At 43.1% G+C, this 121896-nt stretch overlaps 2 protein-coding genes across 2 annotated transcripts; both read right to left on the reverse strand.

The window, feature by feature from the left end:
* Positions 1-4784: 4784 nt before the first annotated feature.
* On the reverse strand, positions 4785-15308 carry cdc42ep4a (CDC42 effector protein (Rho GTPase binding) 4a; the record flags this gene model as incomplete). The annotated part of the gene is made up of 2 exons (XM_079233606.1): positions 15234-15308; positions 4785-5946 (listed from the first exon to the last, which is right to left on the reverse strand). The coding sequence occupies exon 2, from the start codon at positions 5838-5840 to the stop codon at positions 4785-4787; it is 1056 nt and encodes a 351-aa protein (XP_079089732.1). The 5' UTR covers positions 5841-5946; positions 15234-15308.
* A 6783-nt stretch (positions 15309-22091) lies between these two features.
* Positions 22092-98279, reverse strand: LOC306750359 (protein sidekick-2-like; the record flags this gene model as incomplete). Its single annotated transcript, XM_079233773.1, has 45 exons — positions 22092-22496; positions 23831-23960; positions 26455-26599; positions 27751-27891; positions 27985-28149; positions 28234-28359; positions 28478-28639; positions 29310-29447; positions 30934-31120; positions 31215-31330; positions 31452-31553; positions 31966-32022; positions 32155-32290; positions 32378-32448; positions 32707-32810; positions 32946-33147; positions 33243-33437; positions 33595-33693; positions 33872-34061; positions 34232-34347; positions 34436-34673; positions 35823-35973; positions 36353-36462; positions 36627-36748; positions 37467-37658; positions 37772-37870; positions 37971-38166; positions 38399-38514; positions 41090-41271; positions 41624-41764; positions 42920-43067; positions 43709-43845; positions 44142-44318; positions 45173-45275; positions 45711-45878; positions 46123-46239; positions 46711-46905; positions 47038-47121; positions 47403-47593; positions 48016-48127; positions 51659-51792; positions 54085-54232; positions 54496-54602; positions 56354-56513; positions 98120-98279. The coding sequence occupies 45 exons, from the start codon at positions 98277-98279 to the stop codon at positions 22092-22094; spliced, it is 6675 nt and encodes a 2224-aa protein (XP_079089899.1).
* Positions 98280-121896: the final 23617 nt, after the last annotated feature.

The raw sequence follows: 121896 nt of genomic DNA on the forward strand, positions 1-121896 counted from the left end.
TCAATACTTGTTGTCAAAGGTGGAAATTTCACCTTTTCAAATGAAAGTGACTTTTACTTAAGGTAATATAAGATGGTGTGTTGGCACATTTCAAGCCAAATAAATGTTGTACTAAAACAATAAAGGGGGTGCAGGAAAGAAAAATGTGTGAAGTGAGGAGTAAAATGTTTTTTTATCATGTTGATATCTCTCAGGCAAGACTGACTCGTACCAAGACGCTTGTGTTTGTTTTTAAACCCTTGGAGGTCCAATACATTTTACGTATATCTTCACTGCAAATATACTGCAGAATACTGCAAATTGCTAATTCACTCACGTCTTCACTTTCTAACGTTATGTGTGAAAAGTTGAAACGGTTCAGGTTCAAATCCCGCCAAACAGGACAACTTCGCCTCCTGCTGTGGTAAAATGTTTACCTGCAGGTCTACGCGCCTGAATTGAGAACATTTAGAAGTAATAGCAAAGAGTTATGGGTAATCCTCAAAGAAACAATGGATCTGACAAGGTCATGTGTCATGTGTCTGTGTCCATAACAACACATCTTCGTTGAAATCGGCAGGAGGAAAGCCAAACGTGAGCTGTTAGCAGCTGGTTGGCAGCATATCCCTGTTTGGCTAAATAATGAGCTAAAAGCTGTTAATGGAGGTTCCATTGAGTTACATTATGATGTGTTCAAGCTCCGTTCAGTGAGATTGAGTATTTGGTGATAGTAAATTACAACGTTAATATGTTATTTTCAAATCTAGACTTTAAAATTTAGTTTTTGGGTAGAAACTGAATACATTTAGTTGTTTTAATGATATGCTTTCCCAGCAATATAAAATAGATATTAGAGAGGGAATTGTGACACACTTTTTAGTTTAACGCACTAATATCAAATCAGTAGCTACTCGACATTGATTGGTATGCATTTTGAGGTGATGGAATCAATATGGGGAAGAATAGTTATTATAGTATGACCAATAAAAAAGGAAAAGTCCCGTGAGAAAACTCTGTCATACTATCATATCTAATCATATCCCATAAAAATGTTATCAAAGAAGTCATACAAAATATCAGTAAATTATGTCATAAAACATTGTACATAAATAACATTTATTTGTAACATTCTACAGTAAGACTTAATACAACTTCATACATCATATGATATATATATATATATATATATATATATATATATATATATATACATATAATTGCATAATATACTATTACCCATTGTAGCATATTGTACAATGACATACTATTATTCTTTATGGAATACTACACTATGACATTTTTATGAATCTTTTACTACTTTTTTGTCTTTTTTCTACATGCTACGCAATGCTTTTAAAAATCAATTCTCCATACTACTAACTAAACTACTATGATGTTGTATTACTTTTTTAGAGATACTATACAACGACTTTTCTGGAAATACTATACTATGACTTTATTAATTGTTTTGACTCAGTACACTGGAACTTTTTTTTTACAAACTATGCTCTGGCTTTTTAGTCCTTTTCAATACTTCTAAACTGGTATCGTTTCGTAGTGCAGCTCTTGAACTGCGACAGAAATGGAAGATCAGTCGAGTTTAAAAGTTTTTTCGTAATAGTATACTATGACTTTTTTGGACATACTGTACTGCAACATTTTTAGGATTTTTTTGGACATACATTTTGATTCGCACTTTTCGTCACTTTTTTCTTTTCCTGATGCGTTTTCAACATGATATACCATGACTTTGTATGACTTCTTTTGGACACTATACCATGACACTTTTCCTCATACTATACTATGACTTTTATCATGATTCTTTTTGACAGGCTAGCAAACAAGCTACAACAGACATAACAAACATGTGTTTGTTTGTGTAGCCAATTAGCCTCTGACTGACCTTTCACAACTCAACTTCTTTCTGTATTTTCTTCTCCGGCCTCTCTCTTATATTTCATAATTTCTACATTTATGGAGCAGATTCATAAAGAACAAAAAGGACAGCTGTTCCTAAGTTGCAGACACAATAAGTTATTTCCAGAAATGTTTTTTTTTTTTTATAAAGACGCAGAGTGGTAGTTTGACCGTGCTAGTTTAAAATAATCAGAATCATAATCAGAAAGCGTTTATTGCCAGGAATGTTTACACAAACGAGGAATTTTGCTAGGTGGAAGGTGCATATAGACGTGAGACGTTAGACGAGACAAACAACAATCAACAGTCAACGACAACAACAGTGCAATGATATTAAATCAAGTATAAGATAAAGTGCTCAGACAAACGGATAACGTTAATGTAAGTGTATGTTAAAGTGACATGCGTGTTTAAGTTAAAGTGTATGTTAAGTGGCATGAGTGTTTAAGTTAAAGTGTATGTTAAGTGGCATGAGTGTTTAAATATGAAGTGTGCAGTGGAGTGACCGGTAAGAAGAAAGAAAAGACATTCAAAACAAAATTTGTATAATAGTTAACTTAATATGTATCTGAAGACATCACGCAAATTTATTTTGTATCAAATTGTGCCACATCTTCTGTAGTTTGTGGTGGCTTTGACATTGCTAATGTAAAAGTTTCTGCTGAGCTGGTGCCTCGCTGTTTGAAAAGGTTCGACGACAGCATGAAAATAGAGGGGAGGGGGTTCAAGGGCATTTAATTCCATGTTGACTCTTTTCTCTCTCACACAACAGCTTGTAGAGCTAATACTTAAGAGTCACATCCAGCTACTAGGCCTCAATTGCTTCCTTCCTTCCTCTTCTGGAATAGTGACAGGAAACAGAAATGGCAGTCTAGGAATTCCATTGTTAATGTTGCTGATGTATTAGCACTTGTATTGCATTCTCCAAACTGTAATAAATATGAAGCAGTAAATATGTTCAGGCTTTCTTTTATTGAAAAATATAGGTTATTTTGGGTAATACAGAAAAAAGTAACAGTAAAGAAGTAAGACGTAATATACAACATTATACAGAAAAGGTAACAATGATAACTTCCCATTCGCACACACATTTAACCCGAGAAATTACCTGTATACATTATGTAGTGTTTGAGTGATTGGAAATATAAATATCCAGTTATGCACATTTTATTTTTTTAGAACACATCTTTATTTTTTTAACTTACAAGTTCAAACTCAGCCTTAAAAACTTAAACTCAAAAGTGTTACGCATACAGAGAAGGAAGCGCCAAACAGATTTGACAGGATCTCCCAAAAGTCAGCTTCGCAAGTAGAATTTTTTTTTGGCAAGAAAATTTAGATTTTGGCACATCTGTCAGTTTCAGTTAAGGCAGTAAAATCAATCAGCGCAACTGAGCCTCGATACGTCTGGCCGCAGCTTTTAATGATGCAAGAGATACAGTGGAGCTGCAATGACAATGCAACTTAAAAATAGCAACCTGTTTTAATGTTCTTGCATCTATTGCTGGCCCTGTCTTTCCTTTTCATCTACTCTATAAACAGACTTAACATAAACATAGCAAAGACTTTTTTTTTTTTTTTTTAAAGATAAAAATGAACATTAACATTAACAGGTAATAACCACCCAATGCTAGTAGTGCCTAGCTTAATTGTGCCTGCTGATTTTCCACAATAAATACCCTAAAGCCCTTCTCACAAAAGTAGTGGAAACTTCTTTACACATAAAGGCAGCCGCTGGACTAAAGACGATCGACATCTTTTACACATTTCAGTTGCACCACTGCAGCTGCTCAGATGTACAGAAACAAGGAAGGAAGTGGTTATCAAACTCTTTTCAGTTTCAACTTGAAATGACAGATTAGCATGTGGAAAAAAACAATCCATGTCACATACCAGAAATCTGTAACATCAGCATTATTATGATGATTTTGGGGTGTGAGAAAAAAAAATGTTCATTGGAAAAGAGACAATAAACACAGTATGCAATCTCTCCCCATTGGGTCACACACCACTCTTCACAACTCTGGCTTCCTGTAGCAATGCCATACTTTTTCGTTAATGCAGGCCAATGCATCTCCATTAACTTTACAGCCTTGGTTTTCTTTAATTTACACTGAGGTTGAGCCTGTGTTGTGCTCACAGTGAATGAAAAACAGAGGAGAATTTTGGTTTTGGGCTTTGTGGTCCAGCTTTACAGCGGGGAAAGGCAGCTTTTGAGCAGCGTCACAGGGACCCTGAGTTACATAAGGGACAAAACTGACAGATCTATGGCACTGTACTATATTATTTTCAGATGAAAGGGGCTCAAAGCAGGGCTTCACACTCTAGTGACAAACACAGCCCCCTTTATTGTTACAAGATACCCACCAGTAATCCTGTAGTGATAGAGGCCTTCTGTTCAGCTCAGGCCTCATGATGTCCCACGGCCACAGAGAGAACGCAAAACAAGAAGGGAGGCGAACCAAATTTAAGAAGCCATGTGACGCGTCAAGTGAGAGGACAGAGAGACAAAGCGCGAGCTGAGCTTTAGTTATGGAAAGTGTTTTTCCTTAAAAGTTTCTTTCTAACGAGTGGCTGCTCTTCCATGTCAGTTCCCTCAGTGTTCAAAAGGGAGCGACAGATTGACAGACAGAGGAGGGTATTTCTCTGACAGATGGAGTTTGGGCTCTTCCAAAAGGAGCAGTCACTCTTTCCTTGCAGACCTACAAAGTAGGCGTTCCTCCGTCTTCTTCACAGTCCCATTCCCACAGCACCCGACGACAGTGTCTTATTTCTGTTCAATTGCAAATCTACACTGCCAAATGACTTGCTAGTTTCACAGAAACCCCTTTCCAGAGCTCCGTTCTATTTTTTTTTTCATTTATTTTTTTTAAGAAGACTTCAGCGACTCATAGGTGGATCTCATCATCTTCATCTTCCAAGAAAGAAGAGAAGTTGCTCTCCTCCTCAGGCGGGGCACTGAAGGTGGCGCTGTCTGTATCTCCTGCATAGGTCTGGCTGTTGGGCTTCTCGTCCAGGGCTGCAGAGCCAGAGCTGGACATGGAGCAGCTGTCTAGATGCTGCAAATGTTTGGGCCGAGTCTCGGGCGTGTACTCTGGGGTGTAGGGACTTCCATTCTCAGGCCCCAGATCTACAGAGCTGGCTGCATGCAGAGAGGCCTGCTGCTGCAGTTCTGCAGAGTCTTCCTCGTCGTCCTCCTCGTCGTCCTCCTCGTCCTCCTCCTCCTCCTCATCTTTTTCTCTCTCCACGCTATCCTCTTCCTCACCGTGGGTGCTGAGAGGTGGGGAGGCATGACCCTCGCTGCTCTTGCCCTCCTCGTAGCCGAGGTCGTCATCCTCCTTTTCCATCACGCCCAGGATCTCCCCCAGCATGGAGGGTCCCAGGTCGACATGGAAAGACATTACCGACTCGGCGTGCTTCATTCCACCGCCGTAGTGGTGGGAGCTCTCTGGAAGCTCGGTCAGCTCGCCGAAGCTCCGCTCCTCCAGCTCCATGTAATGAGCATCTGCAGTTGCGCCTCTCCCGTCGACCTCCCCGTGCTGCTTAATAGGACTCGAGGACAAACTCTTTGCCAGAATACCGTCCCCTCTGTCTTCATCATTGAGGAAGGGCAGCGACATGGCATTCTTCACATAGGTGGGTGACCCAGCGGGGGTGTCTCTCTGCTGGTCTACTCTGGTCACCGACTGGGAGCGTTTGCTGCTCCTGAAGGTGCGAGACAGGAGGCCGGGCCGAGGAGAGCGGGGGGAGAAATGGTTGTCAGGGGGCGGCTCCCCTGAGCGCGTGCTGAGAAAGGAGGTGTCCCCGAACGCATCACCACTGCGGCCTACATGCATGGTGTGGCGAAAGTCGCCCAGTGGAGCGCTGATCATCTCCCTGGTCAGGTCCATGCGTGAGCGGCGCTTGGCCTGGGAGCCAGACACGAGCTGTTTCAGGATCGGCATGGTGGCGGTTTTGTTTTGCTCGAAGAACGTCCAAATCTTGAATATAATCCTTGTAGAAGGACCTTGGAATGATTTGAGGTGCCTCAATCACAGTCAGCCTGAGAACCTGAAAAATTCAAATAGAATACAATAAGTTACACAGAATTGAAATACAAATGTAACTTCATTCTTTTGATAAATGATTCCCTTAATTTAAATTTGAAAGAAGAAGTAGATCTTTTAAAATGTGACGTACAATCAAAAAACACATTTACTGCACAACATCCACATTACCCTGTGCAGAATATTCACTCATCAAGCAAATAAAAACACTTCTAAAATATCCACTGAGATCCACACATTACAAAAGGTTGAAGCTACAAATTATGATACCATAATAATAAGCAGCACTCTCTGAAATGCACTGTGAAAAAAAGGATGGGGAACACCACAGGATTCTGCTTTAACTGCTTTATAATTGAAAGCAAAACACCAACCACAGACCAACATGAATCGGAGAAGGATAGTTCAGAACTGCCATGGATTTTCTGATACTAAGCTCAACTTTGACTGCACGGCATGTGACCAAAAACATATCTTCCATCACAGACAAAGTCAATTACAGAAGAGCAATAGTACCCCTCTCACCTCTGACCTTTTTGACAAACGTATGATGAAAATATGAGACAGAAACAAGTCCCTAGCCATCTTCTTCTTCGACAACAGTGTTTAAGCACCTAGAGGTTTGTGACTGACAGTGGAGCGATAGTGTTTCTGCATTATTGAAACATGCAGCCCAAACAGCGGAAACCTCACCACAGGCTGACGGCTCGTCATGGCTGCTTCCGCAGGTGCTGCACTGGAGGACGGGAGCAGGGTGTCTCATTAGCGATACATGCCAGCAAATAAAGTACACATAAAAAGAGCACTGTCATGGTGGTCTGCAAAAATGAAACGCAAGCAGTTTCTGCAGGCAGACATCAGACGCACATGCACCTCTGACTTGTGGGTGGAAAGTCTCTCTGGTTACACAGAAGCAGGCCCGCAGAAAGCGCCGAGCTTGCCGTCTGCAATGTGCACCTCGCTGGCTTGCACTTAGTGCCTCTTTATTTGTTTGCCAATGCTAATACAGGAAGAACGCTACAAGTCAGCGACTTAACCTTGATTTTGGATTTCTTCCCGGCATGGCTTCAAAATAAATTTAAGTTAGAGTTGCTTTTAGTAAAAATGCCATTGGGAGATTTTGGCTGTCTCCTGCTTTTTGTTTTGTGTTGTTTTGTTGTACGTTGACCTCGTTCTTCTGTCTCCTCCCCGCCCCCTGAGCTCTTCTCTTCTTCCTGCTAATGCCCTCACCTGCTTTTGTTTCCATAGAAACACCCTCCTGCAAGCAAGCTAAAGCGTTTCCTGTCGAAAGCTGTTGAAGGCGTCAGGCTCCAACAAGCATCGAACACATGGCCTCCTTCTGTGTCGACCGAGAACTGATACAATGCACCCTTTAGTGTTCAGTCTGCTATGCTTTCAATCATTCACTCCATCTGTGCAGTGTGTATTTTGTAATGGTAAAAATGGGGATACATTAAAAATATACAAATGTTCTGGTGCTGGAGCAAATAGCGGTATCTATATTGAGAGAAACCAGACTCAAAGCAGAATCTTTGACTGAGGCTTGAACACGATGTGAAAACTTTCCATGAACTCGTGCCAAAACACACAAACAAGGACACTCTTTTTTCTTCTTCGCAGAAACATGTTTATTATTAAAGCTGCATGTTCTGATTTGTTTTTTTGGGGAAATAATGAGGGAAATAATTCACACCCAGCCAAAAAACTAAGTTTTTTTCTGACTAGTTGCTTCTGGGTGGCATAATCATGCAAAGAAAAACAACCAGCGGATGAAGGAGACGGAGAAAGCCCGCCTCCCACTCCTACATCTCACGCCCCAGGCCAGGATAAAGCTGAAAAGCTCGACAGTGCCCATTGCAGGAACACGGGTACACAAATGTGTTAGAGACGACCACCAGGCAGATTGTTTATCAGCCGAATCTAAACCCGATCCGGCACAGGCCTTCAGCACTTAAATCAAACCTGATTCACAGCCCTGCTATATTTAGAGCTCTGTGTATGTTTGAGTAAGCGTGCATGCATGCATGCGCATGTAGGTGTGCACGTGAATTAAAAAAAAATGGAAAAGGGCCTGAGAAAGCAGCAGTTAGCGTGGGAACGACAGGGTCACAGCGGGGGGGATTGACTTTATAAACAGACTTTCACAACACTCAAGGTCTGCAGCAGAGAACCAACTGGGAATGTGGGACGGAAACGGACAAGACGAGCAAACGAGGCGCATCTGCATCTTTTCATTTTGACAGCGAAATTCGATACCACTTTAAGCACACACACATACACAGACACACTCACTCCACACTGACCTTCAGACCTTGAGCACGTTGAATGACATATGGTTTTGAAGATGACCGACCAATGTTAATGTGAATGTGGTATTTCTCTACTGCCGAGTAAAACGTAGCAATGTGATAAACTTGAGCACACTGGGAACGTTTCCAAACCAATGCTGCTTCACTCCTCTCATCTGTTTGTGTAAATGGTATTTATTCCAACCCATTTCCCCCAAATGTATTTATGTCATGGGAAATGTAATGTTAGCTCTGTTTATAGATCACATAATTCAATTATCAATATAAATACCTAGCCTGGGTCTAAGGAGGGTTCCGAAGCTGCTTAAATATCATACGGTTATAGCCACTACTTTGTGGGAAGAAAATACACATCCACTTTTTGTGAGGGAAAAGCAGAAATAACTTTATTTTACTGAAAAGGGGTGATAAAATAGAGGACTAAAACAGTCTGTAACCTGAGTGTATTCACCCAGGAGAATTTTGCATCCTAACAGAAACGCTACAGTCATTTCTCAGCACTGTAAAGAGATGCTACATCACAGGAAGTGAAGAAAGAGCATAAGCTATGACTCAAAAAGCACCCATATCATCAACATGCATCAATTTAGGTTTTAAAGCTCAGCAGCCTCAGCCAACACAAAAAAAGATAAATCAGAATTTATAAGCACAAGACCTGACCCGAATAATTTGTCAAATGTGAGTTTTCATTTCTTGTCAATTCTCTCACAAAAGGTCAGTCAACACTCAATGCACAAGAGATCACTCAGACACACACTCAAACATGACTAATGGACCATTTCCCTAATTGAGTATTGTGGAGTCTTACTTGTGCTTCATCAGTCCAGTGTGTACTTTACTGTCTGGGAGAGGGTGGCTGATGCAGTGGTGGAGGCTTTCTGTCTGGCTCATTGGAAGTCACTGACCTGGATGGACAACCACATGACCTCGGGGTGAAATGGCATTGGGGGGTTGGAGGCCACATGCACCCGAATATGTGTGAAAAAGTAGCTGCTTTTCTCCGTCCTGCTGACATCTCAAAATGCTCTGCCTGTGAAATCCCTCCGACGATCAATACCACTTGCAAATGCCCCATTTGTTGGTGAAAATTCTCATTCATGGCCATATGTTTAAAAGGGCAGCAGTAGCTAGCACACACACATGTTCCAATAATTAAGCAGACAAATGGCCTTTCGAAGATAGGTATCTGCCATGCAACTCAGTTAGTGCGGCTGCATGTCTCATTTAGGAAGAAGCAGCCCAAGGACAAGCAGTGGAAATCACATTATCGCTCAATCACACAGACAGGAACAACAGATACACGCTGATGCTGCCCTCTGAGCAATGAGAGGAAACGCACTGCTCTAATGAAAAATCACAAATAAAGCCCTCACACTTGCATAAGAGCCAGATTTAGCAGTAAATGGTCCATTTTATTGCACTTATTCTACGCGGCATGCCATGTACTCGTGGTGTTTTGATTCAGAGCAAGTTGTTGACCTACAGAGCATCTCGAGCGCCCTCCTGCCATACCGCCCATTCTCCATGCCACTCACCACCCGGCACTTACAATAACACAAGAAGGCCACAGGCTCATTTGTGAATCCTCTGTGGTCTAAAGAGCAAGGCAAGCCCAAAATCTGCCTAGAATGCCGAGCCTTGATAACGAACAGACCGCATACACACTCACATTGGACTCTTGTGGCCAACTATGTTATATCCCTGAAGCTGAAATAACTTTTGATATTTGTTTGGATTATAGGTTAATCCTCGTTTGTCAAATAAAAATGCCAATTGCAAGTTTGTCTATGTGAAGAGTTTTTTAAATTCAATATTTTGAGGACTGTGTTTTTTATTATTTGACAAAACAACTCGCCAATTAATTAAGAAAATCAATGACAGATAATCAATATTGACTATAACTATAAGTTGCAGCCTACAAAGAAATGCATTTAAATCTGGAAGGCCACAATGAGAAAAGCATTCTTAATCATAAGAACACCTCAAACTGAAACACTTCAACACTAATACAGTTCCTCCAAAAAAACAAAAATAATGCTTTTGAGGACAGGAAGGAGAAGATAAGAAAAAAAGGCCTGCCTGTGTTTTTCTCAAGCACAGACGGCAAAAAAACTCGCATATCAGTGTTTTTGCCGTCCCCACTCATACCTGGCAAGCTGGTGTGAGGCGGTCTGTTATGCTAATGTCACACCTCTCCCGGCAGGACATTCTGCTCGGTAAGGATCAAAGTACAACAGATTTGTAGAGCTTCCCTGCTCAAAAAAAAGGGCCTGCAGAGTTTTTGAATTGGCATTCATATCAATGAGTACTAAATCTGTAGCTATCCTTTGATCAGCGGGTGGAATATTTGAGGTAAGGAGATTGGGCTGAAAGACCAAACTCAAACAAACTCAGCAGTGTTGAAGAATAATATTCAGTTTACTGGTACATGCTTAACCAGGCTGTTAATCTATATAAACAGTAGCTGAAGCAGCATTATCAATAGGCCAACTATAAACGTCTATATTATACACTTTCCCCATCAAATATGGAGCGTATTTGTGTGTTCTATGAATAAGCAAGTATGTCGTGCCAAGGCACTGGACTATTTTCTCCTGGTGTATCAAATTCAACTTCACAGACATGCCGACCGGCACCTGAAGCAGTTAATTACTAAACAGTGAAAAAATGTTTTACTTATTCAGTCTCTCTCTTAAACCAGAGCTGGTGATTGTTGGGACATGGGAAAGATGTGTGCGTGGTGATCAGCGAGCTAAAATGACTGGAGTCTGGTGGCTTTGAGGAGAGCATATTCATTGGATGTTTTATATGATAATATATTAGAATAACTGTCCAAATCCCTGTTGATTTTAACACAATTCACTCACAGTCCACGCGAGTGTCTGGTTTCCATCACTGCCAACCTGGAGCCGATAAATACCTGCAACTACTGCAGAGTAATTTGGTCCAGGAATGAATGCCAATTGTAACCATTCCCACTTAAGGCAAAAGCCAGATGTTCGTGGATGTTTGGAGTTTTTTTGTCCAGTTGAAAAGCAGTTTTTGTGAAACGCTCAGGTCAGACGAGAGAGAAACGATGACAGGGACAGAGCAGAGATACTTTCAAATGAACCCCGACAACCAATGACAGGGTTCCTGTCAGAGACCAGGCCTGCATCGGCTCACCTCGACGTGTAGCGGTTGACCTCTGGTACGCGGGAGGAGATGACTCGTCTCTTTTACAGTCGACACAGCCGCCAGACAAGACGCCCCACTTCCTTCTCCCCCGTCCTACGCTTTGGTGAAGCTGACAGCTTTTACTACAGACACAAACAGCGGATGGCAGACAAGAATGCCGTACTCCACTTCACTCCACGAGAATGAAAAGTGTTCCGTGGGTTAAACAAGAAAGCTACAAATCATTTCCACAGATCTACAATGCCTTTTTATACACAAACAACAGTGTCTATTCCAGCTCTGTGCCATTGTCTCTGAATGGAATACAAGCTACAAACATGTCACTGAACTGGCAGCCGGCATTCCTCAACATCAGTGTTATCTGCGTACTGGGCATGGCATCTAATACAAATGGACCAACATTGGCACCACTCCGGCATTTTGAGTATCTCACCATAATGAGAGAATGAGCAGAAAATGAGGTTGACATTGGCGTTATCAACACAAGAGCACGCCAGAAATGACCACTTCACATTACTTTGAATATATTTGGTAATGATACATGCCTAAAGACTTTCCCGGCTTTTTCGTTATCGTCCAGCTGGACCTGCAAGGTCAACGACCAGCTCCAGGTCATTAATACCGGCGCCCGCCTCCACAAAAGACGTCCGTGCGCTCCTAAACTGCGCATGAATCTTACAAATGACCACTAAGCTAAGTGACCGACACAAGTAACCTCAACACAGCAATTAGTCCACTGCTTCCCAAAAGCGCAGATCAAACGGACACAGCGACACATGATGGAAGGGTTTCACGGAGAGTCTTGTTCGCGTGTTAAGGGGTACGTCCACAGGAAGGGCAGGGAGAAAATGAGGCAGTAAAGCCTCCCATCTCTCCGGAAATCTACTCAAGTCTGCCCTTCCTGAAAACTCGTAATATAAACAAGGCCTCCATGTCTTCCATCATGCTGCATTACCGATGGGCTAACCAAACAAACGCAGCTCATATCTCCATCAACCGATAGTTTTAATAACCCACAGAGCTGTGGGGCCCATGCTGGGAAAATGTGTTCAACAACAACATGGAACATGTATCAGTACATGGCATTCAACGACATTCATTTTAGAGGCTGGACACAACCAGAGCTTCTCCACAGCAGATAGCCGAGTCACAGCTGATGACAGCTCTAGCCTCGGGCCCGGGTGTCCCCATCGTCCCCCAGGGAAAACTGTCACAGACCGGCCAGGTGTCTCTGTTAAGCGCTGCAGAGGAGTGAGGCTGCATTTTTTAAACACTCGAGTGGAAACCTGCGCTACTCCATTGAAAGAATGCAGCGAAATTATGGGATCCAGAGAATCTTGCTTTAATGTGGTGCTATAATTACGAGGGGTCAGAACAACATGAAATTGCACAAGCCGAGGGAAGCCAAAGAAGTAGCTATTTAACAGTGAGGGATGTTTTTGTCAAAGATTGTATTCTTTAGAAAATACTAAACACTACTCGACTTGTGCATAACAATTTTAATTTTGAGTGGATAATAAGTATACCGTGCACGGGTTCTCTCCCAAAAGCTAACAACCAGTTTTTGGTTTAATACAAATCAAGTACCCAATAAGGGTTCAGTCAGAGAGAAAAATGTAATTTGTTGTTAACAAATACCAGCTTTCTTTTGTGCATTTGTGCAGTGGCATTGTCTACTGCGATGCTGATATCAACAACGCTCAATAGTACAACAAGGAAACAGAAAAAGAAAAACATTTCCTCGAGCTCATAGTACCAAGCCCAGCGTACCAGTCCACAGTGCAAAGCATGCTGGATCACACCAGGAAACAATGCCACCAAACAAAAGACACAGGAACAAACACAGCATTCACACACTGAAATATGAGACGCCCTTAGAATTTGATGTTGGGTCAACAAGGTTATATAAAAAATAAAAATCAGGTGGCAGCGTACTAAATAACTGTTGCTTTACGTTAGAAGTCAAGCTAGCAAACCATAAACCAAGATAATTAACACTTTCAAATACTTGTAAATTCCCCACTGAATAGGGATGTATAACATTGGCAGGCCAGTGGTAGTAAGAGAAGTGACAACAGCCCAATATGTTACTTATGCTAAACATCCTTCGAAAGTAGTCATGTCCTCTATAATAATGCAGCAGTTTACTGTCACCATCCAAAGAGGCCTCCCGGGGAAAAAAATAACAGTTTATATTGGCATTTCCTGGAATGTGCAGGGGCTGAACAGGGGACACACACACACACACACACACACACACACACACACACACACACACACACACACACACACACACACACACACACAAACTGCAGACATGTTCAAACATGAGTGCAGGACTATACACTCACTGGCCACAAATAACACTCTAAAGTTGCACTTCAGCACAACCGCAGAAGGATCTTAACCGTAAACAAAATTCTGAGCAGGTTGTGTTTCCTGGGCGGTTCGCCAGTGAATGCCGTCTTACACTTTGTCCAATAACAGAATGGCTGGCACAGTGTCCAACACCACACGGAGGAAGGATAAGTTTCACCTTCAGGCGCTAAACACATGTTCCTTGCAATTAGATGCTTTGTAATTTCAGAAACAGGACAGTAGAGGGAGCGGAACCTGTGCAGGCTGGTTGAAAGGGTCGCCGGCCTCGAAAAGCAATTCAGAGGCACTTCTTGGGGAAAAAGTAAACAGGCTTAAGCCTGAGACACAGAAATCTTGGCGATGAGGCTTGCTTGTTTGCCGTGTCATCAACCTAAATCCATCACAGCGTCTGGGCAGAACAATATGACGTCCCAGAAAGCCCTCTGCATGTTTTGCATGAGGAAGGTCAAATGTCACATTTAAACCCGGGAAAACAAAAGAAAGCCACCCAATGTGCCTCACAAGCAGAGCCATCTGATAACATTATCTCCTCAAACAATTGCTGAGGACTTCTTATCAGCGTGGCGATGATGTCGTGATGGCCTACAGACCGGAGTTCAATGAGCTCATCCGAGCACACTGACCAGCTCTGCCAAGTAGACCGACAGGCTCAAGGATACAAGGTAACGAACTGGACAAACAGGCCAGGCGTGCACTACGATTGGGCAGAAAGTTTGCAATGTGTGATCTTTTTGTTTTACTATGTTGTCAGGTCTTGTAAACCCAGGGCCAAAATCCAGTCAGTGTGTCCCAATTTCACTCACTCTTGACTAAGTTTATACAGATGTTTTGAGAAAAACACACACACACACACACACACACACACACACACACACACACACACACACACACACACAATACTGCAAAGGCAAAATGTCATTAGACACATTATTGGCCTAGTTTGTATTATTTTGAAGCTGAACACATGTTTTCCTTTGGTGAAAAGGTGATAAGTACAAATGAGAAATCTTTCTTCTTCTTTTTTGTGTGCTACAAAGCACCCAAATAAGTTATGACGATATTAACAATTGCAGAGTAGCTGCAGACCAATCAGCTCAATTCTCGCGACACCACAAATACACGTTTCAGCGACTAAACCACATCCTGCTAAATGAGTCCATCTGACAACACTGTTGCATTGATCAGTCCAGTCATCCTCTCACACTACAGCCAGGCTGTGATTCTAGGTGGGTCACCGGCAGGAGAACAATAAGTAGCTGACCACAAAGCGTCAGCTGCCGTGTGCACCGTGCGCTCTGCAGAACCGCGCCATGAAGCAGGATCTGTTCAATACATATTTGAGCTGTATAAACAAACACAGAAAGGTGTATTTTCATGTGGTTGGAGTTTAAGTGCAAAGTACAAACACTGATGCGCAAGCACTTACCGAGCATCCCCATTCATAAAGCCGGGTGCCGCTGCACTTTTAGGCCCCCAGCAGGTTAACAATGGGGGCGCGTTCATCAAACCAACGGAGACGGGAAGCGACGAGATCAAACGCTCAGGAAATCCAAACAACTACACAGACTGATCTTTCTCTTTTTTTCTTTCCTTCTTTTTTTGTATTTATAAAAAAATGTTACTTGTGCTGTCAGCGGATCCACAGAAGAGGTGCTGCTGCTCGTGAGTGCAATAACTCACTTACGATGCCTCCTGCCTGCTGGTAGCGTGTTTGACCACGCCCTCTTTACATGGATCCTTAAAGACACAGGCTGCCAGCATGGGGCCGCTCAGGCAGACAGCCTCCTTTCCCTCAAAGTTAAAGGCGGGGTCTGCGTCATGAACACTAATGACACGTTATTAAAAAGTGAAAAAAAAACAAGTAATAAAAAATAATTAAACTTGATCACCACCTCCCCATAATGTCAGTGGGCTAATACAGTGGATCTCAACCTTTTTTCAGTGATGATTTCCCCTGTGAAATATATTTTTTTTAGCCGAGTAATCCCTGATCAGTGCAAAGCATCTTGGGTTGAAAAAAATATGTAATACACATCGCTGTGCCATGGGTTTCTGATATAATATAGAATATGTACAATTTAGTTTATGAACTTACACTTATATTGTATTGAATATTATTAAATTTAATAGATGCTCATTTTAAATATATATTTTTTAAATCTCACGTACCCCCTAGAGGGCCCACGTAACCACTGGGCTGATAGATAGTGAAACAAAAACAACAAAAAACTAAACCTAAACCACCAGTCAAGAAAACATAGCAATGTTATACTTTCAACCAAAGTATTGTGTTTACACTCCTTCACTTTCTCTGTGTGACATTTTTGTGACATTTTTGAGGAGGTGCATGCGGTGCAAGGGAAGACACCTCACTAATTTTAGTCAAATTATTTACACATTGAGGAAAGCGGTTCAAAAGCTTACATGGATTTCTCATGTTCTTCAACCCTGAAGACCCTTTAGAAAGACCATTTCTTTAACCATGTGTATTCCAGGCTGATCAACTGCCCTCATGTCTGACCGTTCATTAGGCCCTTTTGCAATGGAAATGAGTAGGAAGCCGCTAAAGTACACCCCAAGGCTGTGCACGCTCACCCTGAGCTCAAGAGAAAGGAATGTGTGATTGGTTGATAATTAAGTCACATCCCTCCACTACCTGGATAGAAAGGCTTTTCTCTTCTGTGTTTCAGTTGTTTAGTAGTGCTAGCCTACCTATCCATGCTGCTCTTGAAACTCACTAATGTAACGAGATGCATGCAGAGTGTCCATCACACACATTCAAAAGTAATTTCCTGCCTTTGGCTGTGTTCCCAGTATGGTCTGTCCCACCGGCTGATGGGAGAACAGGATTCTTCATGATGGGCATTTAACTGTAGTGACCTTTTGTCCAGGAACAAGCTGCATTCAAATTGTGCAACTTTACTTTTTTTCAAACGTACCCACGACCCAAAAGTATACATTTTACTCCTCTTCTCTATAATGACGGACAAACAACTGACAAAACTTCACTTAAGATTAATATCAAATTAGTGTTAACAGGATGTTTCCCCACAAGATGACTATCTCTCTCTCTCTCTCTCTCTCTTCCTCTCTCTCTCTCTCTCTCCAAATTTAAATCTGGTTAAGACAGGAAATCAGAGAATGCACTTTCAATTTTAACGATTCAACACAATTACTGCAAAACCTGGATTTACATGCAGCCGGTCTGCAATCACATTTTTCTCCTGGCTATTATCCTGCTGTGCAGAGTGAATACACTCATGTCATGCTGCCAGTGCTCATGTAGTTCTTTAATGCAATAAAGTTGAACATAAATGGTGGGAAGCTAAACTTCTTAACGACTTATCAAGAGCAAACATCCAGGCTGCTTGGTTCTATGCGCTGCTGCCGGATACTGCAACAGTCTCGTATTGTTGCAGCTTTGTGTATTGCATCGAGCTTTGACAGCTCTGTTCAGTGGTCCAGCAGAAGAGGGTGTTTGTGCAGTGGTCTCTCAGCCTTTGCTTCACCAAGTGCAAACTATGCTTTTGATGTTTTCGAATCTTTCAAAAAATCCATTCTCAGTTGAGGGACTTTGGACATTCAGGGAAATCTTTAGTTGTCTGGCTTTTTGATGTTGAATTTTTTTTCCAGACTGTACATGGTACCCCTTAAACCTTTGGCAACGGTTTACAGCACCAGCAGTCTGGTGTTGTGAGTCTCTTAAGTATGGCTGTTGTGATGCCAGAAGATCAGATGAGGAAGCTGCGTGATGTAATGATTTCTATCCTCAGTGCAGAGGGATCCTTTGTCAATCTTGTGATTATTACACAGCAGCGGGAGTGAAATAAGGCTTCACCGCTAAGCTTAAAAACCATAAAAGAGAAATAAATCTGGGCCCTTTAACCTTTTAGCAAATGCCAATGACAAGTCGGGGGGTGGGGGTGGGAGGGGGGCAAGTGATTAAAAGTGGTGTGAAAATGGTAGGCAAAAGCTTCTGGTTTCCTTTTCTTAATGACAAACACATGCCTACCGCTAACTACAGTAATGAAGAGTTATCTCCTCTCCTGCAGGTGCAGGATGTATGTGCTAGTCGGCCATTGGCTTTTGCCTTTGAGATGTGTTCAAATGCAACTTTTTGGCCAAAACACAGGCAACGTGAGGCCACGCAGCAGTTCTCCTTTGTTGCAGATAGTTCTTTAATATTGGTCTGGTGTGCAATGGCAAAGTTCTACACAGGCCAGATGGGTTGAACAAGCATGCGCACATTTCAGAATGCTAGCAGAGGGCAGTGGTGAAACCTATTAGCGACCCAAGCTCACAAAATGGATTATGATGCATAATCTCCACTTTATTGATTGTCCTGACTGTCAAGACGAAGCCTGCATTGGCTGCACACTGATGGATATTTGACTTGTGAGTGAAATAACATAACACCAGAGGACTTTCAAACTTTTTAAAAGCTGTAACGTCCAATTTCCTTCTGAATCATACATCATGATTTTGTCCTCATTTTGGACTCACCAGTCATGCTGAGTTAGCTGCATTTAAAATGTGCTCTGATGCACTCCAACAAGCGCAGTCAGAATTAGGACATATTGTATAAGTCGGTCCCATGAGGAGACACTGAACTGAAATGTAAAAATGTAACAGATTTGTTGATGTGAAGCCGCGTCTGTGCATGTTTGTGAACAGATGATTACTCTGAGTGCCTCTTCAAAGTGAGAGTGAAGAATAGACACAGCAGCGTTAAGTGTAAAAAAAATCATAATTTTGAGTTACAAAGTAGAATTATTCAGAATATTACAAAGCAATACGTTATATTTCATTCTTAAAGCGCAGCTATTGTTTTGCTGAAGAAACAAGTTGGGCTATAAAGTATACATGAGATGTGATATGATTTATCCTCTGCAATTCCAGACTTCCGTTTGGGGAATACTTATCAGGACAGTGTCTGTGATTTATTGGCATCTAAGGGTGAGGTTGCAGACAGCAAGAAAAAACATGACCCTTCACTCCTCACTTTCCAAGCAGAGAACTAGATATGAGCGGATGATTGAATTATATTTCAATTTTGTTTACATGTTCATGCTTTTTGAACAGATTTATTGCAGTAACAATGACAAGCGAGGTTTCCGTCATCTCAAGTATTCTGTACTTCACCTGGTTTGGTCACCGCCGTCTCTCTGCTCGCTGAGTTATCGCGCGTTTGTGCTTGTGTCTTAGCTTTCTGTGTAGCTCAGCCTGACAGGGAAAGCAGTGGATATGCCCTCTTCAGCGTGATATTGAACTACAACAAAACACTAAAAAGTATAAATGAAAAGCACGAGTAATGTTGGAGCTCATTAATACTCAGATCTTTAATAATCCAGGGCCCGTTTAATACCAAGTGTTGGTAACTTTAGGTAATGCAAAAATGCAAACCGCTCTCATCAAGCCAGTGTTCGTTAGTGTTTGTCTGTTCTGGGCACTGTAGAAACATGGCGGTGCGAGATGGCGGACTCCGTGGAAGATGACCATGCTCCCTACGTAGATATAAATAGCTTTTTCTAAGCAAATACATAATGATTCTCAGTTTCAGGTCGTTATATATATGAACATTTACTATTTAATTCCATTTCTGCTTATTAATTACCCTCAATGTTACACACTGTTAAAGAAAACCTTGAAGATTTACTTTTCATGTCATTGTAATGTCACTCAATAGAGTAGATGTCTGCCAAAGCAGAGAATAAAGTAGCTCTCCCTCTGTGTTTGTTGTTTTTTGAGCTTCTCCTTGCTTTGTTGGCATAGGCTGCAAATGTTTGTAGTGCACGTTCGTGCATGTGAGCGAGCCCCACTGGTCAGCTCACAGCCAGCTCTCTGCACTGCGGTCATACGGTGGTTACAGCTGATAACGTCGTCCCAAGCGTCAGCGTCATCACAGAAGCATAGCACCCTTTAGGTAAACGCTGTAAACTGTCAGCACTTTCGATGTAGTTTGCATCGTTAATGCTGTTAGCATCGACAATTGTGAGCCGCCGGCTCCATTCTGACATGTTGAGAGCCGTTGAGAGGCAATTGAAATGCACCTGATCTCAGATTCTGCACCTTTAAATAATGCAATTTACATTATAATTAACTATCCATCTACTTTCACAAAGTTATAAATATGTCATTCATTTACACTGTCATGTGTTTCTTTCATGTCGAAGTAAAAGGTCAATAAAAATGTCTTATTACAAACAAACTGTACCCTTGACTTTGTCTTTCACTTTTTCCTTAAAACCTTCCAGCCTTTGGTCCTCCCCCCTTTGCTTTGCTTAAGATCAATGTTTTCCGGCCTGAAATAAGGAGATTACCCAGGCACACTCTCCCACCCTCCCCCAGCTTTACAGCAGGCTTGCACCAGATCAGTTTCTTCTTCAAATTCTTCCCTGTAACTCATCCTCTTATGCATCCCAATTAAGTCTCTGTTGTGCTTGAGCAAATCAAGTCATTTTACCACTGTCAAGTTTCACCTATAATCACATTGTCTTTCAGACCATGCAAATAGGTCTACTTAGGACCGTCTGTGTAAAATAGTTGTCTGCAGGGTCTGATATGGTTTCCATTTCCTTAATTAATTAGTCCGTACCACTGTTTTAAAGCTTTACCACTTTCCCTCTCAAATGTCAGAATTAAAAGTCACCTGTCTTATTTGCCAAATTATATTACTCTGTATTATATTCTAAAATATGCATATGAGGCATGAAGAAAAGGCCATTACAAAATAGAATAATTTATTGTAGAGAGCTACCATGAATAGGTCCAGAATGTTTCCTTCATGATGTATACAGTGTTGTTCACATTGGAAATTTGACAGATGATAATTTGGAGTGACTGTCTAATTTTATACACTAAGGGTCCAACTCCAGCACAGCAATGTCCCATTCAACTTTTGTAAAGAACCAGCATATTCAAAAAGACTCATAGAAAACATCTTGTCATAACATATGCATACGTTTGTACGGTGAGCATGAAACACATTTTCAGTCATCATATCAATGCTATGTTACACCGTCACATCTTGAACACACATAATCTCACATGACGATTCTTGGTGATGTATTTCATGTACAATACTTGTGTCCCGTTGCTGTCAATCATTAAATAAAGTTTATTAAATAAACATAGATACACCATCAGGCTGACCTCTTCTCCAGCCTCATGAACACATACATAATATCACCTTTGTTATTTATGAATGTTTATTCTCTGTAAGATTCACATTGTCTTATTTTTTTGTCGTTTTTAAACACATTCCTTAAAAAAAAAGTGTTGAAAATTAGATATTTCAGTTTGTTCACTGTTCTTTATGTTGCAGTAATCCACAAGATACTTGTTCTTCTTTGACAGCTTATAGCATATTGTTATGTGGTTGTGATGGGATATAATAATTTGAACCAAGAAGATTTGTGCTTTTGGTCCTCAATATTCTGTCATGACAAAAAATTAAATGGATGCACATTACAAAAAGTTGTATTAGCTTGTACATCTACTGACATGAGTACCAGCACACAATCAACACATTCCCCACACTACTATAAATGTGCCACAATGCTTTAATGTGAGTCATCACATTGTCACTAGTGATGTTCTGAAAATGTTTTGCTTGAAGCTGACCGATATAAATATCTGGTAAACAATATGAGACAAGTACATATAGTTAACACATAATGCAGTTCCAACAATGTTTAGGCAGAGTGAGAAGGTCAAATGCAGCCAAGGGCCGCAGTGACAACAAGTGCCGAAGTCAGAGTCCGTTTCTCACTATCAGTTCGTCCTTTGTCCGAAAATCACATTATTCCATAAGAGTTGGTTTTTCCATTGTCCAGTATCAGCAAGCCAAGTGGTCTATACTCTATATGCTTCTCAGGTGGTTGTTCTTTCATAAAGCTCTCATATTAAACAATATTACAGTGTTTTTAATAACAAGGTTTTCTTTTTTTCAGAACCTTGGGTTCTGTACTCCCTTGTTTAGATGGTTGGACCTTCAAATAAATGTACTCAAGCAATGCATAAAATCTTTCAAATGATTGTCTTTTCATAAAATACATGTCACATCGACTAAGCATTCATACGGGCAACACACAATCATACGCACACACTCTTCACAGAGGAGAAAACGCTATTTAAGATGCCTGCAACGCTTAATATTGAGCAACAACTCTGTCAAATAGACAAAGTAAAAATACAAGCAAAAGCAAAATACAAAGAAACCAACAACAACAAAATCAAAGACTCGTCCTCAGGGTCTTGTTGTTATTGGAAGGAGAGCTGTGTGTCAAACGAAAGAGGAGAAGCCCGCGGTAGGTGCCTGAGCGGCACAGCCCAGGCTGCTGGGGGGGCGGTAGAGGGTGCTGTGCTGGCTGGGGGGTTCAGAGGACAGTAGGGAAGGGGTGGGAGTCCGGCTTCCCTTAGACCTGAACAGAGTGCCCTGGCACTGGGGCTGTGGGGATGGGGCGCTCTGGGGCAGGAGAGGGGGCAGAGGGGGCACAGGTGGTGGGAGCTGCCGTGACTCCTGCTCCACCAGGGCCTCGGGCTGGGAGTAGCCGTATGCCGGCGGGCGAGAGACGCCCTTCTGCTGCCGCCGCCACGAGTTGTAGTAGGTGGGGTCGCTGATGTAGTGGTTGACGAAGGAGTGGGTCTTCTGCCGGCTCTGATCCATCTCGTATTCGCTGTCACTGCCCTGCGAGTCAATCAGGGGAGAGAATTGTGAGATCACCAAACAGATGTATGTTTCGGATGTTTACTACAGAGACAGCGAAATTGCTATGCTATCAAATCAAGGCCAATTCTACTACTGCACAAAACGGGGTCATAACACAGCCGGATATATCTACTGAAAGACAACTGGAAATCTATTTATCCGGGTGCAACTCTACGGGGCAGATAATCACTTCTATTGAGCATCTCTCACACATAGGAGCTCATACCTCTGTGGAGCACAGAAGTGATACGTATACACATGAGAGACCTAGAATTGGACAAAGACAATGTTTACAGGATTCATTTGCTTTTGCTGTAATAATAAACCTTCAGTCTGAAGCCCTAATGTTTGTCTCGGTGAATCCTGTCGCTTTTCCAGCTCACAGAACTGGCTGAGAAACAAAAACCGTTTAGAAAGAATAAAGAAAGCAAATTTCTCTCACAGAAAACATAACGGGCTGGGCACATTTGTATGCCTGACAAGTGCCTGCCCATCTCTTGCTCTATTGAGACACGACAGCTTAACAGATGTTGAAGCACCATTTATTTGCCCAAGTGGCAGGTAAACAGTGGGAGGCCACGCGGAAGGAAAAGAATAACACCCGTTTGTGTCTCCCACGAGAGCAGTGTTTGTTCAAACCGGGTTGAACAATGTTTTGACTGTAGGTACCAGTTAAATTGGCGAGGGAGAACTGGCGCGAGTGTGGGAAGACAGATGTTCAGACACTGCTACAATCAGCTCCTCTGCCTTATCATCCCTCATCACTTCTAGCCTCCCTGTCCCCTCACTGGACCTCCCCATTCCAACACACACATATACACACACTGAGCGGAGACTCAGCAGCCAAGATTAATACAACATTTCCTGCTTGAGGAAAATTAATGAGTTGTGAAGACATTTCAAGACACAAGAGACCTGAGAATTGGCCCTGTACTTCCTTCCCATGGGAGACATCAGTATTAAAAGTCAGATCCAGAGATGTCAGCCATGACGAACAGAGGTTATTTCATTTTGAAGTTATCCACTTGAGGCAAATGTCTTGCTGACTGTCATTTTGAGATATTCTGCTTCCTAATTATGCTAGAAAAGCAGTAATTATGAAGAAAAAAAGGAGGTTATCAAGAAGACAGACGGTGAATGTGACAAAAGTAAAAGTGATGCAAGAAAAGTCTTTTTTTGATTTGGGAAAGGTTACGACTCTGCCCTGGAAGACTTTGAGAAAATCAAACAGCTGAATTTGACTGTCTAATTAAGTTAATTCCCTATACCAGACCTGGAGTGGACATGGTCTGCAAGCCAGGGTCAGTGCTTACCTGAGAGTCAGATATCTCAGAGGGTTTCTCGGTCAAACTGCTGCTCTCTGCCGGGATCAGGTCATTATACTTAGTGCTGACATCCTCATCCGAGTAGTGCAGGCTTCCAGGACTGGGTCTTGGTGGAGACCTGGACAGATGGAGCAAATGAGACAGAGAAAGAGTGGCTGTGAGAGATAGAAAGCAAAGCTGAAAGAGAGAGAGAGCTAATGGTTGTATGAGAAAACATTTTCATTTGATAATCATGATTAGTTTTTCTGAAGCTCTCTCGTCTTTGAAAAAACATTAGAGTAAACATAACACGCCTCGTCATTCCTGTGAGTGACACCAATCTGATGACTAATAGAGGACTGCAAAATAGTTCTAACAAGAATTATAGCCTTGTGGTTCTAAGCCTCCGACATGTTGCAGTTTTACATCCACGTCTGTCCAGAACGTCAATAGGCATCTGTGTGACGTTAGCATATGAGTTCTTGAGTTATGGCGAGGTCACAGTGACCTACTAATCAGTTCAACCTTAAGAGCAAGTGGACGTTTGTGTCCAATTTAAAAAAAGATATAATCAAGATATTCCTGAGACAGGCGAGAATGGACCCAAAATCATGTCCGTCGCTGACACAGAGGCATAAAAATAAAGACGCTTCACATCCCACAGGAGCTTCAGTGGGATCAATATACACAGATTGAGCGTAGAGTCATTGATCATGAACATTAAAAATTATTGCTTAGTTCAGACACACACAGACAGTATTTTTATGCATTCCTGGAAGCATTTTGGTCTTTGGTCTTATTCTTTTGCCATTTGCCAGCTCTGCCCGAGCTCAGTTCATGTCAACAGTCATGCAATGCATAAACAGGATCCTGTGGGAAAACATATGAGCATCTTCATGAAAGGATTCTTTGTGGCGATTAGAACTGAAGACAGTCAGAGATTTAGACCTCCTGCAGAAAATCTGTGTAACTAAGCGTGGCCCTGAGTTCTTTTATGAGCGTAGGTCAAGTAAAAGACTGCCTGCGTCTTTTATCTCCAGTCATTAAGTCCATAAAGTGAAGCAGAGAGAAACATCTGTGCAGACAATTATTTTCTTCTTCATCAGTAATGACTATGCTGTGTTCAAGGTCTGCTGGGATTGAATTGGATGGTCAGAGGGCAAAAAGTGGACCACCACCCCTCACATCACTGAGCTGCATCAGTGGGCTCAGTGGGCTAACACAGCATAAGGAGAAGACTTTGCTCAGTTGGTTTTAGAAAAAGACTTGAGAATTTTATAAACTAGGCATGACATGAAAGTAAATGTTTAAATGATCTGAAATGGAAAACGTTGTATGTAGGGGCAGAAAAGAGAGGCATAAAACACTGTGATGTCGAGTGTGATATTAAGGCATAAAGCAGACAACCTTGACGGCCTCTCAAATAAAAATTAATATCTCCTTGGATATATGCGTGAGCTAAATCACTGGGAATGCCAAGAACAGGAAGCTTAGGAGACAGAACATGACAACGACCATGAAAGGGTTGACACAACAAAGAGACATCTCCTCTGGGTTAAAGGGGATGACGTGAGGAGGCGGACTGTGAAAAAAAACACAACCATCTACTTAGAATTCAGACATGGTTGAGTCAGACATTAAAAGGATGGAAACGTGAGCGTAGGGGAGGGGCGATGGATCCTGCTACCGATCACACTCCAAAAATGCTGCCAGTGAGCTTTGAATTATTTAGGAGCACTGTATTTTCTCTCATTGCCTTATCCGTCTTTTTCATCCCCTTTTCCCTCACCCCTTCAAATATCCCATAGGGAGCCCTCCCACTCTTCTTCCTCAGTCCACAGATCATTAGCAGAGAGTACAGTACCAGATTGGATCTCTTCAAAAGAGACGGAGCAACTCAAGACCCTTTGATCCCCCTCTCGGCCTCTTTGGTCAAGGAGAAAACAGCACAGATTCCACTGCCCTTAACGCACCCCTTCTAGCACATTCCACCATAATGTGCAAAAACCAACAACTTTTTTTTGGTGTTGCTGTGACAAGAAGCAGACTCTGGACTCCCATCCCCCAAAACAACCGCATGACCAGCCAGCCTATCGCCAATTATTTGTGACCTGTGTCCTTACACAGGATTTTTCCCTTTGCTGCTGGTTCTGCAGAGATTGTGTAAATTCCTCTTATCTAATGTTTACCTAAACATTATCAAAGAGCCGGCCTGTCAAAGTCCCGCTGACTGGTGGAAGGATATGTTCCCATATCAACGGCAGTGCACTTTATGTTGAGACAGCTCTCACAGCTCTGCACTCGAGAGAAACTCTGGGCTGGAGACCAAGAGACGGCTCTGACCCATAAGCGCTCTTTGTCTAAAGCGGTGATGGACAGACAAAGAGCAATGCAGAAGCTCATGAATGCTAATTAGCTGGTATTGTGCTGCCCCTCTTATATAAATTGTCGCTTCACACAAACACTGAATATCAACGAGGGGAGCGGAGGGAGGCTCAAATCAGCAGCTGGGGTCCTCGAGGCTCGGTTTGCTCTCTCAAGGCTGACATTGACTATCGTGAGGGAAGAGGGGGAAACAAACGCAAACCACATTATTAATTCCCGTCGGTAACATAAGCATCGTCGTGACTGACCGTGTGTAGATGCCGTTCTTGCGGCAAAAGGAGTTCTTCACAGAGAGGCGTCGGTTGTTGAGCTCCAGAGCCGGGAAGCGCCCCTCATCCAGGCGCACCATCTCCCCGTGGGTCAGAGGCAGAGCCGTGCAGTTGGAGTGGTTGCCTGGACAGGGGTATGAGGACGACACTGTGTGGGTTGTGGAGTGAAATGAGTGGTTTGTGATCTTCAGTCAAATCTAGACTCAATTTAAGTGGTAAGGATTAGTCGAACACAACACAATAACAAGTAAAAGGCTTGAACTGGCATATAGTTCTTTTTTTTATGATTAATTTGATGAAAAAAATGTTCTAAACAAAAATTGATCGAATCTTTAATTGCATGTATAAAACAAAAAAGTACAAATTGTTTCTGACATCTGTCAGGCCAACTGTCCAGTCATGGCCTCTAGCAAAACAAACAGATAGATCAGCTTCATGGCTGAGAACATTGGGGAGGGGACGGAAGGGGTCAAGAAGCCCTATTTGTGGCCCCTCACAAACACAGTCCCTGTCTGAACTGGTCTCACCAAGCCCTATTGACTGACCCCGGTAATCCTGGCAAATTGCTAAATGCTGACTAAGCTAAAAAGTCAACGACAAGAGGCTTTCAGAAGGTTTGAGCTGACCCTTCACTTTCACCCCCAAAATGGCTCTTCCAGTCTCACCACTGCCCATCTCCAGTACTGCTGGGGGACTAGACAACTTTTCACTGTGATAACGTGCCAACTAAAATGTGAAGTAAGTCCACTAACATTGATTAACTTGTGTTTTTGGGTTTGAACTCTGATTAAGAGTGTCTAGGAGCAGAAATGTCACCTCGGATAATTCACAATCATGAAAATCGGCTTCTTGATACAGTGGTGGGAGATCCGCCGCCGGTGTCATTATATAATTACTCTCTGTCTGACTAATGATCTGAGCATTAAACCACTGCCAAGCCATTTATCCCAGTATTGATCCTCGCTGCAGTTAAACATGAACAATAATGTTTATTCACCTGCCTATGTCAGCTGTTTCACCGGTAGCCTTTACTTCCATCTTTCCCCTGTCAGCCAAACAATGTAAAGAAAGCCAAGGTAATTTGTCTAATTGTGTGAGCCTTCACAATCCCATTTTCTAAACTAGACTTTGGAGGCGCAATCGTTAAAATGCAATTCTCAGCAGAGCTGTCCTGAAGGAAGACAAATTCCAGTCAATAACAATAATACGTTGCAGAGTTAGAACGAGAAAACCGAGACATTCGCAGCGAGTTTAGCAGACAAATGTGTTTCCTACCTGCATCTGTTTTTTTGGTGTATTTTTTACTCTGGCCTCGGATGATGAGGATGAAAACAAGGAGGAGGATGAAGATGAGGCCCACCAGGGCGATCACCACCAGGAACCACCACTCCTCATAGAACGGAGACACTTTCTGGGCTGAAGACAACAAATAATAAACATTAATAAACAAACAAAAAAACAAATATTGTTTTATTTACACAGAATGGCATTATTTTCAGATTAAAGTACCTGATATAGAGGGAGAGGGGGCGCTGGGGGATCCGTAGCCATAGTCATTGACTGCAATTACTCGAAAGTCATAGGTGACCCCTTCTCGCAGCATGTCCAGGTTAAGTGTGTAGGATGTCACTTCTTTAGGAATATCTTTGATAAGAATATCCCATAATCCTTCATCTACAGGCAAGATGAGAACATATATAAATAGGAAATACTAGCTGAGGTACAGGAAGTCAAAGACTGTTTATGTATGTAGCTTACCAGAGGGCCTGGCCTCGATGACGTATCGCGTGATGGGTGCACGGCCTTGATCACCGCTGGTCCAATGCAAAGTGAGGGCCGGGCCATACCGAGAAATAAAGGGTTCTCCAGGAGGGCCTGGGGATCCTTGGGAGGACAGAAATGGTGGATAGTTATAACAGTGGCCTCCTTGATAAAATATGTTATTATTGGCATGAATATCAGAACAAAAGCAGTAATGAGTCACAGATTTAGAGATGCCCACCTTCTCCAGGCCCAGTAGTAATGTTGGCCTCCACGTCGGGGCCATATGTGAGGGTTTTGGCCCGGATGCGATAGTTATAGGTGACGCCATCAGCCAGGTCTTTGATCTTCATCCACAGGGGAGCGCTGCCCTTCACATCTACTGTCACTATCTTACTGACACCTGGAGTGCGAGGAGAGGAGTCTGTACAGGAAACACTAAGACTCTAGATACTGCTTTCTACAAGCGACAAACAGCAAAGCTTTTTGCATATGAACAGACTTGTAACTTGTCTGTGTGACACAGTCACACAGACAAGTTACAAGACTACACAGACAGAGATCAGAGACATGCATATCTTTGCATATATAACAGCAAAAGGTCTATTATCCAGCAGCCCTCTAGATATCCAGATAGAGACACCAGGATCTTTTTGTAATACACCAATTGATATTCCCTGTCTTAACTGCTCTGTTCGGCTTTGCTCTGGGTCCATTAGCGGATAGCCGAGGGACCACAGCCGCCTCGGCTCAGCATTCCACCTCTGCTCCCAATTACATGACAATCTGGTCCAGGCAGCCACATTTAGCCAGCTATTAGCCATGTTTCTCTCGGTGAGAGAGGAAGCTGTGCAAAGTCTCACCAGAGAAATCCGACATATTTTATCAGCTGTGCCATATACGTTACTGCAGGGCCTACACTCACCTGGAACAGATTAGAGCATGAGCTTAAGCAGTATGAGTTAAAAAGAATATGGTAACTAGGAAAGAGGTTGTAAATCCCAGTCTGAGAAAGCAGGCTGAGGAATGTCAAGGCATGGCAGCGTTATTAGGCGGCAGACACCGTTTCTCACCATCGACTGGCGTGCAGGGCTCATAAATCAGGCGGTAGCCCTCAAGGATGCCGTTGGCCTGCTTGGGCTCTCCCCAGGACACGTTGACTGAAGTGGTGGTCAACTCACCGAAGTGGATGAAGCTGGGAGCACTCGGTGCTTTTCGTGGTAAAGAAGATAGAAAAGAAGTGTGAAAGTTGGATCTCTTTACAGTAATCAGACAACACATTGAATACAGCAGCTACCTGGATATGCCACTTTGAAATGCATATTCATAAAAATACTGTTAAATTCTGTAGTTAGTGCACAAATGTGGACATACATACAGTAGAACAAACTAAACTGATTAGTTATTTGTAATGCTTTACAGCGAGCAATGTGAAGTTAAGCAATCTTTATGTCATTCATTATTGACGTTCTTCTTGTGAATTTTCATAGATTGCAATTTAGCACATTTTTAACCGCAGTTCTTTTCACCATTTGCTCCAAACTCTCAATCCTTTTTTGTAAGTTACACTTGCAACAAAAGTAAAGCCAATATGAGAGGGAAGGCAGTACTACTAGTCTGCAGCATGCAATCCGATATATTCAGAAAAGATGAAAAAAAAAGTCCTCTATGAAAGATGACCGCAAACAGAAATAGAGATTAAAAATAAGAGGTTTCATTGTTCATTGTTCTTTCCCAGAGCATGAATAATACAATGTTTTGTGCATGTAAAAACAGGTACCGTGGTGTACAGCTCAGATCAATACTAAAAAGAAAAAAATATTTTATCGCTGTTCAAGCAAATGAGTCAAGCTAACTGGAAGTCAACATTCGAGTGCAAAATCATTCTCTGACCTTGAACGAAAGCTGTGAGAAATTTGCCTGCTGACCCAACCCAGATCCAGGATTTCGCAACAATTCTGCATAAAATTCACAAAAGCTTGTGCTGGCTCACTTCCCAGTACCCTGTGGTGCAGAGAGCCAAAATTCCTGCCTGTGTTTTTTAAGTTCTCAGCACTTTGTACCCCTCGCCAATGTCACAGCCTTCAAGGGGGCGGAAAAGACACAAGTAATTTATACTGTAAACCATTTTTGTGCAGAAACCGCAGAGGAGGGACTCGCTAGCTAGTAAACACAGACGTCTTTGTGCAGTTGCAGCCAAAAAAACTAATCTACATGTGTCCCCCGCACTCTGTATTCATTGCTCCTCCGCCACCCTTGTGGCTTGTCCTGGATGAAGGGGCCAAGAAGACTCAGATCACTTTATGCTGCATCTCACAGGACCAAACTAAACTTAGTGGAAATGTTCTATTTCTTGGTGAATAGGAGCAGTGAGTCTTACACTGTTTGTCTTAAAGCTGCCATACTGCATTTCCAGTTTGCAGGGACAGTGACTAAACACGAAAGTACTCATCATCTATTCTTTTGTCGGCACCATTTGTGACTGAAGAGAAGGCCAACTTTAAGATACTACTCCACACAAGCACTTGAGCGCCATAGCATTTTGAGAATAAGTATCATTGTGCAGGTCGACAGAGCGAGACAAAAAGAGAAAAGACAGATCTGTGAATTGCTACATGGTGTTGGTAGCGAGATAAATGCTGTGCACTTTTGAACAATCATTTTAATCTGCTCAAATCTAGATTTAGCACCGCTCACCTGCTTGCTGAGTGCGCCCTCTGGTGGGCAGGGAGCGGGGCCCATCCCCGGCAGCATTGAAGGCTGCCACACTAATCATGTAGGTGGTGTAGCCCGTCAGGTTTTTAAGCTTCACCCCGAGCTCCGGCAGGAACAAAGTACGCAGGCGCTCCGTCTCATTCTGGAGCTGAAACTCCCAGAAATAGATCTGCACACAAAATCAAATATAGACATAAGAAAGGCATGATTTAAGTTGGGATGATTTGCAGTTAAACAGAACAAAAGAGAACACATGTTGATACCTTGTAACCCTGTATGTCCCCATTCTGAGCCTCCAAAGGAGGAGGCTCCCATGTGACATCCAGCTGTGTGGCTGTTGAGGACTGGATCACCACATTTTGGGGAGGGGATGTCGGGACTAGAATGGAGCAGAGAATAATCACTTTTTGATATATGTTCCAAATGACTGACTTAAAATTCAAGAAGCAAAGTTGAAAGGTAAGAAGCACACATGCTGCACAGCGAGAGACCAAACATACCCGCCTCTCCAACAAACACTTCCTGTGGTGCGCTGCTGGGACCCTCCCCCACAGCGTTGTACACACTGAGACGGATCTCGTAGCGTTTGTGTTTACTCAAATCTGCAAGGAGAGAACCGCAGCAGCATTATAATTGAACAGTTAAGATAAAAGAGCAAAACAAAAAGAAGTTACTCCAGAGAGGCACACAGTCATAGCGATCCCTGTTGGCAAGAATTCTAAGGCAAAGTGATGAAAAGATGGCGTTGTTGAGGGCACACACGGCTGATTTGTCGGGGATTAATAAGAAAGAAAACATACTGAAATAATGACAGGGCAGCTCAGAGAGAATTAAGTCATATACAGATCTTAAGAATCGGTGGCGGCCCCTCAGCGGATATGGCTGAGTGGAAGGGTTGCCGCAAAGCACAGATGCTGTAAATTATTATTAAGATGGCATATTTGCATGGAACAGATGACATGCAAGTAGATGGAGAGTGACGGAAGAGAGTCATGAGGGGGGTGTGAGACTTACTATCCAGTTCATACTGGGTGAGCGAGGATTCACTCAAGTTCCTGACGCTGTAAGGAGCTGGAGTTTGGATAGAGGAGGGGCAGGGTTGGAAAAGAGTGGCATTATTAGCTGACTTACATGGATGTAAAAGTAACTTTCTTCATATAACCAGATGTAGTTGATGGGTAAGCAGTGAAAAAGAAAACTCACCAGTGAGATCGCCCCAGTTGACAGAGGGACTGTTAACTGTGCGGACAGTGAAGCTGCGTAGCCGGTCGTAGTGTAACTCCCGGAACCGGACCCTGAACCCCAACAGGACTCCATTTATGTAATCCTCAGCGGGAGGCTACGAAGAGAATAGGTTTGCTTAATGCCTAATACTTTAACAAAGATGAATCCATCCTAACATTCACAAAGTAATGCAACAGCGTACCTGCCAACGGACCAGTACAGATGTGGTGGTGTGAGGTGTAACAGATAGGATTGTTGGGGCTTTGTCTGGGGCTAGAGGAGATAAGGGAGAAAAAAATGAATGTAATGTTGCTGTTAGAAAACCAACACAGCTGAGCAGAGTGATATATGTATAATTCAAACAGTCTGCTGGAGAACAGCTTGAGAGTAAACACACGTAAAGCATTCGCTGTGAAAATCCAAAGTCAAAACATTGATGTGAAGGCATGTTCAGCCAATTAGAAAAGCGTTCTCGTACAACTGAACAGAACATGGTTCTGCCTGCTGACGCGTTCAGCCGCACGTTCTTACCGTCCTGTAGCGTCGTGATGGCCTCACTCTCCTGGCTGTATTCACTGTCTCCAATGTCATTCGTGGCTTTTACGCGGAACTGGTATGAAGTGAACGGCTTTAACCTTCAAAGAAACAAAAAGAAGTACGTCATGTACGGCATATTCTGCTCCAATCAATTCTTATTTTCTGACTGAAAAAAGAAACATTTTAACTGCTGACGCTTCGGGGGGGGAATGAAAGTGGACTTTCACATTTACCTATCAACGATGTAGGATTGTATCTCGTGGCTGACTGATGCAGAGTGGACGGTCCAATTGCTGTCCGGCAGCTCTCTGTACTGGACTGTGTAGTAGCGGACGGGGGACAGGCCGTCGCTGCCTGGTTCCCATGACAACAGCACTCTGCGAGCCAGAACGTCCTCTTGAGGCACTACGGGGCGGCTTGTGGGTTGGGGTCGGGCTGAAGGGCGCACACACACACACACACACACATTCATGGTTCCTCTCAAACTTAATATTTAGAGGTGAATAATTTAAATAGCTGCGGTATTTTACCTCTCTTTTCTGTGGTCACCACCAAAGCCTCGGCGGCCTCACCCCAACCCTTTCGGGTCTGAGCGGTGAGGCGGTAGACATAAACCATTTCTGGCTTCAGCCCAGACGCGGTGTACTGCCGCGCGCTGGGACTCAGCACGTCTACGGTGGCGCCGTTGCCGTTTGAAGAGTTTCTTCTGTATGTGATCTGATAGGCTAAAAGGAAAACCTCATATCAATAAGAAGTCACAAGAGAACAATTTGCCTGCAGTACAAAATCAAACAATATTGAAGTTTCTTTTTTAGGACCAGCACAAAAGCAAAATACTAATATCTGTGCTCGCAGATGGAAATCTGTAAATTGCAAACTCACCCAGGATAATGCCGTTGGGCTGTGCAGGAGGCTGCCAGATGAGCCTGACTGAGGAGGTTCTGACTTCTGGGAAGAGGATGCCGACTGGAGGGCCCGGTACTACCATGAATAAAATGTATAACAATCAGGCAAGAAAAAAATTGACTTTCTCTAGCTTGTCTATTTATACAAGGTGATTTAAGGCAGAATATTCAACCATTTGCTGAAAAAAATACCATTTGAACAACTTCAAAGATAACAAGATGATGACATAAGACGGTAACATGGATATCTTTACCATCATCCAGGGTCCTCTCTAAGATGGACGGCGAGCTGCTCCTTCCGTCTCCTATACGGGTGAAGGCGAGGACCTGGATCTCATACAGGACGTACTTGCCCAGACCACTCAGCTGGACACTGTGGGTGGTGTTGCCTTCCACTGCCCAGAAGTCGGGAGCTGTGTCCGAGTCCTTCTCCTTATACACAACCTAAAATACACAGGGAATGTTATATAGGTGGAGGTCTTTTCAGGTGATGAGGAATTAAATAACAAGTTTAGTAAATAACAAAACACGTTTTTTTTAGGCTTTTGTTGTAATATTTCAAAAAAAGATGATATTAGTTATTCTAAAATTGAGATCACTGAGAGACTGCTGACCTTGTACCCGAGGATGAGTCCATTGCGGTCAGTCTCTAGGACTTCCCCCCATCGCACCAGGATGCTGCTGGAGGTGGTGGCGAAAGCCGACACGTTGGTGGGACCGCTGGAGGGCACTGCAGTAAGACACAAAGGATGGAGCTCAGCACACTTCACCTGCATGCATGTGTTCGTCATGTGAATGCACACATTTTCCTTCCTCACCAGACTCCCTGGTCCTGCCGTGGACCGGCTGGCTCCAAGGCCCAGAGCCGATACCATTGACAGCCTGAACTCTGACCACATATTCCGTCCACTCCTCCAGGTCCTCGATGGTGAACTCCCTCTCCAGTCGGTCCATGATGACATGGGAGAGAACGCCCCCTTTAGACCCGGCTTTAGAGTATTGGACCCGGTAGCCAACGAGATCTGGATTCCCGTTGTACTCCCACTCTGGAAGAGGCTGAGAGAATTTTTTGTTTATATTCCCTCAGTTTAAGCAAAATCAATATGACATCATAACTGAGTGCTTAATGAAACAACAAGCCAGTAGAAGCTGTACTTCACAGTGACTTTACAACAGCTAAGAGGCGTTAATATGAGAAGAAGATAAACCCTCCAAGCACTTAATACTAAGTGGTTTTAATAAAATGTGGCAATACTCCATTGTCTTAAAATAATTGCACATTTATCTCTTCAATCAATAATAATATAACCCTAATATCTAGCAGGCCATTTCACTCTTGAAAGGCATAGGTACAGGTTTGAATGATTTATTAATATTGAAATTAACTGTTGTGCTAAAGTGTGTTTTCTGGTGTTTGCAAACACTCTTAATGTCACTTGACCATCCGGTTTTTTAAATGCAGTACATCATGATGATTGAGCATCAGTAAATGCACCTGCCTAAATACAAGATACAAAATGTATTATGTCAAAGTGCTCGTGTTACTGAAATACATGTGGCCTTGATAAAGTTTTACTTCAATTCAGCACACACTTTTGAAACGTGTAGCAACCATCGAGCTTTGTCGTACATTTGAGGAGTCGCATCACACAGCTGACAATGTTGGTAAATCCAGATGACATGCACTCTTTATAATCCTGCAGGAGCTGCAGCAGTATCTTGCCTCTGTCTCTCACTGCCTGGCAGAGCTCAAGAACTGGCACAGTGATGATAATGGACAGATGTAGCAAACAATATATTGGCCAAGTGCTGACGCAGGAAGCAGCAATAATCAAGGACGAAGTGCGTGCAGAGTACAAGAACAAATTCATAGAGGAAGGAAGAGGCAACATTTAAAAAGTACACAAGACCCAATGTGCCAAATTCTAAATTGAAGTTTTGCGAAAAGAGAGACGCTTGTGAGTCAGTTGAGTTAAAGCCAACTGTCGTAGAGAAAGACATAATTTAATGTAAAACGTTTTAGGATCTGAAAACATTTTTTTTTGTGATTCGGATGGGTGAAGTGAAATTGCCTAAATCTGATTTGACAAAGCTTATCTTATCAATGTTGTATCCAATTAATATCCCAAGGGCATTTTGGCAATTCAGTCCGAACATGAATTTCTACCAACGAGAAGGACAAAAAAAAGAGAGACAAAAACGTACCATCCAGCGAAGCCACAGGCTGGTCTCACTGGCTGTGCGCAGGGTAACATTGGCGGGGGAGATGTCTGGAGGCGCCTGCAGGGTCTCGATCTTCCTCGAGGGCTGACTTGGAGGACTGGTGCCCACAATGTTTACCTGACGCATTCTGAACCTGGGGTAAAAATAAACCAGCTGATGATGGATAAATCATCTAAAGATGGGTGTTTAGTCAAGATATGGCGGTAATATTGGACAGGATTACATTAGATTATTCAACATTAGATTGGATATCATTTTAATGATACCCAAAAGGAAACTAGGTCATTGTAGCAGAGAAGATCTACTTATGAGTAAATAAAATAAAGAAAATAATCCCAATGTTATTCTGGATGACAGTACATTTATTCATCTTGATTCAGAATAACCAGTGACAAATTGATTATTTTAGCCGATTTTTCACTTTGCAACACTTTCAATTGTTTTAGACGGGAGTGCAATATGGTGCCTTTATTTCATATACAGCACCTGTTTATATTCATGCGTGTGCTCACCTGTAGAAGGTGTAGGGGTTCAAGTCCAGGACCTCCAGTGATCTAGCATCGGGTTCATTAGACAGCTGATGAACCATCAGCCACTCTTCATTTTCTCCTATTATGCCAATCTGAAATGCACAGAGGGAAAGAGGTGATATCAGCAGCAGAACTAATTAAATAAATTAACTGATATTGTACAAACCTGTGCAACAATATTAAGACATCAAACAACTTGTAAAAAGAAAAACCCAGACTGCTGTCATTATGTTGAAATAGATATGAAGCATCTTACCTGGGCTTCAACGTGCCAACGGGAAATGGATGTCTTGCCATCATAACCTGGTTTGAACTGCAGGGTGACAGAGCGTGGGCCGATGTTGGAGATGGCTAAATTGGTTGGAGGACCGGGCAACTCTGTCGAAGGGAATGGAGGAAAGACAGAATAAAATACATTTCACAAATATCACTACTTTTTTAGATAGCTGTGTAGACTCTGTTGAGTCATAGTACGGAGTTGTAGCCCTTTACACTGGAGAATTGAAGTACTTATGATTTCTACTAGGGTTGGTAATCTCAAGAAACTAGCAAGAGTACACTAAATTCAAAAAAATATCCAACTAAAAAAACTCAGGCCCGTGGTGCTAACTATTTTCCAATGATATTAGCTAGCAGCACTAGCTCCCAAAAAATAAATCTAGCGAGAAAGTCGGCAAGTTGGCTACTACAGACTACTTAACGAAGTCTTCGTGATATCACCCATAGGTGTCTGAAGAGCTGGTATGAAGCTCAAAGTTTTAGCACCTGGCTTTAAACATGTTTATTTCTTCCTTAAAGTTGGGCATTTTAACTTTATTTTGATGAGGGATCAAAGGGATTTACTCGCTTTTGATGCCATCATCAAGTGGCCATTTGAGGAACTGCACTTTCTGGCACTTTCGCGTTGACTTCATTTTCAGGTTTTAGGCTTGTTGGACGATTTCTTTCTTCTTTTTTTTGTCAGAGCATTTTATTTATTGATTGCTGTTAGGTGGTGATGAAAATTTCCAACAACTAATATAAAAACAATTGTGGGGGAAGATTACCAACCATAGCTTTTAAGTCAAATAGTTCATCTGTATATTTAAACACTCACCTGGTGGTACACCAGAAGAAATAGTGGAGGCAGAGAGCAGGCCCTGGCCCTTGGCAGTCATGGCTGCTACCTGGATGGTGTAAGTGGTGAGGGCAGTGAGCCCTGTCACCTTGTACTCCTGAGTTAGGTTGGGCAAATAATGTGTGACTCGAGTATTGGTTCTGTTGAACTCCTCCCAGGAGATGCGATAGCCTGGAGGAAGAGGTAAATTCCAAAATAGTAGTTCACAGTAACCTCTGAATGGTGCCTCAGAGACAGAAGCAGAGAAGACATGTGTACATTACATAATTATCTTTAATGGTTACCTGTGAGAACACCGTTTTTCTCTTGTGGCTCCTTCCAGCTGACTTTTAGTGAGGTGTCCAAGATATCAGTAAAGCTCAGGTGTCCCACAGCACCAGGTGCTGTAAAAAATAATAAAAACAGGCAATGAACAGACTGGACCACAGCCTGACATGTAATTATCCACAAATACTATATGATATCCTGAATGGGAAAACTTACTGTCCTCATGGGTGCGTAACCGCTGAGGCGGGCTGCGTGGGCCGTCTCCAGGGGTCGTGAAGCACAATACAGACGAGTAGTATTCTGTGAACTTTTTCAGGCTAGAGATGTAACCGACATGAACACTGTCCTGGAAGTTGGGGCGCACCGTGATCACAGCGACCTCGTTTGCGCGACTGAGTTCCCACGCCAACAGCTGGAAATGATGGAGTGAGTTGGGACTGGGTGTTAAATGTGCACTTTTAGGCGTACTGAGATTTTTTTTCATTAAAAAAGTAAAAAGTCTAAACAAAACTGTTCTCATCTGGTAAATTCATGACTCCTTCAGGAGATTAGGCTTTCCGACTACGTGATGAGAGTTTGCCTTCAGAGCCCTTCTCTAGCTCTGGCCACTAGAGGGCACTAGTTGACAGAGAGGGGCTGCTCACCTTATATCCCTGGTTGATTCCATTGATAAACTGAGGGCTCGGGGCACTCCAGGTAAAACGCACCGTGGTGGAGTTGACAGCCTCGGCTTGTACATTTCCTGGTGGCACAGTGGGCACTGATCCAGAGAGAAAAACCAGAGAGATAGAAGGAAAGGGAGCGAGAGAAGAAGAAAACGTAAAAATGTACAAGAGGCACTTTCAGATGAGCCTCGTTGAGAGTGTGAGAATGAGGCGGGAGCATTGTTACATTTTTTAATTTGGGCTCATTTGGCGAGGAAAGAACATGCCAATCAAACCGGGTGTGAGAGCGGTTGCCTCAGGCGGCTTCCAGGTGAACCCTGCAGCAGTTTGTTTGAAATGAGCATGTGATTCTGATGTAACACCGGAAAAGTCACACATTAATGAAGCTGATTGGCCAGTATCGGTCCTCGTATCTCCCACGCTATCCTCAATTCTCTTTGAACGTATTTAAATGCACATCATGATCTGCTCTTGAGCCTTTTTTGGAGTGACGGAAACATCCCATTAATGAGAGCTGAGCTGAACAACAAGAGCCTTGTTCACTGTCGTTATTCACTGACTGTTACTTGGATGATGAAATTAATATTTATTTTTTAGCAGGGAGAGAGACATGGAGATGAAATACAAACCATCCGGGTTTTCAAAGATTTTGCTAATTAAACACAGCAATCATGTGTTTATTTACAAATGCAGTACATTTGTTTTTTTTGCAGGTGCATCAGATCCGCTCATTAATTTGTTGATTGATCAAGCATCACTTAAAGTATGCAGACGTTTCCAATATTTTAACATTAATGCTTGCCAGGTAGATTCCATCATTTCTGAAGCATCTGAAGTGTGTTTTAATCATCCAGCAAAAAAAAACTGACATAAGCCGTTTTTTTACATCCTCAAACACACACACACACACACACACACACACACACACACACACACACACACACACACACACACACACACACACACACACACCCAACTTTCATAATATAAATGCACGAGAGAAATTTTATATTTTTATACAGCAGAATTATTGGAAATTTGCAGAAAGCCAAACAAAGCAATGTGTGTTAAAAGAGACAAATGGAGAAGACAACTTGGACGGAGAGAATACGTTTGTGTGTGTTCTAAAGAGTGGTTTGGGGTTGAGACCTGCTGCGTTTAGGTAAGTATGAGAAGGTCTTTATGCTCATCCGTCAACTTTTCTAGTCTATGTGAGTTTTTTTTTAAGACTTGCCCATGACAAAAAGCTTTAAAAATAAATTAGCTTAAATGTTAAACCAGTGTAACAGACGGAGATACAACATCACAAACACTTGTAAAACCATAATGAAATCAAAATATCTGCTGATTCACCCTCTAATAAATGCATCTGGGCAGCGAGTGGAACAGAATATAGGAAATGAAAATACTCCCAATTTTCTTATGAGTGCTCTTGAGAATATTTAGTGAGCCTGGTGTAGAAGATCTCTGTCCATGGAGTGGATTTAACATGACAGGGATTTAGAGATATGTGATTGTGTTAAGCCTTTCAAAGCTTTATATACAAGTTAAAGGAATTTAAAATCAAAGTAGCAGCCAGCGCCGAATATCTAAACCAAGAGCGATATCCTCTTTCTCGTGTTGGTTAAAGTCTAGCAGCAGCTACAATTTTGTAATCTATGCATTGCCTTTTTAGGAAAGCCAGTAAAGAGAGCATTATTCCAATATTCTTGAAATGAAAACATGGATTAACCTTTCAACACCCTGATGCATTAGCTATAGCCTACATTTTTTCTAGATTTGATGCAACAAAATAATTAATTAGATTTATCTTGTCTTGTCAGTTTACAGTGGCAAAATTGACTGAATCCTCATTCTCTGAAGATGTTGAGTAGGCAGGGGAGGCAAGCAACATAAGGTGTGGGAATCACTGGGCGTAACAGAAATATGTAGCTGTATGACACGCTGGAAAGTTCACAATGTGTGTTCTAATTATACCACTCTGCATGTCGAATGAGAAAAGAAGTCAACCGAGGAAGCTTCCTTTGGCAACGTCGAAAGGTACGTCGGCAAGTCTGACGCACATCATCACCTGGCTATGCGCAGAATCAATAAAAATGTTTTAAACCATCCCGAAATAGTTAATACTATAAAGATCTACAAGAGGAAAGTGATCTGAACCAAAGTAAAAGCTTGGCTTGCATTTTATAAAAAAGCTCTGATGAAGCTATCGCCTCATGTCTGCACACAATTTGTTCTACAATACTGCAGCACTTAGGGAGAAATTACCAACATAAAAAAGACACAAAAAGCAGTGCTGAGAGACAAATAGCACTTACATGGCCATGTCTTTTACATTCCTGTATAAGTCTAGCTGCTGCAGTCTGTACCATACTGACTGCTGATTGAGACGGGAGGAGGACCACTGCTGTAGTCTTCTTACCAACGTGTGTGAAGCACCTTTTCAAGGTTAGCAAAGGATTTTCTTAAAAGCCTGCTGTGCAGAAAACATGGCTCCTAATTTGGTTGTTCAAAACAGATCATTAGAAAAAACGATCAGTCACAAGTTCTAGGCCGCAGGGGACAAACTTGATGAGGCTAGTTTGTCGAACTAAATAAAGCCTTCGGGTACGGATGGCAACTTGCAGACCATATACAGTACATGACACAAAGCCGGTGTGTTTCCCTCACCCCCTTGCAGTGTCCATTCAGTGACTTTATGGCTGTAGGTGCCCCGGCCCGCTCCATTATAGGCGGCCACCTCAATCTCATAGTTGGTCCAAATGATGAGCTCCTCCAGGAGTAGACTGGTCTGGTCTGAGTTGGTGATGTTTTTCATCTGACAATCCACTGGAAGCCCTGACAGACAGTACCTGGCAGCAGAGGGAGTAATCGATAGACAGGGGGAGGAGGGAGAGACAGACATACAGACAAGCCATAAATATATTAGAACACAGGTTCTCCGAAGAGATAGTGTTAATGGAGTGGAAGACACGCAGAACAGTGTTGAAACAGGTAGAAAAGGTGAGGTGACAACAGATGAATGAGGGGGGAAGATATTTAATTGGCATCAATTATTCCATTGCAGCGGTGAGCGAGAATGAAGCAAAATGGAGATGAAGAAAAGAAGCTGACATAACAGTTATTATCACATCTGAATAGGATTGACCCTGACAGGCACCAATCCTTGGAAAGGAATAATTCAGGCTGTCATGGTCTTTTTACCTGATGATGTAGCCCTGGAGTGGCCCATTCTGATGGCTCTCCGGGGGTGGCTGCCATTGGATCATGATGGACTGATTGGTGCGGCCACTTGCTATGACCGTCTGGGGGGGGGCGCTGGGAGGCTCCTCGGGGAGCGTTAGTCTGCAGCGGCAAGGAAAGAAATAGGAAAAGAGAGGTGAAAGAAGAGCCAGAAGAGTGAAACCATGCATTAATTATCATGAGTTTCCGTATATTTCTATCCCATTTCATCATTGGCATCAAATCATAATAAAGCCCGCTTTTCGTATATTTTTTTTAGAGCACCATAAAGGAAAGTTGGAATAAGTGTGTCTTTGTCCAAAACATATTCTCTATAATACTGTTCGCAGAGGGACATCTTGCTATGGCATGACAAGGATCAAAGAGGCTTGGGTGAAAATGGAGCAGCACAATAGAGAGCCAGTGTAAGAGAAAGATATAAAAGAACAAGAAAGAGAGATCCAGGCAGACTTTTCCCTTAAGCCAATTTAAGATGACATCTTGATTTCTTCCCAGTGCACCGGAGCACTGCTCTGGAGGAGATGAAGCAGAGTGTTTAGGATCAAAGAGGTGTGCCCGAGAGATGCCTCAGAAAAGCCCTACACTATCACTGGCGCTCAGTCACCCTCCTGTGGTGCACTCTTGTCTGGGTACCTCCACACAGGAACTCAGCTCTGTGAATGAGTGTGTGGTGCAAAACAGTGTGTGATGGGATAGTGTTGGCATTTCAGGGAGTTCCTTGCTGCAGGTATAAATGCAACACATGGGTCATGCTGATGCGGACGAGGTCAGAAATCAGTGTGTATAGGTGAATCGTGATGAGCTATAAATGTGTGTCTGTGTGGGGTGCGCTTGACCGTTTCGTCTTGCTAGTCAAGATAATTCACTTGAGATTTGAGTCTGTGTGAAGTTCTGCCTCTTTCAAGCCTCTCTGTAATTTACTATGCAGAACGGCAAAGGACGTTAATAGGAGGAAGAGAAATGAAGCTGGGTCAGCGCACCCATCAAGTCTTCACAAAGCGCTATTTCAGCTCATTCACAGTTTTTATCTCTAAAAGGCCCATCCCGAAGCTGGCACTCCCAAAGCAGTGAAGACCAAAAAGTGGAGTTACAGGAAATAATCATTTCTAATGAACTGCAAAGACGAGGGAAAAGAACAGGTTGTTCCCTATCTGTGGTGCAGCGCCATTCTCACCAGAGTACACATTAAGTTACACAGAATGTCAGCAGCATCTTTAATATTCAGGAGGTGCAGAACAGCTCAAGCTCGGTACCCACCGGTCGGTCTCTTTGCTGAACTGGCCCCTGCCCACGTCGTTGACGGCACACAGGCGGAACTGGTACGAGCGCGCTGGGATGAGGCCGCCGACAGTGACCCCAGTAGACTCTGGTTCAATATTGGCCAGAAGCACCGTCCAAGGGGCATCTGAGTCGGAGGAGACGCAAACATAGACAGAGCTGTGAGCTATAGCGAGTGAACGATGAATGGAAAAGTGGGAGAACATTCTTGAGAAAAATCTCTTCAGCACTTTCTAATTTAAATTCAGTGTTATTCCTGACTATAATGGCATAACGTTGTTTCATTTTCAGTAATAATATTGCAGCTACTGATAAAAAGCAAGTCATACATTTTGTATACACGCCCTCTAAATATCAGATTGAAATTCAATTATCCAAAAAACAGATCCCATCTGCATCCTCGGATTCATTTTCCTTTTAATGAGTTGCCATCTTCTCAATAAGGATGAGCTTCGATGAGAAATGGCTGAACAATTTACTGAGAGCGTTCCCTCTTCTTTGATTTTGTCAAGCGAGAGAATGACAAGAGCATTGGGCATCAACACAATTTGGTTCCCCTGATCATTCTGGTGAGGCAATTGAGTTATGCTGATTTGAGAGGGTAAAAGAGAATGCAGCTGCCAATTTTAGTGCAAAAATGGACAAGTAATATAAAAAGATGGGTCACAAATAGTAAAACATACAGCTTTAAAATGACTAACAAGAAACAATAAATGCATCAGTTTTTCCCCGCAACTTAGCGATGGAGAAGCACAATGAACCACTCACTGTTTTCCGAGACCTCCAGGATGTAGCGGATCAGGGGGCTGTTGCCGTCAAAGGCCTGGGCCCATGTGAGGTTTATAGCCCTCTTCTCTGTGGTGCTCAGAACCGCTATTGGGTTTTCTGGAGCATGGGGCAGTTGCCTGTTTGTATGTGTGTGTGTGTGTGTGTGTGTGTGTGTGTGTTTGAGAGAGACAAAGTGATAAAGAGAAATAGAATCAGACAAGAGAGGCAGCAAATAACAGCATTAAACAGCCAAGGCGAAAGCCTTGCATTGTAAATATTAGAGGATTTGATGGATTAGAGAGAAGAGCGGCGATAAAACACAACAGTGGGGAAAACATCCATCCATCATCTCCCGGTCGGACATAAATATGAGAAGAAGAAAAAATACACACAGCAAGATAAAACCAGGGAGACAATAGGAAAATATGCAGACCTGACTCTGAGGTGGGCATTGCGGGAGTCATTGCCACCCACTGAGGTCACCCTGCAGGTGTATGTTCCGATGTCACCCGACCATGTTTGGGAGATGTGTAAGGTCCCGTCGGGATCCAGCCGCAGGCGTGGGGTTGTGCTCACGTCAATCACAGAGCCGCTCTTCTCCCACACGTGCCTGGAGGTTTGCACATACGTATGTAAGAGTAGTTCTCACACACACACACCAGGGCACACACACACACACACTCACACTTTAACACTCTGTTTCCGAGTTGTGACAGTAAATGTGCTTGCTTTGCGTGAGTTCATACAGCAAAACACAGAAGGCGCTGACACCGATGAAAAGCCCTGTGAGGCTGATGGGAAACGGATTTGAATCTTAAAACCATCTCTCTCTGTCAGACATACAGTATAGAAACTCTCCTCCATGCATTTCTCTCCTTATCATAGACCCAACCGCACATATGGCCGCCCCCCCCTTACACTCACATACACTCCAGGAGCTCCTGTGATTAATTGCGACTGTTCTGGCTTTCCAGCTAATCTCCTCTGTGTTGCGTTTAATTAAAGGCGCTGTCTGAAGTTATTACTCTGTTTACATATTCATCTGTTTACTCCGCGATCTGATCAATGCCGTGGGCCCACAGGTGACAGGCACTCTAATCACTGGGCTCCACAGACATCACTTCACCCCCTCTGAGACAGATGCATGTGCACACACTCTATCATGATCAAGACTTTCTGAAGAATGAAGAGAAGCGAATGGCTAATTCCACAATCACACTCTCAGAGTTTCAAAATCTTCCCATAGGAGGTCTTATGGGTAAATAAACACTGCAAGAGCTCTTGCAGATTTCATAAACTAATTAAGTGCAACATTAATATACAAGCTTGTTTTCTAAACTCGGGTGCCATCAATAAACAGCTGCAAAAAAAGCATGGGATGTCTGACATGTATACCAATTGTATGCGATTTAAGAAAAATTTGACACAATTCCAAGAGATATTGCAAATGAACGTTGTCATTACTTCACAGTGACACTTGGGTCATGGGTCACACCGCAGGTCATCACAGCTTTGGTCCCTTTGATGACACTCTGGTCTTGTGGCGGCTTATTGATGCGAGTACGCGCTGCGAACACACACACACACACACAGCTTGTTATTCAGAGACTGTACTTGAACAGCGGATTGAACAGAGCTTACTGGACGTCTTTCACTCAACAGAAACTGGGTGAATCACATCGTATTTCCAACGGGTGGAGTCGGGAGGCTTTCAAGGACTGATATGTGGATTTATGCACAAAAATTGAGTACACGCATGAGTCATTACACTATATATTCAGAATATCCTGACAATGACCTCCAGCAACCAGGTGCTTACTGCATCCACAAGTAAATAAGTCATGGATTAAAAGAAGAAGGAAGACACTTTTTATTTTATTTTGCAGAGATTTAGCTTAGACTCATAGTTTGCAGTATTTTTCTACAAGTACACGGTAGAAAAATGAGGACACAGGGGTATACGAGCGATGTACAGAGACTATTCAGTTCCTGTTATGCTTACCCCAGACCACAAGGTCGGCCGAAGCTTCATCGATGCCCCTGGAGTTACTGGCCATGCAGGTGTAGGTACCAGCGTCAGACAGGTGAGCAGGACTGATTAGCAGGCTGCCCGACTCCAGCAGGGTGAACCTGGGCAGCTGGACCGAGCCACTGGCCAAGACACGTTCACCTAAAGGCAAGGGTGGAAGTGATTAATGGTATGGGAGGGAGGACGGACAAAAAGGGGTAACAGGAAAAAAAAAAGAGAGATTAGGATATTGGAGAAATGTCAGGGAAAACAAACAGGAGGGAAAGCAGTGCATCGAAAGTAAAGCGAAAATGCATATTTCCATAGCTCTCGTCTACTTTGACAAATCCAAATGCGGCATAATGAACACCCCACCTCAAGAACCTCATGCTGTTAGCACACCCACCTTTCTGCCAGGTGATAGCTGGCCGTGGGGCTCCCGAGGTCTCACAATGCAGAATGACTGACATGCTGTCAATCACGGCGCTGTCGGCGGGGCCAGCGGTGATGTTGGGAGCAATACCTGACAGGGGAGGAGTCAGCCACACACACACAAAAGCACACAGACAAACACAATCTGGTGAGACCGAGGTGATAATGAGGGACATAAACAGCTTTCTCCCTAATAACGCACACGCCGGCTGAGAGCTTAATAGACTTGACAAAAAGGGGTGGCTGTCAGGTCTCATTCTCAGGGACAGCTTTGAGAACCTGACAAGCCGCTTCCATCGCTCTGCTTCTCCTGCACGTTCTCTGAATCAAAAATAGCCAATAGTTTCCCGAGCATCCAAGTAGACAATACTGTCAATGTGAAGAGATATATAGATAGATGGGTGTAGGAGGCAACACAGAGAGAGGGAGAAAAGAGGATTAGAGACGAGAACAGAGGAGGGGATTTAAGAATAAAAAAAAGGGAGGGAACAGCGAGGGAAAGATGAGCAGAATTAAGCAGCTGTGGTGCAGATAGCTTTGAAATATTTTCAAGGGGACATACTTGTAACAGCTAGGTAGGTGTTTGTCTGGATCTCTCCTGCACGATTGCGGGCAAAGCACTGAAACATCCCTGTGTCATCTGGCAGGAGCCCGTTGATCTGTAGACTGCCTCCTACCAGCACCCGGTACCTGGGGATCTTTACCGGGCTGATGGGCACTGCATCTTTATACCACACTATGTCTGTCTGTGGCGTGCCTGCAGAGGAAGGAGGGGATTATTTTTTTTCCCCTCGCCACTATGACCCTTTTCTTATTATTTATTTTTTAATGCTTTATTATTCTTTCCCACATGCAATAGCACACAGTAAAACAAACACCACGCTCTGACCTCGTGCCTGGCAGGGGATATCCACCACCTTCTCCATCTCGGCACTGATGTGAGTTGGCGGCTCTTTTACAAACAGAGGATATTCTGTTTCAAAGAAGAAAAAGAAGAAAGCATTGCAGCATTAAAGCCTTTAAGAACAACTCACAAATCATCTGTGCTTTTTTCTTTTTCTTTTTAAAATCTTGACCCTTCTCTGGTGAGCTAGCATTTGCAACCCTCTAGATAACAGCGTCAACTCAATTACTGAAGTATAAAATGGCAACACAATGTTCTCCCAGCATGGGGGTTAGCATGCTGATGAAATATTTGGAGTATTTCGGCTCCGCTGATCTGTGCAAGTTTAAAGTGTAAACTGGGTTATTCACCTAGAACATGCAGGAAGGCCCCAGCAGTGACTGAGGAGACGCTGCTGCTGCGGAGTGACGCCTCACACTCGTAGTAGCCGCTATCACTGACTGCAGGCAAACTGATGACCAATCTACGGCCAAAATCTCGGATCCCAGTATTGACCACTGCCCCGTCTTTCCTCCAAGTAATACTCATTTTGACGAGGGGCCTGCCAGAGAAAAAGATGAAAAGGAGCACAAAAAAAAATAGAGAGCGCAGTTTGGGTTTTTAATGCATATTTATATTCTGTTTCAAGGTTACAGAGCATTAATGGAGCAATGAGATGCATCTGTCATTCTGATTAAGTCTTTGAATTGGAGATAATAGTCAAAATTCAGGACGGATATTGTGTGAGATAGGGGGAACAGAGTGAAGCCTTGAATCAAAGAGAAGAATGGAGAGCTACAAAATGAGAGACGTACAAAATACTTTTCTGTCATGTCCAAACAAAAGGTTTCAAGTTTCATTTGAGTCACAAAATATCAGATGTGGAGGTGAGAGGAGGTGTTTTGATAATGCGTGGCGGTCTATCTGTGTGTACGTGTATTTTCCTTCTCCTCTGTATCCGTGTGCGTCTGTGTTAACATGTACCTTGCATTAGCAACACACTCCATGATTGCTTCGTTTCTCCCCATGGTTACACTGGTGTTCTTGGGAGCGATGATGATGGAGGGGGCGATGGGGTCTGCGGGTCCTCCCACATCTATCACACACATAGAAACACATAGAAGTAGATATAAACAAATCTATAAACCATATGCAGACTGTTTGATATGCCACCTGATCCTCACATAGAGACCGACTGTCTGTCACCATCACCAGCAAGTAGCCAGCATGCCGTCGCCAACTATTAACACCCCTGTCTTTACTTTAGATCCTTTTTCTAGTGCACACAGCATTTCCTGAGCATGGTGTTAGCCCAGGTGTTAGAAGCCATTATGTAGCATAATTGAGACAAACACAAAAGGCGATTAAATGCAGCACCATCACTCACGGGTTTCACGGAGCCTCCAGCCAACCATCGATTCACTGCCCTCAATCAGTGATCTCTCTCTGAATCTGATCTCATTTTCCCCCACCTCCCTAGAGTACGGCTACGGGCCTTTGTGCTTGTATGTGTTTGAGCGATTGCACGTTTACAACATATTTATGGTGTGTGTACCCGTGTGCACGCGTGTTTGTGTTTGTGTGTTTTTCAGGGCTGCCCACAGGTTAATAGGGCCCCTAATCAACTTTTTATTATCATTATTGTTATTTTGCGCCACCTCATTATAAATCACACCCGTTCAAGACCCATTTATGAGGAATCTCAGCAGCGGAATGCCAAAGCTTCCTCTACAAGCACAGCCTGATGGGTTATTGCCGTTTTGTTTTGCTCCCCAGTTGATTGCTCTGTTCAACTCTCCAGCTGTACAGCTTTAAATATATTCCAGTTGCATTAACATTTTAAAAACCCAGTTTAGTCAAATTTACCATGTGAATTTACATTGTTTTGTGGGACTCCCAAAGCATAAATTACTGTGAAGCTGAGCTTTATATTGTATAATTAATGTAAAGTCTAGTAAAGTGTTTACAATAAGATGCAAACAGTGTTTAAAAGTAGTGATTTTAGCTGATCCAGATACTGTCAACTATGATTGTACAGCTTCAGGCACAAGCAGCTGAAAGGAAAAGAAGAATAAATTCAAATTAGCTGCTTTTGACATTTTGCTTTCACAGTCAAAGAATGCACATACAACATTTCAAAATGAAGATATATGAGATGACGACCTCAAAGCACACGCACACATTGAAAGAATAATGCATAGGCAGCATGACGTGTATAAAACAGGGGAGTGATGTTTGCTGGACAAAAAACTTAAAAACCCAAAGAAAAGCTAAATTATTGACCTATTGATTAACTAGTAAATATATCAATTTAGCAAAACTGCAGCTGATGGAAATATGTTTTAATGAATTTTATTGTGATGGTACAAGCATCATCTTGAAGACAATTATTCACATTACCATTAATTTGCATCGGTCCATCAATCCATGTCGAACAGCCTGTTGTCAAGTCATCAGAAGAGTATTACAAGTAATTTCATAGAATTTATGGAGGAAAAAAATGAATTCCTCGAGTCAGAAGTTATTGGTTAAAATGAAAGATTACAGGCTGATTTATGCAACAAAAAAATCCTAAGAGTTTTGTGAGATTATGCGGAACGTTTGATTGGTGTGGGTCTTATGGTCTCTGAGCTCTTGGTACATGGTATTGTAGTGGAGAAGAAATATACAGAGAGAAAGAGGAAGAGGAGGAGGAGGAGGAGGAGGAGGAGGAGGAGGAGGAGGAGCAGTGATTTATGGAGAGGAAAGAAGAATAACTGTATCAGCACTAATATTTAACTTTTACCAAGAAGAGCAAGAACAAAAAATGATGAAGTCAGAAATTAGTAGTGGTATAAACAGCACATACTGTCAACAATAATACTAATAATATATAAACCAAGCATGATTTATTGATTGTAAGTGTTGTGTTGAAGCTGAAACGGTCCCCTTCAAATTCAGTGCATTACATTTTAATGTCCATAAAAGGTTTTTCAAATGTGCTACAGATTTTTGTAAATAAACACGTTTGTTAATTTAAGTTAAATTCCTTAATAGTTGGCTAAGAATGGTGTGTATGTTTGCCAAAGATACAATGAAAACGGTGAATCCATTAGTCAAATAACTTTTACATTTTCCAGAAGACATGATTGGTTCCTTAGCAGAGACTAATTCATGTACTGCAGTTCATAAACTCTCAGTGTTGAGAATACCTCAAGTGTGTAATCGTCTAATTAAATGGGGAAAGTAAACAACATGGTGACCTGCATAGCAAATACTTGCTACTAATGTCACCATATTGTTTACATCTGTCTGTGTCTAAAGACAATTGTAGACCCAAGTCAGCTGGAGTGAATTTCACACAAAGCGAAACACCTGCCCACTTTGAGCATGAGCCAATTGTTAGTTTGCTTTTGACTATTAGACTCAGCTCCGTCTCATTTGTATGCTCCCTCAGGAACAACACGCTCCCTCTACTGCATATCTTTGTCTTTTCTCCACAGAATTCCTAAATATTATGAACAAATGCAGCAGAAAAAAAACAACCTTATTGACTTTCAGATGCAAACTACGGTTGTGTGATCCGCATGGTCAGATTAAGTGATATTCAGTGATATCTGGTCCACACAGATTGCTGTGTCATGCGTATTGAGCACCGCATTGCAAACACTGTATTAACAATATGATGAGCAGATGCCAGAGCGAGCGAGAAGCTGATATTAAAAATGTGCAGCTCTGCATGAGAGAAGGTTAAAATCTGATAGTCAAAACCCCCGTTAGATAAATAATGTAAAACACAAGTGACTGTGATATATTTGATCAAAGGCTGTATTATATGTGGTATAAAATACTATCACAAATATCATCTTCAGAGCCAGTTACATTTAGTGGCTCCTTACAAGTGGCTAGCAGTAAGAATTAATGATTTTAGATGAAAGAAAGTATCAGTAAGTGGAAGGATGTCAGTCTGAAAGAAGGTGAACATAGGTTGGAGGATGGGGAAGCATCAGGTTCAGCTAAACACTAATGATATGACAAGTAGCCATGCTTGCTTGAGCAATGCCAAACTTTATTTGAAGTTGTGAGCGTATACAAGTGACGCCGACCTTCTAATCTGACGTGTGTGCTTGAGCGTGTTTAATCATTCCTCGTTTGCTCAGTGTCATTTCCATAAATCTGCTTTTTGTGAGGAGCGGTTAAACCGAAGGTCCACTTTATGGGCCTGGACATTCAGGCAGTCAGAGAAGTGATGCTGGAGCTCTACCCAACGCAAACCTCATGACCGTAACTCACTGCCGGAGCCCGAGGTTATTGGAGGACCACAATACAAGAGATAACTATTGTCGGTAATGGATATGATTACATCTGTTGGGGAGAGAGAAGAAGAAACAGCAGCAAGGAGCGATATGATGAGAGGGCAAGCCAGTAGAGGGAGCTTCGTCTGTTTGGCTGTGCCACCTGTTGTGTGGCTTCTGTGCTGAATGAATGTGTGTTGAGCTGAAAAATAATGAGTAAGACTTTTTTTTTCTACTTGCAACAACCTGATAATTCAATCTGCTGATGACACAACCAATCTGCTCGTTATGTGTGGACGAGGAAGTCTGTTGCCTAAGTGTGTGGATGCACGTGCACATGCGTGTGTACTTACTCTCCACGGTGAGTATGATTGGCTGACTGGTTTTGTTCTCCCCATTCTTGTCATTGACTGCCTGAGCGTAGTAGCGTCCCGCATCGGGTGCAACGGTGGACAGGATGACCAGCGTGTTCTCCAGGGTGATGGCACTGAGTAAATATTCATGCACACACACACACACACACACACACACACACACACACACACACACACACACACACACACACACACACACACACACACACACACACACACACACACACACACAAATCAGTTTAGCATTACTTGACATCATGGCACTCACTCATGCTAAACCTCCGCCTAATAAAGACTCAAACGGCTTTAGGTAGAGTAGAATGCAGTTCAAGCACAGACACGCTCGTATCATTAAACCACAGAGTAGCTGTTTCCTACAGTCAATAAAATCCTAAGGATAAACACACACAAACACTTACTCATGAATTATGTCTGAAAAGAAGCACATGACACCAATTTTATGAGCACTTCCATCTCCAAGGCACTGCAGTGTCTTTAATGAATAGTTCACAATGTCTCTTGTTACTTTTTATATGTACTGTTCTGCAGTACTTGGGTATTTATACAAAGCAACTGTACTAGCTGTATTATCCCAGGGGGTTAATATAAGTGAGGCTGGTCTGGTTATATACTTACTATATCCAGACAAATTACCGGTAAGTGGTCCTGCAGCTTTGAGCAACGAATGAATTTAGAAGTTTACATAATTATTTTAAAATGTAAGCCACAGTCAAAGCCAATCTTTGTGCAACCTGCCCGAGTGTGTCGAGATGAAAGACGGCAACAGACAGAGACCAGCAATAGATACACATTTATTTAAATGCTGTACATTTAATCTAACGAGTTGAATTAGCATCATGTTGGCTAGGTTGATCTGTGAGTCATGATGGATTTTTGATTTGTCCCACATTAATTGCTTTTACAGTAATTATGACAAGCAACAAAGAATACAAGAAAATGGATAGATAAATGTAAAAACTAGCAGCTGGCTTGAAAAACGGCAAGCGCTTCCTTTAAAATCATTTCTGTGCCTGGAGAATGGCTGAATGTTTGTTAGGCGGATGGGCTCAAATGTTTGAGAGGGGCCCATTAAACGAGAGCTGACGCTAAGCACGCGGCCAGATTAGGCTCTTCGTATCTGCCAGCATCTGACTGATCGACGCAGGATAAACAGACACACTCCTGGACAATTAGGAGCCGTGGCGCTCACCGAGTCAACAGACACTTACACAAACACACAAACAGCAATATACACACACGCCTTTGAATATCAATGTGGCTTGACACAAAGCGAGCAAACAGGCGGTAAATGCAGAGTGTCCTGTCAGTGGCTCTCATTGTCACGGTGCAAAGCTTCACCGCTTCACTTCAGATAAGAGTCAGCCGCATAGTAACCGGCTCTGGAATTGGTCTGGAACATTCATGGAAGGGGGCTGAGGTTTTTCTTACAATTTCCCTCTGTGCTTGTGCTGTGTTTTTTTGGAGCCCTGCAGGCAGAGGGTAAACGCACCAATCCGTTCTTTAAGGGAGAGCATGCGACTCTGGATAAAAGTCTTCATGTCAGCACCGACATGGTAGAGCTCGCTGCTGAATAAAACATGAGGAGGTGCTTTCTGAGGCGTTGTGGACCTTCTACATCTGTTTGTCTGGACGGCAAAATTAATCTCAGGTGATTACCTTCACAGTGTCTCTTCAGGAAAATTGCATACCTGAACACTCATGAATTTAGTCAAGAAAAAAAGGCTACCACGCACACACACACACGCTCGAAGCTTAGCCCACACAGATATACAGTCAACCACAGAACTCCCACTGTGCACATGCAGCCTCACATAGATTCTTAACACAAGCACATATGCACACACACACACACACACACACACACACACACACAACCCCTCCCACACCCAAATCCACCAAGGGGTGAGAGCTGTCAGTCAAACATATCATCAATTGAGGCCTTTTGTTCAATTTTGTCTAATTGGTTCCCCTGCTGCCCGCTCTATCTCTACCCTTCAATCATTCCGCCTGCAAAGTCAATAGGGGCGATATAATAACCCGCTTTATCATTGAGAGGTGAGTCAATGATGAACACGGCCGGCGCCAACAATTGTTCATCAACTCCTCAGCTCAACTTCACTAATGGTGTGTGTGTGTGTGTGTGTGTGTGTGTGTGTGTGTGTGTGTGTGTGTGTGTGTGTGTGTGTGTGTGGGGGGGGGGGTGGGGGGGGGGGGATTGGAGAAAATCTGCGAGCAGTATTGAACTTCTTGGAGTTCTCTGAAGTGAAAGATATTCTGCTTCAGCAGCTCAGCGTTCACCACCAGCTCGGGTGCTAAGATACGAGCAGTAACACACAAACCTTGCATCCATACTCTCTCTCCTACTCAAACCAAGTTGGACTTACATGCGGCTGCTGGAGGGAATCTTACGTCCGTCTCTGAACCAGGTGATCTGTGGCCTGGGGAAGCTGTGTATCCGCGGTGACGGCATCAGAGCACCCTCACCCTGGGATACAGTTTGAGACCTTTCAGCCTCCACAAAACCACCCATATCTGGCGGCATTAGAAGAGTGTGAGAAGGGGAGACAAAGAAAGTGAGCGAAAGAGGAAAATTAATAAGAGAAGAGAAAGTGTTTTAAATGCTTGCCAGCCAGATGAAAAATAAGGACTGTCATTATTACCACATTATGTACCTTTTTCAAAAGCTAAGCTCCTTTACTCGGAGTGACGTATCGGCACACTGTGCCTGACAAACCTTTAACAAAAACAGTGTCCTCCCCTTACTGTCAGATGTGTGGTAAGAAAGCTGCACTTACAGGCAACCTGCACTTCGGTACTGCACTGCATTATAGCGCCCACTCGATTTCTCACAATGCAGCGGTAGTGGCCTGCGTGCGATCGGTCCAACGAGGGGATCAGATACCTAATGGGCACACACACAACACAAAGTGCCATGAGTCATCACCAGCCTGGCAGACAGATATTTATTATGTTGCCTCTTTTTGCCCCACACACGGAAGATGCTAAATGTATCGAGATGTTTAATTGGGCATCTGCAACACATCTTAAATGGCATTCCACTTAGCCGTGAGACATGGATGCTCCAAAATAGGAATAGCCTTTTAAGTGTGATTCAGAGGTGATGTGCAGGTGGACAGTAGATGTCAATCTAAAAAAAGAAGAACGTTATCTTAAGTCCAGCTGTGGAGCGAACAGCTAAAAGAGTTTCAGACTGACTGACAGGACTCACAAAAGCCCATTGTTATCCTCCAGTCAGTTAAATCAAATCATATGAGCACCTCTCACCTGTTAGTTAGTCCTTGGTGCCCAGAACTCTGTCCCTCCCCTGATGTGCATTCATGTTAAATGGTGTGTGTGTGTGTGTGTGTGTGTGTGTGTGTGTGTGTGTGTGTGTGTGTGTGTGAGTGAAATGCTCGGTGAATAACCCTGGAAGCTGAGTCCCCTTTAATTGGTTTGCGACAGACACTTAGGAGTGTGGAGTCCGCCCTTACCATGTTCCCCCTGCACTGCAATTCATGGTAAAAGTGGGTGTGGAGGGGTGTTCTGATTAAATGGATTCCAGTTCTCCTCTTTGATCAAGGCTGGTGAAGAATAACAAGCAGAGGGGCTGGCCTGCAAAGACCCAGAGACTAAGCCACGTGAGAGCACAGCCAAATACTGAGGAAAGACGGGGAACGAAGAAGAAGAAAAAGACGAAGGGGAGAAGGGAGAGGAGAGAGGATGTGAGAGAGGGAGAGGCATACAGGGAAGGGAATGTGTGTGTGTGTGTGTGTGGGGGGGAGGGGGGGGCTGTAGCAAGTGATAGCAATCAGACGATGCCTCCTGAGAGAGTCTGTCCATGTCTAGGGGACTGGACTGAGCAGACTGTGAGTAGAGAGTGAAGAAAACAGGGATAGAATTAGATAGAAACTGACTTTCACTATGGACTCCAACTGTGTGTACACACACACACACACACACACACACACACACACACACACACACACACACACACACACACACACACACACACATGCAGGCACACTGGCACACAGGCTTAGTGTACATGGACATGATGCATTACCGCATACACACATACACACACACACAAAGGCCTTGTTAGAACCGGCTGAAGCTTTCTCTTGCTGTACTCTGTGTCGTTAGTAGAATTCCTCGGCATTGTGATGCGAGGCTGAAGTATAAGAGTAATACAAAAAAAAAGTGCCCTGAAGAACTCCACGGTCAGTGAAACAGCATCATACTGCTGACAGAGCAAAGTAGCCCACCCACACTGCACACAATCTGATGAAGAATATGCATTGTTAGATTTTGTTACAGCATTGATAGTTTCAACAAACAGCGGCAGAGAAAATAAAGAGTTATCTGCTCACACCATCTCTGCATAGTGAATACAGTGCGAGATACAAATCGGAAAAATCTGACAATCCCCTGAACACAAAATGTTATGTCTCAGGGGAGACATGCAGCCAAATCAGTCCTGAATAAATCCATAGAAATGAGTCTTGAATATGAATAAAAATGAGCAATTGAGCTATTAGCTACAATTAAATGCTGCTAAAATGTCCTTGTGTAGTAAGCTAATTATAAATGATGAAGAAAAAAAAAAAAAAAGATAATAGAATCAGCTCAGGCAGGCAAGGCTGCTTTCCTTACCTGTACTCCAAGGAGAAACGTGTGAGCTCGCTCCCATTGTAGATCCATTTGAATTCCAGGGGCCAGCTGCCCTCTGCCATGCAGGTCAGGACCAGGCGGTTGCCCTCCAGGTGAACCTGGGTTTGAGGAGGCTCCATCTTGAAATAAGGTGCGACATCATCTGGAAAAAGAAAAGAGAAGAAAAGAAAGTAAGGTACACAGTGAGGGTGATGTACAAAAAAAAGACATTGGAAGAAAGAAAGAAAGAGAAGCCGTCAGAGGAAGTAGTTGGTAAAAAAAAGGTAGTGGTTCGGTGATTCAGTAACCTCGGTGAGCGGACACACAACACAATTTCAGGAAACGAGAACTCTGAACAAGCTATTTACATTTTTCTTCTGCACTGATTGGGAACTTGAAGGTCAACAGAAAAGCCTGCCAAAAAGCACATGAAATAAGTTGTTACTGCAAAAGCAGCTTACTCTTTTATTTCAAACTGAAATGCGCTGGCAAAGAGGTAGAGGAGCAATTTGTGCAGCAGGGGAAGTGTAAATGAACTCTTCCATACCTCTAGATCAGTGAAAGAGGATGGGGGAGAGAGACGGGGAGGGAGAGGGAGATGGAGAGAGGAGGGAAAGGGGAATAGACAGAAAGCAGATGGAGAAAAATACAGCAGAGATTGTACACAAAAAAAAAAGAACGCCAGCAAGTAGGAGGAAGAGAGAGTGCGAAACTAGGAAGCCATGGGGGGTGGGAGTGGTAGAGGCTGCTTTAGAAAACACAAAGTTTCCCAGCCTTAAACCCCCTTCTCTGACAGGATGAGTTATGCTCTGTGCCTCCCTTCATTTATCTTTATAGTTCCCTAATGCAGCCAGATTATACAGGCCCCAGCCGCAACACTGCACACAGCCAGTGCAGCCACAGAAAGCCTTTAAGGTGATACGCCATGTCCAGGACTGAGCTGGGAGACAAAGTGCTTTTATTTGAGCTGATGAAAAAGGCATGATCAGACCTATTGATCTGTCTGCCTCGCCAGCCACGGGCGACACTGAGCCGATTGTGCCAGTGTTTGTGGCGGGCTAATTAAAGTCTGTATTAATAGTTGCAGTAAGCCGCCAAAGGCCCGGAGCGCGCCTGGTTCTAGGTCTACCACACGAGCTGACTCACTCTAACGGCAGATCGCTGGAGCCTCTCTCTCTCTCTCTCTCTCTCTTTCTCTCTCTCTCTCTCTCTCTCTCTCTCCACAAGCAGGTTGACACCCAATATTTATGGTGCCGTATGCTGAGGACGGTGTGGAGGAACTGGGGGAATGCGAGGGCAGCCTCGCCAAGCAGGGAAGGGGATGCAGGAAATTGAACCTGATTGAAACTGTAAATAAAAGTGTGAGTGTGTATCTCTGTGTTTCACACAGACGGCCATGGCGGCTATACATACACACATACACAGAAAAGGACACGCGCACACACACACACACACACACACACACACACACACACGAGCGCACACAATACCTCCCCGAAAGCGGCAGTTTACTCTCTTCTATTACCTCTAAAAGAGACCACTTACAAATGGAGGCAAACAAACAACAGCCTCCTCAACGCTTTCTGTTTCGAAAAAAAACGGTCTTTCAATTATTTTTCCCTTTTGGTAACAAAAAACACACCACTACCTGGTTTATCTTTCTACCATCACATTTCGTCTTATATCTAACACATACACACACATACAGACATACACCCACCCTCACACACTCCCAGAACATTCACTTATGCCTGAACAAACGCACTAAGGCAACACCCAACCACTTCCAGCTGGTTGCATGCACTTAGCAATGTGGATACATCAACAAGCCACTATTAGGGACCTGCACATGCCAAAACCAGACGAGCATGTCTTGTCTGAGGCAGGAAGGTGTCTTAATACCAATTTACTGATGGGAAATTGTAGAACGGGGAATTGAGTGCACAGTAATCTCCACTGTAGTTACCTGTTTTTAGTGCCATTCATGTGTTCACAATCGTTTCTGCCTCAAATGACCCATCCAGTTGAGCCCTGATTGTGAATCCCAGAACAATGGCTATCTATGGTACTATTGACCAATTTTACATTTAGAGCCAAGTGTATTTTTTCTGGAGCAAAGCCAGATGGTGAGAGAGAAGTCAACGTTAAAGATCACATGCAGTTCAGAATCAACATCCAGGAAAAGGTTGCTCCCCATGTAAGTGATCTTCTCTTCAAGACACTGGGAGAACCTAAATGGCCGCCGACCGCTAACAGTTCTGCTGAAGGAAGATAGGACCAATTCATCTGCATCTAATGAGTTTCCAACAGAGAACCTCTTGTCTGACCCACATTCTCCCCCTTCTCTTCATCAGTGTGTGTTTGATCTTCGCTGTGAACCACCGAGGTCAAACAGTGCTGATACACGTGTGTGCCTGTGGTGGACACAGCATGTGTTTTAAGTGTGGTTTTCCTGCTTTCTGTGAGTGTCAGCCACTGTAAATAAATACTGTAAATATATGTACATATGAGTTGTAGTCATGCATGCCAAGGTGGGAAGAAAGCTTTGTTAATAAGTGCAGTCTGACGGCTCACGGTGGAAGAGTGCGCTGCTGTCACTAACGTGTCAGGTGGACGTATTTGCCTCCACTGTTGCGTCATCATTGCTGAGCTGATCCAAAATTTGTCTCAGGTGTCATCTCGTTTTAGAGCACTGTGACTTCACTGAACAGAAGCGTGCTGTTCACAACAAATACATAGTACATTTCCCATGTTTACAGACACACATGAATGGAGAAATAGGGGAGTATAAAATCCACTTTGTGATTGGAGGACATTAGTCCATGTGACTGCGGATTTCTGGCTTCACTGTGTCAAGGTAAAACTGGCATCTTTTCTGAAAGAGACGAGGTGGGTTGATGGAGAAACGGAAGAGCAATGGCCAGGAAGAACTGTGGCCTCCTCTCTTTCAGTGATGAACGAAGGGACAGTGGTGACTTTGGCAGGTGCAAGGCAATGCCTGCTTCAGGCCTCCAGATGAAAAGCTCGAGGGCAGCCCTTCTGGACCATGAATTCCTGCAGCACTATGAGCACAGATAAAAGCCAACTGAAAGGAGTCAGCAGATCTAGGGAAGACCAAAATCTGGCATTGGAGGACCAGGAGGGCTTTAATGTGGCTGGTTTGCAAAGCAGTTGCCCCAACAGTCAAGCTGCACCACCAGGCCATTCACCAGAGATATGAAAACACCTTATTCTAACCTGACAGCTGAGGTTGAATGATGGCATGCCTCCAGCCAGGTCCCCTGGCTGCATACACAGAATTTGAATGGCTGTGAGACAAAGAGCACAAGCACCGGGGCAGCTTTATAAACCAAGGCCCATTGTGCTCCCCCTTGCGTCATGCTGGCATGCAATCACACAGACGGCGTTCACATTCTGCTTTTGTCTTGTAGTCTTTCTCTGGCTTATTTTGTGCCTGACCTCCATACCCCTGCTCCACTCCAGCAGCAGGGAGCTCTTTCTGCCCTCAAGCACCTGTGTTTCAGGCTAGGTAACCACATCTGGCATTCGGCACAACTGTATTTTTGAGATGCAGCGATAAAGTGGAGGCCCTGCCTGCTAAAACATTTGGAGGACTACTGCCTCATTATCTGCATACTCTTTCTACATTTCCTACTTACTCCACCTGCCCATCGCTTTCTCTCCACCTCTCTTTCCTAGACACACACACACATACATGTATGCACATAACTCCCCTGCTTCATCGACCACCCCCAGTCCACCTCATGACACATCATGTCATCAAGGAAAATTTAGAGCCATCATTTAGCCTCTCCAATTGGACTTTAACATGCGAGATGGGTCATGGTTAGCCTCTCTGATGGGGGTTACGCAACAGTCATGGCCGTGACCTTGGCCTAGTAATGGGCCGGTGAGAGGGTGTGAGCCATTGGGCTGGTGGAGAGGGGTTAAAAGCATCTTAAAAAGCTGTCCAGACTCCTCCCTTATGGATACACATACAGTTTTGTTGCTTTACAAGTTAAGATGACAATGTTTGGACCAGGACATGTTGCTCTTTTAAAAAACATATAGATACACACAGTAGTCCCGCCTCCTCATACCCACCCCCCCACGCAAAAACCCAATCCATCCTGAAGGTCAGGTTGAACTGTCACTCTGTCACTAGCTGCTGTCACCGTGACAACAAGCACCCCACCGATTTACACTCCATCACTTAGGTGAGTCAGAAAACAGGCGGACACGAAGAGAGGGATTTGGAAAGAGAGCGAACAAGAAAAGACAGCGAGGAGGAAGCAAGAGTGACGGTGAAACAGATGGTGGGAGAAATGCAGGGCTTAATGATAAAAGAGAGAGATCGAGAAGTGATGTAGAGGCAGGTTGAGGTGAGGGATGAGAGAGGGAGCATGTGAAATAAAAGGAGAGAGGGGGGTGTCCTCCGACGCCAAGCAGCAAGGTGAAACGACCCATTACAGCCGGAGCCAAACAAGCAGGCCATGGGATGGGAGATGGAGAGCCTCCATCTAACCCGGCAACTCATTTAAAGAAATGGCCCATGGATCAGCATCTGCATGTTGCATGTGTGTGTGCCAGTCCATCACAGCTCAATACCTCCCTCCCTCCTTTGTATTCATAGCCTCTAGAATCTGTTTGTGCATCTCTCTGGCATCTATGCTATGGCAATACAGGTTTCATGGCCCAGGTGACATGCTTTTAAAAACTCATACAGTCATGCTCGCTGCTCAGAGGAAAGAGATGCAGTTAGGAGAATTGATTTTATGTTGAGCGGCGTAAAGTGATTTTCATTTTGATGATGAGTTTGCTTTGATGTTGCAGAGAAAGTCCTCAGGTCGCCGCAGACAAAATAGCGCCAGCTGTGTTTAGTGGATCGCCACGGGTTAATTGATGTGATTAATTGAGGTGTAATGTAGCGCGGTGACGTGTCTGTGATCCCACTCGCTGCGGGGCCAATGTGTGTGTCTAGGTGTGCCTATCAGATGCTACGGCATCACAATTAGAAGCACTAGCATCCAGCCAACAAATGGAGATTTAATTAGGAGCGAAGACGAAGCGGGAGGCCAGTCAATGGGCAGCAGATTGAATTATCTGGACACACACTCGCGGGCAGCGCAGACAAATTCTCACACACACACACACTTTGGACTTTTTCCTTGTTTGCCTCGCTACTCATCTGAATGCCTCTCTACCTATCTGCTATGCCCCTCTCAAACTGTCTTTTTCTTTTTGATTTCAAGCTCTTTTTTCTCTCTTCCCATCTTAAGTTTCTCTGCTTTATACCGCCACAACGTCAGTTTCCTCACTGTGTGCTGTGACACTTTCTCTTTCTTGCTACGATCTCTCCCAACACAGTAGTTTTCACACTCTCTCTCTCGTTGCCCTCTCATCAGTTGTCATCTCGTGCACCTTCTCTCCACTTCCCTTCCAAATGAGCTCTCTGTCAAGACGTCTCGCCATCTTTTCCTCCTCTCACAGCATCGCTCCTTACTCTCCCATCTTCCTCCATCCCCTCGCCCTGCTCTTTCCTCTTTAGCACCTTCTGAGTCACGATATTGTATGGCGTACCGAGGGACGTGTCTGTGATATCCAGGAGCCTAATTAGCGAGTCCAGCTCCTGGCAGAGAACACGGCACGCAGAGGAGCACAGGCACAAGGCCCAGCGTCAATTAATGAGACCTCACACACCCACAGCCACCATTACACGCCCTCTGCAGCATCACGTCTCTAGTCAGCTCAGCCTTGCCCGCCGAACAGTGCGGAAGCCACAAATGAACAACTGCAGCGAGATGTAAGAAAGTTATGTTTTTGATCGCCGAGGGATGGTCCAAGCTTTGCAAAAGACAAAGCATGGCTTCTTGTCTGCCTTTGTGCGACTCAAATCAGATGTATGTGTTGTAGCAGCGAGCTGCGAACAAATTCTTGGAGCCAACAGATGTATCAACTTAGAAATGTAACCCAGACACTCTGGCAATTTCTTTATTTCTAAGGACAAGATATGTGAAATTGTTTTTTCCAAAGGAAGTAAGGTTTGGAGAGCTCTTCTAAGTTGAACTAAATGGGAAATTATCCACACTTGCCGCCCGTTGTGGTGCGTGTGTGTGACTGACATCACAGTCTTATTTCCCATGTGAGACAGGCGGCTTCTACGGTTTGGAAGTAGTAAGGTTTTTCATGCGCCACATCACATACGCATCTTTCTCCGACTCGCCTCTTTTCACCAGGGAGAAGAGAGATAGTAGCGGGTGGGGGCGGAAATAGGTACAAATTTTCCCTTGATCTTTGTGAGAGCTAATTGACAATGTTTGAAAAAAACAAAAAAAAAACAAGAGAAAGCAACACAAAACAGATAAACGACAGTAAGTGGAAGAAATAGCAAAAAAGAAAAAGAAAAAGAAATACAAAAAAACAACGAGAGCTGAATCGGGAATAGGAGGCGGGCGGCTTTTCTCAAGGCATGAGAAGGTTGGAAATAGGCCTAAGTGAATTTAGAAAGTAGGGCAAAGACTAATGGAGGAAAATAAACAAACGCGCTGAAATGTGAATTCCACAGGGCCCTGGGTCATTAGAGTTAATACCGCACGCTATGCCATCTGCCGTGATTGTTTACACTGGCCTGGATAATTAGATCCTAATTAGGAGACGGTATGGTGGGGAAAACATTATTTCACACGCATTGAGGTGGAGATGATCAGACGCACCTGCAATGCCATGCTTCCTGTCCAGCGTGGGACCTCAGTGGGTAGCTCCATAAAGATATCAGACAGGTCTTGATCTAATTGCTCGACGCACCAGACAGAATCTGGATCTTTCCCTCCCACCATTAACATATAGATAGACTAGTACCTCTTTTGGAGGAGAGTCATCTCTGCTCTTGACATTATGACAACCTGCCTGCTCCTTGTTCTCCTTTATCCCTCACACTATGTGTGTGTGTGTGTGTGTGTGTGTGTGTGCGCAGGTGCATGAGAACGTATGTGAATAGGCTCATCCTTGTGTGTTTGTGACTGTGCGTCTTGAAGATACAGACACCGGAATATTATCAGGCAAAATGCATGGACTCAAACTGCCATGTCCCATCAGTGCTTTTCTCCCCAGCCGATCCCTTTGAATCTCTGAATTGCGGAGATACCACAGGCATGCTAATAGTGTTTTGCAAAGTGTGAGGTTTTAGGGCACTTGCTATTGTAATATATGTGCGTGGAATGGCTGGTGATTGGGATTGTTATCATTGTGGCAGTGAGTGCATAGGCGACAAGCCTTGAGTGGCAGGGGCTGGCAGTAAATGCTAATAGCAGAGAGCAGCTGACGGAGAAAATAATTATTATCTCCCTTCATTACATTTACAAAACCTGCCTATCGGTCTCACTTCCTTCCTCCGAGCCCAGGCGTGTATAGCAATCAGTGTGGGCAATGCTTTATGTACGTGTTTTGCAGAAGACAGACACCTTTTTGTGTCAATGCATCATCCACTCACGGCTTTGGATCTCAGGAGTCTCTTAAATTTGAGATGCGTCACGGCGAATACACAAGAGCAACATTGGGTCTTTGGCGGGTAAGAGTTGGAGAATGTATGGATGCGATTTCCATCTTTTCTAATTTTGGAGGAGGTCTGGGGTGATGTATAGCCGGATTATCACCTTAGTGAGCTGGGCAGCCTGTGGGAGGACAGAGTCCCTGCTCTTAATTGAGACATCTGGAGTGTGAGAGCTAACAGAATGGGGCTTGTCACATCACCGCCTTTCTCACCACCACATTACAGTGTCCCTCTGACCACTATTTCCTCCCATCATCCATGCTGGAGCACCAAGTATTTCTCTCTGATGTGTGAGAGCTACACTATCACCCCCAAAAATCACTTTCTTCAGATGAAACCTCAAAGCTGCCAGCCTCCTCACCAACATCGCAGCAGGCCACATCTCTGACCTCGGTGGCCTCTCTGAAGCGCACCATACCGTCTCTAAAGCCGGAGGAAAGACAGAGACTGAACACAACTCTGTGGCATTGTGTGAAGACAGGCAGCCAGCTCTACGCCAGCAGGCAGACAGCAGATCTGAGCGCCCCGACATTATGCTAATGGAGGCGTTTGGCTGGCTCTTACATGACTTCACACCACATTGCTCATCTCAATTATCAGATACAGTAACGGGTGCTGAGTGAGAAGCATGCAACTTGAACAAAGCATGAAAAATGTCTCAGTCAGAGATACTAATTGTTGTATTCTCTCCATGAGATCCTTTAGGGTGGTTTAGTGTGAGAAACACGCGTTTAATAACCTCCTATATGTGAATACTAATAAAATGATGCATGCATGAGGATACATAATGACTTGATGCTAAGTCTGACAAACCACAATAGAACATTAGAGATGTGTATATTTTTCTTGATTATCTAAATGAACAATTTGAGATAAGTGGCAGAGCTGTCCACTAAATTGAATCATAGTTGTTTTATACATCCAATCAAACTCTCAGCGTACTTCACCATTCTCCCTCTGAAATGCCCGTCATCTGTTCATCTAATGATAAATGTAACAAGCCCACATTTCTACTTGTAAAGACTGTGTCATGGCAATCTCAAAATTACAAGCTGTCTGACAAGAAAACCAAACCATACCCCTTGGTAGTTATCGCAACACTGGCATAAGCTACAGCTTGGAGCCCTGTGCCAACACTGCTATCTAATATATGAGGTTGATGATGTTTTTCTAATTATATGTGTGAGCTTGCACTCAAAGCTAACATTGCTTCCAGTGCTGCTGCAGTGTTGTTGGCAAGGGTTGTTTTCTTCCATTTGGGTTAAGGGTTAAGCTTAAGAAACGTGCTTAAGGGTAAATGCACCCTGCCCCATCCTGGATTCAAACCTTTAACTCACTGGAAACCAACGTGATCATTTTATATGCAAGAGAAAAAATTTAACGGTGTAAAGAAGTTTTGAATTTGTGAAAGTAACCAAGGTTAGCTCTTTTTTTGACACGGCCTTATAAATATGCAAGAGCTCTTTATATATATATATATATATATTTTTTTTTTAAAGGAATTCCAACCACAGCAATTTTAGTCTTCACACAATGTCACATATATCCTGGAGGTTATCGTTAGAAATTACATAAATTTAAATAGGAACACCATCTTCCATCAGGTTAATGTATTCAGAGAGCATTTCTTTCCAGCCATGTTCTTGAAATGCTCCCATCACTGCTCTTAACACACCAGTGTGGGAAAAAAAAATTCATGTTGGTAATTCTCTGAACTTTCTCCGCCTCTAACGACCTACAAAGCCGAGGCACTGACTGTTGGCTGCAATCACACATTGAAATATGTGAACGATCAAGCGGATAGGCATAATGTTACTGGCGCCCAAGCAACGGGATGAGTGATTTGAAGGCTTAATGCGGTCCTTCCACACCGCATAGAGTTATAGCCTGTGATTTACATTATAAATGTCTGCTAAATTTCCACTTTTGGAAACGAATATCACTAAATGACAACCTGACAACGAGCCAGATGGGGGAGGTAGGAGTGCCACTTTTTTCATGTTTGTATATTTTCCACCCAGGATGGGACCTAATTCCATATTACTACATCTATAAGCCGTGCATAAATACACATCAAATAGCGTTTTTTCAAGCCTCATAATCCCTGGATAATCTTCATCTACAATGTGAGCAGCACTAAATTGGAGGGAAGATTCACAAATGAACATATTTACATCAGTCCTATTAGTGAGACACTGAAGAGATACTGCTCCGAGATCTGCCACTGCTTTAAAATGCCTGTAGGCACTTAAGAATTTTATTAGAAGCACTTTAGCGCTCACCATGCAATGTTAAGTAATGTGCTTTAATACTCGTATAATGCAATGGATTACAAGTGGGGATATTAATAAATCATCTATTTTATTTATTACTTCTCTTTACCATGGGGAGTAAATTACATGTTTAATCTCTGTCATGGATTCAAGGGCTTTTTATGCTTTCTTGCATATATGTGTGTATGTGTTTGTCTGCGTAAAATGAAAGCGTTTGCATACCTGACCTTTATATACAGTAAATGCAGAAGTTTGTGAGAGCACAGCGTGTTTACTTGTGTCTTCACATGCGTGTATACATATTCATGGCTACATTCTCTCCAGTTGATCTGGAGTATATTTGAATTCTTCATCAGATTAAAGAGATGTGCATGTGCTCCACAGTCCCTTAATGACAGCCAGATCAAAGCCCATCATATTCCTGGCTGAGTTGAGGGGGATCATTAGCGATGGGTCAACAGGGCATCATTAGCCAGCATGCTACCCATGCAGCGTGTTTACGCCTCCCTGAGCCACGCTGTATGTGTGCGTGCACCTGTGCATGTGTGTGGGTGCACATGCCTGTACGCGATCATCAAATGCATCTGTATCGCTCTCTGATCTCTGCACAGTGTGTGGGAGGAACGGAGGTCTCTCCTGTGGCCCATTTCCCCACAGACAAATGCTGCTCCAGCGGTGAGAGCGAGGCTCATCTATTGTACCTCCTGCCTCCATCAACTCACTTTCCATCTATTACAACCCAACAGGCTGATCTTCATAGCTGAAGCTCATTGTAAAACCCTAGCATTGCTGATTCAATAGGCTCTGGAGGGTTCTGACAATGACCAATTCACTCATGACTATTATTCATCACAAAACCTTTCCAGCTCTCCAATAAAATCCACCACCCACCTTTGCTACTCCGTTTGGTATGCTGTAACAATCCATCACTTCCAAATGTGTTGCCCCTACCAAGCACACACAAAAACACACACGTACACACACAAATACACAAAACACTTTTCTCTTTACAAGTTCACTGAACAAACTCCTTCTCACCTTAGAAATTGCTATTTTGGTGCAGGGCTATTCCTTCTCTCAGCAGTTTCACATAAATTCTTTCTCCCTTTACAAACATTCCCTTCTGGCTGACTTCTACCATCAACCCTTCTCAACCGCAAACTGCTCTTTTCCACTGCCAACTCTGTCGCTCTCCCTCCCTCTCTCACCTTCAGATGCCATCCATCCACTGCCTCCATGCCTGACTGCTTTGACAGGCCCGAGATTCAAGCGGGGAGGATTTGATCCCTCCGTGGAGTGGAGCTCTGGCGGCGGGGTCCACTCTCCAACCGCTGGACGCAGAGCCCTAAGCCACCGATTAAAAAGTCATGAAGGCTTTTAGGGGCATGCAGGGCTGCAGTTTCCCACTCCTCTGTGGATTGGCTGCCTGAAAATAGTCTTTGTTTCCTGAGACAACAGTAGAATATGCAGGAGGTGGGGGGTATTGAAGAGATGCGGGTTAACAGAGCAGCAGTGCGTGGGCCACCTCGTTCTCCCCTGTACTCTTAAGCAGCATTCTCCCGGCCTTTTGCTTCCTCAGATTCGATGAAACACCCACAGTCAGTACATCATTGGCCCCTATATGAGCGTTGTGTCCATGCTTTATGAGCGTGGCACTACAGCTCTTTTAAAGTAGTGGCCTCCCACGTTCCTTTCCGTCATGCTGAAATCAGCCTGGGCTAGTGAGGTGCACATCCAAGGTCAGCCTCTTAACACCGCACAACCAAACACCTTACTCCTCCTCAGTGTATGGCTTTATAAAAGGAAACATCTGGCAGCAAAGGGGTATTGATGCCTTTTTTGAAGATAAATAAATGGACTAATGAGAATGGCTGTGAGCTAGAATGTCATCAACCTGAATAGCTTGCGTTCAAAAGGTGCTACACAAATCAAGTAGATGACCATTTGCTTCGTAATGGCTGCAAGGAGAGGTCGTAAACAACAATACACGCGTGAAACAAGACCTTAATGTGCTGTAAAAAAAAGAACGAAAAAAAAGACTGGCCTCCCAGCATTCAGGTTTAGTCTTACCAAAAGCAACCATCCATACCATTGTCACAAATAGCTGCCAGCCACTAATGGAATCAATAAAGCCTTGCAAATATTTACAGGACAAGAGAGCCTCAAGGCAATCAATTCCAATCTATAGGACGATGGAAGGTTCTACTGTGGCTGTGTTTCAGGTTAGAAAAATCAACGTCAGCTTTGGAAAGAGAAGAAAACCCTATTGCAGAGACATCCCTCAGTCTTTCACTCATACACTCTCCTTCCTTCCATCATTCTGACCCTTGTTTTAGTACCACAACCCTCCCCCCTGCACCCGCAGTTGTCCAAGTTTGACATCTCCGGCTGTGCCTCCCAGCAGGTATCTGCAACCGCAAGGAGTGCATCCAGCAAGGTAGTGGGAGACAGCTTTTGAAGAAGGCAGAAGCTAGTGGATGTGACAGGCTGTTGAAAGCCGGAAGATAACAGCATCTGCTTTTGGAAGTCTTAAGAAGAGTAAAGTGGGGGTTGGCTGGGGGTAGAGGGGTGAAAGGCCAGGCAAATTCTTTCGATAATAGGATATAAAAACAAATGTTGCTCAGTCTCTGCAAACATTCCAAGGCAACAAGGACGGCAGACTGAGTGACTGAAAGCGAAGGGTGGAAGCAGTGCAAAGAATAAGAAGTGGAGTATATTAAAAACAGATTGCTTCTATGTCTCTCAGGGGGCTGACTTTTTTTTCTTTCTTTTTTTATGCACAAGGTTGTAATCCCTAGTTTATGTTCTGTAGTAACTAGCTCGATAAAATACATCAACCTAGCACATAAAAAGTGAATAAAACAGAGTATATAAAAGTGTGTCAGGGCGGCAGAAAGCTATTAGAAGTCAAGACCGCCCATGGTGATCTCTGATTTATTGATGCATTGATGCCTGGAAGTGCATTGACGAGTTCAGCAACTTCTGATAAATAGGCGATAATGTCAGGCTTTTCTCTGTTCGGCATGCAGCTACCAGGCCTCACACGGCTCCCCGGTCTCCAGCCTAATGAGCAGCTAGTTGGAGGGAAAGGATGAACGGAGCAGAAAGAGGCGCTCTCTCCGTCTCTGATGCCACTCGCTGTGCTTTCGCTCTCTCGCGCACGGGGCTCCTAGAGAGAACGATCAGACGCAGTTACAGCTCCTGCCAGCGGCTATCAGTGTCTCTTTAATATCTCCACCTTCCCCTTTGTGGGAACATACATGTGGGGGGGAGAAAAAAAAGTGTTTGAATAGCCACGCAAACACCCCTAAGGTGGGCAGCTTTAGCATAAACAGACCATTCTAAACAGCTTGAAGGCTACAGCAGTGTGTAACAGTGGCTTCACAAGGGCGTACAACAAGTGTTGGGTTTTTAGCGGCGCCGCATGTCACCGTTCATAACACAGCGCATTCCGCTGCCCCGGGGCTCAACAACCTAAGTACCCGGTCCACTGCTTCATCACCTAAAGTGCCCGACTCAATGTGTGCGGGTAACAGCAGATAAATCAGCTGTTCCATTATGGCTTATGTTTTGCACTCTATGCATCATGCAGATATGAATACTGCATGGTCCACACTCTGAAAAACGACTGTATCCGGATCTGATAGATATTTCACAGCACGGCTCAATTAATTGAATTTTTCAACTGAGATGTGAGAGAAATCCATAAAACAGATCAAACTGAAAATGCACCAGACAGAAAGTGTGTGTGTGTATGTCGGTTTGAATGCCTGTGTGTAAGAGGACGAGAAGAGATAGGAGAAAGAGAGAGAGAGAGAGACTGACCGCACAAACTTGAGGGCCCACTTGGCAAAGCGCATGTGGTTCTGACTGCCAACTTGTGAAAAATGTCAATTACTCTCTCTACATCTAAAACTTTTATGAAAGCTTCTGGGCTGTATCAAAGCCTTCAACCTCACCAGCTCCCTCGAAAATATTTTCTCTCAGAGAAAATCAGTTTTAATTATTGAGAGCGTGGCTTCAAGTTTATTAGTGTTTTTCAGGACTTCCTTCAAATAGCTGTCCAAGGCGCTGTTGTGCATATCAAAATGATCTTATTGATGCTAACCTTCCTTCCTTATTGCAAATACACTGTCAAAAACCTTAAGATCAGCTGCCTTCAGTGTGATGCATTACATAGACAACTTTCTGCAGACAGAGGAAACCTGTAATAGCAGCAAACACGGATATCTTTCTGGAAAGAAATGAGAAACAAACAGAAACAAGAGATAGAGAATATATAATCGTGGAAAATCCGCAGAAGAAAGAAAACGGGTTGAAAATAAATAAAGATGAGGCTGGTGATCAAAGCATCGTAGTGTCAGGTGGTCATATTGAATAAGACCTCCTCGCTCCACCGTGAACTGACCCAGGCTCAGACTCTGCTGCTGAGGGCTGTACAGCGTTCCCAGCAGTACATCAGACAGACAGAGAGACAGGCAGCCTGATCTTTCTACCTCCATGAGCAACACTGTTTTAATCCCTGCTGGATCAAAGGAGGCAGCGAGCTTTGCTCCCCTTCATTAGGGAGGGATAGAAGACGGCATGGAAACCGTCCCTGTTGTCCAGGACTGAATGGCCATGTTTGATCAATCAATAGCAGTCCACTAGCTCTGGCCTAAGTGCTCTTGCCAAAATCACTCTCCAAAATGGAGGATGATGGGGTGGGACCGAAAACATACTCGCACAAACTTTCATCAAAACAGTCTTTGGTCTGGGAATGAGTCAAATTATACTGTGCTTTGTTACGTTCTGCTACAGCAGAAAATCTGTAGCCTGACAAGCACTGCCTCAGTACTTAAGTCCCATCGCTCAAAACATGAAAGTCTGAATGCTGGTGAAAGGACAGAATAGGGATCAGCCAGGCTGACGGAGTGGCTAAATACAACTGGGCTGCTGTCTGACTTCACCATTGTTGTTCACTGGTGGAACGTAATCTTCTTAATCACTAGCTAAACCTGCAGAACAATTGACCCATTTTCATTTGCGGCTTCTTATCACTGAATGCGTGCCCATATCTCATTTAGAAGTGTTAGAAATCCCTTTTCAATCTAGGTGATCTGTTCTCACCAACCTGCCTCCACATTCCTCTAATCCTCTCAGATCTAATCCAATGCATATCAGCCAGAGAATGCCATGTTTATGTATCGAGTAGGTTGTACTATGCTGTGCTACGTGTGCTTAACATTGTTGGGATTCCTTACAAAAGTAATGCTCATTACTAGCTACTCTTGTATGCATTTTGAATGGCATTCCTTTCCATTATATCAATCATTTGCTTTCTCTAGTGCTTGGTTCTTTCTGTATATTTGCAAAATTACTGATTGTACGAATGCTTCTTCTGTTAAAGGGTTAACTGCATCACAGTGGTGCGAGGCAGGCTGGACAGGTTGTTGGTCAATCACAGGATAAAAACCTTTTTTTTTAAAGATATATTCACAGTTCTGACATCCAACGCAAGCAAAGTAAAGAGCATTTTGAAAACTAAACATTTTGAAAAAATGGATTGTATTAAGGCTGAAAGTAATCATGGACAGAGTCAATTGCAGATGTAAGCTCACATTTTAAATTGGATTAACAGGTCCAACCCCTAATAGGACAAGTCAAGTCGAACTTACTTGTGCAGCGCTTAATCACATTAGTCTCAAAGAGCCACACACCCACATTTTAAAACAACTAAAGACTGATTGCTTTTTGTGTAGAATGAAATCACTCATGGTTCTGGCGGGTTTTCACCAGAGGGAGTTTGACATATTTTCTGGAAACATTGAGCAAAAGATGAAAGCATGTTTTATTATTGTATAACGTGGGTGAAAACAAGCAACTGTGCCCAGATGCTCAACACTGACCATTGTTAGGACTTTTAACTATGGTTATGTTGCCGACTGTGGCATCATTACTGTGCATATATACAAGTGCAAATGAGATGTGCAGGGACATTTTCAACACACGGTTAGAGTCAAAATCTCTTATCCGCATTTGCTGATGTAAATTGGTTATGATAGTTGAAGATATTATTATAACAGAGACTGGTGAGGAAACGTTTGCAGAAGGAATGTAATACATATTAATACTACCGTTGTGCAGTAACTATTGTTAACTTTTAGCTCCTCAGTTCACATTTTTCTATAGACGTCTTTTTCTCTCTGGATTTTGTAGAGAAGTGCAGTGATGATACGTCACAATATTAATTATTACTTAGTTACCAAGCATCCAAGTTGCTTACAACTACACAGGCCAGGTTTATATAATCCATGCCATGTTTGTGAGTGTGCATGTGTTTATCAGTTTGACAGCCTACCTACACAGCAGAAGAAGGGTGTCACTGAAGGATTACCATCGCAGTGGCAGACTGTCTGGAGCTCAGAAATCAGTCTTTTTTCCTTGACTGGATGCCAGTCAACCTCCCTCCTTTTTCCAACCTCTTCACTCTCCCTTCCTCCATCTCTCTCCTTCTTTCTCTCTCTGCTCCCTCTCAATGAAATGAGAAGAGATGCGCTCTTGTCAGAATGAGCAACGGTGGCATTATTGTCAGCGTGAGCTGTCTATCGTTGCAGTGTGTCTGGTCGGACCCCTCCTGTCGGCTGTCACCGTGGTGCGGGGATGAGATGAGAAAACTTTAGTGGATTTGTCGAAGGGGAAATAAAGCATGGCGCACGACTGATCTGACACCCTTATCTTCAACGTATCAGTCCCGTCACAGATAGAAGTCAGCCAACTGGATCAAATATAAGTAACACACAAAACAATTAATACACAGTCCGTCAGAAGATGCCCATCTACTAGTCCATATGAAATTAATACGACATAAGCAGCAGATGCCAGGCCTAGTGAGTATCAGAGTGAGAGAAATCCTGCATCAAGAGCTCTGACCTCGGAAGAAACAGCTTCACTGACGTTAAACAGTAGACTGGACAGTGCCAGATTGTTTCTCTATCTTTCCTGCTTCACACACTCTGCCAAGTTGAGATATCTGAAATCATCCCTGCCAGAGAAAAAGTGATATCTGGAAGCCATACTCTTCTATATATATATAAAAAAAAGTGGTGTGAAGTACACAACTAAATCTCCACTGTGGGAATGTTTTGTTCAGGTGTCTGCTTACGATTGTTCATGTCTTCACCGAAACATACATGTGTGGCCTCGCCATGAAGCCAGCTAGTGAATACAAGCTGTTTCATGTTTTCCTCTCACTTACTCAGGGAGTACGTGTGGTGGAGACGGCAGAAAAGCCACCAGCTGCTGACCTTTAATAGCATCACACAGCAGCAGGGAGTGCCCTGGTTTACCTGACTCACATCTTGAAAACAGCTAATCAAAAGGTCTCTAATGGCTTACCACCTGTGAGGAGCTATATGGGTGTTTGTCTGTTTACTGATGTGTGTATACATATGGGTCAATATGTGTGTGTGTGTGTGTGTGTGTGTGTGTGTGTGTGTGTGTGTGTGTGTGTGTGTGTTGCATGTATAATGTTTTGATTATGTCAATACAAGTCAACAAGGAAAAGAAAATTACCTCTTTGACCCACTACAAAGTGGATGTGGTCTGTGCTGCAAAGGCCCTCAAAGTCTGCGTGAGTCAGAGGAATTTAATACATTTAATTAATAAAGTTCCATGCTCATCTTTTCATTTCCACCTCTGACTGGATTCCTCTGTTGGATTAAAAATGCATCTCAAGGCAAATGCTATTCATGCTAAACTTTCATTATGGTAAGCCAACTTAATATGTATGGACTTAACTATTGACATACTTGGAAGTTGTGTTGTTTTTAACCAAGTGAACAGATATATATATATATATATATATTTACTGATTCTACATTTACTGTTGCCTTTCTTAGGTGTTTTTATACTTTATACTGGGGTGAATTCTCCTTCAAGGTATATTTACGCTTGAGGCCAGGGTATTGCTCGAGAAGAGAGAGCAATTACACTGAATAAATCCCCTTTCCCACAAGCCAACCCACTTCTGAGAACTGTTTTGGCCTTTTCCCCAGCAGAGGAATTCCAGCCACCTCGTGACTCTTTCAGCAAACCTCCTCAAAATCCCTCATAATCACCGCTGTTCCTTAACAGCCTCTGTCCGCAGGGCTGCTATAAAGACGTCTCGATAAAGACATGCCTCATACAAGTAAGATACGGTAACACTTTAAAAGCAAGCCACTCATCGATCAGATCAATATCGGGTGTCTCACGCTCTGTCCTCTGTATGATAGGAAACATGGAGAGGGAGAGAGAGAGGGGAGGTGTTGTGAATAGTAGGCGAAAAGATTGTGACAGAATCCTATATACCAATCAAAGGAAGAAGTTGGATGAGGGCTGGTGTGGGCACAGGATGGAAGCGGGGTAAAATGGGTGATGCTGGTGGGAGTGGCTTAGCTGCTATTATAGCTCCCGGAGAGTAGGAACTCAATCAACGGCCAGGAGAGAGGCCCATTGTGCTGGGGTGTAATGGCAACTGTGAGATTTTATTAAGAGAGAGCAATTGCATGTGCTCCTCATCAGGGTTTCCATTGTTGCACTGGTGGTCACAATGACGTCTGGGGAAGATAGAAACAAGGTATTTACTGTCTCACATGCGGAAGAATAGACAGCTCCCAGAAAATAGGGTTCCAGTTTGACGTTAGGGGCTCTGTTGCCTGTAATTGTCATGGCATCCTCTTGTTCGATCAGTTTCCTTCCCCATTCCTCTCAGTTTATTATTCCTTCTGCTCTTTTGGCTTTCTTACTTTCACTCTATTTCTCTACAGCCATTTCATTTCTTTGCTAATTCAGTGTTCCATAACTTCCCAGACTCCTTCTGTCTGGCATTATAGTGGAACTACACGAGCAGAAAGTCAAACTTGCATTATAGTTGTGTTGTGTTTCAGTGATTGCATGCAGAGCTAGCCTGCACTGTGGCTATTTAGAGCAGACAAGTGTAGAAAAGTGTGGGAGGACAGCACTGTGAGAAGGTGTGTCAGCTTGACTAGTGATGGATCGAGCCTTGTGTGTTTGATGCCATCAGATTTGGGTTCTCAAGAATAAAGACCTTAAATACGGCAGGCAACAGTGCATCATTTCCCCTTGGTCAGTACAGATAACTATAGGTAAAGGGCACGTTGTTGATTGCTCTGTGTTTGCGTACAGCTTCATGGGAGGGAAAGAATAGATTTTCTGTCTGTATGGGTTAAAATACAATTCCTTCACTGCTGAGCTTCAACAGGCTCCTATTAACAATGGTTCTCTTTTTTGTGCACTTTCAGTTAACTGAGCTCTACAATACTGGTGTTTTTAAATGGCTTTCGTCAATCAAGAGTTTTCAATAGAGGACATTTTCAATCAGACTGTCCTTCTAAGAACGTAGCGCATAGGTTGTCTGCGCAAGCAGCTTATTATGGTCTATATTTATTAACATTATTTGGCAGTCAAAAACTGCTGCTGGAATAATATATATGCTTCACTAACTGACACTGTTGTGGCTAAGGTTAGGTAACGGTAAGGCAGAACAATGACTTGTAGGGTTAGGGAGATATCATGGGTTGGATTCAAACAAGTAGTTACTATAGAAGTATAGGAACACATTTAGGTTTGGGTTAAAGTTACAACTTCATTATGATTACAATAATAACTACTACAGCTAGAAAACAGAAAATAAACAGTGGTGTCTTTTGGCAAATCCCATGTCTTTGTTTTCTTAAAACATTACACCTGACTTCCTCCTCTGCTACCATACGGCTAGACTCAATTACTACAGCCACAAGAGGTCAGTCTCGAAATATGGCTTTCATTTTCCAAGAGAAAACTCCACTGTTGTTGTCGTTAAAAAATCTTTGTTTAAGAACATACTTTTTGTAGCTTGTTTTCTCGTGGTTCAGCAAGGAACACGTGTCACTGTCTGAGAAATAACTGCACTTGGTCTGAAATACAGTCATTGTGACTTAACTGAATACATTAAATAATCAAAACAGATGGAATTGTAGATTGCTGCAATTATCCGATCAAAATGGAAAAAAACATTCTCTTGCTTTAAGAAAAAGCAGATTCCAACACTACTTGCGAAAATGGACTTTGCAGGCAGCCACCTCATTTGACTGCGAGATGATTTTATAATGAATTATAAGCCGCCATCATCACTCTCTGTCCTGATCTGGCTCTGTCCCAATAAATCTAAACCTGCTCCTCACTGGTCCTAGCCACTGCCTCTCCATCACGGCCAATCTGATAAAGGGATGAGCGAGGATATCATGTGTTCCTCACACAAATCCTGCCTGTAATCCGTACATTGTTTTTGTTCTACTTCCCTCACTCTAATCTCCTCGCAAGTCCATTCTGTCCCCCCCAATCCACCAAATATAGCATATCACACATCTCGGTTAGCCACAATTTGGGGGGAGACAAAGGAAGAGAAAAGAGACTGTTCAAACTTTGGGATGTACTTAGTCGTCTGTGTGAGATAGTGCTGGTATGTGGCATAATACTGCAACACAAGCTGGCCATCTGATAATGAGGCGGAGCAGAAGGGGGTTGGGGTTAGGATTACATGCCCCAACAGGGATGGAGACCAGCACAGGCCATATGGGGTCCGGCCCCTCATAATCCCATTTGACCACAACACTTAAAGTCAAAGACATCTGAAGAGTAGAGGGCAGATTGAAGGATAGAAAGATGTGTTTGAAATAAACGGATGACATGGTGTTAAGGACAAATGTTACTTCGATCAACAGATAAATCCCCTCCTACCTTAAGTCCATCAACGCAGTGGGCAAGCCAGAAAACAAAGCCCTGTCAAATGTTGTTTTTTCCCCTTGATTTTTTTGGTTTTCTCCACCCCCCAGAGCTGGCTTGATTCTGCCAGTGCTACATTCACCAGTGTGTTTATTTCACTGTATAACAGCCTCCATCTGCTCAGTTCTGGGAATGTAAAGTGATTGCTGTCGCACATAATTTCTCAGATGCGGCTGGATATTTGTCGCGAGTACGCCTCCAGAATGAACCACCCGAAGCGTAGGTAAAGTTGCATGCACACACAGGTACAGTTTGTCCCCAAATACACACACCCACGCAGACATACACACTTGATAAAAAAACATTTTCAACTGGCCTTTATTTTTATCCAGATACTGACAGTTCCAATCATGAATGGCATCTAAGCCCATTAGCATCAATGCTAGGCGTTGACAAAGGGAACAAAAACTTGCAAATGGATGTAGACACGGTGAGATACACAGTGAATTAGACTAACCCTGAAACAGGCTCAATGCAGCACAGCTGACATATACTATAAACTCGCAGACATCAAACAAAAGCATTGTTTTTGAGGTCTAAAAATACCGTGATGTATGAGCATGGTTCACATTTGACATGAAATGGAATAGCTACACAGACACTTTTGTTTAGACTGGATGTTTGCCCGTGATTAACAAGGGAAGAGCCAGGTGTTGTTGAGCCTCAGGGTCAGTTTGGGGCTCTGCTGGCTGGTGGAGAGTGGCAAAGCTCCACTGAACACTGTAAATTTGACTGTATGCCACAGGATTCAATTTACAAGCTGTTGGTTTAAGCTGGCGTGGCGCACCACCCCGTTGTTTGCACCAGGACACTCTGTCTGTTTTGGAGGCTTTTTGTCCCGCAGTTAACAAGCACTCTGATGAGAGAGGAAACTGTAATGGCCGATTACGGCTGTGATAATGGTGATAATGACTCTCTTGTGTACTCCTCACAATAGGAGAAAACCTGTCCTCACCGAGAGGAAGGTAAACAAATGAGGAAAAAATAAACTCTCAGTTTGCAATCCTGCAAAGCCGGGTGCTTTCATGTGATGTGCCGACTGAGGGCTCAGTGCTCTTCGCCTGTGGATCTGGATCACAGTCAGGGGGATCACGCATGCCCAACATCCCACCAACCCTCTCTCATCCACTTCCTCCTCCCTCTAAACACACACACACACACACACACACACACACACACACACACACACACACACACACACACACACACTCACGTTCTTACGTTCTTAGAGGTACACAAGGGCATTACTCTGTATTCCTGCTGTATTCTATGATTTTAGGGGTTATTCAAATTCACAAACAATGCTGCAGGCATTTCTGTTTTCAGAAAATGCCGACAGAAAATATAAAATGAATACACCAACTTGAGTTTCTAATTTTGAAGCATTGGATAAGAAACTATAGCTTTAAAGCCAACATATGGTAACCTGAGAGAACAGGTTGCAGACTGAGAAATACTTTGAGTTTCAGGAATGATCGCAAATAATTTATTAGGGATTTTAGTGAAATCATGTTGGATCATTGCACATCACTTGTTTGGAAGAACACACATTTCAGTATCTATTTGATGCATCTGGCAGGGCTTTGGGGGGGCTGCACTAAAAGGAACATCAACTAAGAAATTCAACTTGATAAATCAATGAAAGCAAAACAAACGAAGCCTTCACCTGCTCAACAATCCCAGAGAAGAGCAAGAGCACAAAAACGTAGAAATTCATCGTCCACCAAGCACAAGGAGATCAAAACTCTCAGAGATAAAGGGTTTGGAGAGGACCAGAGAGATTTGTCTCAATCACGGCGGGTCCCCAGGTGTCTGGGGTGAAGAACCACCGCTTTCCTCGACAGGACTAAGATGACAGCCTCAGTTAGAGGTGAACAGCATTGAGCGTTCACTGCAATTAATCTCTGACTAGAGGCTCTTCAGCCACAACTACAGTGTCAGTCCGGTGATGAGGTCGTGCTGAGTGACCAGGCTCTGTCTTCAGCAGATTAGTCAAGAGAGTTTACAAAGCCGCTGCAACTGCGGGCTGCCGTTTGTCAGGCACCGTGTAATTAATCCATTTCCATGGGAGCCTGTTGGGAGTCTGCAAGGATAACTGAGGAGGTCCTTGAAAGGCAATCATTAGAAACACAAATACTGAACAAGAAAAGGCCTATTTTGAGTGACACCAAGGTATCTGATGTGTTCCCCGCCCTTTACCTCTCAGTAAGAGGGTTGATTAGAGAAAGGCCATAGATCAGAGCCCGAAGCAACCGCCACTGTGGGAGGAGAGACAGGTGGAAAGGAAAGAGAGAGGACCAAAAAGAAAAGATTGTTCACAAAGTGGACTCATTTATCTATCCCCTTTAAGGTCAACACTCATCTTTTTGCCATGACAGGCAATATTTGAGGATGGTAAATGGTTGACATTTCCAGGAGGATGTCCTGAAGTTGCTTTGCATAGCTCCGCAATGATGTGAAAGGTAAATCACATACAGTATCTACGGGAGAGGAAGAGGCCAATTCACTGGAGAGACAGCTGAATATAACACTGTTATTTGACCCTTGGAATTGAGGTGAAGCCGCGCTATGCTAATAGCTACACTTCCCGTTGATATCATTTTGCATGTCACAAGAGGCGATTTGTGCTCAGTAACGGGGAAAATGTTTCTTCAGTCACACAGGTGTTTGACACCATGGCTGAGCGCACAATGTTATCTCCAGTGCAACCAGAAAAAACAGACGTCCAGTCTCTCCCTCTAGTGCAGCGTGCCGCTCCCACCCGGCATGCACAAAGTCACCCACACATTAAAGAGAGGCAGCTGCTCAGAGCATTAGTGTCCAAAAATTCAGTTGAGAGACAGACATAAACAAGCATGACAGTTGGTTTTGGGGACGCTAGGAATGCTGATTGACAGTGCTCTGTCGGCCGGATTAGAGACGTTCATTTCGTCCTGAACTCAATTATATTTTACAAAGGCTGACATCCCCAGTTAATTGCAGCCTTTCCACATGAGGGAATTATTTGCAGTTCTCAATTCCCTGGCCATGTGTACTCTGTTCCGCATGTACAGCCTTCATCTAATGTGTGGAAATATTGCAAATTAGATCAGTAAAAAAAAAGAAAAAAGGGGGGAAAAAAATCTGTGAAAAGTAAAAAAAAAAAGAAAAAAGAGGAAGTGTCGAGAGGCAGAAAGGAGTGAAATACTGGTACAACTTCAAGAGAGAAGCGTCTGGGTGAGTAGACTGCCTCCGTCTCTCAAGTGAGTCTGGATCTCAGCTCAGAGACAGCTTAGTTCAGAGACAGATCCAGAGTGACAGCATTGTGATGATTGACACAGTGATGAAGAGGAGAAGGGGAGAGGAAGAAAGGAGAAAAAGGTTGTGCAGCGCCACTGGCTCCACTGTAATGAAAATGTGAATCTTGCCCATGGAAGGATGTGACAGGAGACCCGGGCTGGGCTTGTGCTGAGGAGGTAATGTCAGGGAGGTAATGTCAAGGAAGCCCACAGGCCCATGTACAGGAATGTCTGCGTACGAGAAGTGCCAACACACTTGAGTGTGTGCGTACATGTATGTGACTGGGGGTTGGTGTGGGAATGAAGTAAAAGACTGGGGCCATATAGCCTGGATTAAATAGCCGCTTCTAATTCACCCCGACTCCTCTTTCTAGACATGGTTGACATGTCTCACAGCACACAGTCAGATTATCGGGCCTCTAATCCACCTCTGAGGCCGACTTGGTGGGTGAGAGGGCTGCGGATGATCCGCCACAGCAACAATAATCCAGCACCTAGCATTTCCACGGTGAGGGGGGGTGGGGGGGGGTTGCTCTCCTTACTGTCACTGTTGCTGTGTGTTGGAGGTGCCATGCTGCTTTGGATTAGGTTTGTTGCGCTGGCTGACATGTGGACAGACAGCTGTCAGCAAGATGTGCTAAACCAGAGCGCTGTACAGGCCTGTGTCGCTCCGCTACTCTTGGACTGTCCCTGATCGGCGGGCGGCTAATCCCGTATCATTGTTTTGCGGTTGTGTTTGCTACAATGGGTATCCGTGACATCACTGGTGTTGACATCGGCTCACCAGCAAACACCACCAGTGTTTATCTTTGTCTGTGAGATACCGTGTGAAAAACACTCCCAGATGGGAGCAGGCCGCCGCCAATGAGATACCAGAGCAAATAGGTTGACTGGTGGAAAATATTGACTGATAATAATTTTAAACAGATGAATGGAGGTTCTCTTTTCTTTATTCCTTTTAATAATAAACATCTCCTTTGTTTTCCTCGACCAGTAGGAACACTATGTGATATAACATTCTGCATCCATCCTGGTAAATGCAGCGAGATAAAACACGCATGAAGAAATATGGATTCATATTGTGCTACAGATAAAACAATGATGCATTATATATTTGATGGCGATGCCGGTCTGTGTGCTATGACTCACTCGCTGAGTGCATTTGGGTGGTGTTTCTCCTGTCAGCAAACCTTGACACTGCTCTCCCATTTGGTCATTGTGACCCTACCGAGAAGAAAATCTTGATTAGATTGTGGCTTTTCAGATTTCCAGAAGGCTTTTACGTTTTGTTAAGATGAAATCAGCAAGTATTACACATGTGTATTAGTATTATGTTTTAGTGGATAACATTATTGGAGTTAAACGAGTATTGAAAAGACCTTGGTGAGAAAAACATATTCTTCCTTCAACTTGATAGGAGTCAGAAGGACAGCCGGGCAGCAGAACCGGTCAGGACCAGATGAGCAGCAATCCAAGTGACTCCCTGCTGCTGCAAGGCTCTCCACTTATTAAGACAGGCCAATCACTCCTTGTGTCAATGTCAGGTCTACTAAAGACATACAGTGTAGCCTCTCTCTCACCTTAAAGGAGGAGAGTAGCTGGTCAGAGTGCCAGAGGGCCAACACTGGTTCAACCAACCGCCCATTAGCAGGAGTGAACCAGTGAATCCCAACCTTAGAAGACCTCTGACTACCTGCAGGGCAAAACGGCTGCTTATTAAGCTCGAGCAGCTTCAGGTTAGTCGAGAGTGCTGTTGCTATAATGATGTAAACAATTCATACTGGTATAATTCTGCGAGACAGAATTATTTAGCTAGTCATTGTTTTGAGTGTGGGTGTTGCTCTCCATCTGGGTTATAGGGAAGTCATTAACTGAGCACAGCCAGTTTCCAATCACTGTAAAAGTAATGGTGAAAATTGCTGGAAATTACATAAAAAGAGTGTCTATAAAATGCAGCAGCACTTACATCCTCTCGTTCCAGATGTTGGTTAAGGTCAGAGCTCATATGGTTGCCAGATATTGAACAGTGACTAGTTCTTCATGCATAAGACGGTTCACGGCAAAGAGAACCGAGAAACTGAAAAATAATATTTGATAACTACTCAGGCAGCCACTTACACCATAGTGTGGCCTCGGTGGTTATCACAATATATGAATGATGGAGAGACAATCATCATGATGGAGTGGCTCAGCTTGGTGTGTGGGGAATATGTGATGTATTCTCTATGTGTCCAGGCCGAGCTGTTCAAACACTATCTTTATGGTCGGACGTGTCCCGGGAGACACCGATGCAGAGGTTAGACACAGAGACACAGATTGAAGACTAGCCACCTCTCCGCTACAGGGCCTGGCCACCAACCTCACAGAATTTTTAATAGCACACTAAAATGCTGCGTAAAGACTAAATTGCTGCCCTCAATGGGCAACAGATGATGGAATTAAAGAGATTTAGAGCTGCGGGGGGAAATGGGCTGTGCATGTTTGATGTGGGCCTGGGAACGAGGGAAGAGAGGAAAGAGGGCAGCAGAGCAAACCAAGGCAGCATCTGGCCCTTGTAGGGACAACACAGCGCTCTGGGAAGTCTCTGCGGAGTGAGAAAGGGGCTGACTGATAGCCCTTTCTAACACCCACTATGTGCACAGACTGGCACTCAGCTACTAGTAACACCTGCTGCACCCATATGGCACTACAATATCACCCATCACCTGAACAAAACTAGAACATGCGAGACGAAAAAAAAAGAAAAAAGTTCTAACTGTGCAGTTGCAAGGCCACCACACAAAAAACATTTTCCAACCCTACCCCTACTCCAGGTAACCATAGCAACCCCTCACCTGTCGTCTCCCTCGACAAGAATAGGGCAGACAGCCAGGTCAAAGTGACATTTTCTCTAACTCGCGAACACACATGCGCCGCAGAGTCCAACATACTCCATCATATCCCCACCAGTATACATAAATCCTACATGTATTGAGTATATGTAGGATTTATCCTCCGCCTCATCTCACACCCTCCCTCTATTCTACTCTCATTCCACTGTCACAGATTCAGACACAGACACGTTCGCACAACACATTTTAGCTTCACTACTCCGGACACAGGAAGCTGGCAACATGCCTTCCATAGCCCACCAAAATGGCAACAGTTACCCTGACCTGGCATATTCTGTGCCCCAGTGTAAACGTGGCCCAGTATAAAGAGCTGGTGGGCTGCAGCAGCCTCTCTATTCACTAGAGACAAAACCTGGATCTGTGGCATGATCTCTGGCTGGACTTATGAATAGAGCCAGCAATCCAGCAACGGCAGAGCCAGTTAACTTTTCTATCACGAGGCTTTGCCGCGTTGTATACAACATAGATGGAGAGGGAGGTGCTGGTGTGTAGTTCTAGAGAGGGGGAAGACATAAAAACTGAAAAACTGGCACTGATGATGACAGCTCTGCGCTGCGTGTGCACTCATGATCGAGCCATGCGCCACACAAAGGGACTGGGGATTCCAGACACACAGCTGCACTATACAGGGCGACAAGCAGTCATTGAAAACTCCAGCAAAAAATTACTAACCGCAGCTTCGTCTCTTACAACTCTCCCACACAAACTTCTGCTTTTATCTCATCCCAAGTGTGGAGGGAAGTTAAAAATAATTCAGAGAAAAAAGGGGGGGCTAGCAGACTGACACATTCAAACAAGCTCTGGTGTAAGGGATGAAGCTAAAGCGCGGAGGCTGTTGATAAGTTAGGATGGGACAGGCTTTATCCCGGGTGATGAGAGGGGGATGGGCCTAACCACCTTGGCTTTCATTTTCCCGCTGCTTTCATCTCGCTGCGCACCGCAGACCCAGTGAGTCACCCAGCGAGCAAAACACAACCAAAACCAATAGCCGGCAGATAGTATCTCTTACGCTAACAAGCTTTTCACTTGGGGATACCATCAGCTCCATGGTTTTCTCATACAGCTAATTAGGGATGGACTGAGACGCAGACCTGCAGCTATCTATCCACCCTGTTTTTATCTTCCTTCCTCTCACTCTTTTTTTTCACTCTTTTATAAATCTGCTGCTTTTATCTGCCTGTCACTCCTTCTGTGGTTCTACTCTCTCACCACACACTCACTCACGCACACGCACACACACGCACACACACACACACACACACACACACACACACACACACACACACACACACACACACACACACACACACACGCGCGCGTTATGCGTCAATCTACGTCTCCATCTTCCAATCCACTACACTGCTGCCCTCACAGCCACTGTGTCCAGCTCAAGGCCACTACTGCCTCTTAATCCCATTAGACCAAACACAATCAATTATCCAGCCAGTCGTAAGGATCTGAGAGCATTAAGAGGTTAGCTCAGGAGATTTAAAGCCATTGATGTCTATGACAGGAATGCACCTCTCGGCACCCTCCCTTCTGCACTCCCTGCTTACCAGAGCATTTGTGTCTGTGTATGTGTGTATGTGTGTCAGCGCGTGTTCATCAACATGACACCAAGGCACCAACTTGAGCCACCATGCATTGCTTGCGGATCTTTAATCATGTCCCTGCCGGTCCCGGCAAATTACTGCCTTGTGATGGTAATCGATAAAGCGATAAACGCAGCCAGGGACTGCAGCTGCTGGAGCGGAGACATACCGCTGTGTGGCCACTGGTGGAGTTCTCATAATCATAATCTGTTCCCCTCTTGCCAAGAGTAAAGGGGGAAAAAGGTAGAAAGAACGATGCACGCTGGTACACTGTATTAGCAGTGAGAGATGGAGGCGTTGTGGAGACACAGGTGCAGATCCATCAATACTATCAGGCAGATATAATCATATTGTAATAATCTGGACATCCACCCTCCCACCCCTGCCGGTCCATAAACTCCATGGCCCTCTGCAGCTCCATTCATCGCTTGATCTCATTCTCTCACTACCTCCTCTTTATCTTCCCCATAGACTCCACTCCTCCACCCTCTAGTATTCACTAACGTGCTCCTTCTAAAGGCGAGAAAATTAAATATGATCATTCCTCTTCAAAAGGCACTACTATTAGCCCCATAATGAATATTCAGTTAATGTAGCAGGGAGACGATATTGTGCGAGTTTCAGAAATATGTGACAGCAAGAACTGAAAGGTGAAACTCTCAAACTGATTTTCAGCGGCCTTACAGCACAAACAAAAAAATGAATGTGCAGTTATATCATTTTCCATGTACTTCATAGCAAAAACAACACAAAACATGAATTATTACAAGTACCTTATTAACATGAATGAGCAGTCCTGTGACATTTAACGATACGATTGTGGATCTATCTCATCAGAGTCCTATACATCATTCATGGCTCATTAATATTTCCAGTGATGAATCATTGATTATAGGGCTATTATGAAATACTTCCTCAAATCTTATGTCCCTGATGCGACCTCCGCTGGAAAATCATTTGGCTAAGGCTTGAAAGGCGCCGGAGCACTTGTGGCTCTAACTTTAACTCCACTCCTAAGGAGTCGTCAGTCTGCGTTCCAGATGCAGCTGCCAAGCACCTTCTCCACTGGGATTCAAATGTGTTTCCTCATGCAGACACGATAGCCACTTTCCAATTTCAACTTCATCTTAAACCACCAATTTCTGCTGCCGTGGCGGTGATTGAAATATGAAACCCTGCATATATACAGGCCATTACAGCCAATACAAGGCCCCAGCTGCTGTCAGTCTGCTCAGGGATGTGAAGGGAGAAGAAACAACAGGGATCAGCTACAGTCGCAACACATTTCTATTTATTTATTATTCAATAATGCAGAATTGGCCCCTGACCCCCTGCAGCAACTGAAGCCAAACTACCCTCAGAAGAAAATGGCAGCCCTGCTGAATCAGGAGGAAATCAAACAGAATCCCTGGGGCTCAGTGGTATGAGAGTTCAAATCTGACAGAATATGATGAGTCTCCCCCTTTGAGTAAATCTGGTTTTGATTCATGCACTCATGCAACATACGTCAAAAAGCACTTCACTTTCTAGGGCAACACCATGAACAGGCATGCCAACATAGAAATGACAAGTAAATAAATGAGTCATCCCATTAAGCAGAATCTTTATGGGCATCCTAAAAAGTGATGAGTATGTTTCTGAGTTCTCTCTCTCTCTCTCTCTCTCTCTCTCTCTCTCTCTCTCTCTCTCTCTCTGCCTCCAACCCCACAAACCAACACGTTTTTTCAGGGGCAACATGTAGTGCTTTTATCTGTCTTTTATGCCTTCTCAAATTTCAATAGAACGGTTTGATGGGCAGGTACTTCTAACATAATTCCAGCAGAAGAGAACATATTCTCAAGTAACAGTTGTTCAAGTGCAAAGTAAATGAATTGAGTAGCATAGCACATAGCACAGACACCCAAACATAGTGGGGGAAGAAGAGTGGCGGGGGGCAAATGCAGATAAAACACTGTTGTCTGCGGCTTTCAAGGTTGTTTCAGCTGTTAATTAGTTCAGTTTGATGGCTTGCGTCCATGGATGCAGTCTAACCCAGTTAAGTCAGATGCTCAATGAGTTTTCTCTGGACCTTAAATACTGAGCCGCTGCTCTACGGGAACCTGGCTCAAGGTTAGCACCATGGTGTCAGTCATGCCCAATGTCCGGCGCTCACAGTCTGCTATCCTCCTCAAGTGGCTGCCAGAGAACACTCACCAAGGTTAAGTCTGTCAGAGCCAATGAGCATCCCACTTATCTCAATCAAAGTCCTTCACAAATCTTTGAGGGATTGGTCCTGCCTGTGCTTCAAACTCAAGGAAAAATAAGGGCATTCGCTTTCCGGGGGAAATGGAAAGGAAAGCTGTTGCACCTAAATTGAACAGTTTGTCAAATACCATCGAGGATTAATAAGCCGCAACCAATCAAATAAAAATCATTAATCAATTAAAATGATCGCCAACCGAGGGATATTATTGTTCGCCATATCTCTAATCTGTGTTCAAGAAAGAACACACTCAGTGATACTGCATTTCTCTGATGGCCGTGGGGTGGAATGACTGTGTTTTTTTTAGGTCAGGGTTTTTGATGTTGATAAATACAAAAATGTAATCTTTACAAAAACAAGCCTGTGTGTTACGGACTGCACATGTGACTGATCCTTTGTTTTCTCTCGAGTCAAGAAGAAAAAACGTTTCATACTGCATATTTCTGCTCCTGATTTTAAACAGCAACTAGAACTAAAAAATGGTGCTCCTTGTAAATTAGACACAATAAGAACAAATGCCTTTCAGTTAACATTGGCGAGTTATTAATGGCCATGTAAGGTAATGACAGTGTTTAAATGTCAAACAACAAACCCAAAGAGATAAGCCGACATATATTTGTGTCCCCTAAGTGATGTTGAAAGTAATGAATTGTGCGTTAACGACAATAAATTACAGCACTTTGTTTCCACAGGAAACAGTCTATAAATTGGTTGATAGGCAATGTAAATGTGTTGTTTGTGCGGTATAAATCACCCACAAACAATATGACACCTGTGGATTTTCAAAAGTAAGAGAAATCTTCTTTCAAGCCGAACCACCCATCCTCCGCTCGATATTTCACGCACAATAACAAATGATCCATCGCTGTGGCATCATGTACAAATGGCACAATTAGTCATGATGGATATTGAGGGAACTATTCAGGGGCGTACAGTGAGGTAGATGCAGGCTCGTCAGATCGTTGGTGTCCAGTGAGTAAATAGGAAGAAGAGATGACAAGATCATCATTCTTAAATGCGGGAGCATTTTTAAATGTCATCATACTATGGCATTTGTTTGTGTGTGTGCGGGGGGTCGTTTGTCTGTTCCCTCCATCTCCAGGGGCAGCGGTTTCTCCCTCTCATCAACCGTGCCCATCAATGTGACTGTCACTCCCAATCTGCACAGAGAGGGGAGCCCGTGCCTATTTTTATAAATGTATTCAAATTCATTAGCCCTGAGTGTCATTCATAGTAGCAGTTCTTTAATGCGGTGCGTAACCATCAGAGGCTGGAGGAGCCTGCCTCCTCTCATCTCACAAATTAATAACACCGAAAATCCCTGCAAAGGTGCCTACTGTCAAACAACAATAGCTCCTGATTTGCATCAACTGCGCGCACCTCCTTATTTCCACACGTAGCACAAAAAAACACTCATCAGTGGTCTCCCATTGGGGAATCTCAAGAAAAATGCCATTGTACAATCCTTTGAAATATGAAATCATTAATTTAAGTGAGAATTAATTACAACCCTTTTTTTTTCCCTTGACCCACCAGAGTATTCTGCCTCATAACATCTTGGTGGCAGCCGGTTAATTGTGCAGAATAACTTGTGTGAACGTCGGCAGTTAATGAGAGCAATTAAGCAACAGGCTCACACGAGATTTCACTTCACCCGCTCACTCAAAGACAGCACACTTTGCCTTGATTGGCTTGTATGTGTCATATAAAGCACACGAGGAATGCATTCCACACAGTCAACGAGAGCACAAGAGTCAAGTCTGTCCCTTTGACTGATAACCAGGGACATGTATTCATGTTTTTACACAAACACATGACAGTACATTTTGATTCGTACATACGATGTCTTTACAGGATCGTAGGGACCAATCATGTGTGAATATTTCTCTCCGTATTGTACAGCCACTTTCTCGTGCACCATTTTGGGCACCCTGCTTTCTAAAGTAATGGAAGTGGGCTGCTTTTCACAGCCCTCTTTGCAATGTTTTTTTCATGGCCATTGTTTCTGCTCCACCCCACTTTAAATCAAGAGCACAATGCCGCCCCCCTCCCCGCCCCACTATCCCACCGTACTTCACTCTGGACAACATTAATAAAACAAGCTTTCAATGATGCAGAGTGCAACGCCACATTGGGCTCAGAGCAGTGGTGTGATTAAAGCTTTTAAACACCGCCACAGTTTGCATACGTCTGCTCGGCAGCGTAGTGGGGCACATGTTCCCTCTGTCGTTTACATAGTCGCTTTTTCTCCTCTTTACTATTCCTCAGTAATGTAGCAGGGGCAAGACAAGCGCTCGGCACGCCTTTAACATATAAAGCTGCAACAGGAGCTCCGACAGTAAAATCGGAGTGGGGTCCATGGAGGAAGATGCAAGAGGAGAGGTAGCTGCTGTGCTAGTGATTGCGTCTATTGTCCAGGTCTCACAGCTGTGCTTCTTCCCGTCTTTACGTACTAGACAAACCCAATAAAGAAAAGTATTCCACTCTGTTCCTTTACCTACGATTATGTTTTCTGTTGCAGCCTTTCTTTTCTTAGAGACCCAATATTCACTGTAAAGCATATCAAAGACACTGGCAGATCATCATAGCACGCACTCAAAGAACACATTTTTGATTGGTAATTTCTTCTCACGATTCCTCCCTATAATCTAATGACGGCGACCCCTTGAGTGCAAAAATGGAAATAAAGCTTTTTAATTGAATTTCATGAAATTAAACATCGGCCAGAGCAACTTCATTAAACTGATATAATCCCACTGACTCTCCTATTTCTGCTTTCCCCACAGGGGGAGTACATGTCCAGCATTGCTACAATAAGATATGTGCTCAAACATTTCCTTTCACAGGACAAGGAAATTACTCTTTCAAAGACCCCTACTCGCAATTGAAAATAGCAATTTGCGAAAGCTTTGAGGACAATGACACAGACATTTAGCCCAAGGCCTCTGCAACTACCACACAAGTCAGAGCAGCTGCTGCCGTCATATAGAATATGCTCACAAACCGCATGAGCCAAGCCTGCCTTCATATCAGCCGTAATGCTCCTGCTTAAGTCAGGCATCACAAATCAGTTTTGAGCCATCATATGTGCGTCACATGTGATGTAGATCTGATTTGGCTTTACTCTCTTGGGTATAGCTCTGCGTCAGCCTAGAGTGTGTTCACATGTCCGCTGCAGCTCCATTGTGGAGACAGGGGGCCAACATTGTCAGAAGTCTTCTTGCTGCGGTACAGTGCATATCCCCAACAGGGGACGCTCCGGCTCGTTTGTTTAGGTACGACTCCGTGGCTCTGAGACAAGAGCAGACAGTGACCGAAGCGTTTGGGACATGACAGTCCCCTGCAGAATTCAGCAGGCTGCATCTCAAGCCCCAGTGACAGGAAATCTCACTCAGATCACAAAAGGCAGAACTGATTGTGTCTGACATGTGCATCCTCTTCCCTCAGATACAATGTCTTTGTTTTGTGTGGATTACTTGTGTGTAGGCATTTGTACTTTTGTGCACCGTGTGTTTGTGTGTGTTAGAGCGGGGGTGTTTTTCTCCACCCAGTCTACTTCTCTTTTAAAAATTGAAAGTGTGACCTTCTTCTACATATTGCCTGTCTGTGAGACTACCTAGGAGATACGTTGTGTGTAAAAAGGCTGATTCTGAATTAGAGAAAGACAATTAGACTCAGGGGATGCTCACCAGAGATGTGTTGTGTCTAACAGGCCGAGCACATGGAATGTCGGGGTGAATGTATAAAAAGGCTGGCAGTGGGAGAAGTGGAAGGGTTACTGTTTGGGCTCAAACTGGGCACACTAATCCCTCTGATCCCCCCATTTTACTGTCAGCTGTTTCCTAGCTACCGTCGGATCTGCACAGAATTTAGGATTTGTGCTACTGTACACCACAGCAATCTCTACCCCACTGATGCAGCGCTCTCCTTTCTTTCCTCCATCAATACCCCCTCTCCACCTATTTCCTCCTCATAACGTCCATAGCGATGTTTATTTTTTCTTTCTGTTCCCCCTTTCTCCATCACTTCGCTGCAGCTGGCAGTGACTACGAAATGGCATGGAGACAGGTTAAATTGGAAAGTATTTTGCACATAGGGCCGCCAGAGCATGACGCTTCACGGTGAAAAAGAAGCCGATTCTGATTTTGTCTATTCACATGAGACACCATGGCTGTGCCCCACTTTCATTAGTTGTGCCGAAAACACCATTCAAATACTGCTTTGGTCTTTTGAGAAATCTCCATTTAGCGATAATGAAACAATCCGCGCACGTGTGTGCAGATGCATGTGTTAGAGGAAAAAATGTGTTTGGGTATTAGCGTACAGAGACACTATTGCTGTGTGCATGTTTGTGCATCTGCTAACATGCATTAACGCAATAAAAAGGCACTTTTATTGGATTCTGCTTCCAAGCCGCCTTTGAAATTTAAATAAATATGCAGCTGTATCTGCACAGGATCTCTTTCTTCCTTGTCAGTATTTCTTGCTTTCAAAAGTGCAATGCCCCACAGACTTCCAGCTTAACCTCTGAGGAGCGCTCCCAAACTGATCCTAAATCATTCCGGGCAGATACACATGACGAACTCGATTTGCGTCTTGGCAGATTCATGCTTCATTGTCAAACGCTGGCTCTCTCCATGGCCCTGCTTCAATTAATCCTGTCAGCATGGAGAGGAAGAGTGAATACAACAAGTTTCCTAATTTGCTGATTTCAGTAAGAGCCGCGGCGCCGTATTGATTTGCGCATGTATTGCACACCTACATCATTTGTATCATTCAAGCAGTCAAGCTCTCCGACCATACTTGTTTATCTGGAGCCTTTGTTCATTTTGTATGTTCGATTAAGCACTTCATGTCTTCAATCAGTCAATTCATCCCCGCAGACATGAAAATGTAATGATCCAAGACATTAACTGTCAAGAAAATTGTAGTCAAATGTGTCGTAACTCATTGTGTTATCAGGAAGATGTAGTAAATATATAAATAGCCTCATACCTTTGACAGCCTAAAAAATAACTTTATCACAGAAATCATCAGGTTCAAGTCAGTTTTTTAGATCTGTAAATATCTCTCCACATGCACTGTGCCTCAGGTGTGGAAAGCAGGCTCCCATACAGTGTTGGACAAAGGCCGTGTTTGGGCTTTGACTTGAATCCTGCCGTATGGTTCCAGTCTCGCACCTGAAGCCCTTTCATGGCTCGTGCCGAGAGGCCAACGAAAGGGAATCCAGATGCGACGTGAGCCACAGAAGAAGGAGCCTGCAGTACCCCTGTCAGCTCCCATCACCGTCACAATTCTTAAATGACACTCTACTGATGTTAGAGGCAAGGGCAGTGATCAAAGAGAGGTGTACATTAAAGTATTGCCAGTCTACAATGACAACCAGCCCTCAATGCCATGCATACCAGACGGGACTTCCTTATCAGCAAACACAAAAGTGCTGCTGTATGAGAACGCAGGTAGGAATTTATTAAGATGTATCTCCCTGTTTGCCTTTGAGTGAACTACACTTTAACATCCACACTGACATCCCCCTGGTGTCTCTGTTGCAAGCCATTTGTTTACAGTGAAGGTGGAGTTCTGTCAAACTGTGACAGGAGTGGGGAGGGCCTGATGCTGAGCTCTGCCCATCTTTGGGAGGAGGAAGGAGGCAGGTGTTGGGATACAAAAGTGATATCAAACATGATATGGAATCCCATGTGGCCAAGAAAAGGACAATGGGGAATGAGAGCCAGCTCTGGTCCTAATCAATACTGAGCAAACGGCATTGAGATGCAGCTTGAGGCATTTCGCCAGGACCCCTAGCGGGACTGGTAGGCCTGCTGCCAAGCACAGCCCGAGCAGCAAACTCAGCCCTGCAGATGGAGGGCATGGAGGCGCCTTCTCTCCAGATGAAACCCTGGCCATGCACAGGAAGTATGCCATGAACTGAAACAGTTTCTCTGTTCAACAAGCCCTTCTAAACGCGTTGACCCCTGACCCCAATTCCATGCACGTGGAATGGCACAAATGCAATGTTTTCTTCAAACAAGCAAGGTGAACGTCTTCAGTATCAGCTGGAAAATGCAGCTTTGATCGTCAAATAAGCAGGTAGCGAAGAAGAAAATAAATGTTTCTTCTTCCCTCTTCTCCAGTTTGAGATGTTTTGCGGCGTGTTGTTCATCTGACTTTCTTCTGCTTCCTTTTCCATGTTTCTGTATTGAGTGAAACAGCAATATTGGCGTGCCTTCCCCTGTCATTACTTACTGCATGGAAACTCACTGGTAGTGGTTGGGCAACAAAACAAAGTGTTGCGACTGCCGTGGTTTGAGGTCAGCAGAAGAGTGGAGCAGAATATCAAGATGTGAAGAATTCATTCATGTGAATGTACAAAGAAAATGGATTTGTACCACCAGTTGTTATCACTTGGAGACAAAACATGCCCCCCTCCCTCCCTCCACCCCAGTTTCTCCTCGATTTCTCGATTTGCCTCTTTTGCCATTTTATTCACAACACAAGAATACACTCATCGGTCCCCAGGAGGGGCAAGCTGAATGAGAGCAGAGATTCAGTGTGCACATTATGCTGTAAAAAGCATTGTTTCGCACCACAGTTTTCTTTGAGTTGCCTTTTGTGTTGTTTAAATGTTTACATGGAACAGCTTGGGGGCCTCAAGACAGATGTATGGTCCAAGAAAACTGCCTCAGTACAATCCCTCTTTTCCCTGGATGAAAGTGATGACACCATTTTGAGGGCTTTTTCCAATCGCTCCTTAAAATGATGCTTTGATGAAGCAGCATGCACAACATCTTTGCTCCCTTGTCAAAATGATATAAGAGAAATTAAACGAATAGTGCCGCTTTAAATCCCCCTCTCTAGCCAAGGTTATTTCTTTTCCATTTCTGTCCCAGCTCAGGGCCGGTTCTGAGACATTTCTTTTTGTTCTTTATAGTTGAAGAGGGGCCTTCTGGACCTGTGTCAGATTGATTAGACTTTTAGCCAGGAGAATTAATAAGGGAATAATTTGTCTCTTCCCCCTTTGTAGTGCTTCTCTACTCTACTCTCACCAATAAACAAGGAGACATGGAAACAAAACCCCTCTCAGCTATGTGATTAAAATTTGCCCCCAAAAGAAAGACTTGCCTCCTAAGTCAATTATTATTAGAAAATCTAAATGTGAGAAACAGAAACTGTATTTTTTACCCAGTAGGACAAAGAAGGGCTGTCTCTGGGTAAAGAAAACATGTCAATCTTTATAAGACCCAGGTTTATTGTGTACCTTATTTAGCCAATACCATTCTGAACACAAACTCACATCCTAATGATAAGTATTCAACACCAGCACAGCAACTTCTGCACATTTCAGCCAGCTACCCTCACATGGCAACATGACAGACTCATGGTGGGAGATAGGACTCTTTGCCCCATGCAAATAACTATTACCATAACCCTTTAAGCAAATGGCAATTACTGGGCAAGGGGTGAATGCCAAAACCCTGTGGTACAAGTTAATTTGATTACATTTCCATTATGAACTATAAACACAGTTTTGCTGCTCGACTGAGCCAATTAAAGGCCTCCTGAAGCTAGAAAATGTTGACAGCACAGCAGCTCTATTGTTCTTCAACAATAAAGCAGATTGTGATCATTTGTTCCCCTTAAACAAGTTAGAGGCACTTGTATGTTCTCTCTTTTATGAAACATTAGCAATATTATTATTATTTCTAAAACAAGGAATCAGGCTTTCTTTTCATTCATTTTGAATGTTGCTGCCAGTAAGCAAATATACATATTTGCTCTTATTCTTATTCAGCTGTGATATGTTCCATCTTGGTGAATAAAGCATCCTGTGACAACATGAATAAACATGTGTAGACAGCATTTGGCAGCCAGGGAAAAGCAGCCAACCGGCCAGACACGGGAGGAAGGAGCTGAAGACACACAAGGAGCCTGATTTGGAAGCCAGGCTGCCACAACGTTTCACCTGAGGCTGTGCAAGCCACTAGCTGGTCTTTCTGGGCATGATCCATGCTACGATGAAAACAGGCATTTAGTCCAAATTTCAGCAGACATCTGTTAGCTCTCTGGAGAAGTAAACATGTTTAATTAACTGTATTTCGCCAAACAGAGGGATGCATGTCATAAATATGCACTGTGGGTAATTACAGTATGGTGGCTGAGAAGTTACAGCCCCGTACAGGACTTGTGACAGGATGAAAGTGCTTTACGCTCAGGACAACGCAATTATTGCATCACATATGGCTCAGGATTTAGTATCGCATCTAAAATCAGATGCCAATGTGGCGTCAATGGGAGTATGTAGGTCTACTTTTGTGGAGCTATATGCAAAACAGATTAAGCTTTCCGTTATTTGTGATGGAGTGTTTTACGTGTGTGTGGGCGCAGATGATCGGGTTTTGGATCAGCCTTTGTTGGAACTTGGAGATGCATTTGATTCTATTAAAGCTGTATTATATTTCTCTTGATGGAGTTGTGTAATCTTGTACACATTGATTTTTCTATCTTTCAGTGGATGTGTTCGCATGCGTGTGTGTAGTGGTGTGTCACTGATGGAGATGAATTATGATCTGGTGCCCGTATTAGCGCAGGGAGTTTTAATCACACACGGATTCAGAGTGTTTTAAACAAATGCTTTTTTGTAAGCACTGTGGATTATCATAAGATTTAAAGATTTGGAAAATGCCTGACAGCTGTCAAGCTGCATAATAACGTACGTCCAGAAAATTATAGCAGCTGCCGGTCGGCAGAATGTCAATGCTGCTATCTAGATTAAAGCTCAATAGACAGGAACATACAGTAAGCGCCAGGACACACACACACACACACACACACACACACACACACACACACACACACACACACACACTTTCAGCAGTAGGGGATTTGAGGTGAGAAGATACAGAGACTGCTAAGAGGCGAAGAAAGACAAAACCTCACATCTATTTACTTGCTATTTCGATGAAGGGGTCAAAATGAGTTTTTAAATGGCATGCTGAGAGCAGCTTGTGGCAGAAGAAAGGTACCCCTGTGGACTCTATCAGGTATCTCCTTGTACACTGGAGCAGCCAGCAGTATTAAACACAGCAGGAGCCTCAGTAGGAACCTGTTGAAAAACAAGTACGTGCTACCTCCGGTTCCCGGGGGCCTCGTCTGCGTGTACATCGCCTAATTTATGACATCCTCAGAGGTCCTCCCTGCTCAGGGGATGACTACAGCCTCTCTAACTATATGCAGAGGCACAGCCGCACTGCCAGTCATTTGCAAACACAGGATGCCCCTCGAGGATGAGATCGGCTTCCTACTTCGAACGAACAAGACCTCTCTGGCTCGTGAGAGGACCCCCTGCAAATAAAGCAACTGCGTCTTCACTGAAGAACCTAAAGGAGCGATTGTGCGCTATAGAGAAGGTCCTTCTCAATTGAAAGAGCAGGCAGACAGAAGAGTGAATCTCTCACCAATGCTAATGCGCAGCCGGGAACATTCAAGGGGGCCTGAATACCAACTGCAAGAAGAGAAAGAGGTCTGTTTGGGGAGGAAAGGTAAAACCCTGTGAAGTAGCCTTGAAGCGCTCAGCAGATCCTCACAGACGGCATGTTAGCTTGAGAAAGGGATGGTAATAACAGCTAGAGGAACTGTGCCCTGCATAATAAGAGACGCCTGAGACTCTCTTAAGATGAGGCTGGGAGCACTTCAGAGCAATGCGACCTGTTCAAAGACAAACAAGCAAAGGATTATGCTGCTTTTAGCACTTTGGTGCACAGAGCATTGTGATTATAAGATGGAGGAGTGCATAGAAAAGCCACCTCTCATATGAGTCAACTTCCACAACAAGACTTCTTTTTCCCCTCCTTTGGGACCTATTAAAGTATATTACAGAAGGATCTGTATGTCAAACATGCATCTTTCTTTTGTGCTTCTGCATGACCCGCTGTAATAAAAACCATGACCCAGTGGTTGGAATGTTAAGTATAAGGTTAAATGCTATTTAATGGGATTATCCAACAAGACTGCTGATGAAATTCACAGCCCAGTAAGCTCACAATATAATCTTTCCCCTCCACCAACTCACCTTTAGTTCTTGTGACAACTTGCAGTTTTGCTTTTCCAATTCTGAAATATGGAGGAAGGAAGGATTTGCTCTCGCTGCTTTTCCTCACGATCTACCATTTAGTGTGAATATCTCATTACCTTCCCACTGGTCAAGAAGCACATGTCATCCACTGACAGATGGCAAGTGACAAGACATATCAATTTCACAGTAATTGTATGATTAGTGTAGATCGTGTTCACGCCTATATCCTCATATCTCTGACAGTGCTGGAGGTGAAGGAAACCTACATGTTGGGATTTATTCATTCTGCTCTATTACTTTCACATGGCCTGAGAGTAAGAGTGCAAAAATGAACATTAGGCAAATGTAGCCTTCAAATAAGGGCCTTGCCTCACTGTTCCTTGGTCATATTCATTCTAGTTATTACTGACTATGATACAATATTAAGGTGGCCTAGAGGTAAGAGGGTCTTCAAGCAGTGGAATTATTTGTGTTGAGGTTCCTCAACCAGGGCCACTGGTCGTTTTACAGATTTGATTTTTCAAATGTTGTAAAACAGTAAAACTGATAATGTGAATATGCAAATATCAGATTTAAAATCAATACATTTTCGAGGAATATTCTGTATTAAATTGATTTACGGAATGCATTTTAAATTGCTCAAAATCACAAGATATTGAGGCTCATTTAAACCGACCAACATTTGTGATATTAATGTCCAGCTCTGCAGAGGCAGACTGTTTTTTTTTTTTATTGTGTGAGCTTTTGGAGAATGCAAGTGGCCCTGTGGTTATGATGGTAATGGGGAATGTGGTGAAGGCAGAAAACGGCAGTTTATTCACGTTGTTGTCTGAGGAAACGAATTTAACAATTGACGAATTTAATCTCATTTAGAGTGTGTCAGGCATTGGTCTCTCTAACTGTTCTGGCTATGTGACCAAATATGTCAAAGCAAATCATTTTGTATTTTAGGACCAGTTTTTCTTTGCCTAACCTTATCTGACACTATACATTTCTACCACGTATACTTTCTTGTGCGCTTCACTAGCTCCACAAAACACTTAACACTCAGAGTTGTGCTTCTTACCTTGAGCCCGAGCGCTGAGGAAACAAGTCGCCGACAGCAGAATCCAACAGGAGACCCACACCTGTCCGACCTGTCCGGTCCGTCCAGCTGTAACCGTGGTCCGCAGCGCCACCGTCGAGTCCCCGGTGCGCCTTCCCCGCCGTGTCCACGCTGGGGACATGTTGCTCGGTGGCCGCGCACTCCCCGGGAAGAGTCCTCCTGGCTGCTTGGCTGGTCCTAAGAGTCAAGCCCGGCTCCTCACTGGTGATGCGGGTGAGTGACTGAGGGGGGGCTTGTGTGTGGAGATGCTCGCTCCGTCAGAGAGCACCAGGCGTGCAGACAGACACGCGGTAGTGTGAGGAGCCTGTGGACAAGTCCCGCATGAGCAAGGCGGAGTCAGTCCAATTGAATTTGCTCGGCTGTCAAGTGCGCGAGACGGAATATTGACATCATCTTCTTACTGCTCCGAATAAACCTCTGAATGCATCACAGTGAGAATAGTGGGATAAAAATGAGGACTATGAAACGAGATGGTGTAAGTTCACTGCTTTTGCTTAAATGTGTCAGTGTCATATGTCAGTCTTCTGAAATATAAAAAGATCAGCTATTTGGGTATAGTTTTATAAATACCGTCCCATTACAGCAAGGCATCAAAAAAGCCACCTGCTCCATGAGCATTACCCAGTGACCAGCAGTACGCTGCACTGTGGCTCCCAGGTGTGTGTGTGTGTGTGTGTCCTGTTTAAAAGTGTAAATAGACTCCACCTTCCGAGAGAGGTTAAAAAATGTGTTTTCTTGCGCTGAAAAACTACCTCTGTTGTGCCATTGTGTCGCGTGGCCACTAACTATACCTGCGACTTTTTTAAATTGTTTTTATTGTTTTATGTATTTAAATGAATTGACCATTGCAAAGACATTAGCAGTGCGCACAGGAGCCAATCAATGCGAGGACAACTGCTCTGTACGCTATTGCCACCACGCGGCGGGAAGTGGAAGGAAACATCTATTTGGACAGTTGTGATTGATTGTTGACACATTAAAACTAAATGCCTGGTTTCAAAAACTACCTGATGACAACTAAATCTTTCCAAATAGCTGTTTTGGGTTGTTTCTACTGCCAAGGATAACGCATTAACCGGGTCACAGACCAGCTGTGACGGCGTGATTGCTCTGCATTGGTCTCAGTTGGCTCTTGCTCTGTGATGTGGTTAAAAGCAGCACAGCCAAACCATTAGACAGGCAAATAGCATTGGGAAAAAGCTTACACCTGTTGTTGCCCGTGAATGCTCGCCCCATCAGAAGGCTTCCTATCAGCAGACAAAGGATGAAAGGTCAGTTTGAGCCAGTGTGCAATTTCTGAAAACAGAGGAGTGCACATATGGGCTGTGATATCAGCTTTGTTGTCCTCGCTCCTTTTGAGCTCACTGAAGAATGCATGCGGTGCAGGCAAGGTATAGCATCTCTCAAAAATATTTTAGCCTTAAAAAAACATACTATGTGTGCTGTTAGTTTTTCAGGGAACATCCAAGCTACTGTGCCATAAGCCTGCAGCTGCTTCTCATGGAGCCTGGTTAAAATGTACAGACTGTGTATATAGTCCCAGAGTGAATCTGTTCCAAGGTCCTTTGCTCTACAAATTACCAACTTCCCTTTGTCCCCACGTCTCATTTGAAGTCTCATTTCTACCAGGAGCTCGTTTGGTGTCATCCACTGCTCCCTCCCTTTATTTCCTCTCCCATCACCCCGCTGCCACCCCCCAGCCCCTGATAATGATGTGCTGATTATGAGGCTCTTAGGCCGGCAGATTGCTCTCTAGTCTCATTCGCATGCAGTGGAAAATTGCTGCTGTCTTGAAGCCCCCACCCTGCTGTGCATATCAGGCAGGTTGACATTAGCAAGCTGCAGGGAACAGAACTCAGCCACCAGGGCAGGTGCTCTGTCTCCGTCTCCGTCTCGCGAATTGTTCTGCAGCAGAGGAAACAGAGGCTGGCTGATGCTACAAACCACGCTGGGGGGCACCGACTGGTGTCAAACAATATGGCATTGTGTAGCTGACAGTTATACTATAGCTACTTTTACTTGCCAAGTAAGACCTTGGTGTATTTCAGTGTGACAAAAACAAACTAATTTACCCTCTTCCTACATCACAACTGCTCCATTAGTTGACAAAAAGACAGCAATTCTTGAAGAGATGTGTTATAATTTGTATAATCAAAGTGCTCCGTCTCCATATTACAAGTAAACTGAATGACAAGTAAAATGTTAAGGGATAAGAAATTATATCAATAATGGCATTTTTTTCAAAAGGTACCGCAGGAGTCCTTGATGGACGAAATGATTAGACATTCAAAGACCACAATGTTTCAGTGACGCTGACGAACAAAAAAAAAGGAGGTGTAAATCTTTCGAAACGTTGAACAGCCTTGGATAAATGTTTTACACCACACAACTCTCTCTCTTAGCAGATCGCCTTTTCTTATTATCTCATAAAAAGCATAAAAGAAGTCAACGTGTTTCAAAGATTCATCTTCAATCAAGCGTAATTTCCTTGATAGTCTTGAAGGCTGAATCTGAGATATAAAAAAAAGACTTGTAAAGACAGATGCTCTTTGCAAAGTGACATTCACTTAAATGGCTCTAATAACTTGTCAATCTTTTCTTTGAGGCATCAATCATATATCATTATTTGAGTCATCGGACTCTTGTTTTTCACCATTTAACATCAGCATCATTTGGGTATTCAAACCAGCTAGTTGCTTTTCACCGACAGCCTGGCAGGTTCACCGTCAGCGGGAATGTGACGATAATGCACTCTCATGTAGCATCACATCTAAATAAATACTCCTGTTGGTCTGGGAGATGGGGAATGCTCCATGGCCTTTCGAAAGCTGTTCTCGCTCCATCAGCTCCCCCGATTTGAAATGGCTTGATTGAAATGAGCTTCATTTGAGAGTGCCTCACTTATGCATGCAGCCACAATAATGCCGAGGCAAACGAAGTGGCGCTGAAATGCCAGTCTCTCCCTCTCACATCTGTAGGTATAGCAATAGTAAAGTTACTATGGTCTATTCGTTTTAAACAGGAAAACAGTCCAGCTCCTCGCTTTGGCTTCATTCTTCATTCTCTGTGTTCCTCTGCTGCTGCCATTTGTCACACATGTTGCTGCTGCTGATTCTTCAATATGGATGTACCTTTCTTAGAAAAAAAAATGTGTTCCCTAACAAGGGCACACACACACAAATATATATACACACCCACACACACAGAACATGCAATGCACAATGTCGCTGCATCTGTCTTGACATCTCATCTATAGTATCTCACAGAGACAATTTGATTTCTGTGCAGTAATATATCATCTCATAGATCTTTCCTTGAGACAGTGGTAAACTCCAACTGCAAATTAAAACATGAAAAATACAACCAAAAGGCTGCTTCTAGATGCATAGCTTAGTCTCAGAGTGTAATATCCCATTCTATGTCTCACCACAACGATGTGCTTCTTTTTGGCTTATAGCGGCTGAGATACAAAATTGTGTTTAAAAATATATGATTTTAAACAATAGTACCGTATATTTAACTCTAGCATTTACAGCACATCAAATACATGTGGTCAAGTTATCAAAGTTAAAGTGTTTCAAAGAACAAACACGACTGGGTAGTTCTCAGAATAATAATAATATCAGAATAATATACGGTTATTACCCAAGGGACCACTCACTTAGGAATATTGCCTTAAATCACTGGCATAATTGGTCTCCTTGAGTCTCACTTTGATGTAAATAACATTAGCAATTTTCCAGTCATTTTGCATTGATCTTCCTCTGCAAAATTCTGCCCCAAGAAGCAGCTGGAAAATGAACGTCTTAAACTGGAGATGTGAAGGGAGCATTCACGACATCAGAGAAACTGCGCTGCCTGAAAGATGTACCATTATTTGGATTGATTTTGTGCCTTGCCACAGGCACTTTCTGTCCACTACATATTGGCAGAAATAACCATATGAACTGGTATACATACATGTGCACACTTATTACATTTGATGGCTAATGCTGACTCTAACAGTTACATTATGACTTCACATTATGACTGTAAACCGCCACTTCAGGGCCAACTCTTTATCAGACTGTTTCAAAACCATTTTCATAAGACTGCTCGCGCTTGTTGCCAATTCGACATCTGTTTAGTGATTGTTGTGTCCTCTCTTATGTTCGGAACTGTTCCTCCTTCCTGTGTCACTCTTTGTGACCTTCCTCGCACTGATTTGGCAATTTATTGTTTCAACTTCCTCCCCAAGCCCTTGTTTAGTATATTCTGCAAAAGAAAGCACTGTTGGTTGGAAGAGTGTTTTTGTTTTGTCCTTTCTCTCACTTAGTTGTCTCCATCTGAGCAGCAGATAGTGTGACAGCAGCAGCACTCTGCAGCATATAAATAACTCACTTTCATTACATGTGGTCATTTAGAGATGTGGAAAGAGTGCAAAAATGTAGTTTTTAACATCACATACGTAGTGAAAGAAAAAAAAATTCTGGCACGATTAATCAAATCAAGTAATCAATAATTCTGACTCCTCATTTTTCCTTGCATATGAAAAGCACTTCATAGACTACAAGACAGTTTGGATGACAAAAGCGAGCGAAGCTAAATATCCCTGGTAATGTTGAGATCAGCTGATAAAGGTCATCTTCATCTTTAGCTGTTGGAAAGTAATTAGAGCAGCTATTTACATGCAGAGCAAAATAATTTCCCCAACTAGTTCTCCACTCTGCCTTTGGCTGATCGCATCTTACTGCTAAATCCTTGAGCCCATAAACCCCGGCATGGTATATCATGGCATTATAAAATACCCTGGGCACACTAAAGATTAGGTGGGATGAATAGAGATAAGAAGCTAGAGGTCTCTTATGATTTCACACTGGTTTTAGCATGTGACATTCTTCCCTGTAGCCATCTCTCTGCCATAAGTCTCCTGTGTGTGAGATGCTGTTGCAGCATACCTATTCAACCCAATATCTAAACAGTGAGGGATCCATATCTTGTCTTTAATAACATGTTCTGGGTCTCTGTGGACTTGTTGCCTTTTTTCCAGGTGTTCATTATAGCCCAGCTTTGCTGCAGTTTGTCTGTAAGCAATGCAGGAGGCAGGGTGACAGCAGCCTCTGGAGTTTAACAAAGTGGGAAGATTGTGAAATCTAATGTGTTCCAAAACCAACACCGGTACATTCACAGCTAGCATTGGGCAGAATTTTAAAACATAAACAGCATGTTTCACCCACCTGTGCCGATCCCACAGAGATGAAACTATTGTCTGCTTGCTCTGCATATATTATTTGCGTTTCCAACACAATGAATTATGGGGCAGAATGCTTGTAATCAGATCAATGGGTTTGAATTATCTCACTGTACGGTTGGCATTATAGCATACTAGCTGGCTAAACTTAAGCCAATTGAATTACCTATGTAGCTTAGCAGTGACAGAGTGATTTATGTAGTTTTCAGGTTAGGCCTGTGGTGTAATGTAAATAAATGCGGTGAAGCTGGAGAGCTCCCATGTGGCTCGGGCATAGTTTGGGCTGGCTAGAAAGCACAAGGCAAGGTGTATACAAGAATTAGTATTCTGTCCAATCGCTCTGTGCCCTCTCCTTCTTATTGTCAACACAATCATAGTGTAAATGAGATGCCGATAAAATAAGGAGTGACTCATCCTTTGCAAACTGCATGGCAAGCTGGAGCATATGCCATTATGTTCAGTTGCATCAACTGTACAGTGTCAGTTCAAGAAATGTGCTCTCATAGTGACTGACATCAACCACTATTTAGACATTAACAATAAGATAATGTAGCATGCTGCTTTGACGCACTAACAATTTGTTTGACTGAGTAATGACAGCGATGATTCTCGCAAATGTCTAGCAAGAGCATTTGCAGAGTGTCATTAAAAAATGATTCCCAATAGAGAGAGATTGAGACATTAGCAATATGATCCTGTTCTATAAATGAGGCCTGCTCCTTTACTCTTTCCTAATGTAATTGGCCGTAGGAAATTAGATGATCCTAATAGGTTATTGAAAGTATTTCTAATATCTGCCATAAAATGATGCATTGATTTCCATAAAGAAACAATAAAGTTTCTCTATATCCCAGATGTAACAGCATCAAAGCCGACAAGATTTGATGGTGCTGATGAGAGTTGATATTATTGATGTAAAAAAAAAAGAATTCAGTATACAGCTCACATCTTCCACAGTTTAACACCTGAGTGTTAAAGCCACACAAGGTTAACAAAGCAAGACATCATTTTCATTAGAGAAGCCACTTGAGCTAATCATAGAGAGCTCTTGTGAAGTGTTTATACAAAAAAACATAATTAGTGTCCTTGTGACGTCAAGACATTGTGCTTGAAATTGTACAGCTGCGGTAGCTTCGGCAGGCATACACTTATGATGGAGGTCATTTTTGCCATTAGGGGTACGGAGCCAAACATTTTATCCTGGCACTGAATACGGCTGCTCCATAAATTTGATACAGTGCCAACAGGCAATCATGTTCTTTAAGTCCATTAAACATTAGCCACTGAACAGGCCTGTGGTTGTCTTTTGACAACAGTCTTAGATTGAATAGACTGAGCGCATTTCAGGTTCACATGTGTTTTTCCCCTCAGGCAGTCAGAGAGGGAAGTCGGATATAATCTCCCGTTGATGCAACATGCCTCCATCAGGCCATACAGTCAGCCTCCAAACCTCCAGGAAGAATGCCTGCAGGCTTCAGCAGTCTCAATAGCATACCATCTTTTCCCAAATGCAAAGTCTTTATGTTTCAGCTTGGGGTTTACGACTGTCAAGGGATCATAGTCAAACACATCAGAAACAGTTTTATCTTCATCATTTCATGTTTGCCTTTCCTGTATTTCATACTCACACTGTACACGGCAACTCATACTTAAAATGTGTGTGCCTCAACTGATTACAAGTAATTATGCTCAGATCAAGTAATGGTTAGAATCAAGTGCAGATAATTAATGTAAGACTATAAAACACAAAAGGATGAAGACTGTCAATAGAAAAACCAAAGTGATCTGTAGAATGTATGCAGTCTGATCCTGACCTGTTGGCCTGCCCTCACTGGTCTTCATTAACTTATTCAACTTCCTAGCTCAATACTGGCTGCCTCATGACTTCAGAGTGACTGAGCTCCCGAACCTCAACATTTCTTTCCACTCCTTTTTTAAGGTAAAGTATTTTAATGTCATCTCATGAATCTAAATTGAAAACAATATGAATGTATCACAAAAAGAAAAATACGTGATGAGATTGACAAGACCAGGGAGCTCCTTGTCAAATTCAGGTGGAAAATACGTGTAGTTCTGTGATCTCAGTATGAGAGATCTGTCAGAAGTCATAAACTAATCTATATGCCTTGTGACCAAACACTGTCCTTTGTGGTCATATCAAGTCAAATGGGCAATTGCACACACTCCAAAAAGGCCAAAAAGGATGCTCTTTGTTGCCTTGTTCTCTGAGCTTAAGAGAGCATCAGACAGAATGAGTTGATCTGCCATGATGAAGACCTCCTCTCTCAGCCTGTTCAGCTCCAGCCCTGTCAGCCCTAACAACCCACCATGCCTGCAACAACTTTCAGACGGTGAAGATGCCAGCTAGCCGCCTCCTGGGGCTTTTCCCATCCAGCCAAGAAGAGTCTGACTAGCGTTGGCAGGGACAGTCCCAAACCGAGAGCAGCCTCCAATGTTTTGGTGCTCACAGACGGCTAACAGGATGTGGAGGAGTCATGAGGAAGTCAGTAGGTAGAGTGCAGGCCACCGGCAGACTAATGGAACCTGAACACCGACATTGTGAGTCAGATTTGGACTTAGTTTAGATGTGGATATTAGCCGCGAGGCCAAGCACCCACTGTCCTCTGTGGTTCTCTGCGTCACCTCACGGCACTTCCCACCGAGTGAATGTGACCGCTAATACGCATTGGCCAAAAAGCCCTCTCTGTGCTTTTTGTCACCTCTGTCAGATCGTCCAGCCATTCCAGCATGTCTTTCTAAGCCCAGGTGAGAAGGACAGCATCCCACTGTGGTCCAGGGCATTTGTGTTCTGTACTCTATTCCCCCCTAGAAGGCAAAATGACTGGCTTCTTTTAAAGTCACACAAACAGACCCAAGTTGCCACCAAATTGACTCAAGTTGCGTCAGCAAGGAGGCACCTCCTCATATTTTAGTCACCGCCTCGTTTTCAACCATCGTTGTTGTCCACATGAGCCGCCAAAGTCAAAATGAAGGTTGTTCGTAGCTGCTTTCATATAGAACTACCGACAGTATGTATGTGGTGTAAGTTATACGCAGAGAGAATAGCTTTTGGTTCAAATGTTATAGACTTACTTACAAATCACAATAATAACCAATGTTGCATTGTTTGATGATCCTTTTGTGGCTTTCAGTTTTTTCATTTTTTTTCTAAAATACAGACTCAATAGCAATCTTTACAGTGCTTTATTTTGCTTTCTGCACAACATTTCCCTCTTGATGTATTCTTGACCTCTCACTTCCACAACAACAGTGATGTGTAGAGTACTGCCGTCCCTGGGAGTCAAATTATCGGATGCAGCCTCGTACCTGCTTTAAGAATGGTGCCATGTTATCAATAGTATTGTAACACTTGGTAAGATGCTGAACTTGGGCTTTAAAACTTAGATGTTGTTTCCGTCTACTCATTCAGAAAGAACAAATTGTTATGGCTAAGGTCATCCAGTTATTTCAGGTCCACTGATTCTCAGTGGGATCTATATTACTAACCCTATCATATCGTTATAGGGCTTTTGTTTCAATGTCAAAGTTAATGCTTAACATTATTGTTTACCTGGCAGACAAAAAAAACATCATCTGCTGACACCTTTGAAAAAAGAACATCAATACACTGCTGTGATTGAATACTTTTCCTCCAACAAAGTAGCTTTATCCTGGACCTGCTCATGTCTCATTCATTTCTACGTCCTTCTCCACCTCTCTGTTGTTCCAATTTCCTGTTTCTCCCGCCTCCAATTTTCTTTCACATTCTCTTTTTCAAATGTCAAGCAGCAGCTGCCAGCGCCTTGCCATTGCGGCCTGTGCTCGTAAATCTGGGCTAATTCTCCACCTCTCTTCCGTGGTGTATAAATCTTCTCACTTACAAGAGCACTGGTTCTTTTGATGAATGGGCTACAGAGAGCGCTGGATGCCAAGCGAGCTCCACAGTGTACATCGTCCACACAAACGGGCCCAGAATCTTGACAGGTCGCGAAATAGTCACGAAATGCAATCTACTGGTTTAAAGCACCTGACTATGCAATGGTGAAAGCTAATGATGTAGATTTAAGATGTTGCCTAAACCTCAAGTTTGTTTCATTACCTTAACCTGGCTGCACATACTTATTTAAACCTAACCATGACGTTTTGCCTAAACCTAACTAGTGGTTTTGTTCCACTGTGTAATGTCGTCCCGAAAAAGGAGGACACTTCCTGTACCTGAACACAACACTCAACTGCTGTATTGCACACGCATAGCAGTGAATGTTAAACCTAGCAGTGGCAAGTCTGTCTTTCAATTTGTTTGTTGATGTAGAAAACAACACAGAATCATTCATCCTGCTGACACTTGAATGCAGCAGAAACACTTCAGTTGTTTTCTTTTTGGTTTGCTCTTTTATAATTCTCCATTGTGTCATTCAGAATGTAAAACGGAAGAGCTGAAATATCTTAAACAGGACCATACAAGCCAGTTTGAAATAATTCACTCAATGTTCTGAGGATTAAATTCTTCAGTGAAATGTTTACTATTGTATTCAAAATCATGAGCAAAGGTTGAGGCTTGACGAGGCATAGTCAGTTTGGTGCAGAGGACTAGTTTGTTACCACACAAGCTCAGGCACGAGTGTTTTGCTTAATGAGAGGGAATGAGGATTTGAGCCACCAGCTAACAAACAGTTGTTACTTTGGGCTAAATTAATACCAGCTGCTCGAGTAGGCTCAGTGGATTTCCATGTCAACACACATTACCAAGTCAATCTTGCAGCTTGACTACTTGCTGAGGAACCAATCATAATCTATCTCGTTGCCTTACCACGAGCAAGAAAGAGACAGAAACACCCTGCCAGCTTGTCAAGCGCCAGAAACACTTTTTCAAAAAGACATCTTGATGAGATGGACCCTTGGCACACTCTCGGTATTTGTCCATCACTTCGAACAGTAAATGAAAGTGCCACAGATGACATCCGTCATTATGAAAAGCCTGTCATTGAACCTCTCCGTTGCAGCTCCACCTGATAGTTCACAGGTGATGATGGAGATGCTAAAGTCGGTGTCCAACTGCCGAAAGAAGTCGGTGGCTGAGCTGATGAATTATACATTAACACATTGCATGCTTAGAAACAACATTAAGCATTTGTGTGAAAATGAAAGTGAAATACACACATTGGTCAACAGTTGCTAAATTATCTTACAAACAACTACAAGAAGTCTCAAGAAAATCCAAAACTTGGATGTCCCATGTTGCAGAAGGGGTTTTTCTTTAGAAATATAATAATCTTTACAGTCGCAATGTGATATTTCAGTTAAAAACTCTGACTTCCACATGAATCTGTGTTAACTAGGTGTACGAGGAGATCAATGTACAGCAAAGAAAAGACGTGACTCCAGAGATGGTTTAAATGAATGACCTTTGGACACAGGCGGCTCTGTAGACCTAGTGGGACAATCTAAATCGGGAATAGCCAAGAATGGGTCCTTCATTTTTTCATATATCTGACACTGGCCAGTGATCTGGCCCAAAGGTCCTTCACAACTCCAGATGGCCAGTCTGTCCTTGAGTGGTACTAGCATAAAAGTTAAAGAGGCAGCCCTCTGGAAAGGCTGCTCATTCAAATCTCTGAACATGCTGGATGTCCAGATGACAACAACATACCAAAGGAAGCTTTTCGTGAGACGCTAAACCCTCACCTGGTCTGATGTTGCTCAGTGGTTTAGGAAACACGTCAAGCAAGGCTACAGCCATGCTAGCAGCTTTGTGACGCTGTGCTTAGACATAGTGGTGCTTGGAGCTAAAAGCTAACTTAAGCATGCATGAGGACCATTCTTGTTGTACCCACAAGAAAGGTCCTCTAACATTAAAGAAGTAATCCTTTTAACTTAAACCAAGTTTATTTTTTCAAACCTTATTTTAACGCAAACCGTGTTTCCGCTAATCCAAACCAAGTCCTCTAAGTAATCGTCCTGCGGATAGGGCTGTCAGGTAAGTGTTCTAGAGAGCAGGTAAGTAATTTGTCTTTTCATTTATTGAAAATATTTGATAATGTGACATTTTGACCTTATGATGGTGCAAGTGGAAACGCTTAGATATTAACAAAGTTATCACAATTAATCTTTCAGGGGTGGGGGATTTATGTCTCGACCAAATGTCAAGACAGCAATAAAATGATCAATTTCCCCAAAGATACAAAAGTGTAACTTTAGCCGGTGCCAAAGGAAAAGTCAGAGACATCATAAGGAAGCATGGAACCATAAATGTCCAAACAACATTTTGTGCTAATCCATCAAAAATGTATTAGTTTTTGGAATGACTGAAATAAATTCACACAAGTTCTTTTATCACACCTATATCAAGGCTCCACCCTGCTAACATATTTTTCTTTTCTCTGTCATCCCTAAATGTGACATGCTACCTGCCAATTAGATCTTGTTTCCCATCTAGTTGATAGGAGTGATGTAGAGATGGGGGTGCTGGAGCAGAGCCCTTGGGCGGTGACTGGGGTAAAATATGAGTGTCTTGCCAATCCTGATGAAATGCTCGAGTCGCCTGTTACGCAGCGTGCCCTGCCCACCACCATATATCACCCAGCACTGGCATATATTCTCTGACAGGTTCAGTAAATCTCCCACTGTTTTCACTGTTTAAACAGTGAACAGTGAGCTTAGCCTGAGTCATCCTCCAACGTTAGGTTGTGGAAGAACATTTTGGACATCATGCCTGGCGCTTTTGGGCCGAGTGCAGAAGTGATAGAACAAAGCAAACGTTTAATCAGAATGACTACTTTCACATGTATATGTCTTGTGCTGTCAAATTACTTCAGCCCTTTACATATCGTGGGCATTTTTATTTTGCAATTACTTTGCACATCAATATATTTTTCTGAACTGTGGTTTTTGCCATTTATAATTTCACACAGAACACACATTTTACTTAGTTTAACCTTGGAAAAGGAAGCACATATCCACTCCCCCTGTTCTTACCTTTCTCAATAAAAGCCCTACATATACATAGCATGACTGTCTACCAGAAGGAAATCAAATTCACTAAGAGCATTTCACTTAAAGAAAACCCAATACAACAGTTGCTAGTCTATACAACAATTTACCTCAGACGGGTGAGACGCTAGACCCGTATGAATAGTTTATTTATTCATGAATAGAGTATTTTTTTCATTTTCAGGTTGTTTATTTGTGACACCACCTTGCTCCACAGCACTACTAGTGGTAAAAAAAACTCCACCAAAAAATGTTTTTTTATCATCATTTCATAGTTTTATGAAGAAAGAAATGCCTCTTGTGTACTACATACTGTATATCCATGCATCCAAATGTGTTGACAAGTTCATAAATGTCCATTAGACACAATCTATGTTTGCGTTTGTGCCAGAAAAGAAGGCATCAGTAGCAGTAATTGAATTATCCTGCCACTAAGTGAAGGGCACAAAGGGATTATGGAGGTTAAGTACTGCATTCCATTAGTGGTCTGACGCTTATCACCACTATCAATTCATTACCTATAATTATCCCTGATATCAGTTGAAACGACCAACACATTCTGATGGAGTGTAAAAACCCCAAACTGTCCTGTACTTTCAGTGTGTGGAATATAAGATGCTCAAATCCCTGAAATAGCCTCATTTCCACACTCACAACAATTCACTAACAGGATGCACTGCAGCAGGGGAAGCTGGGGATTAAGCAGAATTGTCACCGGGGTTTATATCAGTGCACGATCCGGGTATGAGAGTCAGAGTGAGTGGGAGGTGCAAAAAAATGTAAGTCGCCCTCAGGTGCAGTGGGGTCTACTTACCCCATGAATAATGTAATAAAATATCTGGTGATTTATTCTTCAGTAAACACAAGCTTTTGACAGAACGTCTTCAGATGGCGAGTGTTTGTAGGTGGTTGGGTGTTTTGACACCTCCGTACACTGCTTGCACGCTTGTGTGCAACATCTGTGTCGGGATGCAGATGTCTGAGTATGTGTGTATGTTAAAGTGTGAACCCTGTGTGAAGTGCTGGCTGAGCTCATCACAGGTGAGGGTCGTGTGTGGGCTGCTGTCACCCGTCCTCCATCATTCCTCCTCCTCTGCTTGTCCCCGAAGCTCCCGGCTGTTTCATGACATTCATTAGTAGATGCCCCCAGGGCCAACACAATAGCTCACCACCACCTTTTATTACTGTCAATCCACTCTTAGAGTCGTCAAGGTCAAATCCGCTTCACTGTCGTTCACCTGTCACAGTCAGCATGCTGACATGTGTGTTATGGGGAGCAAAAAGAAGTGTGTGTGTGTGTATCTAAAAAAGAAGAAGAGGGTGAAAGAGAGAAAGAGACAGAATGACAGAGGAGAGGAGGAGGAAGGTGAATAATACAATGCAAGGAGAGCTGCCATGTGAACAGATGTCTGTTCTATGTCCTTGATTAACTGTAATGAGGATCTCCTGTGAGAATACAATATGTGCTGTAAGTAACAATTTAAAGTCAAGAGATTTTCTTTAATCACAGGGCCATTGTGTTTTGGAGTGATCTGTGTTTTAGTTTAAGACTTACTATAATTAAATGTCACAAAATGAAAGAGTTATTCTAACTTTGATAAATCAACTTCAATTCAATGTATTGTATGATGTGAACAACTATGTTTGAAAACAGAGAAATTGAAAGCATGTTTATCGCAGCACAGGCGTGTGATCTAAATGCCATCCAGTGGATTGGAAAAACGATCGATTTTATTATAATAGGACCAAAAAGGTAGTGGTACTGTGGATTTATAATAAGGTACTAGGCCTTACAATGAAAATAAGGAATGTCTATGTGTAAAATACGATACTTGAGAATCTTATTGTTATAAACAATAAGGAGAAGGGAGCCTTACGAAATAATGTAGTCGTATCATGGGTGAAGGTCACACTTACATCACACTCATCTATAATATCAGGTGTGCTCTGCCGCTGTTACTAAGGAGTAGGAGAATGCAAGTTAACCGCATTACACGTCTAAAACCGCATGAGACACTGGCATGACGGCGTATGCTTGCACCGGGCCTGAGAGGACCTCATAAAGGTTCCCCGGGTGGAGCTACTAACCAAAAATACAGAGCTATGTCCGGTGCTTAACGTGTATGCATTAAGCACAATTTCAGAAGGTAGCAGGAGTTTAGGAGGAGAATGGTCCGCAGCCGCAGAAGACGGTCCATCCAGGTCATGGGCGCTATCTCAAAACCTACAGGAGGAATGAGACGAACCGGGACCCTACATGGTGGTGCTGACCACGGCCACCGCAGTGAAGGAGGACGGGAAACAACACTGGTACCACAGCAAGACCAGCCGAGCCGACCCGACCGCAGCGGCGACCTGAACGGACACCAGGAGCAACACCGGAGGGTGCGAAGGAAGCGGAGATCATCAAGGCCAAGCTGAGCCGACCACAGATGCGATCAGGAGCATCAACACTAGGAGCCCAGAAGACCAGCCGTGGAGGAGTGGAGTCGTGATCTACTCATCCTTTAAGTCGACCTACGGAGACTACAGGTCCCGGCCATGAAGTACATTGCCACAATCACACTAAGACCCCCAAAAGGAGGACGCTGACCCTAGCAAGAGAATGCAATAGACATGGACTGGCCTAAGGGACGGAGGGGGAAGAGGGGAGAAGTAGTTTATCAGGGAAAGTATAGTAAAGCTCGGTAGTAGGGAAAAACAAAGAATATATCCATGTGTGTAATCATGCTTGCCATTCTTGTCAGGTTTAAATTCCGGGGGAAAAAATAACGCATATTCTGCCACTGAATTCATGTTGCCCTAAGCGACAGCAGGGAAATGTACGCCGCATAGTCAGACGTAAGGTGTAGTATGTACGTATAACAAGGGCAATATAGGGCGCGACAAGGTGTCAGTAGTCCCGGCCTCACAAAGCACAAACATGCCTCCAGCAAACGCACAACGGAGGGGCGGGTCTACGCGCACAAAGTGCTCGAAGCCCCCGAAGAGCGGACGAAGAGAAGAGTGTGTGGTTGGTGTGTTGAGTTATTGTTCATTACTCAAAAAGGGGAATGTTGGAGGAAATTGTTTATGTAATCAAAGAGCTATACAGTAATTATAGGAAGATCCACTAATCCACAAGCTATATCCACTTGGGTGTAAGAGAAGGGTTAAATATCAGAGAAGGAGAGTTCTGGAAAAACAACTCAGGCCCCCTCACGGAAAGCATGATGTGTGACTGTTTACCCAAAGAGTTTTGGCAGGAGTTAAGCCTATCTGGTAACTGTGATGGGGGTGTGGGGGGGCCTGGTGGGCCCGTTCATCGGCAAAATAGACATTTATTTGACCTCCTCACTCACTACACTTCAGTGTGCAAAGTAAGTGGGCTTTGTTTTCTTCTTAAAACATGTTTTTGAGCAAAAAGCAAAAGCTATTTACTGCTCAGAATTGCTTCAAACATCTGGTGTACTCTTGGTATCTTTATTTTTTCTCAGAAACTTGGGTGGGTAGTGCTGCCGTCGTAATTAAATCAGTGTTTACTCACTCTTGCTGCATTACTCATTATCCTTGCTTACCACTATCTCTATCTTGAAGGCCCCATGACAAGTAGGCCTGATAAAGAGTGTCTTTGTTGAATTTCATGCTCCTTTGGTGTTATGAGCAATTTAGTTTGTGTTAACAGAGAATAACTGTTGGCACTGACATTTGAGGTTGAGCTTTTACTTGAATTGTTGTTAAGGCTGACTTCCTTCTTTGTCTCGTGAATGTGGGAAATCTGAAAGGCAGGCTGCCAGGCCTCAGGGGGAAAAGTATGACATCAAGCATTTTATCTAAAAAGTTGGTCAAACTGTTCGCAGAGATAATCAGCAAATACTGCAGGAACTTTGGACCTAACTCAAGCTAGGAGGAAACTTGTGCAATGTTCAGGACAAGCTGACAAGCTGCAATTATCAGCACATTTCTCTCCACAGAGTTCCTTTTTTTATACATCCACAATTCCAATTCTGGACTTGAAAAGGCTACCATTTTTCCAGACAGTGATTTCCTCCTATATCTCGTCTCCTGGTGTCTTTTTTTTTTCTTTCTTTTTTTTTTTTAACAGGCTGACCCATGGGTTTAAAGTCGTGCAAGCCTCGCAACTCCTGCCTGCGATGTAAGGAGGAATGCCGACCGGCTGGTGGCTGCTCGTGTGTGTGTGACGACTGGCAATCTTGCTCTGAATGCTGCTGTGACATCTGCTGCCAGATGTGTGTGGACGTGTGCTGTGGCTTGTGTTCAGGAGACTGCAGCTACACCTTCTGTACCCTTTGCCTCGGCCTGGCACAGAACTGTGTCGCGTTCTTTACCACCCAACAAACGGAAACGCCGGAGGTACAACGTACGTCTTCTACTCAGCTGTTCTACTGATTACCAATGCATTTACTTCAGCTAACCTACATCTAACATGAATGCTTTTTACCTGGTTTAGAAGCTATGATGGGCCCAGTACAGCATGCCTAAGGAACATGTGACAGAAACCACAAGATGTATTGATTCAAGAACACCAGGTAAACTATATTTAGCTACACAGTATTTGTTTTGTTCTTGACATGCTGAGGGATTTGAATGCAACTGGGTCCTTTGTGTCATCAAATACGATATTTCAACCGACTGTAACTAAATGAGAAGCTTTTTCATTTGAGCTATTTAATCCGCATTGACCTCTACAATTCCTGCCAAGTTGACTATGGAATAGATCCAGCCATTTGTATTGTTTGCTTCCAAGTGTATTTCAGTGATAGTATAAGTACATTTCAGTGGTAAATAGCTCTTTGATCCCAAGACATGTTGACAATAACAGAGGTCTCAATGCATTTAACTCAAAAACAATAATCCCCCTCTATTTTACAAGGGTGAGCGTATGTGTGAGAGTGCAGCATTGTGAAAGAGAATATTATAGATAATATTATAACTCTATTTTAGGAAGAAGAGAGGCAGTCATGACATTGAGAAGCAGACTGAATGTCTTTTAATTTAAATTTTCCAAGTGAAAAGGAATGTTGTGGTCCGAGATGTAGACGGAGTGGATGCGGAGCAGCAGGGCAGACTGGTGTGACCCTCTCTTGTGACATAGAACATTAGACATGCCATGTGATGATTAGAAAGCCAGCTGTTTTAGAAGTGGGCATCAATTCTGAGACCAACAAGTAGTAAAATGTTTATCTATTGGTGTATTAACGAGGGCGGTGCGCATTGATATATGCTCTATAGATGGGGTAACATTTAGTAGCATTAGCAACCATAAATCAAAGCAGACTATGTATAAATCAAGCAAGTCATACAATGAAAACCAAGACATACATTTGACTGAGTTTATGTGACAATAAAACAAAGTCTACAGTGGATGACACATGCAAGTAAAGTAGTAGTTGAAAGTACAGATCAACAGATCATTGAGAAATTATGAGCATAGTTTAGAAAGATGGCAGATTAAAAAAATAGAGTGGAGCCGCAAGGCAATTCAACAAGAACAAATGAGAATAACTGAGGACGGTGTTGGTTGATATAATGCTGATAAAAAAGGCTAAAGCAATGGACAGGAACCACACCTCAGACTCCCTAGTGGCCTGTGAGAAATCTATGAGGTTAATATAAACCATATTTATAGAAACATTTACTTTTTTATATTCAGTTGGTGATTCTCTTTTATAAAAACTGTAATTTATGTTGTGTGGTGGAGCAACGTTGGGTTTTGAATCCGTGAACACATGTTGTTTTGACCTAGTTTGATCTAATGTTACGTGTATATTGTGAAAAGACAGTTTGAGTGTATGCACCCCCTAGAGGCCTGTGGGAATAGTGTAGTGGGACACTGCACATGTTTTCGCCATACAGTCTATGGTTTTCCCTGACGTATACCAGGAACATCTGTATCTGCAGCAGTTCAGTGCAACAACCACAACACCAACTTCAACCTTAACAATGTCTGTTGACGAAGATAAATATTATTAATTATTGCAGGACTGTGTTGGGTCTCATTAGACTGCACAGGTATAACAAATACATTGGTAACTCAATGTGTACATTGTTGTTATGTGTCATCCAGACAGTATATACATTATCCAAGCATTATGCATTACTTTACCACCCTCATGTTGTATTAACAAAATTATGTCTCTACAGGCAATATCACCGTAAGTGTAGTAAATCTCAACTTGCAAGCAATGACCGCAGCATCATGAAATTCCATAGAGCTTGTCTGACCCACAACCTATCTTGGTATCCTTGTTTTGAAAGTGAGTATTGAAGAGAGTGTGACTGCTTTCTTCCACAGTGGCTGTGGAGCCCAGCTATCTGCTGCTGTATAATGAGGGCGGAGATGAGAAGCACAATAAGGCGGAAAGAGATGTCTACAGAGTGCGTTCACATGTTCACAAGTTCAAAGTTCATGAAATATTTTATGTGTGAAGAGAAACCATATATAATTGCTAATGGAAGAAAGGTAAATATATAAAGTTTTGAACTGAGTCATATATAATGTAAAACATATGCTACCAGAGGTAGCAGTGCATGTCTGAGTGGTACAAACATGCATGTTTTCTATTTCCAGAACAATGGTCATCACAATAAGCCCAAGCTTATCACAGCTCTCATGGCTGAACAAAAGCTCTGAACACAACCAGCGTTCCAGGGTCCCACCCATGTGAAGGCAGAGACGATACCCTAACGCTCACGTGAACACCTTTCCATCCCCAGGCTGCAACTCATTTCATGTGGATGGATTTATTTCTTGTATATCCCGATGTTTGGTTACAAAAAGGTCATCTACTTTTCCTGTGTTTGTCAGCACAGGAGACAAACTGGATTCCTGAACATCAACTGAGTGAAAGTGTTGCTTTTTTCACATCTGGTAGATTAAACTGAAGTGTAGAAATGGCCTCATCCTGCCATACAAACAGTACTTCAAAGCACACATTAGATGTCTGCGAGATTGTTTTGCACTTTGAGGCAAACAAAAACATAATTTGGTTGCACAGAGTGTACAATCTGAAATCTCTTTGTGAGATGATGGCGCCTGAGGACACAAGGTGCTATTTGCATCCACTGAATTAGACCTTTTTATTATCCTCTCTGAAATTGCAAGTTTATGGAAATTTTAAAGATTGAGGGAGTCATGTTGCTGCATCAAAAGAAGCTTAGAATGAGGTCTTACGCGGAAAAATCTAACAACACGGAGAGTATGATGGACTGCTCTGTGTCCCCGACTGTACCCATCTCTGCTCCTGTTTGCTCTCCTCCTCGTCCCTCTGGACTCTGCAGTGCATTCAGTCCAACTCAAATGTGTATCTCTCACACTCACAGGACACGCTGGGTTGCTAGTTTACTCCTCGAATTGACCTTATCCTCCTGAACTCTTGAGTCTATTTATAATATATACAGTAAATCATATATATATATATATGGATAAAAAAAAAAGTAAGAGCCCAACTTCCACGAAGAGGACAACCATGGTCCGAAGATACCAAAGAAACATGACAGTGACATTCAACAAAAAAAAACGTTAGCCACTCTGTACAGCTTAATTTCCCATATATAGACTGTATATACTTTGCATTTTTGCACTTTCTTTATTATTTAATTTTCTTAAATTGAATACGCTCTGCTATTTTATTGTATTGAGTATTTTTCATACTTAATATTTGTATGTCTCCTATGTAACTTTGCTTGCTGCTGCCACAAACAAATGTTTCCCCTGGGGATGAATAAAGTATCTATCTATCTATCTATCTATCTATCTATCTATCTATCTATCTATCTATCTATCTATCTATCTATCTATCTATCTATCTATCTATCTATCTATCTCACCATCAGAACTTTCACACTACATTTTCAGATGTGAATGAGACCGATGTTTCTAAATCTATATAAATGTAAAGCTATAAACGTAACTTCAGATACTAGATGCTCGAGATACTAATTAACTGCTCAATACGCTTTAAACCAACATTTTGGTAAACAACACATTTAATTTATTAAATGGGCACATGACCATTTTATTCCTAATTTATTCATTTGTCCGTTTAGTGTCGTGTGTAGTTAACAGATCAATAAATATTTCCTTTCTAAAGAACTTCATCATTTGATATATGTGTGTGTATACGACGTGATACGCCACTGTACATCATGTCAAGGGCTCCGTAGCAAGATTTAATTATTAATATAACATTTTGAGGTTTTGTCTGTTTTTCCAAAATTGGTTGGCATCCTCAGATTCATTTTTAATTCTGTTGCTTAAAACCAATGTGTCTTATAGCAGAAGCTGTATGTCAGCACTCCCCTTCACTTTATGATAATCATAATTCAATTAATATCGTTGCATATCTTGATATTGATGTATTATTAAATATTAAATCTGCTACACGCAATAACTCTGATGTGAATTTAAATAAATAATTAAATAACTGGGTAATTAATTGCGGTAAAAAAAAGAGAAGAGTCTCTTATAAATGTGTGTACTGTGTCCTTTTTTGTTATAATTTTTCTCATATTGTGTGGACTTTTACAAAATAATTGACACCATATGTTGAAATAATCTTGTCTCATGGGGCTTGTCTTGAAAATGTGTTTATATACAATCAGCATAACATAGGCACACACGATAGTAGCAGTAATAGAAAGCCATGGCAAAGCCCAAAATTACTTGAGGATCTACCTTGAAAAATGTGTAGTAGGAAGAACAAAATTGAAGATCTTGGGAGGATTTTTTTTCATGCCTTTTGCTGTCTTTCATCTTTTTTTCTCTTTCTTATCTCTTTGTGGCTGAGTGCATTTCTCTCACCTCGCTCGCTGTGTCTCTTCTCTCCTCATGAAATGCAATGCTTTTACCGAATGTCTTCTGGTACGGTGTGGAGAAAGCCATTGTGTGCTGCTGTCAGTCAACTAGATTACAGCTCTGGAGGATCCTTATTGCTCACCCTCCAAAAATGAGTAGACGCCTCCGAACTTTGCTGGTCCAAAAATATCTGATGTCTGTTTTACCCGTTTTTGGAGGTTCTGGTACAAAAAAACTCAACATGACAGACAGAATTTGAAGACTAAATCGGAATTGGATTTCACAAAAGCTTCTATCAACAAATCCCCACACACTTTGTAATCCTGCAGATGCAAAGATCTTAAAAAGTAAAAGATAACCAAACAGAAACTATTCAAACCTTTAAACCCTTTTCATTTATTTTTTCTGCAGGTTCTCAACATCAGTTCTCTGTTCACCTGTCAACATTCCCACTGAGCTGTCAGCTTACCTCGCCGTGGTCTTTTGAGGTATAGAGGGTTTTGATAGCTAAAACAGGCCTAACTGCTGTGAGAGGCTTCGCTCCATCATTAGCACTATGGACACAATGCCTATACAGCATGGAAAGTGATCTCAACGGACAAAGAACTTGTCCGCTCCTCATGTGGCCAAGTCAAACCTGCTGGTCATTACAACATCTGAAAAACAGTATGAATACTGTTGGAGCCTTCTTTTCACTTTTAAAAAGTCTGGTCTTGCAACCTTGAAAATGTGAAATTCTTTGGAGCCCAGCTTCACCTGGTACACTGGCAATAGTGGTTTTAAAAGGGCAAAAAAAGACCGATGGTGTGTGTCCTATCTCAATTGTGAGTGTGGAGGTGGGTTGGTGCATGGTCTGTCTCTTTGCCCTCCTGCTGTGTGCCAGGTTTTGAGATTCTAGAGATGTGCAGATGAGACCGGCTGAAGATTTGGGCAGGTGAGGGGCAATTAGTTTTTTTTGGCTGAAATTGGATTTTATTTTTGTCCACTCTGAGACCTCCATCTTATCCTGCAACCCAGTCCTCCCACCCAATTTCCATCTCACCGTGCAGAAATTGGAGTGATATAAAGATGTGAGCTGTAGATGGAGAAGGAAGTCAGAGATGGTAAAAAAGGAGGGCAAGGAATGGCAAAAGATGCAGACAGCGAGATAGAGGGGAAAGAGTGAGATGGAAGGCGGACAAGGTGGCAGCGCACAGAATTCAGCATTTCCAGTGCACACCAGCAAACGCCTTGACCAGATTTATTATAATAGCTTTTACTCATGTGGAGAAACAAACTATGTAGCTATCACACTCCAGTAAGTTATTTAAACTGTTTGCTTCTAGCTTCAAAATATAAAAAAAAACTGAAAAGAAATACATAAGAAACCAACAGTTTGTAAAAAAAAAATGTTGTATCTAATTATTTCTTTAGCCACTAAGTATTCAAAATATAGATGAAATGCCCACTCCGTCCCAGGTGACAGAGACACTCATTCATATAAATAGTGACAGAGACATTGCTCATCTTGGATGCATTACACGTCGACAACAGGACGGTCAAACTAAATCTATTTACTTCCAATGCATTTCAAATCCTCTTTTTGTAGAGTCTACAATGGAAATTACAACAGATTCACCAGCATGCATAAAAGGAGCGAGAGAAAATCATTAGCTAAAAGTAAAGAGAGAAATCCATGAATAGAAAAAAGGCCCTAATAGCAAAGGTGGGACGCGTTGTATTCAGTTGGTGTACATTCATAATGTATTGGCCAACAGCCCATTAGACAGCATTAAAACGAAATCAGATTGTGGCTCTCCTCCAAAGACATTAGGTGTTGGGTTTAGACTGAAAACAAAGTGGTAATTGACCAATAGATTCAGAGAAATTGCAGGTAAATTGTTGGGAGGAACCACAATTGTGCTCACAACATCTTTAACAGTTGCAGGTGTATTAAAGCAATGACGGTATCCTGCGATGAGGCCAGCAATCCGATGGTCCTATTTCTTCCAGTTCTGTAAACACATGTCCTACCAGCTCAAATGCAAAAATCCTTAGTAATGCAGAATTAATAGCGCATCCTGGGATGTTGCATTGGAATAAATTGAGAGCCTAGAAAGATGTAAATGAAGATGCTAGTTTTCACATGATTTTCAATATAGAGAATGCCTGGTTATACATTCTGCATGAATGAAGGGTCAGAGTTAGTTCAGCTAATGAACAAACCCTCATGGAACAGTCAGTCACATTAATGGACACTAACAATAGTTGTGTTTTGTGTTCAGTGAATGGAGTGAATTGCTAAATAACCTTGACCATGATGCGTACAAGTTTCTGGCAATATATGTGTTGATCAAGGGTCAGTGATCATGTTCAATCTGTTAATGCAGGCACATGGTTGAGTAATATTCTGAACATCCGGCGTTTAAACAAATTGCAGTGATTAATTCACCTTTTCTGATGAACCCTCACAGGAGCAGAAAATCTAAATGAGTCATTGTACATCCGAACAAAAAGAGTATTTCACATATGAACCATTTCACAGGATGACACGCTTTACTTATTATTACTGGTAGTTATAGTTATTCCTGATTTTATGAAATGAAAAACTGTAGCTTCCTTTCAGTCTGTGAAGCACAGTCAGTATGCTGAACACATCCACGAACAGCTAAAGACGATGGTTGTTCAGAAAATGTACTAGCCATGTTGCAAAGACTGAGTGAATTCCAGACTTGGTGCCCC

The sequence above is a fragment of the Taurulus bubalis genome, assembly GCF_910589615.1.
Source record: "Taurulus bubalis genome assembly, chromosome: 17".
Classification (NCBI taxonomy): domain Eukaryota; kingdom Metazoa; phylum Chordata; class Actinopteri; order Perciformes; family Cottidae; genus Taurulus; species Taurulus bubalis.